The sequence below is a fragment of the Marmota monax genome, unplaced genomic scaffold, assembly GCF_021218885.2.
Source record: "Marmota monax isolate L192 unplaced genomic scaffold, Marmota_monax_Labrador192_F-V1.1 WCK01_AAM20220418_F8-fsc00080, whole genome shotgun sequence".
NCBI classification, from domain to species: Eukaryota; Metazoa; Chordata; class Mammalia; order Rodentia; family Sciuridae; genus Marmota; species Marmota monax.
This window is the reverse complement of record NW_026694750.1, coordinates 2,461,579-2,601,776: the sequence shown is the minus strand read 5'-3', so window position 1 is coordinate 2,601,776 and position 140,198 is coordinate 2,461,579. Positions and strand designations below refer to the sequence as shown.

Below are 140,198 nucleotides of genomic sequence, written 5' to 3'. Positions count from 1 at the left end.
CCACGTATTTGACAATAGCCACTTGGTACCTTTCTGAGGCCTCCAAGTCTTCTGTTCCTAAACTGAACACCTTCCTTCCCCCAAACAGTGTCTTTTTTGAACAGTGCTTTTATGAATATACTTGTGCATAAATCTTCTCATATTTGTCTTTGGATACATTTCTATAAATGAAACTTCTTGGACAAATGGTTCATTTTAGAGTTTTTGCAATATGTTTCATGATTACCCTCCAGGAAGGGAGATCTTGTTTATACGCCCACAAGTGGTTTACAAGAAAGCCTATTTCCCCACACTCTAGCCACCAACTTGGGGAATTTTCATTCTTTTAATCATTGCCAATCTGATAAGAAAAAACAATTATCTCATGGTTGCTTTAATTTGCATTTCTTTGATTATGGATAGGGTTGGACATGTTTCCCAAGCACATCCTACACTTTTGCAATCAAGTTTTGGAGCTAAATACAGGACCTTACATGTATTCCTGTTAAATTTATCTTGTTGGATTCAACCAATCATTCCTTGCTGTTGAGATAATTTTGGATCCTGATCTGCAGTTCCAACATATTGGCCTTCCTTCCCAGACTGGTGTTATTTGCACAGTTGATAAGCAGTTATCTTTGGCCTCATCCAAGTTGTTGATAGAATGTTAAAGAGCTTAAGGGCAAGGACAGAACTGCTTGGCAGGCCACCAGGGAATGCCTTGGGATGACACCATCCCATCTGCTGTCACAGTTCCACCTCCCCATGCTCAGGAGTCCTGGGCAGTGTCAGAACTTTCACCTGGGACACAGGGCCTGTCCAAGGGTTCCAGCCCTGGCCTTAATTGGGAGTGTGGCCTTGTACCAGTTGTGCCACCTTCCACAGACGCATCTTCAGGCTCCAGCAGCTTGTTTGCCACTGTTCTGTCCATAGGGGTTTCACGAGAGACAGTCAAATTATTGTTAAAAGCAGGGCCCTGTGGCAAAGTGTTCACCCCATATACTACATCCCTTGGGTCCTGAAGGTTGACACACATATCACCAGTCACTGGATGATCTGGATTGTCTGCTCCAGAATTTTCCCCAGGATCAACTCTAAGCTCATTGGCCTTCAGTTTATCCAATTCATGAATTTTTGGAATCTAGAGCTTTGGTCTTGACCCTCCCTGAATCTTCACGGCACCCTGCTGAGGCTCGTCTGCCACCCAGGCTCAGCATTCTCTCAGATCAAGAAGGTACCTCCTCTCCTCTATGCAGGGCCAGGGCCAGGTGCTAGGAGGAGGGTTCATTAATAGCTTTGACAGCATCAAAAGGAAATGGGGACAATGGCTTCATCCAAGGGAGAAAATGGCAGCTGCTCATGAGCTGAAGAAGCATCTTCCACGGCCCTTCCAGAGGGGCCTCTTCAGCTCTAGGTGTAATCCAGAAAATACGGAAGCGTCCTGTGAATTACATCAACTTCAAAGTCATACGAGACCGTCCTAGGAAAGAACAGTAAACATTAACTCCACATAACAGATCAAGACATTGAAAAAGGGATTAGGTTACTGATTTAAGTGGCAGTGACATCATCACCACTCTGGTCACCTGGCTTCTTATCATCACGCCTGGAATGTAGTTATGGATTTACGCCTCGTACATTTAGCAGTAAATGATGCACAGATGGCCTTTCTGTTGTGTCTGTTCTTGCTCATTCAGGTGAATAATAATAGTGATAATGGTAACAAATGCTACATGGCTTGCTTATGGTGTCCCCTCTGCACCTCACGCTGACTAGGCAGTGTGGTATTGGGGGCAGGCCTTGGGTTGCACCCTCAGGAGTTTAGGTGCCCTTATGAAAGGCTTGAGGGTGTGAGTTCAGCCCCCCTTTCCCTTCTGCCCTGTGGAGAAACAGCAAGGAGCCCTCACCACACACCAATCCTGGTACCTTGACCTTGGATTCCCAGCCTCTAGAAATACAAGACATAAATTTCTACTATTTACAAATTAGCTGGAATTTGGTAGTTTGCTAAAGCAGCACAGACAGCCTAAGACAAAAGCTAATACTTCCTGAGCTCTTAGTATGTGCTGGCTTTGTGTGGATGACCCCTAAGTCCTCACAGCACCCCTGTAAAATAGGTGCTGTTCTCGCCCTGTTTTATATAGATGGGGAAATGGAGGCACAGGACACAGACACAGGGAACTGCCCAAGGTCACCCTTCTGAGACTTAGAGTCGGGCTTTGCACTCAGGCAGTCTGGCCCTGTGGTTGGGACTCTGAATGACAACGTTCTACTGCTTCTATATGTAAATGGAGCGAAAAAGGAATGACTGGAGATTATTTCTCCCTAGAATTGTGAAACTGCATTGCAAACAGTGACCTCAGTTAGGATGGAGTAAAAAATAACTCATCTCCCGAACAAGCCATTTGGCGAGGAAGGACTGAGAAAGGGAAGGCAAGTGTGAGTGACCTGAGCATCCCCAGGTGGACTGTGAACACCTAGGGTGGGTGTTTGTGACCTCGAGGCGGAACACATAACAGGGCTATACCCAGCCAAGATCCACTCCTGAGACAGCACCTCACCATACATCCCTGCCCCTTAACAGTCCCCAAGCCTGAATGCAGGGACCGCTGATTCACAGGACAAGCTGCAGATGCAGCCAGGACCTGACGCCAATCAAGCCTTCCCAATATGTCTTCCAGTTGCTAGACTACACTGCTTTCCAGTGCATTATTAGAATCTACAGACTAAAATGTAAGTAAAGCATTTTAATACAAATCATCCCAACCGCAACAAGGCAATTGGCCTCTGATGAGGTTGGCAAGAAAAGATAATGAACTCATTCCGATGGACATATTGAGAGATTCTCTTGCCAAGTCCAGCTGGCAGCTTCATAATTATGGAAAGGTCCACGTTATTTCCACTCCACCAGGGTTAGGCCTGCTGGTTTCTGATTCAATGTTTACTTCATGAATGAGGTCAGTTCCCAGCCCAGCTGGGGTTCAGCACAGGAATGGAGCTGCTGGTCAGCGGACAGGGTCCCACTGCAATCTGGCCCTCATGTGTCTGACCTCAGGGCCACCTGCCTGCCCCACCCATGTTAGCCACTAGCCCCTGGAACTTTCTGGGGCCTGGCTCTTCTCCCTGCTCCCTGTAGAAGCAGACTCAGCCAGGCTGCAGCCTTGGCGCGATGAGATCATGTCCACATTTCCCACAGCACAGCTCCTTCTTCAACCTGCCCTCTTGGTATTGCCACATCTCGCCCTTGGGCCACCCCCTCATGGGCTGCAGAACTGCCAGGAAATGGGGTATGGTTGTTTATTTTAAATTATTTATTCCAGGATGGCTCTACTTGGGTGGTGTGAGAGTGACTCAGTGCAGTGGAAGCCACCTCCAAAGGTAGAGGTGTCTCACAGGCCAGAGTGTCCCCCAGGCCACCCCCACATACCAGCAAAAACAAACCAAAAACACTCAAAATGCTCGTTTTAAGGGCACACATTTAAGGAGTGATGTTCTCTGGGTTCACAGTCTAGGTAAGTATCAGGAGCAGTCCCAGGGAGTGAGTACCTTGGGTCTGGACAGGTGTTTGAGCCCCTGAGAAAAGCGTTCTCACAGACCTGCACAGTGGGTTCTTTGGCTCCTATGGGGACTCTGGGTGCTGACTGAGGTGGGGAAAGGCGCTCTGAAAATCTCCTGGACCGTTGGAGAGTTTGACAAGAGAGAGTGGCAGAAGGCAGAGGACAAGATTGGGGGGAAGAGAGACAAGGGACTGAACTGTCCTTCGTAAGGAACCTGCTCCTGCCGTGACAGCGCTGGTCCATTGTGGAGGCAGAGCCTTGTGACAGCACCTGGTGAAGATCCACCTTCCAGCCTCTCTCTCTGGGAATCAAGTCTCGGGCATGTGAACTTTGGGAGACCCATCAGAACCACGGAAGGCCCCAAGCAAAGCTCACGCTTCACGCTCTGCCCTCTTGATTGCAGCTGCTCTGCTGCTGTCTGCACGCGTGAGACTCAGGGACTGGCACGTGCCTGAGCCACTCTCCTGGGTCACCCACGTGGCTTCCTCTCGCCCGTCCTCTCAGTCTTTACTCACATTCCCCATTCCACTGAGGCCTTCCTGGCCACTCTCTGTCCCCCACCCTCTATGCCTGTCCCCTTCCATGCGTGACTTCCTCCTTTTACCCCCATCTAAAGCAGCTCACGGCACCCCTCGCTCCTTACCTGCCTCCCCCACTGGAACACCAGCTCCGCGTGGGCAGAGTTGACACGTATTTCCTGCCACAGTGTGCCCAACAGTGCCTGGCATGGTCCTTCTGCAGTACTTCCTGAGTGTCCACGACACACCAGGCACAAGCCTAGACACTGGCACTCCTGCAAGTTTCTGCAGTGATTGAGAAAGTCACTGTACTTCTAGAACCTCAGCTCTTAAGCTCAAGGTAGCCACTGTGTCTTCTGATCCCTCAGGGAGATTCGAGAAGCTGGACCAGAACTCCGTCCCTGTGCCTCTGTCCCTTCACGGGCTGCCCCTCTGATTCCTCATTCCATGTAACTGCTTTCCCTAGAGACATGGCAAAGTGGGACCATTCGGAGGACGAACAGGCCTCTGCGACTCCGGAACGCAGGTGCCTGTGCTACTGGGGCCCATTGGTCTTGCCTTTTTACCCACCCAAGGTGGGAAGTTCACCTGAAATGCCGTTGGCCTCCCCTGCCTGCTAGCAGAGCCCCAGAGCTGGCAGGCTGTCTGCAGGGCCACCGCCTGGGTTTCCAGAGAGAACTGGCAAACTGACAGCCACGGGAAGGGGGTGGGGGCCGCACACTGCCAGCAGCCTGACTGGAAAGTGTGTGTAAGGGACACCTGGAGGAAGTGAGGCCTCATTCCCTTCCCCACCCAACTGTCACCCCGTCCCCACTCCGCCTGCCTCAGAGACATAATAGGCTCACAGGTTTATAATTCCAAAGTTCATGGGGATTCTCCCAACAAATCCAAACTTCTTTCATTTGAAAATGTCTTTTATGAGCTTGTGAGTGACCCCACAGTAACCCCTCCATTCCTGTTTGAAGGGGAAATATTTCCAGATCAGAGAGGCTGCTGTGCTGAGACCTAGAGCACAGGAATTCTTGACTTTGCCTTCTAGGTCCAGGCCACTGGGTTCATGTGGGCCACAGTGGCAGGAGCAGACCTTCAGCAAAGACTAGCAAATCAAGCACTTTATTATTTGCCCCATCAAGTGTTTTGAAACCAAAGTTTCCACATTTTTAAGAGCTTGATGTCATAAAATTCCCATGTATGACTGCATTTTGCAAAACAGTCCTTGTGTGTGTATTTTGGAATGTGGGAAGCTTAGCATATAACTTAGAAAATAAACTCCTAAACTCGAAATTTGAGCTGCCTGGGCAGAGTGGCCCGCAGAGCTCCAGCATTTGCTACAGTGAATTCACGGGATGTTGAGACTGGCCGGAATTGTCTGGAAGTCAAATGTTAGTCTTCTAAAAAGAACCCGGACCTCAAAGTGCCAGTTGTTGTTATTCTAAGTGCAATGTAAGCAGGTTTCTATTTTAAACACCCACACCTGGTGCTTGAACATCTCTCATTTTCCAAAGGGTCCCTGGGATTCTTTTCCACGTGAGTTGGAACCCAGCCTGGGGCATGAAGAGAAAGGCATTTATAAAAGTCATTTCTAAAAGGAGCAGGAAAGCTGTGGTCTTTCGCCTTCGCTGCTGAAACTGGGCTAAGGTGGAGACAGGACAGGCCCCAGACAGGGTGTTGGGATGCGGGGCAGAGAGGGGAGGAAGGGGGGCAGAGCGTTCCTGGTTTTCATGTTAGAAGGTGAGCGCAGACACTGGGCCTGTGTTCTCACTGAGCGCTCTAGTGAGGCCCTGACACCCCTGGGTCTCAGCACGCTTGATCTAAATAAACTCACATCTGTCACCCTCACTGCCCCTGGAGAGAGAGAACTCAAGGGAGGAAAGAGAACTTCAAAGAGAGACAGGGAATGGGAAACAGGGGGACATGTAGCAAGGGCAACCCCAGGAGAGGCTCAGAGTAAGGCAGGTGTCAGGAGACGAGCCCATGGTCTCTGCTGTCCACAGCACCCCAAGTTGTCCCGAATTAAAGAGTGAAAAATGGCGAGGCTAAGGTAGCCAAGCACCGGGGCTTGAGGACTCTGAATTTTCTTCCTCGGTTTCTCCAGTTGCTTGAAAGCTCTGGCTTCTGACCTGAGAGGAGCCTACCCCAGCACAGCCAGTCTCAGGGGGACAGGGGCTGCTCTTAAATGACACAGGCAGGACAGAAGTGCCTAGAGTCATGGAGGTGGTCCGCCCAGAGGAAGGCCACGGTTGAGCACAGGAGCTTTTTGAGGCATTTTAGCAGTTACAGGACACTGGACAGAGAGGAACAGAAATTCCAGAGATTTTTCACGTGCAAGCGGATATTTCCTCTGAGAGTTTCTAGACTAAATAACACTCCTGTGTCTAGGGTCCGCCGTGCACTGCTGAGCTGGCAGTGTTCTCTGTGCAAGGATGCGCCTGAGCACAGCAGCCCCGACGGCCTGTGTGCAGAGGAAGGTGAGGTCGTGAGAATCAGGCCCTCCCTCTGCAGCCCCACGTCCACTTCAAACATGGAGGAGGATTTTGTTGGCAGACCTTGGGGACAAAACAGGCTGGACTTCTAAGAATAAAAAGACCCAGGCCTATCAACCCATTTTCATTCATATATGTGCATGTGAATTTAAAGAGACCTTACTTTTTAAGAGCAGCTTTAGGTTCACAGCAAAATTGAGCAGACAGTGCAGAGAGTGTCCACGTGTCCCCAGCCTCGTCCACCACCAATATCCTACACCAGACCAGCACAGTCAAGGTGACTTACACCACGAAGCCATGTCGACGCGTCACTCCCCACTCGAACTCCAAACTATATTAGGGTTCAGGCTTGGTGCAAACCAACCATTCTAAGATTTCTGACAAATGAATAATAGTATGTGTCCACCACTACCGCAGTGTACAGTTTTAGAGTCCTAAAAAGGCCATGTGTCCCACATCTTCATCCCCCCATTTCCCTGGCCCCTGGTCGCCACTGATCTTCTGTCTCCATAGTTCTGCCCTTTCCAGAATGTCAGAGTTGGAACCCTATGGTATGGAGTCTTTCAGATCATCATCCTTCACTTCATAATATGCATTTATGTTTCTTCCACCTCTTTTGATAGCTTGATAGCTGCTTTCCTTTTAGCCCTGGAGTAATATCCCATTGTCTGTAGCCATTTTCATACATTTTTAAGAAGCCAGGTTCTTAAATGGAGTGCATGATTTATTAATGATTAATATTATAATGAACCACACAAATACACAATAAAAGCAATATTCAACTTAAATAGAACAGCCTTTATGTCAACCCTATTAAAATGAAGATTGTTGTTACCCTTCTGGTTGTAATAAGTAAACTGAGGCACATAGAGACCCTGACTTACCCAGGGCAGAGAAGTTGGTGACGTGAGATCCATAGGAAGACCAGAAGAGTCCAGAATCCCAGCTAATGGCTCAATTGCAGGTCAGAGCATGATACACTGACCTCCATGTCATGTTTTAAGTTTACGTGGGGTGAAGGCAGACACCCGTTCCCCCACCCACCCAGAGGTTGCCGTATAAAGGCCCTGCCTCCACCCTTCCAGTGCCTCCTTTCTCCTTTCACTCATCGCTTCCCCAGGGGAAAGGAGCCCCTTACCACTCGGGTGAGTGGGAAGGTGCTGGACATGCTCAGAATACCCGCTCCTTTCTCTCTGGGACCCACCTACCTGCAGAGAGCATGTTGCCAGTGACAGGGTAAATCAGTACATCCCACCAGAAGTGGGACGTTTGCAAGCTTACTTACCCACAGACCTAAGCCTTGTCCTGCAAATACCTTTTCACTCCAATTCCATTCTCTTTGGCTCTGGCCTCTGATTGGTTATTTCTGATTTAAGTGGAAGAGACCCCTTCAATCACAATGGAGCTACATCCCAATATGTTTCCTGTGAATTAAAAATATCCTAAATAAAAAATGCAGCGAGCCCATCTCGATGCCATGGTGCATGCCTATAATCCAGCTACTCAGGAGGCTGAGGCAGGAGGATCTCAAGTTCAAGGCCAGCCTCAGCATTTAGCAAAACTTGTCTCACAATAAAACTTTAAAAGGGCTAGGGCTGTAGCTCAGCAGTAGAGTGCCAGTCTAGCATGCACGAGCCCTCGGATTTAATCCCCAGAGCTGAAAAAACTAAAAAGCACCAGGTTTACTGAGTAACATTGCTTACCTACTCATCTTTAAACATGCTTGGAACATTATAGCCTGGAATTGGGCAGACTCATCCAGCACAAAGCCTATTTATAACAAGTGCTGAATATCTCATATAATTTCTTGAATGCTAAGCTGAAAGGGAGAAACACAGTGGTTGTACAGGTGTGCGCACCATCGCAAAGTCGAAAAATCATAAACTGAGCCATCTTCAGTTGGGGCCCATGGGTAATGTCATGTACATGACTTCAAAAGACTCTTCATGTCATCCAGATTCTTCCTGGTGCCAAGGTGTCCCTGGGTCTGGTGACTGAAGCATTTGGGACAGAAGGATGGGATGTAGGAACTGAGAGTCTCTTAACAGCCTTTGACCTGCGAGGAAGGTGCCAACAGCTCTCCAGGAATCATTTGATCCCCTCAAGACACCCAGCTCAGAAACTAACCTTGGGCCAGAAATTCGGCTACAGCAAGTCCATCCAGAGATGCCTAGGAGAACCAATGGGGAGCCAAGATAAATGTCCAGAAAAGAAAAATGGACATGAAGGCTACCTCCAGTAGATACATCAGGTGTCTCAAAGCCCCTCCCTCTTCTGTCCTCATGGTTTGGGACGCACTGGCATGCCCAACGTCCCTCCCAGCGCTTCCACGTCACTGTGTGAAATCTGAACATTCTTGAGCCAAAGTTGAAATCCCACTGGAATCACATCCAGCAGGATGGCGGTCTGCATTCGGGCTACACGAGACTCAGATGAGCCGCTGAGAAGCGGAGCCTGTTTGCCTGTGTTCAGTGTATTATCTGCATGGCGTCATGAGAGCTCCTCACTGTTGGTTAACATGAGAAGGATGGTCAGGATGATGATGGAAGGTTTTCCCCGGGAGCAGTCACCATCCTGCTTCACGCTGTTGCATGAGGACTGACACATGGCTGTTCCCACCTCATCTCCTGTGCCCTTCCTCACTCAGGAGCCTGGGAAAGCCAGGTGCACCTGGCCTGCCTCTACCAAAGGACACACATCTGGAGGTCTTCTAGAGGTCCCTTTTAACCTTCTTCCTATCTTGACTGTGGAGCAGCAGCAACCTTTTATAACCATGAGGTGACTAACAACTCTCTAAAGCCACTAGTAGCCTAGTTCTGAGACTCCTTCACCTGCCAGCCTTCTCTCCCCCGGGTGTAACTATGGTAATTGTAGGACACGGGAAATGCCTGGAACATCAATAAGCCAAAGAGGACACGCTGTGCTGTTAAAACTAACTGCTGGCCCACTACCCTCAGCTAATATAACTGGAACAAGATGTTAAAAAACAGTTCCGTTTCAATTCTGGCGAAGGCCTAAGGCAGAGAACAAACCAGTAGGCGCCAACTGCTCCCATGTTCCAATGGGAGGCCTGGCCGGGCCCAGCAAGGCCTGCAAAGAGGTGTCTGAGGACAGTGACTGCCACAGTGGAGGGGGTGGGCCTGGAGGGAGCGGAAGGAAATTCACGATTGTTTCTCCAGAGTTGTCGAGTGGCCCTTCCCTCCACCCCGCCACCAAGGCAGGGTGGGAGGGGCTGTCGAGAGAAAGACAGGCACACCTGGAGCTTGGGCAGCAGACAATTGCTGCCCACAAGGCACCCAAGAAATCTTCAAGGCAAGTCCTAAAATCAGAACAGGGAAACGTGGCTGCTCAGGACGCCGCGCCCCACCCCGCGAGGGCTTGAGGGCGGGGACAGGGGTGCGCTGGATGAGAAGGTAGGGCCACAAGAAAGTGCTGGCCCAAGAGGGTGAGTAGGAGAAAGGGCGGGGCAAGGATGCCCAGGCTCAGCTGGAGACGTCCTCAGCCCTTCCGGGGACTGTGGCAAAGCCACGGCCCAGCTACACGGAGCTTCCAAGGAATCCCAAGCCCCTCACAGGGGACAAGACAGCTTTGGCCCCCTCCTCCCAGCCCACCCTCAGGAGCCCAGGCAGCCAGGGAGTCGGGGGAGGGTAGACAGAAAACATGGGGAAGCAGAGGCAGGGCCCTGTCTACCTCCCCCCAGGCTTTGGCTGGGAGCAGCCCACTGTGGGCAGAAGTGCTGCAACAGGTCCCTGTCGCAAGGAGATCACCACAGACCCCAAGTGACCAGCCTGGTAACAACAAGACGCCATCTCACAAACAAACAAACAACAAGTAAAGAGAGTTTCCATGTGCTGCACCCACGCACCCCAGGCCTGACACACAGGTGTGTTTTTCAATAAAAATAGTCTTGGTCAGGTCCCTTCTGTCACCCACCTCCCTGGGAAACTATAGGTTCAGAGCAAAATGCCCTGTGGAATGTGGACCTTGGCTTGTTAAATACAAAGGTAGCTTCAAGGAGCAGACAACCTGATTCCCTTTTCCCCATCATCCCCATCCCGCAAGAATCTGCTGGAACCCAAAGACCTGGTTCACACCGAGCTCCAAGCTGCATCCACCACTGCTGAGAGCCCAGCTGGGTTTTTGCACCAGACAATGTGCAGAAAACCACCAGAGCAGACGACCTGGGGGTTATCTGTCTCTGCCCAATTCCCAGGAATACCTCGGGGGTTTCCAGCCCACGTGGGAGGCAGAGCCAGCCTGTGCCTGGAGGCCTGAGTGGAGGGAGATTGGGTAATTCTGCTTCCTCCCTCCCACTGCCCGCATGGCTTGGGGCACACTCTTTCCAAGTTCCCCGGGCCCCTGTGCCAAGGCAGAGACCAGCCAGGATATTTATAGTCCTGGGACATGACCGGGGAGCTCGTGGGAGCAGCTGTTTTCTGATATGGGCAAAGGGAGCTATTTATACTGGAAGCTGGATGAAAATCAGCCAGAAGGGAGTCGCAGCCATCATTGATGCTCCTGTCCACCGAACACCGGGAACGCAGGGGAAAGGACCCCGTATCCTTGGATGACAGTCCTTCTCCTCCTCACTGCCTAGACAGTCGATGGAGCAGACACTAACTGGATACCAGGTGCTGGGTGGCCACTGAGCTCAAGAAACGAGGCCCTTCTCCTTGGGATGGTCCAGGAGGGACAGGATCGTGGGAACGACCATACGATCCATCCTGAGACTGAGGGCTGTGTGGGAACATGGGAACAGCCAGCATGAGGGAGGCAGTCGTGTCTCGGGATGACAAGGGAGTGTCACTGGGAAGGAGAGGTGGAAGTGAGCCACAAGACCACGACAGCTCACCCAACGTTGAGGGGTGGGCAAGAGAGGCCTGGCTGAGAGGGGCAGAGGGACTAGAGGAGAAGCAAACAGAGGAGGAGCCAGACCAGCCAGAGGGGCTGCTGAGGGACTCACAGGAGGAGGCTGGACTGGGGAGTGGGGGCATGTCGCCAAGTGTCACCTGCACATTCAGAATGGGGCCAACTGCTGAATGACTCTACCTCTAGGCAGGAGAAGCAGCAGAGTCTTCAAAGGAGGGAAGGGACACTTGACCCTTCTCCAACCACTTCCACCAACTCCTTGGCCACCCACTTACTATCCGAACCCACACCCCCAGCGCTGCACCCTTCTCTCCTCTCTTCCCAAACACCCGTCTTTTATTAAACAGAACAATTTAAGGGGTCTTGGGTCTGGTCTGGTTGGGATCTGATTTTCACCTAACCCCAAGGGCCTTACCTGTCACCCTTTCCCCAGATGTTTTCTTAAGGACAGTTTGTTCCCTGTGAAGAACCCAGTTCCAGAGGTGAGAAGTCATTTTCCCACGCCCCACATGATGGAGCAAGGCGGCAGCTGGAACCCAGGACTGTACTCAGCACCACAGGACTGAGAAAAGCCATCACTGGGGCTCATGTTGGGAGGAAAGACTGGGCCTGACGGCACAGCCTAGAATTTGAGCACTTGCCCAGCTGGGTGGCCACAGTCTGTGAGTACAAGACCAAAAAGAACCCATCTGTGCAGCCAGGGACAGGAGAGGAGATTCCAGACCACCTCCCGGGAGGAACTGACACCCTTGGCAACCAACCGGGTTTCCAACGGAGAGGACAGAGGCAGCAGAGGACCGTCCAGCTGCACTTACGGCATTGGGAGGAATGGGGCCAACCGCGGGATGATCAGGATGGGAAGAGAAGCTATTTGGAAGAAAGGAGAAAATGAATGGAGGAGAGAGACACGCACCCAGGGCTGAGATGGTGTGAGGCAGCGGAGGGCTCTGCAGGCCTGAGTTCAGAATGATCTTGCCCACAGCATCTCCTCCAGCAGAGACCTCTGTCCTTGGCCCGGACTTGGTGTTGAATTCTTGGTGTTCCTTGTATTTCCTAGGGGATGGGAAACTTCCTGGACAGCTCTGGTGTGTTCCTACCCCTTGGGGGCTTGGTCAGATTCTCCGTTTGTCCTTGGCACTAGGCAAAGCCTGTCCGCGGAATGCAGATGTAGTCCCTTCCCTCTCTGGGCGTGTTCTCAGTGAGGGGTTAGTAGAGGGACCAGGAACACAGAGCTGGATGCCTCGGGCTCAGCCCGCATGCAGCCACCCCCAGCACATACTCAAAACAGCTGCAGGGGCATGCGCAGGCGCTGGGTTTGATCGTCAGCACCACATAAAAATAAAATAAAGATGTTGTGTCCACTGAAAACTGAAAAATAAATATTTAAAAAACAAAACAGCTGCGGGCCAGTGTGATGTCCCCGTAGGACAAACACACAGAGACGTGGGAAAGTTACCGTGCAGGTGTCTTTCAAAAAAGCCATACCAGGTCCCACCTGAGGCAGCACAGACCCCGAGGGGGAGGGAGTGAGAGGCCCCAGGGCTGCAGGGCACAACAGGGACTGCGGACACCCCCAGAGATGGGTATCGAAATGAGGAGAAACAGGGACCAAGGTGACAAGTGTTTCATAAAGCCAAAGATTGTCCAATTAAAGGCCACCAGTGGGTCATTTATTCTAAGATTAAATAATTCCACAGAAAGAGGTAAGATAGCCTTTCTTTTATAAAATGATCGCGATAATCCAGGCAAAGTAGCATATGCCTGTAATCCCAGCAACTCGGGAGGCTGAGGAAGGAGGATCATGAGTTCAAGGCCAGCCTGGGTAACTTAGCAAAACCCTGTTTAAAAATAAAAAGGGCTGGGAATGTGGTTCAGTGGTAGAGCTGGCAGGTTCCATCCCAGCACCACACACACACACACACACACACACACACACACACACACACACAATCAGGACAGCATGAGGCTGCTGTCATTAAAGATTTTCTTAGAAAAATGAGAAGCTGAAAATGGAAGTAAATCCCCCAATTTAAAAGGGAGACAGCAGCTGCATCTAGGAAGCCCTGAAGTTGAGGGTCACACACAGCTGGGGTCTGGTGGCTCTGTCCCTGGAGGAGGCCACTGCCGTGAGCTCTCCTGTCTTCCTTCTGTCTTCCGAGAACCAGCCTGAGCCTCTTTTGCTCTCTGGCCTCCAGCTCTGCCTCCTGCTCATGCCCCACATGAAATCCCTCCTGTGACAATGTCTCCAGGGGAAAGCTGGCTAAAGCCGCCAAGGGCACGGGCACACAGAGGCCAGTGCCACGTGAGAAGAAGTAACCTGAAGACAAGGGCCACACTGAGTCTCAGACCCACAATGAGCAAGAGCTGCCTTCAAGGTCCAGGGACCCAGGTGTACTCCCAGTTTCTAGACGTGAGGTCTCCCAGCCGCCCTCTCCAGCATCTGCTGGGGAGCACACTGTGGGCGGGCAGCAAACACTTACAACTGGAAGAGATGCTGTGAGACTGGTCACCTGCTGGAGGCTTGGAACCAACACAAATACAGGGCTAAGATTAGCACTAGGTTGGGTCAGTGTTGGGGTTAGGGTCAGCTTTGGGGTTAGGGTCAGCAGTATGGTTAGGGTCAGTGTTAGGGTTAGCATTAGGGTCAGTGTTAGGGTTTGGTTTAGGTTTAGGGCAAAGGGTCAAGAACGTAGAGTGTTCCTGCCACAGCCCTGTGGCACATAAACTCTGCCCTGAAGGCAGCATCCAGAAAATAGTCCACCCCAATCTGCATCTCTGTGACCTAATAGGCACGATCTCTCACACACCCACATTCAAACACCTCATCCTCTCACATAGACAGCCTCCCATCCCTTGCCCACCTGGTAGGGTAATAATCATCACTGTTCTTCTGCCACACTGCCCTGGTACTCCTGTCTCCCTCCCAGGGATCCTGAGCTGAGCTTACCCGAATGCTATTCTGAATGACTTTCTTTGTCGGGGCTCCGTGGGCAGTGGGAGCTGGAGCACAGGAATCTGGTCTGGGCAACCCTTCCCCCCATAGGGCACGGTAGAGCTTCAGGCTCTATTCTTGTCTGGCCAAGGGTTTGGGTCATCGTCTTCTACCCAGTGACTAACATCCACCAGGAAGGGAAACGACTTGGGATAGAACATGTACTCACTGTTGCTAGGGCCTGTTTGGATAGACCTTTTTACTGAATGGAAGTCTGTAATAGGCTCCCTTCTGTCAAGTTCTTCCCCAGGGACTCACTTTACCACTGCAGATTCCAAGTGGGATCCACGCTGGACTTGAGAAGAGGAAGTTCATTTTGAGTCATATGTGAAATGGAAAAGAAAATGGAAACCCAGGAGGAAAGTCCGCTTGTAGTCTGCCGTTGGTGTAGATGGTGATGGTACTAAATACAAACAGTGTTTTACTAAATAAGAGCCATTTTCCCCTCATAAAGTCATTGGGCTGCTTAGGAGGACAATGAAATGCCTAGAAGTAGTTTGCATAGTGGTGTAATTTCCAGAATCTTCTCTAAAAGATGCATCCCAACCCTTTCCAGAGCCTCTGAAATTTGGATCCCAGCCAGACTAGCAATAAAAGAGGTGTGTGGCGCCCCCTGGCGGGAGCAGGCCCAAGTCCCTCATTTGTTCCCAGAGCAGCGCTGTCCCTATGCAGTAGAATGGCCCAGCTCCTTTCCCCAGCACTACACAGCTTCTAAGCTCACACCTTCCAGCAGCGTGCACCCGGGGGGTCAGTCTTTGAAGATCTGATCTAGATTCCAGCCAAGAAAAGAGGGAGGTATTTATACAAGGGCTGAGATTAACTGGAAGCCAGACAGTGGACGGGGCTTAACCTCAGGTCCCAGATACCACCCACAGTCCCAGGGAAAGAGACTGCACCGTCCATCCTCCCAGCCATCAGTATCCAGGCTGGGACTTTCATGCCCCTTGTGCTGAGATCCTATCCATGGTCGGGTGATTAGATCCCATAAATGATACTTGTCTCTAGGAAGCATAGAGAAGGGTTGCTCTAGGCATGAACTGGGAGCCACCGTGGGCCCAGCAGGAACTCCTCTCTCTACCGTATGTGTTATGCAGGTGATGGGTCCCTCCCAGGCACCCTGAAATTCTAGGATGGATCACCTACTTTCTCTGCTGGATGGACCTTGTGCCCGTGCTCATTCCTGGAGGAGGCAGGCATGCCATCTGCTGCAGAGGGTTGACAGGCCCATGAGGCAGCTCCTGGAAGGCCCTATGGGGACCCCGAGAGAGAAATCAGAAGATTCTACCAAACAACACGGATCCCACCAGAGAAGATCTGCAGCTGCATTTACCCTCTGGCCTCAAAACCAAATTTTAGAGATAATTTTTTTGAATTACAAAAATACCCAATGACCAAACTTGAATACATCCTTCTATTTTCAGTGGCTCAAGGAAACAAGAGCTTTCTTAGATTCAGAGTCTTACTGAGGTGTCAGAAGGGTACCTCTGGTGGGGACATGGGGTGGGGGCCACGCTGAAGTTCTGGGCCAGCTCCTTTCCCCACTGCGGCCCCCGCTCCTCATCCCTGAAATGCTTCCGTTCACCTTTTTTAGTCTTTCTAAAAATTTTTATTATTAATTCACACACTATACACATCACCTGATTAGAGTAAAAATAGTCCCCAAGAAGATTATCCAACTTATAATTTTTTTTTTAATTTATGATGATGCAAGAGAATATGCATTCAGTAGGAACTATTCTCTGAATTTTGATCTCACTCTCAAGAAGCCAGGAAGGATCAAAGAGCCAATCTGACCACCCCTTGACCCCAGAGGAAGCCGCCATCCTGCACTGCACTGTGCGGCTGGGCGGCCAAGGTGTGTTGAACGCACTTTAACCAAGAATGTGTTCAACTGCTGATGGGTTTATGGGGACAGACTTCCTCATAAATCAAGGAGCCTCTGTATGCAGCTATGGCGACAATCCCTCTTAGAACACGTTCTGAAAAAGAAACCCCACAACATTTAGACAGCACCCTCCGATCGACACTCCATTAATCTACCTGCTGTCTCCGTGGACCTGCCTGCTCCAGTTGTCCCGTGCAAATAGAAGCCTAATTCTTGCTACCCTTTGTGTCTGGCTTCTTCCAGTCAACACACTATCACCATGCTGGAGTGAGGGTCAGCACTTCATTCCCTTCTAGGGCTGAATTCCTTTTGATTGTTTGGAGAGATGATGGATACTTGAGTTGTTTCCACCTTTGCACTCATGGATACTGTGGCTATGAACACTTGTGCACACAATTTTCTTTAGATATCTGTTTTCATTTCTCCTAGGCATATACCCAGGAGTATGTTGTGGTTTGGATCTTAAATGTCCCTCCAAAGCCCATGTGTTGATCCCCAGTGCAGCAGTGGTAACAGGGCCTTTGGGTGACAATTAGATCATGAGGGTGACCTCATCAATGGATTAATCCATTGATGGATTCATAACTTAATGGGCCATCGGGAGATAGGGCCTAGTTAAGAAAGTGGGTCATTGGAGGTGTGCCCTTGAGGGTATATTTTGTCCCTGGCCTGTACCTGTTCCTCCACCTGCTCCTGGCTATAATGTTCTGTCTCACCACAGGCCCCAAAACAACAGAGCCAAGTGACCATGAACTGAAACCTCTGAAAACTATTAGCCAATAAAATTCTTTCCTCCTTTAAGTTGATTTTCTTAAGTATTTTGTCATAGCCACAGACAGCTGACTAACACAGAGTGGAATTCTAAATTCAACGATAACTGTGTTTAACCTTTTGAGGAACTGCCTGCTGTTTTCCACCTCGAGTCACTTTACAGGAGTTCTTTGTGTTGAACAATAACAGTATTACCAGAACTTTCAGGATGGAATCTGAACAAGAACTAGAGTTAAATCTCAGTTCTAGCTGGGAGAGTCAATTAAGCAGCTGCTTTGGCTAGATGAAGGCAGCAATGACTTTTAGACTCCCACTTTGTTCTAACATTTGTAGAAAAGTCCTAAACGGCACTTTAGCACTATATGCTTGCCTCCCTTAAAGAAGAGAGCACTGAAGGCCACGTGGCTTTCTTTGGCAGTTAGGATGCAGGGATCACGCATCCATTCCACTAACATTTACTAGAGGCCAGTTGACTGTCCGGCCTGCCCAGATGAACAAGGACACGAGGACTCTGCCTTCCTGGGGCTTACCTTCTGGAATGGGAGAGGAGCAAGAAAACAGGGCTCTTGCCTTGAAAGTGCCACAGAGGTGGAGAAAATAATACGGTGGGCACAGTTCAGGCAGAGCAGTCAGGGAACCCCTCTCTGAGCAGCTAAATCTGTTTCTTCTGGCTATAAAAACAAATTAGCTCAAACTCAGCCATCCTGCACTCACGGCCTCCGTGGCCAAAAGGGAGGTGGTGGCTGGGCTGGGCCAGGCTCTTATCTGCAGACATCTGAGATAACTGACTTTCAAGTTCATTCCAGGTGTTCACAGAATCCAGCTTCTTGTAATTGTAGGACTGAGGTGCCAGTCCCGCTTCTGGCCGTCACCGGGGTCACCTTAGCAACTGATGAACACCTCATTCCCATCCTCCTGGCACCTCCATCCAAGCAGCAGGGGCAGCGGGGCCCTCTCACTTCAGATCTCCCTGGCCTCCTCCTCCTCACCATCGGCCAGAGACAGCTCCCTGCTCCCCAGTGTGATTAGATGAGGCCTCAGGAAGCCCGTCTTCACATCCTAAGGTTGACCTGTGGTCTACATAATGCATCCAGGAGGGACACAGTGTCACATCCGCCCGTTCCAGGGAGTAGGACATAAAACGGGGGAAGGGACACCTGTAGAATTCCACCAAGCACAGGAGGTGACCTCAAGACCTACAGCATGAGGAGATGAGGATGTGGTCAGTGACAGGGAGAAGCATCCCAGACAGAGGGGGCAGCGTGCCCCTGGGGGAGGAAGACACTTGGTCTCTGTGGGACCAAAAGGTTGGTGACAGGCAACGTGGCCTGGGAGGAGGCCACCCTCTCAACCACCAGGGTCCTCACAGACAAGATAATGAACATGTTGGTCACTCCCAAAAGTTTTCTCCAGCCACCCCACCACCCCCTGTGATGATCCCTTCCCTCCACCCCTTCTGCTCCCCCAGCCCCAGGCCAGGCAGCCATAATCTGCCCCTTAGATTCATCTACATTTTCTAGAGTTTTGCGTAAACTTGATAACACAGGATTGTCCTGGGCCGACAGATTCATCTGTGGACCCTTGAACCCCCGTGCCTCAGAAAGTAACAGTGTTTGGAGATAGAGTTGTTAAAGAGGCAATCAAGTTAAACCACGTTATTAAAGTCACATGGCTGATGGCGTCCCTGCGCAGCATCTCATGAGAGGAGTGTGGGCACGTTGCTAGCCCAGACAGTGACAGAAACTCAAAATCTAAAGTGCAGCTTCTGCTCAATGCACATTGCCTCTGCACCTCCACCAAGTCAAACGATCCCACATCAATCCCCGCAAGTGGGGACAGTCTATATTCTGCTATGCCAGACATATTTGTTGAAATGACTGTTTTTACCCCCTGACTTGCCTTTGAACCTTTGTTGAAACCTGTTGTCCACATCTGTGTGGTGTGGATCTGTTTTCAGACCCTCTATTCTGTTGCATTGATCTATTTGTCTGTCTTTCCGTTGATACCACATGACCTTGGTTACTGGAGTAAGTCTTGAAATCCAGCCGTGTGACTCCCACTTTGCTATCCTTTTTCAAAGGTGCTTTGGCTATTCTACATCTTTCACATTTTTATTTGAATTTTAGAATCATTTTGTCAATTTCTACCAAAAATTTAAAAGTCCACTTGCTGGAATTTGGATTGACATTGACAATTTTAGGAGAACCAACATCCTAACATTTTTAAATTAAGATGCAATTTACATTACATAAAATTCTTCACTTGGAAGTGTACGCTTGAGTGGGTTTTAGTAAATTCACAACCATCACCACTATCTAATTCCAGAACTTTTTATCATACACACACACAAATAAACCCTCATTCCCATTAGCTGTCCCTCTCAGTCCCTCCTCCCCGAGTCCCTGGCAGCCACTAACTTGCTTTCTGTCTCCATGAGTTTGCCTGCACTGGACATTTCATAGAAATGGAATCGTCAGATGTGGGTCTTTGGGTTTGGCCTCTTTCACTGAGCAAATGTTTTCAAATGTCATGGAGGTCAAAGCAGACTTCGCAACAACACTGAGTTAATACTGGATTGCCCTGCAGAAACTGCTCTTTCGAATAAAACCTCTGAAGCCAGATTTTAAAATATATATATTTGCAGCTGGACGAGATGGCACATGCCTATAATCACAGCAATTTGGGAGGCTGAGGCAGGAGGATCACAAACTCAAAGCCAGACTCAGCAAAAGCAAGGTGCTAACCAATTCAGTGAGACCCTGTCTCTAAATAAAAATACAAAATAGGGCTGGGGATGTGGCTTGGTGGTTGAGTGCCCCTGAGTTCAATCCCCAGCATGCACACACACACACACACACACAAATGCTTATTTACGTATTCCTCCTCAAAGTAAACCATGTGATTAGCTTCCAGTCAGCTGACTATGTCTGGCTCGAGTTTTGTGTGAACATCGAGCTGTAGAACTCATGGCAACCTTGGAGGTCGTCCCTGGAGGCCAACTTGGCCATCAGAAGTGCCCGTGTCCTTCCTATCTGGAAGCTTTCGCAGAAGTCCTTAGAATAATCAGCCGACTGGCATCACTGCCTTCCTGTTGACAAGGGAGGGCCAGGCGGGGAGGGAGCCTCTCCTCCAGGTCCCCATGGTGTCCACCACCCACACAGGGTTCCTGTGCCTTGACCCCCCTTCACTGGAAGGTCGTCTGAGGCCCTCCTGCCCCAGTCTATCCTCTGCATAGATCAACCCCAGCAAGTGTACCCAGTTTTCCTGGGGACAAACCGAGAGTGCTGACCTTGGACCCCGGCTCCGACCCCCTCTGTGGACATCCCCTCCCACCAACTTGGCCAACTGCCTCCAGTTTCCTTGGGACTTTTTTGGGTTTCAGCACAGCCTGGGAACACTCAGTCCCAGGCAGACCCCGATGGTTGTGCCCACCCCCTCTCACTTCCCGACTTCTCCTCCACCAACCAACAACCAATCAATAAAATGAGGTAGAATGAAATTTAAAACCAAAGGCAAGATTTGGTTAAACAAGATTTCGTCTTCTCTCTGGCCTGCCTGCCGGCAGCACCATCTCTCTTTTCCTTCTGTCCAAGAGACTCAAGATGCCTCCTTTGCCACCGTGACCTGCCCGGGCCCAGTGCTGACCCCAGGACCTGGGGATGGGGACGCCTTGCACACGGTGAGGCCTGAGGCGCAGCCGGCAGCAGCCGCTGACTCTGGCTGCCAGATGGCCAAGCGCGCCTCTGGTTATGATTAGGTGGCAGACGGCACTCGGAACCGAGCGAGCTGATGATGAAAGCCGTGAAAAGAACATTGTTATATGACTTTTCATAGTTTCCCAAGTAAATATTACACTCACTGCTGCTTGGATTACGAAGGCCTTGGAAGTGAAGGCTGAAGTCTGTTCCCAAACAGACTCCTGGTTTTCGCGCTGTCACCTAGGCACTCGGCCTTGTTGTCGGATTGTTTTGCTGGGCTCGCTGGTGCTCAGTCCAGCACATTCCCTCAGAGTGATCTCCTGGCACCTCCCAAGCCTGGATTCTGCAGCCACCTCATTTCCCAGCTCCTGATCCAGCAGGCAACTTGCCCCAGGCAGGTGACCCAAAGGTCCCCCGATACAGCTGCGGGAGAGGGAGCGCTGCCAAGCCTCTCCAGAGAGACCGGCTCTGAAGGGGCAAGTCCAGGTAGAAGACAAGGACCCCCCCCCACCCCGAGCTGCACCTCCAGGCCCCGCACCGCAGCACTCAGCCTCTTCCACAGGCAGAGAAAGTGCCCAGGCCCGTGGCCTCGGGTCCTCCTCTCTTTATTACCGCTTATAAAAGCTAGTAAACAGATGGTTTGGTTTAGAGAAAATATGCAGTCAGCCTTATTAAAAAGGAAAAAAGAAGGAGCAGAAGAACGAGGCGAGGAGAGAGGGAAGGGGAAGCGGGAGGCTTGTCTAACAGCAAGCGCGGCGACAGCTCGTAAAGCCAGCGCCGCGGGCTCCGCGTGCGTCTCAGGCTGGAGTTGTGTCACTATGTCCCCATGTCCCAGACAAAGCCCAGATAGAGCCCATCACAGGTGGAAAGCGACCTCCCCCCACGCCATCTCCTTTCCTATGCTGAGTCCGAACATGCACGTGACATTCTGGTAAGAGGAGCCTGGCGGCACTTGGGGTCAGAGGAAGCATTTGTGGGCCATCTTCTGAGGAGGCTGGTCACACAGTAGATGGCCACGGAGACAAGAGCAGGGAGGAGCAGCCCCCTCCAAGACCTTTCTTGGAATAAGAGGCACTAAGACCATGAGGTTCCCACAGGGATGGGGGAGAGGGGCAGGGACTCTGTTGTGAACCTGCCAGTGACCTCAGCCGAAGGGAGCTGCCAGCTCACCTGGGCCCTAAGAGGCTTCCCTCCAGGAAAAGCGACAGGAGAGCCGGCTCCTGATTGGACAGGGACTGAGAGGGTAGCAGGCAGCGGGCAAAGACGACCCCTCTACACCAGCGGTACCTCCTCCCCTCACCCTCAGCCTCTCCCAGAGGAGAAAGTCAGGGGCCGGGATTCAGTGCAGGACATGGGCGGAGCCCAGAGGGAAAGAAAGGACGTCCTGCATCTGAGAGGGAGCAGCCAATGCAGCCAAAAGAGCAAGGACCTAGTAAAAACAGGAGTGCGAGGAGCTCTGGGCAAAGGTCCTACAACGACGGCCAGAGGCCTCTGTCTCTTCCACTCTACCTAAAGTAGCCCAGAGAAATCAGAAGAGGGGACACCAAGGCACAGGGAAGGAGGCCATGAGGCCTACAGGAAGTGCAGAGTCCTTCGAGAGCAACCCAAAGCAGAGGAATTGCCTAAGGTGACACTCTGCGGTGTGGCCCACCCTGGGCCTGGTGGTAGTTCTCAGAGGGATTCTGTCACAAAGTGTGTGCAGAAATCAAGAGTGAGCTCCAGAAGACTCCATATGTCTTTCCTCCCTTGTTACATTTGTCCTTATATTTGTGAAAAGTATTATGTGACCATTGAATCTAATGGTATCAATAATAGTAAAATCAGGGCTTGTATTTTGCAGTCTTTATTTCTTTCATTTCGTCTTCTCAAGTGGATCGTCCACATTGCATCTTGCAGATCGTCCACCATGGGCTGGAGGTTTTGAAAGCTGGTCTTTTGCTGTAGATAGTTTGGCACCAAGAACCACCACCTCCTCCCCAACCCTGGCACGGGAAGAGTGAGATCCCTGCAGCTGCAGATGCCACAGAAGCCCAGGCGGGTGGTAGAGGTGCTGCCCAGTCAGCCAGGAGCCCAGGCCCTGCCAGGGACACAGGGACACTCCATGCCGCAGCTTCAAGAATCCTTGCCCTGCACCAACGGGGACCAAAACGGGAACAACTGACAGCAAAGATGACGTGGGCTGCCCCCAGCATCCTCCTGAGGAAATTGAGAGCTTCTGGGGGCTCAGATCTGGAGAAACCCTGCTCTGCATTACCCTCCTCTCTCCATCCCTGACACTGGTGGCTGCAGACCCAGGAAGCCCAAGATTTGCTGCGCAAGCAAAAAATTATGCCTTTGCAAAGCAAGAACCCCCCCCCCGCCCCAATTCCACGTCAGGTGAGGCTGTGCACCCATATGGCCCGTGGGCTCACGGAGAATGCCTTTTCCTCCTGCATGTCGTCTCTTCCCCGAGCAGGAGGGAGCAAGGAGGGGGACTCAAGCTGAAAAAACAGTATTGGCTTCGACCCATCTAGGACAGAGTGTATGATTCCATTTATACAAAGTACAAAAGCAGCTCTGCTGGGAGAAGTTAGGATAATGCTTGCCCTGGGGGTCCAGCAACCAGGCAGGAGGAGGGGGCTCCTGTGGGCTGGTCATGTGCTGACCTTCAATCCCAGTGCTAATTAAAGGTGTGCCCCTCTGGGAAAATACGTAGGGCTTTAAGAGTTGGACACTTCACAGTTTGCACTCCCCTCGGGTATGTTAAACTTCAGTGAGGAGTCTGGGAAGCCTACAGCTCTAACCACAGCAGCAAAAATAAAATATTAGCACAGAGATCTTGTACGACTCTGTTCTGCTTTTGTTCAAAGCGATCAGTCGTGGGACCAGAAAAAAAGAACAATTACCCTGTAAGAGGAGCTGGGATTTGTTTTTTGGGTCACTGTTTTCCCAGGTGGTGGGGGGAGACGGGAACAGTTGACTCATTTTCCTTGCTCCCCCACTGCCCTCATCCCCACCATGTGGGGCTGGACAGGGGCCAAGGGCCGGGAGATTTGGGCTGTCGTCTTGGTGATGCCTAAATATTGGCTTCAAGTTCTGATGGTAAAATAAATAAGCAGGAGCCTTGGGGAGCTCCAGCTAGCCCTGCCCGCATTCCAGATCCCCAGTCAAGTCTGTGGACCAAGTTGGCTCAACTCTAGTGAAGCCTGTAACACTCTCCCCTGGGGGACAGAGGACAGGATAGGGGCTGGATGTGCCTCCCCTGCTCAAGGATCCATGCTGGATACTGGACATGCTGCCTCGAGAGGGCTCTCCGAACATTCTCACGGTCCTCTGGCAAAAGCCAAAATCCAGAGCCTGGGGAAGTTTTCATCTCCCAGGCTGGTGGGCGTGGGGAGAGCTAAACCTGGGGCGGTCCGCTGGCCTTCAGAAAGCAGAGGCAAAGACAGTTGTGAGGACTGGAGGTGTAGCCCAGGGGTGGAGCGCTTGCCTAGCAGGCACAGCCCCGGGTGCTATCCCCAGCACCAGGGGGAAAGAATAGAGTTGATTCCAGGGCCCCGGAGCCCTGATGCACCCGCCACGAACCAAACCGGGAGCCGGGGAGCCGATTCCCTCAGCAGAACCAGACGGTGAGGACCCTGGTCCAGGAAGCGCAGCCGAACTTGGCCCAAGATGAGTCCTCAGTTCCAAGCCAGGCTCGTGCCAAGATGCTCTTTGACCTGGAGGTGCGTAGCAAGTTCTCAGACCCTCTGGGCCTCGGTTTCCCCATCTGTGAACCATTACTTCTATAGACGGAGGCAGGGGAGAATGGGACTCCAGCCCTGGGAACGAGGCCTCCGAAGCCGATCCCAACAAGCTTTCCTGGAGCAGCTGTGACAGATGCGCAGCAAGTATTCCAGGGTTTACGACTCGGCTGCCCTCCGGGAAGTGGAAACTGTTTGCCTCGCCCCAAAAGGATCCAAATAATAAACCGCCACTCAGGTCTTGGCTCCAAGGGTCTGCTGGTCCTGCGGCGTGTGCAGGGGAGGGGAGCGCTGGAAAGATCGGGCAGGGGTGGGGTGGGGACAGCTCCCTCTGGGCCCTGATGCAGCTCTGGGCGGTGCTGGGAGGGGCGAGTGTTTGACAAGCAGCATGAGGTAAACTCTGTCCTCCCTGGGGGTGATGTGTCAGCAGGGCGGCTTGACCGTGATTCAGGCCGCGAGCCTTCCTCCCAAGCTCAGCCCTCAGCCTGCTGCTGGTCCTCCGGGACACCTCCTGAGTCCTCTCCCCTGGCTCTGTCCTCCAGGGGCTCCGACTCGGAGGGCAGGATGAGACAAAGCACCCACAGGTGCCCATGAAGACCTGGGGTGCTCCCTTGACACATGGGTCCCCCTAGGGCCAGGGGCTGCCCCTCTAAAGGGTTCTAGAGCTCACTGATGTCCCCTCTTTGTGTGGCCCATGATGTCTCCAGGGAAGGCAGCACAGGGACAAGAGTGAATGTGTACTGAGCACCTACTGTGCATACCAAATGTGCTTGAACAAGGAGTTTTCCTTGCCTGGAATGAGGTTGCTTTAACAAATCACCATAAACTGTGTGTTTTAAAACAACAACGACCAAAAAAATCAGTTTCTTCTCCTTCAGGAGACCTGAAGTGCAGACTCACAGGGTGGCAGCTCTGGGTTCCCTGGGAAGGCCCCAGGGGAGAAGTCCCCGGCCTCTCCCAGCCTCTGTGGCCTGTCTTTGGCCTGTGGCAGCATCCCTCCACTCTGCCTCGGGCTTGGTGTGGCCTTCCCCTTTCTGTGTGTCTCTGAGTCCTCCCCTCTTCTCGTGAGAACACCAGATTTTGGATATAGGATCCACCCTAAATCCAGGATGATTTCATCTGGGGATCTTTAATCTCATCTGCAAAGGCCTTATTTCCAAAGAGGGACATATTCCAAGGAATCAAATGAAGAGGGTCCCTGCAGGGAAAAGTCTTGGTACCCCTTCTTACAGATGATGACACGAGAGGCCAGTGAACGGAAGCAGCCTTCCCAAAGTCCCTCAGCTGGTAGGTGTGGGGTCAGGATGTGGACACAGGCCCCCAGGCCAGGACCCAGGCCACACTCTCTGCCAGAACCCAACACCTGTGAGAATTCCCCCCCTACGACATCCAAGCAGGGCTGAAAATGGGGAAAACCCTTAGACTTCCAGAGCGAAAAGTGGGTCCATATCCCAGCTCTCCTCTGACTTCAGCCTGGGGACAAATCCCCAGTAGGAGTTTGTGAAATCACTCGGGAGATTCTGCCCAGTGGCTAACTCAATAAGGCCCTCAACTCCAGGTAACCCAGTGCAGAGGGGTGCGGTGGACCGGGACCGGGTTCTACAAACCCCTGAAGCACACGCTGACCCTAGACCCAGGCTGCAGATAGCCCATCTCAACTACAAGCAGGGGCAGAGAGCACAACTCAGTTGGCAGGCCTAGTCCCCGCATCCTGGCCAGATGAACCCAGTGCCCGCAAAGCTGGGGATCCAAAGTCCCTGTCCCACCACAGCCAATTCATGCTGACTGAGCAACCCAAGAAAGAGAGTTTCAGTTGAAACTCTGGTTCCAGAAGGAGAGAGCACAGGCTCATCTGGGGTCCTCAGATGCTCTTGGCTCTGCCCCACCCGGCAATGCAGGATGTGACCGGCTCAGAGCATGACAGGAACCCTCTGTCACATTCACACTCCAGTGTGAATAGCTCTTCCCAGATCAGTCTTTCTCCAGGAGGGGTCACTGAACCAAGTGACGATGGAAAATTGGCACTCCAAGTCCCCCCAGTCAGTCAGAGCAGTTTGGACCCTAAGTAGTGACAGCATCCTCCCCGTGACCCAAAGCCAGGAGGAAACAGGTAGCACTGCTCACAGGTCCACCCACAGACCCATCAGAACCTCGCCTCTGAACAAGATGTCCTTGGCACCTCACTGGGGCTCACCCTACCAGGTTTCATGAAAACAGGAATGTGCCTCTGGACAAAGTGTCCAGGCATTTCCATGGTCCCCAAAGTGGGCAGTAGCTCTGCCAATGACCACACCCAGAACCACCCTGTACAGCTGCCTCTGGCTTAAACTCCCTCCACTCTGAGTCCCAAACCCTCTGAGGTTTAAGAAGAGAGAAAACAGGAAGAAAAGAATTTATGTGGAAAGAAGGAAAGAAGAATTTATGTGGCGTAGAAGACCCTACCGATGAGGAGGCATCCCAGGAAGACAGGCAGGGTGGGGGACGCAGGGTGGAAGGGACAACGATTGTTTTTTTAATTTTATTTATTGTTGAGGTGAGGTTCACGACTGTAAAATTCGCCATTCCAAAGTGAACACCTCGGTGGCTTTTAGTACATTTGCAATGCCAGGCAATCTCTGCCTAGTTCCAAAACACCTTCATCAGCCCACACGGAAACCACCTGCCCATTAGGCAGTCACCCTTGTGCTCCTGCCCAGCCCCTAACAACCTCCAGCCAGTGTTTGTCTCTATGGAGCGTCACATTCTGGGCATTTCACCCAAGTAGAATCAGATGATATCTGGATGGACACCTGCCCAGCACCCACTGCCCCTTCTGATCACAGACCCATTTCACTTTGGAGAAATCATACCTCCCCTCCCCTTGACCCACATGGCTACCCCACCCACTGCCTCCAAGTCTTGTCAGTCAGTCTCCAGGATCAGCTCGTGGGTGGGCCAGTGACTCAATCCCAGCCAATGAGATCAACCTCAGGACTTCTTCCCAAACTGCCCTGCATGTGGTGCTCTCTGATGGGCTCTCCAATCAACAGGACAGGAGACTGGAGATGCTGGCAAGTCTACCTTCCCACTTGAGAATGAAACCCACACTGAGGAAAGAGAGGCAAAGGGGAGGCCTATTCCTTTGACATGAGCACCCGGATACAGCTCTGCCTGAAGCAGACTATCCTTGTACATTTCACCTTTGAAAGCCCAGAACCCTTGTCCAGTATTTCGGCTAGTTAGAACAGGATTTCTATCATCAAAAGAGATCTCCTCAGGACTTGGGGCAAAGGTGACTCCAGTTTCCTCTGCCTTAGCAGCTTGCTGGCCTGAGCCTCCCTCTCTTCATGCCCTGCACTCCTGCCTCTCATTTAATACACCAGCGACACGATTTCTCTCTCTCTCTCTCTCTCTCTCTCTCTCTCTCCCTCCCTCCCTCCCTCCCTCCCTCCCTCTTTGGGTCTTTGCTCCTGTCTCCTCTGCCTCAACCCCCATCTGCTCTGCTTTCTTAGCCTCCACTTCAGGCATCACCTACTCCAAAAGGCCTCCCCTGAGGCAGTGCCCGCCCCCCAAGCTGGAAGACGTGTCTCCAGTCTCCCCACAACCCTGTGTGTGGCTCAGCACTTGCCTGCCTGTTGCTTTTAATTATCTGTCTGTGTCTCCTGTCTGCCCCCCACACGCCCAAACTGCCATCCTGCCGGCGAAGCCTGTCTGGGCCTTGCTGACCAGCACACCCCTGGGCCTCAGTGGATGCTTGTTGAATGAGTGACTGAGTGAATGAGCAACTAAGGAAGTGCCTGGGAGCATTGCTTTAAAAGAGAGTTTATTTTCCAAGTTTTTCCCAAAGATAAAGAGTTTAAAGTTATGCCAGCTGGCTTTATCCGGGCACGCAGCCAGCCCCAGGCTCTCCTGTATTTGAAGATGCAATTTCTGTTATTTCAGCCATTGGCCTTTGCCTGGGCTGAAGTGGGACTCTGGACCTCCCCTCCCAGGAGCCACACCACACGGTGGGGGCCTGCCTGGGGGACGGGAGGATGGGGCTGCTTGCCGGCAGCAGACCACAGGGTGCATGATCTGACCAGGCCTTTCAACGCCACCCGACCAGCCTGCTGCTTCTGTAGCTGTCACATTCATGTCTTCAAATGTGACAGCCCAGGTGCCGTTAGACAGGGTCCTCCATGGCCACCTCTCCCTCATCAGCTGACTCTGATTTGGAGACCAGCCAAGGTGGTGATGGCAGTCCTCTAGACTGACCGTCCCCTCTGGATGGCAGTGAAGGTGCCAATCGGTAGGTGAGCCCGGTCACCCAGGGCGGCTGGATGAAGATTCAGCCTTGACCCAAATTGTAGGCAAGATTACCTGTGATTCCTGGTTCCCCAGTGGGGTGAGTCTGCTGTGGTGCCCCCCCACCCTGTCAGGGAGCAGAGGTCCTCCCTCTGGGGCCCCCCACACCTCCTGGAGCTGCTGGGCTTCTGTACCAGCTGTCAGGTGTCGCTGCCCTGAGTCCACTCGGCACTCAGCCCGGAGAGTTCCAAGAAGCTGGCCCAGCCTAGGGCTCCACCAGAAAGAGCTGGACGCCCTCTTCCAGGCTGCAGTGGGGACCCACCTTTGGCTGAGTGTCCTCTCTCCTGGCTCATCCTCTGGGAGCCGCCCTCCCTCTGCCTCCCAGTTGCACAAGCCTCCGTGCGCTCTCCATGCCCACCTTGAGGCCCGCCAAGCTCCCGCCACACCCAGCAGCCCCAGTGGGAAAGCCTGGACTGTGGCCCCAGCTTAAAACCTCCTCTGGGAATTACTGGCAGAGGCTGCCTTTCTGGGACTCATTTTTCCAGAAACAGACTATTAACTTGAGGAGGGGGTGTTTTATGGGCTGGTTCACGTGCCCCACATTCGTCCAGAGCCTCGGGAGCCACGTGCTCTGGTAGGTACTAGGGGGTGCACGGGGCATAGTCTTTTAAGGCAGTACCCCTCCTGCCCTGGGGGACAAGGCAGCCGGGTGCTGAAGAGCACCTTGACACACTGCCCTGGGGACACACTGCCCTGGAAAGAGAACGAGCGAGCCAGGACCATTCGAAGCATCACCCTCCTTTGTTTGGTTTGTGTGACAAAAACTTAGAGAACACCCCCTTCCAGGCACCGTGCTAAGGACGTCATGATGCCAAGCCATGTCCCGAGAAGGCTTTATGAGGGTGGGCTGTTATCACACATTTGATAGAAGCCGGGAAGTGGGGACCCAGAGAGGTGAAGTAAGCTGCCCAGGATCAACAGCTGCTAAGTGACAAACTGACACTTGTACCCCAGGTCCCTTTTCTTAGCCACTGCCTGTGCTGGGAGGTTTCTCTGATGGCTTCTCAAGCAGCTGCTCAGGGTTCAAGGAGTGAGACTCCTTCCAGCCCAGCTGACGGTCACAGGCATATCTTGGAACCTAAGAGCTCACTAGGGCCTCTGGGCCCTCCTGCTCATCCAGCTGACCCTGAGGTCAGAGGTCAGCCAACCCCAGGGGCTGCAGGGAAGCGGTGGACTCCCCAACTGGGCAGCTGTCTCTGTCCACAAGCTTTTTGGAAACAGCTACCAAGGCCAGGAGCACCCCTGTAGAAGGGCCATGGGAAGTGGCCTCCCCTGCCCGGAAAACAAGATCTGACCCCTACCTTTCATGGAACTGCTTGTTACTGGAAGGAAAAGCAGAACAACAAACCCCGGCTCCAGGTGAAGGGTGTGCTCTCTCCACAGTGGAGGGAACGCACCTGCAGGAGCGCCATGTTTCCTTCTCCGCTCCAAGCTCCGTATTCACCCAGCCCGAGGGAACATTCCAGGCCGGCCCCACATGGCCTGAGAGGTGGAAAGGGGGCCAGGCCTGGCCTTGAGGTCACTGGTTTCCGGGGGACTGCTGACTCTGCTCCTGGGAAGAGGACAGGTGGAATTCTAGAATCAGGAGGGGGTCATGCTCCAAACGGTCTCTGCCCTCGGAAGGGGCAACTTCCCCTCCCCAGGGTGGAAGAGCCTCCAGGGCCCTGATTTCCATCCTCTGACCTAGTGGCCCCAACCCTCAGGATCAAATTCAAACATGAGGTTCCCCATGTCTGCCAGGATCCCTGGCACCCACCACCATGGGTCCATCTCAATCAGCAATTCTCAATCACACCTCTCTTGAACATTCTGGAATATTCTTCCTCCTCCCTTGCCAATACTGCCTGTTTTTTAAGGCTCGGTTCCAGTGTCCCAGGCTATGGGAACCCTCTCTCAGCACCCCGTAGAGTCTGGGTGTTCCTCTACATCTGAGCTGCCATGACTAGACCTCAGTGCACCTGCAGCCCCGTCTGTTGATGGCAACGTGCTCCTTGTTCTCCTGCATTGGCCTGGAGTCCCCTGAGGGTAGAAAAGGCCTTTCCCTGTCCTGTCCCAGAGCCGCAGTGGTGCTGGGAACACGGAGATGCTTGCGAAATGCTATGGGACTCGGGTGTCCACCCCTCTGCTTCTCCTCCCCTTCCTCCTCCTCTTCTTCCTCCTCCTCTTCTTCCTCCTCCTCCTCCCCTCCCTCCTCCTCCTCCTTCCCTCCCTCCTCCTCCTCTCCTCCCTCTTCCTCCTCCTCCCCTCCTACTCCTCCCCTCCCTCCCCCTCTTCCCCCTCCTCCTTCCCTCCCTCCTCCTCCTCCCCTCCCTCTTCCTCCTCCCGTCTTCCTCTTCCCCTCCCTCTTCCTCCTCCTCCCCTCCTCCTCCTCCCCTCCCTCTTCCTCCTCCAACCCCTCCTCCTCCTCCCCTCCCTCCTCCTCCTCCTTCCCCCCTCCCTCCTCCTCCTCCTCCCCTCCTCCTCCCCTCCCTCCTCCTCCTCCCCTCCCTCTTCCTCCTCCTCCCCTCCTCCTCCTCCCCTCCCTCCTCCTCCTCCTCCCCTACCTCCTTCAGCTCTCCCAGACTCACTCCAGAACTCAGGCCCAGATGTTTCCTTCATTCCTGTCGCGACACACAACTAAACCAGTCAGGCTCACTCCTGAACTGGGCTGGCACGAGATAATCACACAGCGACAGAGAAACACCTTTTTCTTTGGGTTCTGTGACGGCTCCTCTGACCCAGCTCCCACAAAGGAGGCAAGACAGGCAAGAAAGAGAAAGAGCAGGCCTCGAACCCAGGTTTATTGGGGAGAAGGCATTCAAATGAGGCAAGGGGTCAGGTTTCAGGAGCTTGAGTCTAGCTTTGTGATGTCTGGCAGGTCCGCACGTTGACAGACATTTAGGAAGGCCACACCCATCTCATGCGTGTGTGATGCTCAAAGGCAGAGCAAGCGAAAGGGACACACATGTGCACAGCCCAGACAGAGCAGCATCCTCAGTCCAGTTGGCTTTGTGCGCTCAAGATGCTCACAGCTCACACACCCAGCCCACGGCTGGCTCGCCACATCTCCACATTCCCATTGCTCAAAGCTAGGGGGCGCTCAGCTCCCGAGAGTTCACCTCCACATCCTCCATGAGCTCACCCTTGGCCGGGGGCTTCAACACCTCCAATGTGGTGACAACTACCTTGTCAATTTTTATCCCCAGTTCCAATTTTTCCTGCAGATCCCAGATCTGAAATGCTTCTGCTCACCCCTAAAGTTAGTTTCAACTAACCGTAGAGAATAAAGAGCAGCAGGCATGAAACTGTCTTGTAAATATGCTGGACCCATCAGAAATGTGGAAGCCTCAGGACCCTATGACCAAGAGGGACGCTGTAAATTGAAGAAACCAGCCCAGAAAGCACCAGTCACATGTCTGCTCAGCTTGGAGAACAGGCGGGAAGCCCGCTGGTTGTTCACCCCTGAGATTCCAAGAGCAGCCCCTCACCTGGTCCCTCAGGCGGGCTTTGCTCCTCGTAGGAAAAATGCGCTCCGGCAATTCGACTGCTGCTGGGGCTGCTCCTGGAGGGAGCAGGAGCAGGCTGCTGGCCTTGCAGAGCTCTCCTCCAGCCCGGGTTGACGGGCCAGCGCCTGTCCTCAGCCGGGAAGGCCTGGGCTGCAAACCCACACCAGCCTTTCCAAATAAACTTGTGAAAGAGGCGAAGAACCTGGAGGTGAAGTGTCCAAGTCTGGGCGGGGGAGCTGTTACTCCCCACAGAGCAGCGCCTGAGGCCTTGATCTTGCAAGACTCCAGCTCCATCAAGCAAAGAAAGGCGCGTTCCGCGGCCTGGGGAGGCCATTACTCTCCCTGGCAGGCTCTCTGCCCAGAATTCATCTTGAACGTGGGCCTATCACTTCCTCTTCACAGCCCCACTTCATTACTTCTCCTTCCGTCCTTCCAGACTCTCCTCCCCTCTCCTTCCATCTGGGACCCTTCACACCTGCCGCCCGAGGCCAGGATCCCCCTAGATCTACCCTAAGGCCAAGCTGTCATTGCGCCTTGACTCAGCCTCAGACTCTCAGCCTCTTCATCACTTTTATTGCCTTTTCTCCACCACATTCCCTCAGATGATCGTGGGTTGCTGCCTTGGAGCCGGCGTCCAGTGTGGGCTTCTCCCCGCTCCTGGCCTGCCTTTCTGCCCTCTCTGGATCCTGTTCGTCAAAACTTAAGAGGACGCTGCAGTCAAGGTCCTGTGGGTGATCGTGCAGCCCTGCGCTCAGCACCTGCTCTGCTCACCCAGCTTCCCGGGGCTCCTCTAAATGTCAGCAGAACCATCGGCAACCTTTGCCATGTTATCTCATTTCATCCAAAAAGCCATTCCCGGCTCGATGGTTTCCTTTATAGGGAAGCGAACACAGGTTCTGGTGGGATAAGTAATGAACCTTGGCTGGGTGGTCAGGAAATAGCAAGACAGAGACTTGAACCCGAGGCCTTACCTTTCCTGTGGAGCCCGCAATCCCTCAGAGCTGTGTCTGCTCCACTGGGATGGGGCTGGTCTTCCAGCGATGAGGGAACTAGACTCCAGTCCTCCAAAGGAACAGTGAAAGGCCCCTGGCCTCAGGTGCAAGCTGAGGAATTCCACTCTAACAAAGATCCATTTGTTCTTTTGCCGGAACTGCACCGCCTGCTAGTCCTTACTGAGATGTAAACAAAGCACAACTCCCAATCTTGGTCACAGAGCTTCCTATGCTACACTTGGGCAATTTGTATTTTGTTCTTTCAGGTAAGACTTTACATTATCCCTTTAAAATTGAATAAATCCAAACAAAACATGTACAAAGATGTTCATACTATAAGGGACCGGCGAACGACGGAGGAAGAGACCACCAAGAGACCGACTCATGCAACAGCAAAAGGGGGTTTATTGAAGATCCAGCATGCTGGGGCTCTGTACTCACTCAAGGAGGGAGAGCAGCCCAGAGCCCCGAGAACAACTTGAGCAGGGTTTATATATATATTTTTTAGGGAGGGCAGGGACTTTACATACATCACAGTCCCCTTCAACAAATCACCATACACCGCGGGAAAATCAAACAACTCTCGAACATGATTAGTACATTCATTGGCGGGAACAGGTCGGGCGGGGGTGATAGGTCAGTCCTAAGAAGGGGGGTACATTCAAACTGATTGGTTTGGGCCCTGAATGCCTACGTGCCAAACTGCACAGGGCCCAAATTATTTAACAACTAATTGGTCAGGGGGAATATCTACTGGGCAGTCCCGTGAATTGTCCTAACAGCTACAGGAATTTCAGGTTTTGAATGTAGCATAGGAGCTTAACAATACCTGATCCTTTACATTTTAACTCAGGCTTTCCAGCTTAGAAACTTTACGATGCCTGGTCTTTAACTTCAGTTTCTTTTATCCTTTCAATACCAGCACTGGTCGCAAGAGACAAGAGGTAGAGATAAGCCAAACATCCATCAGCTGATGGATGATAATGATAATATGGGCCATTGTACAAAGGAATGCCACTTGGCCATAAAAGGAACTAAGTTCTGATCCATAATGCCATAGACACAAGAGGACACTGCCGCAGTCTGGCTGGGCACAAAATAACTGAGCCGCCACAAAGCCTTGTAGGTTCAAACAGCAACTCTTTATTCCTGAACTCTCACCGGCACTCTACACACACTTCCCGGGAACACACTCCCTCCACCGGGCTCCGCGCAGCGCCAATTCTCACGGAACCCTGAGAGAACTCAAAAGTAGCGGGGCCCAAGGCAGCAGGATACGCCCTAATCCCAGCAGGATCCACCCTAATCCTGGAGCCGCCCTATTCCCCCCAGGAGCCGCCCTAATCAGGGAGCAGGGTCACCTTTCAACCATTCCCTCTAGCAAAATGCGAAGTATCATTCCCACTAAACTGTGGCTCTCAACAGGACACCCAGTGTGTGACCCCACTGGCTGCAGACTCCAGAAGAGGCTACTCCACAGGGACAGCAGATGAGTGGCTGCCAGGGGCAGGAGGCAGGAGGGAATGAGTGACTTCTTAGTAGGGACAGGCTTCCTTTTGGGGTAATGAAAAGGCTCTGGAACTAGATACAGGTGGTTACACATCATTGCGAATGTACTTAAGGACATCGAATTTTATACTTTAAAATAATCCAAGTGGTAATTTTTATGTCATGAATTTCATCACAATAATAAAATTAAACCAGTCTCCAGTCTGGAATTGCAGACCTCCCCCACCCCCTTTAGGCTGACATGCCCTGGACCCTTTGCTTGGATAAAGGGGTTGATGTGGGAGGCCATCCTCTCACGTGATTTGAGTCACCTCCCTGGCTGATCGAGAGGCACTTAGGCACAGCTGTGTCACAGCTTTCCCCACCCTTCTCCAGGTCCGAGGGCTTGTCCGAGCAGAGGCATGTCTGGCCACTGCCCCAAGACCCAATCGTCGCTCCTGACCTTGGGATGCTGCCCCCCTTAATCTTCCTTGGATGGGATTTTCCCCAGAATTTTTTGTTCCCCAATTAAAGTCCACTCCCTGGCGTGTTCTCTCTCTCGCTAGCCTCTTCAGTAAACCTCACCACCGCATTAGGTAGCTGGAGGCTGGAGCTAGGAGAAGCTGTCCTGGAGCTGATTTTAAAGGTAATTAGAGTCTTTAATTTAAAACTCCCTAGTGGTTTCTCATGACTCGAACCTTCTTTCATGAAGCCAGCACAGGTCGCAGGTCGCAGGCTAGAGGTTGAAGCACTTGAACCTGCCTTGGGGGGTTTGGCCACTGCCTCCAAGCAGATGATGGAGACCCAGGCAGTTTCCCTTCTACAATGAAGGGAACTAGACGCGAAATCCTGTTGCGAACAGATAGTAGGACGTCTAAGACCTACTTCAAAATAACATGAGATGGGAGCAGGGACAGTGAGCAGGTATAGGTAAAGCCAGATTGGCCTGTTCATGGAGGACGCCGGTGACATGCATGTAGGGGCACATCCACTTGTGTATATGCTTGACATTTTTCATACTAAAAATGAAAATTATATACTCTAAGTTTTTAAAAATAATTTCGAAGATATAGAAAAATTCAAGGAATGTAACAACCATCTACAATTTTGCCATTTGGAAATGATTCCCGGCAGAATTTTTTAGGGGTTTTGTTTTTTGTTTGTTTTGTTTTGCTAAATCTCCTCCCCATTTTTTCCATATGCATATGCAAATAATATTCTAAATAATGTGCTTTGTACCTTTTTCTTGGAATTGTGGTAAAATGCACATAATATACCGTTGACCGTCTTGGGTCTGGGTCTTTGGTGGTGCTGGGATGGAACTCAGGGCTTCCTGGCGAGCACTCTACCACTGAACTGCACTCTGCAGCCCTGCAGGGACGATCCTCACCATTTTTCAGTTCAGTCGTGTTAAGCGAATTCCCTTGTGGCGCGGCCATCCCACCATCCGCTCCAGGACTCGGTTCATCTTGCAAAACTGAGTCCGTCCCCGTTAAACTCTGCCTCCCCATTCTCCCTCCACAGCCCTGACGCCACCGTCCTGCTGTCGGTCTCTGTGGACTTGACTACCCCGCCTACCTCACTCAGGTAAAGGGAATCAGGGCCTGGCTGGGTTCACTGAGCATAACATGCCAGAGGTCATCCGTGTGGCACACAGGTCAGAGTCCCCACCCCTCAGTGCACAGGCCATGTGTTCGTAACTTCCGAGACTCCATAGCCACGGTAGCTGGCTTTGGCCATCAGAAGCCACCTTATTTACACTTCAAGAATCATAATCATCTGCTTCTCATCTCCACGGTCCCATTGACCAAGATTTTCTTGGTTCCGTTCCTTGGCACTGAAGTCTGGCTACACGTTCTCCGGTTCTACCCTCCTCCACCGACCCACGCGCAATGAGGTAAATCTAGAAAACCAAATCTTTTTTGCTTGGCAGGTGACATCTTTCTAGTCTCTTCCTTTCATCTTCCCGAGTTTCAGCTCCTTTTCATTGCTAGCCTGCCCTTTCCTGTAAGTGCTATGGGCTCTTAAGGTGCCAGGGTGGAAAGTTCCAAAGAGACCCAGAATGGTGATGATTGCTGCATTTCAAACTCACGCAACTCAGAATGTGCCATTGAAAATCCAGGGACATTGGTAGGGATGCCCTCTGATCCCAGGCAGGGGAAATGGGTTTCACACGAGCCATCAGAGTGAGTTTCCTTGTGGCTGCTGTCACGGGTACCATAAACTGGTGGCCTAAGACAGAATTTATTCTCTGGAGGCTAGGAGTCCAAAATCAAGGTGTGGAGGGTTGGTTCCTTCTGGAGTGAAGAGGGAGAATCCATGCCTGCTCTGGCCAGCCTCGGGCGGCTGCCAGCAGCTCTTAAGGCTCCTTGGCTGGATACACAGCTGCCGTCACCACCTGTCCTCACACCTGCCTCATGTCCTCTTCCTTCTGGGTCTGTCCGTGTCTATTCTCCTCTCATAAGGACGCTGGTCACATCAATCAAGGTCCACCCTACTCCAGTACGGCTTCATCTTAACCCTCGTTCCAAATAAGGCCGTGTTATGAGGTTCCAGGAAGTCCCCCTGAGTTTGGGGGGACTCTAGCCAACCCGGCACACTGTGTAAAGTGGAACTGGTCTTCACAGCTGCTCTCTGGTGATGGAGGACAAGGGACCAACTGCAGAGGAGAGGCCCAAAGCTGAGGCTTCCTGACTGACAGGAAGGGACCGAAGTCCCCTCCGTCCACTGGTCCAGCGCCTGTGTCTCGACCACTCCTGTGTGCCACGCTGTCCTAGCCACTTGGAAAACACCCCCCCAAAGAAACAGGTCCTCACTCTTGGGGGGCTTCTGCTCTGCCAGAGGCAGAGGGATGATAAGCCCCAAACCTGAAAGTGAGCAAGAGGGGTAAGCGTACGCCACGGGAAAGAAATCAAAGACCGGGCAAGAGCAGGACACCGGGGCGCTGGGGGCAGAGGAGAGGAGCAGAGGAGCTGGGGTTTCAGGTGGGCCTTGCTGAGGAGGTGGCTCTGGACGTGGCTCTGGACGTGCACCGATGAGGGGAGGGAACAGCATGCGTTTATCCAGGAGAGGTGTCCAGGCAGGGGGCAGCCAGAGCGGGCGGCTGGAGGCTGGCACCTACAGGGCCCTTGGAGGCCAGCACTGGGGTGAGCAGGATGTCCAGACTAGGCATGAGGTGCAGGAGTAAGGATGGAGCACTAGAACCCCGATGCTGCTGTAGCCTTGTGGCTTAGAGCCGTACTCTCAGCTTTCTGAAGGTCAGAAAGGGGGCTTCCTAGGGCCAATACCCCGGTGTTGGGTCGGGCTGATTCCTCCAGGGCCAATACCCTGGTGTTGGGTCGGGCTGATTCCCCTGCTCTTTACCTCTGTCACATGGCACAGCTCAGGGTCCCCATCACCTTCTGCAGTCATGTCACCTTCTCTCCTAAAGCTAAATCTCCCTCTGTCTCCCTCTTCTAAAGACTCTGTGGCCACATTTGAGATCCACTGGGTAATCCGGGATAACTTCCCTCTCAATATCCTTAATCACATCTGCAGAAGTCCCTTTTGCCATAAGGCAACACACTCCCAGGTTCCGGGGATGGGCCCCAGGTGTCTTTGGAGGGGCCATATTCGGCCCACCCTGAGGGGTCAGCTCATGGAGGGGCCATATTCGAGCCTGGTGCATTCTTCAGCTTTTCCTCTGGGTGAAATGCAGGCTCTGGGAGGTTTTGAGCAGATGAGTGACCTGATCCAACTTGTGGTTTTAAAGGATCACTTTGGCAGCTGTATTGAGAAAATTCTAAAAGGGCAAAGGTGACACAGGTGAGAGATGGGGGGGTGACGAGGCATTAAACACCTCGGACGTAGAGCATATGGGGATGCCTGACAGACGGGACGTCAAATGTGAGAAAGGGCAGGGGACCTGGCAGCATTGGCCTGAGGGGCGGAAGGACAGGGCTGCTGATGGCGGGGATCAGACGTCTGTGGGAGGCGCTGGCCTGGGGAGGGTAGGGGGCGTTGCAGAAGTTAGATTTGAGCTTCCTAGTGGCCTCCTGTGGCGAGGTTGAGAGGGCATCTGGGCAGGGAGTCCTGGAGTCCTAGGAGGGGACAGTTCAGGCTGGATTGATGGCTGGAAGGTACCGAAGGCCTGAAACCCACTGAGGACACCTGGAGAGAGGCGAGGAGGGAAGCGGCCCAAGGACTGGCATGTGAGCGGAGGAGGGGCCAACAGAGGAGACCAAGGAGGTCAGAGAGGAAGGGGGACAAGGGACAGCCAGGAGGGCTGCATCCCAGAAGAGAGGAAGAAGACAGAAGAGGGAGCTGGGGTGAGTTGAGCAGGATGGGGACAAGGCAAGGGCCCAGTGACACGGACAACACCTGTCACAGTGGAGCACTGAGGGCCAGGGCTGCCGGGAGTGGGTCTCTGGTCCCTAAATGAACACTCGCCCATCCCCCCCCCTCCCCGTCTCTGGCCGAAAGATGGCTCCTGGCTTCCAGTCTTGTTTTCCTCGTCATTTTGGCTGTTCTAAAATGTTTCATTTGCTGTTTTTTAGCTTATTCCCAATGTTGTCAACCAGCACTGCCATCCAAGTCCAGAAACCCCACACCTTTAGCAGCCACCCCCAATTCCCAGTCCCCTCTCACCTGGCAAACACTTAACCACTGGGCAACCACTGGCCTCCCTTGCCGTAATGAAATACTCAGCCTTGGAAAACGGGTTAATTTAGCTCACCGTTTGGGGGGCCAAGAGTCCAAGATTGGGAAACCCCTGGATTCGGGCTTTGGCAGGGGCTCCCTTGATTGTGACACATCATGGTGGACGGCATCATGGTGGGAGCGGAAGACAGGGAGCCAGAGAGTGGGGAGGCCAGTCTCTGCTCTTGTCTCCAAAGAACTACCTGCTTATCATCCTGGTCTGACTCCTCGGGTGTGCACAGTCAGGCACTCCTGCGTGTCGGTGCGGTGTGATCAACTCTCGTGGAGCACGACTCTTTAGAGAATACCTTTGGAAGAGCCAATGTCATTGAGCAGTCCCTAGACCATCATGGCCATCTGCAGCCTCCCTGTTCTGGGCCACCTTGCCCGGGGAAAGGGGCAAGAGGCCCAGGGCCCCCTGTACGCTTTCAGTTCCAGGGTAAGAACCACCAGGGAGAGTGCAGAGCAGAGAAATCTGGAGACAAGTAGATTGGCCTTTACCCAGGGCTGTGGGCAGTTGTTGGGGCAAGAAGCAGAGGATAATAGTTACAGGACACCCAGTTTCTTTCTACTGAGGTAACAGTTTCACTTGCATCTGTGAATATACTGAAGATCACTGAATTGTAGACTCTAGGTAGGTGGAAGATATATATGATTATAGCTCAGTACTGCTTTACACACACACACACACACACACACAAGACAGAAGAAACTGGTACAGAAACCCAAGGAAGTCCTCGGAAGTGCTCTTGGGTAAGAAAGCAGTACAAAGTCCAGCTTCCCCGCGAGCAGGTTTTCATCAGCCTTCCGCGGTCTTGGCCCTGACCTTCACCTCCCGCACACCGCAAGTCTGCGTGCCAGCTTTCCCATGGAGGAGCTCCAAGTCTCTGCAGATCTCAGGGGTCTCCGTAAGAGCCAGGGTCCTGGGTCGGTTAGCGCGGTCTCGGGCGCCCCCTGGCGGGCACTGGGGCTCTAAGCCAAGGTGTCTGGAGAGAGCTGCAGCGCAGCCTGACTTGCGGGGCCCTTTGTCCCAGCCCACAGGGTACCTGGGACCAAAAGATAATCGGTCCTAGCCCTTGAATAGCCCCCTTATAATTTTCTTTTTGGTAACAGGGATTGAATCCATGGGTGCTTAACCACTGAATCACATCCACAGCCCTTGTTTATATTTTATTCAGACATAAATAAGTCTAAGCTGAGTTACTTAGCGCCTCACTAAGTTGCTGAGGCTGGCTTTGAACTCATGATCCTCCTGCCTCAGCCTCCTGCAGCTAGGATTACAGGCGTGCGCCACTGTGTCTGGCTTCCTTGTTTAATTTTTAAATTTCATATTATGGGAAATTACAAGCATACGAGACTAATTTATGAATAATTATCAAAACATGGCAAATTTCATCTCATGATGACCTCCACCCTCCCTCGACTATGTCATTATAAAGCAAATTCCAGAGAGCATTCAAGTCCATTAAATATGCATGCATGCATAAAAGATAAGGACTCTTTAACTCACCACAAGGCTATTATTACACCTGAATTTTTTTCAATATCATCAATAGTCTTATAAATCATAAAAATGTTTTTATTAACAGCCTGTCTGAATTGGTTTCTACTCAGATTGATCTCCATTTAAATCTTTTTATCTTTAGGTTTTCTGTTCACTTTTTTTTCTCTATAATTGCAATTATTTGTTAAAGAAACCTGTTTTCCTATTTTTACACATAATTCAGCTTTACAAGTGGCTGGGATGGCAGCCACGTTAAGGAACAGCGAGCACCGAGACCTGCTGGCTGTGTTCTGTGGTCAGAGCTACACAGGCTTTATTTGTCTTTCTGTCCCAGTTTTCCAAGCCTCCTGTGGATCTATTACTTTTATCGTAGAAAAACAATTATTTTTTAAGAAAGAAAACGCACCAGAGACACCATCAGAGAAAAATGAAGATGACTCTTTCAAATGCCCGAACCTAAAATTTTTCCAAGTCCCTCTGAGATTCTGGAGCTCTAAGAATGACTGTAAATAGTTCTGTGGTGGGAAATAGCACAATGAGCACAGGAGTCCAGGTGAGGGCAGTGAAGCCCAGCTTGGCCTCTGACCTCACTTGCCCCTTAGCTGATACTCCCCCACCTCAATTAGCCACCCCTTTTCCACCAGCCCAAATGCCCTCCCTACATGGCTCCTTCTAGAACATTCTGCCATGGTTCAGCCCAATCACCCATCACACAGCCTGTTTGCTGGCAGCACCTTGATTTCCAGGGGGACATCAATGCTGTTAAACTTACACGTGGTGTCCCTCTCAGATGTACCTTGGGGCCAACCTGGCCTTCTGAAACAGACATACGGGGCTCAAATGCCCTGATTCAGGCCTGTGCACATCCACAATGGAACCTCAGACACAGACTCTGACTCCTCTAGGTCTTGGCTCCCGTCCACATGGCTTCCGCACACCCCACCAGCTGTGGGCGCTGTCTCCCTCCGGCTCCCAGGCGATGCTGCCAGCTTGCCAGACACCTCCAGGGTCCAACCACATTCAGAATGTCCTGGGTTAGCACCTGTGCTGAGGTGGGGGGCCAGGATCCCTCCAGGGAGGGGGCAGGAGCAGCCGCTAGCTGGCTAGGACTGGGGCTCCTTTTCGTGAACGATGTCCTCAGCCCCTGAGCACGGCACCAGAAAGTATCCAGAAAGATGCTATTGGGGTGGCAGCCCAGGACCTCGAGGGAGAGCAGGCTGGGAGGACCACACCGCCACCTCTGGGGCGTTTAACTAGTAAACCTCGGAGACCATGGCACGAGCGGCAGCCTCAGAGGCCAGCGAGGCCCAGCCCCAAGCAGCTTCCTGGAGCGGCCATTCCTCCCTCAGCCACCAGGGGACACAGGTGCAGGCAGGAGCCTCGCGGAAGCATCGAGGCCTCCACAGAGGGCACACACCCCTCACCAGGGGATGATGGTGGCACCCATGGGAGTGGGTGGGAACAACCCCCCTGGACAGCACCAACTCGCCCAGGCTCCCAGGGGGCAAGTGACGGGGTCAGTCCCCAGCCGCCCTGCCCAGGGGAGGGAGACCACCCAGCCCTTGCTTCTCGGTCACCATCAGTCCCCTCGACCATCCCCAGGTCCTTCTCCAAGGGCCTTCCACGCCCAACTCCTGGGTTATGGGGTGGGGGGGTTCTGTGGATAATTTGGTTTGAGCCGACTATGTTTTAGTGACGTTCCCGTTTCACAGCTCGGCCGAGCACAAGGTGCTGAACCCCACCTTCCTGCCGCTCCTCCCATCAAAATCCTCCAGGAGAGCGGCCCCTTTGTCACGATTATGAACCCACATTGACTCACCCTTGTCACCCAAACCCACGGTCTATTGGGGTCTGCTCCCGACAGCGGCCATTCTATGGAACTGGACAAATGCCTAGTGAAGGTGTGTCCCTACAGAGTCAGAGGGTAGTTCCAGTGCCCCACACACTCGGTGCCCAGCTCCTGGCGACCACTGCTCTTCCCGGGGCCACCTTGGCCTTTTCCAGAATGTCAGCCCGCGGCCTTTCACATGGCTTCCTCCGCACACCGCACACCGATGCAGTTAGTCTCCTCCTCTTAGCAGCGGCTAAGCAGGTCTAGGGCTCCCTCCTGGACCTTTTCGGGCTCATTGCTTTTCAGTGCTGACCATTGTGATTCCAGGTGCGTATCATCCGGCTCCTGCCCATCCGCCCCGGAAGGCCTCCGTTGCTTCCAGTTTCAGTTATGATGAAGCCGCTGTACACGCTGTGAGTGTTTCTACAGGTTTCTCTGTAGGCCTCCGTTCCCTTGCTGCAGTGTGCGTCAAGGGCACGTCACACGCTGTCTTCCCACGGGCTGCGCCAGTTTGCACCCGCTGCACGGGGCTGAGTTCCTGCCGCCCAGCCCTCCCGGGGGTCTGGGGTCGCCTGTGTCTGCCTTGGGATGTTCCCTGAGGACGTAGTGTGGTCCCTGCAGTGTTGGTCTGCAGATCGCTGGTGACCTGCGGCGTGAACATCTTGGAAAAGGTGCCATTTGCTCTTTTCAGAGCAGAGGCCCAGACCCTCACACCTCCTCCTCCTCCCTCCTCCCTCAGGCTCTGTCCACTTCCCAGGGGGCCCCCCAGACCTATCAGCAGGGCAGGGGCTAAGCAGGTCTAGAGCTCCCTCCTGGACCCACGTGCCCTAGGTGGCAGAGCCCCAGGCCACACGCTGCCCCCAGCTGAACTCTCGAGGCTCACCTCTCACCCCTCACTCCAGCCCCAGGCTGCTGCGGCTCCGGCTCCCTCCTCTCCACTCTCTGTCCCCTTCTCCCCTGCTCCTGCCCCCTCCCTTCTCCGCTGTCTGCCTCTGGTATCTGTTCCTTCTTTTCTCTGCTCCTTTTACAAGATCCTTCCTGGGTTCTTGGCACAGTAAACTCCTATTCATCCTGCAAAGCCCCTTTCAAACGTTCCCTCTTCGGGGACCCCCTTCCTGGTTGTCCCTGCTGCCCAGGCAGAATCAGTCACACCTTTGGTTCAGTCAGCTTTTCCACCACCGCGACCAAAACACCTGACAAGAACGACTTTAAGAAGTCTGTTCGGCTGGTGGTTTCAGAGTCTCAGTGCGTAGACGGCCGACTCTACAGTTTGGGCCCTAGGTGAGCAGCACACCATGGCAGAGGGGCGTGAGGAAAAAACCGCTCAGGACGTGACCGCCAGGAAGCCGAGAGAGCCCCCACCCACCGCTCACCAGGGACAAACATAAACCCCAGGGACCTGTCTCCTCCAGCCACCTCCTACCTGCCCACAGCTACCACCTAGTGAAGCCGGTCCGCTGGACGCACGTGCTGGTCCGGTGGAGGCCCTCCTAACCCAGTCACTTCACCTCCCAACTTTCTTGCAGCGTCTCACCCGGGAGCTTTGGGACGCCTCTCGTCTAAACCACAGGAACCTGGTCTTAGAGCAGTCGGCGCATACCGTGCTGGATGTCCCTGACCCCAAGTGTTGTTGCCTGAGCTAGCAAGGTGCCTGTACCCTGTGTTTTTTTATGACTGTCCCCTGTGTCCTGTTATGGCCACCATGTCCCCTCAGGCAGCCTGAGATTCTGCCTTCAGCTTCAGACGCATCTCCCCACCCCCCTGCTGCCAGCCTGAGACCTCTCCCACCCCCTTCCTCTGCAGCCTGCTCCTGGGACCGGCCGATTACTCCCCAGATTAGAAACTCCTGGAAAGCAGACGGGAGCGCTGGACGTTCGTTAGAGGACTGGACAGGACCACCCGGAATCGTTGGGCAGGATGTGACATCACACGTTGAAGGGGGTCCATTCGCATCTCAGACTTCATAAATGTGTGGTTATGGTGCCGGTTTCCTGGCTGTCAAGGGTCTTGAGGGAGGGACTCCTTTTTCTAACTCTCATGAACGAAGCGTCTGGCCCAGCAGTGGCCATGGGCCCGAGGTAGCTGAGGCTGGAACAACCGGCCGGCCTCACAGCGGGGCAGCCCTGAGCGGGTCACAACTGGCAAAGACGAGGGGCGGGGGCGGGAGGACAGAGCGCGCTCCAGGTGCAGGGCTCCCGGGTTCTGTCTGTACTGTACTCTCTGCTCTTGGGATTGCCCACTGGGCCAAGTGCGCCCAGCTACTGATTAACAGAGGCCCTGGGCAGCTTTACCACGAGCTGTGAGCCGGGAAACGGCAAAAGTGGGTGAGGAGGCACCTGGCACCGAGAGGGGAACAAGACCTGGGAGCGTGCCGAGGGCGGCTCAGCTCAGCCCCGGTGACTGTGGCCGGGTTGCCTGACTCCTCAGCCTCCCGCCTGGGGGTCGGGGGAGCCGGGGTGCCCACTCAGGGCCTGGGGTGAGGAAGGAAAGCTGCTGCTCCCCTGGACCACACGGCTCAGGGAAGCTCCATGCCAACCAAGTGCGGGGCGGGGAGGGCGACTGCACCAGGATGGCCTTGCCCTTGAGCCCAGGGTACTTCAAGGACCCCACAAAATCAGAAGAAAAACAATGAGTCTAATAGTAAATGAGTCAGAACAAATCCGGCCCTCATTATGCTTGTTTGATAGCAATGTAGTTAGGAATACCATTTCTAGGGTTTTAGGTGGAGGAAGGGACCCACGAGAGCAAAGGCAGCCCCGGCCCATGGGAATCACAGGCAGCCCAGGGCCGACCGGCGCTGCTGAGGCCCTTTCTCTGGGGACTTCAGCCAGTACGTCCATGTCTGAGGAAGGACACAACCAGGGACAGAGGCCAGGCAGATGCTCTGGGGCACCCTCCGCGGACACCGAGCCTCTGGCTTCCTTCCATGCTCAAGGGAACCGTCCAGAGGGAAGATGGGAGGACGGCCTTTCATCTGGATCTTTGCAGCCTTGACCCAGGGTGGCGGGCCAGAACTGATCCCGCTGGACTCTGTGGTGAGCTGGCCGTGTCCACGAGTGCGTTCTCACCGGGAAAAAAGAAAAGACAACCTGGACCCCGGACCCCGGACACTCAAACAAGCCGGTCTGATCCAGGCGCCAGGGCTGATGAATAACCCACGCGGGGCTGAACCAGGGGAGCTGCACCGAGCCCCCCGGGGCCAGTGGCTCCCAGGCCCGAGTTTCACCCTGTGGCACCAGCCGCACTGCTATTTGCTGCCAGGAGAGGAGGGAGCGGGAGGCGGCTCAGATGACTCTTCTGGGTCTCGTTTGTTTGTTCTGGTGGACAGACGGATAAGCTCCCGGCAGGCTTGTTACCATGTCCAGAACGGGTGTCCCTCAGAGTCACACGCCCAGGACCCACACCTGTTCATTTTATTATTAAACTTTTTTTTTTTAACAATCCACATGCTTCGTTCTGGGGTGCAAGTGTAGAGGGTTAGGGGGTCACAAGGGCAGCCTGAGGGAGAAGACAGGTCCTTACAAACTGAAGCTAAAGACAGAGCCAGGCTGGGTGCTGGGCAGAGAGGGAACCCATCCTTGGGGCACCTCAGCAAGCCCCACACACTCTGGGCACCATTTATGACCATGGTCGCTTCTGATGGGGCTGCACCCTTGCGCCCTGGCTCCTGTTTACCAGCTCCGACCTCTTAGTCCCCCTGCCCCCAAGCATCCCTCTCCCCTCTGGGCTACTTTAATGCCTGCAGTGGCAGGAAGAGGAGCTGAGGGGTCACTTCCTGTCTTCCCCAGGCTGGGTTTGGACATGACCCCCAGTGCTGGTTGACACACAGAATGGAGGAGCTGAGGGCTGGGCCAGGCGCTGTATAGGTTAGATTCCCTGCAACTGGGTGTCAGGTGGCCAAGGACGAGAGCAGCGGAGGGAGCCAATCACGGAGCAGAGCCCCACCTGGCCTGGACATTCAAAGTTTCTGATGCTCTGTCCCACATCAGCAAAACCAGACAATAGCGTCCCCAGTGCAGAATATTCCAAAGATTAGATGGTGTAAGTGGGTTAAATGCTTAACCCACATAGTCCCCTGCATGTGACAAATGCTGCCTCCTCTTGAAATATACTATTGACCAGGTAAGAACTAAGACCCAGAGGACTGTATTGATTTCCTGAGGCTACTGTAACAAATGACCACAAACTGGGTGACATACAATAGAAATGTATCCCCTCACAGTTCTGGAAGGCAGGGGTTGGAAATCAAGGTATGGCGGGGCTGCATTCCCTTCAAAGTCCTGGAGGAGAGGCTTCCTCACTTCTTCAAGCTTCTGGTGGCTCCAGGTGACTCCAGGTGGCCCCTGGCTTGTGGCTGTATCACTAAAACTCACCCCTCTCTTTGCATGGCTTTCTCTTCTGTGTCTGTGACTTCTTCTGTCCTGTCTTTCATAAGGACACCAAGTACTGAGTTTAGAATCTGCCTGTGTAACCTAGGATGATCTCACCTAAAAATCCCTAACTTGATTACATCTACAAAGACCCTTTTTCCACGTAATTTCACACTCACAGGTTCTGGGTGGACATAGCTTTTGAGGGGCCACTGTTCCATGACAGTGCTATTTTTCTGTTACTATAACAAAATCTCTGGGGTCAGGTACTTATAAAGAAAAGAGGTTTAGTTAGCTCATAGTGTTGGAGGCTGAAAATCCAAAGAGCATGAACCATCATGGTGGTGGGAGCACAGAGGAGAGGCAGAGATCACATTTGAAGACAGAGCATGGAGAGGGGCCAATTTTGGGATTCCCTACTATACTCTATCTCTTAATAGAGGCTACCACCTCCCAACATTGCCACACTGGGGACCAAGCTTCCTACGCCTGAATCTTTGGAAGACACACTCAAATATATTCAAACCACGACAGAGCCTGCTTTCCAGGTGGATTCATAGCAAAAGAGAAGCTATACTCAGCTTCTTCGATGACTGCTTGTGGCAGCCAGGGAGAAGGTCACCAGGGAATACACAAGTGACTGGAATCACCAAGGACATGCTGAGAGGCACAAATGAGGACACAAGATCAGCCAGTAGAGCTGGAACTAAGGGAGAATGAATTCTTTGTAATGCTCTAAAGACTCCCCTGGACGCCCTGTAATCCCCAGGCTCCTCTGTGATTGGATGTGTGTGACACCCTGTGTGTGCCCCCTTCTCCCAGGTTAGCTCCTGGAATCGATTTTTTTTTTTTTTTGTCTGGTTTTCTGCTATTTCCTAACTCTGAAGCTGCAATCCCGTCTACATTTGATCTGGCATCAGACAGTGACCTCCCTCTGAGGCCGAGCAACAGCCCTATAGACAGGGGTGAAATTCTGTCACTTGCAAAACTGTCCCAAGTTCCAATCCTATTTTGGCATCTTAGAATAGACAGAGATGACAATTAGAGACCAAAACAAAGGTGGCTATTTTTCTGTGCGCAGGACCTGCTCCCTCTATATTCCTGCTCAGTTTCCAACCCCCCATGGCCCGAGTCTCAGGGACACACTTTGATAAGCCTCTTCGGCTGGTCCTGTGCCGGACTGAGGTTGCTCCATCCAAGTTGGGGTGTTCATGAAAGCAGCTCTGCCTCTGAATGAATCAGCTTGGAACTTTACACAGTGACACACCTTGTTCACAGGTGTTCCTAGTATGAATGAATAGTGTCTTAAAGCAATCAGTGAGGGTTTTGCTTTGGGTTTATTGATCTGAATTCACCCACTACACAACTTACCACTGAATGGGGTATAAGTCAATGATCTTAATATATTCACAAAGTTGTGCAACCATCACCATAATTGATTTTCAAACATTCCATCACCCCAAAAAAGGGCATTTCCCCTTTTCTGTTAACCCCCAATTTCCCTCCCTCCCACCCAGGCTATGATACTAATCTATTTTGAATTGGCAAACTCTAGACGTTTCAAAGAAATGGAATCATATAGGTGACCTTTAGTGTCTCCTTTCTTTCACTTTGCAAAACATCTTCTTTTTTTTTCTTTTTTTGCATTTTTATTGGCGCATTATAATTATCGATTACGGTGGGATTCGTTGTCACATACTTGTACGTGCACTCAGCCTAACAATGTCATTTGGCCAATATCTCTCCGCATTTTCCTTTTCCTCCCCTCTCCCTGTGCCTGGCCCCTTCATCGACTCTATGGATCTCCCTTCACATTGAGCCCCCCTACCATCACCCTTTTTTTCCTTTTTCTCCTCTGGTTTCCACATATGAGGATATACGACCCTTGAATTTCTGAGTTTTACTTATTTTGTTTAACATAATGCTCTCAAGTTCCATCCATTTTCCTGCAAACCGCATCCTTTCGTTCTTCTTTATGGCTGACTAAATCTCCATTGTGTTTACACGCCACATTCTCGCTACTCATTCATCCATTGATGGACACCTGGTCTGCTCACATAGTTTGGCTATTGTGAATTGTGCTTAGCAAAATATTTCCAAGGCTTCTTCATGCTGTAGCGTGTGTAAGTTCTTCACTCCTTTTTAAGCTGAGTAATGCCCATTGTTCATCCATCCATCCATCCACTGGTGGACATTTGGATTGCTAGGCTGTTTGGCAATAGGAACAATGCTGCTATGAATATCTGTGTAAGCAAGTTTTTAAAATATGCTTTTCTTTTGGAATCACCAGCCAGAATCTATATAAATGTCCTTAAGAGAACCCTGTGTACAGTCCCAATGCACGAGGATACCATGGCTGTGAAAGGATGCCATTTGCAGGAAAAAGGGTGATGGTAGGGTGGCTCATGAAATGTGAAGGGAGATCCATAGAGTCGATGTGATTTATCCGGAGGTAGATAGAGCTTAAGCTCCAAGGACCTTAGCAATGGCCCTCTCGAGGTCAAATGTTTTTGCAAATTTTGCAGAGGTGAAATATCTAACTGCATTCAGTTAAAGATTGCTTCTGTTCATTCTGGCTCGCCCACCCCAGCCCCTGCTCTCCCCTGCTCTGCCTACGGTGGCTGCAGGCGTTTGGAATCTAATGAGACTTAGGTCAGGTGGCATATAGTTACCCGGTCACGGTCAAGTCTGCATGTGTTATTGCAGAAAAGGCTTCCGGAAATGCTGCCACGGGGACAAAAGGACGGTGCAGGGCCAGAGAGTGCTCAGCCAAGTGCAGGAGAAAGAGTGCTGGTAGACAGCTTGGCTGAGGAGTGATTAAAAAAAAAAAATCTGGATGAAAACAAAGGTTTAATTGTCCTCCATTTTGTGATCTTCTGGTGTCAGTGGTGGGGACCAAGAAATGAGGCCATCTGAGGTGTGTTGTGTGGAGGCACCTCCAGGAACTTCCAGTGGGAGGTCCATGAGGGCAGGTGGAGCTGGCACTCAAGAGGGAAGGTGGGTGGCCGCAGTCAACATGGAAGCTTCTGGTACATGGATGCTTATGAGAGGGAGCGAGGGAGGGTGCTACACAGTGAGGAGGGCAGGTCTGAGGCTACAGAGGACAGAAGGGGAGGCGCCCACAGAGGAGGCTGGGCTGACCAGCAGAGAAGGAAGAGGCCCCAGGAGGAGACCACAGAGGTGATCAGGGATCTGCTTCAGCAACGAGAAAGCCAATGGTGTCCATGGCGGGATCGCAAGTCAGGCTGAAGAGTTTGTGTATCAAAGGGAGAAGGCACGTTAGCCCACAGTCGAGGGCCCCAGGGTGCTCAGACACAGGTTTATAGGAGATGCTAGACGGACAGAGGTTGCCAAGGGCTGGAGGGAGAGGGGAGCAGGCGGAGCTCGGGGACGTGGGGCATGGCAGGGCAGTTGTTCTGTGCGATTCTGTCGAGTGTGACAGTGTGTCGTTGAAACCCCAAGAGCTTTATGTCAGAGGGTGAACCTTCTTAATGTATGTAACTCTAAAACACTCGGGAGGTTGAGGGGTCCCAAGGTGGCACACAGGCTGTGACAAAAGAACCTATCCATGCTGTAAATATGTGGCATCGCCTCACTGAAAGATGTGGGGGAAGGAATGATCTGAAGTGCCCTAAGAACAGCATAAGAGGGCTGGGGTTGTGGCTCAGCAGTAGGGCGTCCACCTAGCATGTGGGAGGCGCTGGGTTCCATCCTCAGCACCACATACAAATAAATAAATAAAATAAAGGTGTTGTGTCCAACTACAACAAAAAAATAAATATTTTTTTTAAAAAAATGAACAGTGAGGCCCTGGGTTCAGTCCCCAGCACCAGTGGGGAATTAAATATAAACACCCTAAGTTATGGAAGTCACCTGGAAACGAATGGAGACCAAGACCAAAGCTGGGCCTGGTCACGCTTCAGGGCCACTGCATGGTGGGGGCGGGCTTCTCACGGTCAGAGAGGGAGGGTCAGGAGGGAGGTTCCCGGTGAGCAGAGGGAAGGCTGGGACGAGCCAGAAGATACCGGATCAGAGCTGGAGACGTCAGCAGGAACTCAGGTTTCACTTACTATAAATGCAGAGGACGAACACAGAAGCTGTAGATCTGTGTATGTGTACGTGGTACTGGTATCTCTCTCTATAGGTTCTCGGTTTTTTCTAAGCAATGAGCAATGAGGCCTTGGTTTCCATTCCCTCCACTCAAGGGAGCCAGGGCTCCGGGGGGCAATGGCTGATTCCAGAGCTGCAGAGGGAATATTCAAGCTGAACCCAAGCATTCGCCTCCCGTGGGAAAGCAAGGGGGTGCTCCCAAAAAATGGAGCTGTATCAAAGTGACACAGAGCCAACTAAACGAACTCCCAGTGGCCAAAGTTGGGACAATGTGAGCAACAAATAAATAATGTGGTAAATAATTGAATATTAGATAAGCACTCAAAATCCAAGTACCCATGAGTGCATGCAGATAGCCGGTTGACTAAGGAAATGAACGGAGGGGCCGAATCTCCTGCAGGGAAGAACTTTAAATAACGAGGCAGAGCCCATCAGCCCCTCTCTTAAGTGTGGGCTGCACATAGTGACTCCCCCAAATAGCACGGTATGAGAGGGGGCAGGGCACAGAGGAGCATGTCAGGGCAGGAACCCTGCAAACACAACCGCAGCCAGGCGATGAAAGTAGAGGGGGTCCCCTCCATGGATGTGCTGAGAGGGACACTCCCAAGGGTGGCCTCCTCCCAGGAATCCACACCCCCAGTGTGACCATGAAGAGAACATCGGACAACCCCAACGGAGGGAGGGGCACTTGACAAGCACCTGACCTGAGTTCCTCAAAGCTGTCGAGGTTGCCAAGAACAAGGAAGTGTGAGACTCTGTCACAGCCAAGAGAAGCCTAAGGAGGCACAAGACTCGTTGTAACGTGGTGTCCTGGACAGAGCCCTGGAACAGAAAGGGAACATGAAGTAATAACTAAGCAAAGAGGACCTGGGATATGGCTCAGTGGTAGAGGACTTGCCTGGCATGCGTGAGGCCTTGGTCCGATCCCCAGTGCAGGGAAGGAAAAACAAATACTAGGAATAAAAATATAAACTTGAGCTATAATAATGTCTCAATATTGGCTCCATGGTTGTGACAAACGTCACATAGGCATGTCAGATGCTAACAATAGGGAAGCTGGCGGGGGGAGGGCCTGTACACACTCTCAGTGTTATATTTGCATCTTTTCTGTCAATCTGAAACTATTCTAAAATTTTTTTTAAAAAGATTTATTTAAAAACAAAACCAAAACACAGAAGAGGGGATCCTTGGTGGAGCTGGAGGGACAGGGAGCACCAGGCTGGAGCAGGGTAGGAAGGTGATGGCCCCAGAATGACCCATGGCCAGAGGCCGGGCCTGGAGGCTGATGGGCCCTGCCTCTGTTTTCTCTTTGAGATCAAGCCCTCGGCATCATTAAAATCAAGGAAATTAGATGGTATTTGCCAAATTGTGTCCCTTCAAAATTCATATGCTGCAATCCTAAACCCCAGTACACCTCAGAAGGCCACTGTACTGTCACACACCGCGAAACATTTCTGTTGATGATGGGCCACACATCCATCTGACGGTGGTCCCATAAGGTCATAAGATCAGAAGAGTGCCTAGCACATACAAAGCCCTGGGTTCAATTCCCAGCATAGCAAAAACAAAACACATAGGAATGGAGCTGAGAAATTGCTATTACCAAGTAAACAGCTCAGCCACATACCTGTGGTCACGCTGCCAGCCCCACAAAAGCCAAGCACATACAGGCACGCTCAGTGACATGCCTGGTGAAGAAAGTAAATGACTCTTACCGCTTAGGTATTTGCAATACTTATTATTGCTACTTTAGAGTGTACTCTTGCTTATTAAAAAAAAAAAAATAGTTGACTGCTGGGTGCGGTGGTGCACACCTGTAATTCCAGCAGCTGGGGAGGCAGAGGCAGGAGGATCACAAGTTCAAAGCCAACCTCAGCAATGGCAAGGCGCTAAGCAACTCAGTGAGACCCTGAGTCTAAATAAAATATATAAAAATATAAAATAGGGCTGGGGTTCTGGTTCAGTGTTCGAGTGCCCCTGGGCTCAATCCCTGGTACCCACCCATCCCCCCAATAAAAGTTGACTATTAAACAGTATTCCATGCTCCACGGGCAGCAGTCTCACACATCTGGTGTGAACTGAGTCTATTGATTACTTAGAGGCCACATCAAAACCAGGTATGGTGGCGCACACCTGTACCCCAGCGAAACAGGAGTCTGGCAGGAGGATCGCAGGTTTAAGGCCAGCCTCAGAAACTTGGTGAGGCCTTCAGCAACTTAGCAAGATCCTGTCTCAAAATAAAAAAGGCTGGGGATGTCGCTCAGTGGTGAAGCACCCCTGAGTTCAATCCCTAATACCAAAAAAAAAAAAAAAGAGAGAGAGAGAGAGAAGAAGAAAAAAGAGACAACATCATGTGATTGGCCCAGGCCATAGAGGTTTTGACACATTTCTCGGAATATGTCCCTGTTGTTAAGTGACAATGACTATTTGGAGGTAGGGCATTTAAGAGGTAATTAGGGTTAAATGAAATTGTGTAGGTAGAGTTGTAATCCTGTAGACTGTGTCCTTATAAGCAGAGGAAGATACCAGGGGTGCACAGAGAGTCAATGCCACATGGGGACACAGCAAGACAGGGGCCATCTGCAAAGCAGGAGGAGAGACCTCACCAGAAACCAAGATCAGCAGCCTCCAGAGCTCTGGGACACCAGTGTCTGTGGGACTTTGCTATGGCAGTACCAGTAGACAAATACCTTAGGTAACCTGACATTTCTAGCTCCCAGAATAGAGTGACTTCTACAACAGGACAGGCGTGTTCCTCAGCTGAGCTGAGGGGACAATTTCCCAATGCCCTGCCTGAGTCCCTTCATGGTGGCACAACTATCCACAGTACATGGACTTAGACTCACTGGGAGCTGGGATCACCATGTTCTCTTTCAGGCCTCGGCATCAGCACAGCCCAGTGCAGCCTCGATCTGGGGGAAAGAGCATTTAAACCTCCACCTGAAGCCAAGTGACTGAATATTCACCCCCTCAGCAGGTACTCACTGGGCACCGTGCCAGCTGCTTCAGATAAGCAGCAACGTGAACTTCATCGTTGCCAATATTCCAGCCAAAGGCTCACAAACTTTCTGCCAAAGGCCACACAGTACCTACTTCATGGCCTCACCACCTCCATGGTCAGACCCCCTCAGCAGGCTCCCCCTCAGCTCTGCCATTACAGGGACAGTGCCTCAGGCAAGGCTGGAAATGCATGGAGCAGACTGAATCCCAGGAAGACTTTATTTATGGACCAGGATGGAATTTCTAGGCTTTTCTTTTTTTTTTTTTAATTTTTAATTTATTCTTTAGTTTTCAGTGGACACAACATCTTTGTTTGTATGTGGTGCTAAGGATCGAACCTTGGCCCCATGCATGCCAGGCGAGCACACTACCGCTTGAGCCACATCCCCAGCCCCAATTTCTAGGCTTTTCATGTGTCATGAGATGTTATCCTTCTTTAGCCTCTACTTCCCACTCCCTGACCACTTAAAAACGTAACAACCAGGCTAGGGGTGTAGCCCAGTGGTTGAGTGTTTGCCTAGCACATGAGCCCTGGGTTTGATCCCCAAGACCACAAAAAAAAAAAAAAGAAAAACACCTTCCAGCTACTCGGGAGCCTGAGGCAGGAGAATCGCAAGTTCAAGGCCAGCCTGGACAACTTAGTGAGACCCTAATGTCAAAACAAAATAAAGAGGGCTGGGATGTAGCTCAGTGGTAGAGCGCTTGTCTGGCATGCGTGAGGCCCTGGGTTCAATCCCTAGCACTGCAAACAAAAAAAAAAAGTAATAATCATTTTTAGCTGATAAAAAATAAAAGGGGATGGGGGGCTTGGGGGGCTATAGTTTCACAGGACTTTTTCTAATAATTTTTTTAACAGGTGTTAAGGTGTAGCTCAGTGGTAGAGCCCAGAGTTTAGCATGCAGGAGGACCTGGGTTTGATTCCCTGCACCAAAAACAAAATCCAGATGTAAAAAAAAAAAAAAAAAATGACCCTGAGGCTGGTTATTCAGTTCCTGGTGTCAAATCTGAGTTATAAAAAATGTAAAATGTAAGGGCTGGGTGTGCAGCTCAGTGGTCTAGGTCTAGCATTTGTCTAGCACGTGGAGGCCCTGCGTTCAATCTCCACCATTGGGAAAAAAAAAAAGTCAAGTTGAGGCTGTTTCCACACATAGGAACCCCCCACCCCTACCACCTCCTGGGGACTTGATATTTGACCCGCTCAAAGTCACTTTCCCAGCTATCCCCCATTCAGAACTCGGGACTTGTGACCTCATCAGCCGTTCAGGAACAAGATGCTTCTAAAGGACCGAGATGGAAACGTGATCCACTGCTCTCAGGGGTGCCTGCAAGGGCCCAGATGGGGGCAAGTTCCCACCGTGTCCTTAATATCAGGGTCCAAGCTCCAGGCTGGGTTCTCGGTTGAAAACTGGCTGTCCCTGCGGTTGCCTAAGAATCGTTGGCAGCTCCAGGCGTCTCCTAGAGGATGAACTGAGCCCCTTTCCACTCCAAAGGCAAGCCCCGGGAGTGAGAGATGACAGCCAGAGGAAGAAACATGGCCAACCTGTCCTAGGACAGCAAGTTCCCGGGAGCTAGCTGCTGGGACTCTGCCGGGATGAGCCTTCCTCCCAGGGACCAACAGACAAGGCAAGGGAAGGAAGAGTCACCAAGCAGGTGCCCCAAACTGGGAGGCACTTAAAACTGCCCTGTAGGTGAGGCAGATCGTTCTTCAATTTAAAAACTATCTTTATAAAATTAAAACAAACAAAACATACTGACGTCCAATACTTTGAAGAGAAAGCCAGTCTAAAATGCACAGATTATTAAAAAAAAAAAATGGAATGTTATTACATCCAAGTACACAGGATGTAATAAGGTAAATTAAGATTACCAATTTCTCTGAGGCAATAATCTTCCTTCAAGAAGGGATAAAAAGGCTGGATACGGTGGGATACACCTGTAATCGCAGTGACTCGGGTGACTAAGGCAGGAGAATTGCAAGTTTGAAGCCAACCTAAGTATTATGGTGAGACCTATCTCAAAATAAAAAGGGCTGGGCATGTAGCCCAGTGGTAGATCACCTGGAATTCAATCCCTAGCACCAAAAAAGTTAAAAATAAAAATAAGAGAGGGGCCCAGGAAATAATTGTATAATCACAGAATTCTCCCTGGAGGGGAATCCTGCAAAGCCATGTTGAGAGTGGCGGTTTCTGCCAATTCCCCAAGCACTGCCACCAGGCACTGGTTAACTTAACAGACCAGACATCATCAGGAACCCACCTGCAGCCCCCTCAGCCAACCCCCTGGGAAGCCCGTGGACACTCCCCCTACAGCCCCTGTGGCCTCCAGCAGCCTCCATGACAACTACCCATTGAGGAAGCAACCCCACTGGGGATCGACTGCTAAACACCTAGCCTCCTCTCTGGGGACTTTCCATTCATATCCCACATGGCCTCTTGGGGTGGGGTGGGGACGCTGTGGAACTCAGAAGCACCACAGTGGTTCCTTTGTGGTACCCAAAGCTCATGTGGGAGACAACGTAAGAGTTTTCAGAAGTGAAATGATGAAATTATGAGGTGTGCCTTAATCTGGGAATTAAGCCACTGATGGGTTAACCGGGCAGTAACTGTAGGCAGGGAGTCGGTGGCTAGAGGAGGTAGGTCACTGGCCACATGCATTTGGGTCTGTGGCTGTGAGCAAGGTCACTCCGCTCCCAGCTTCCCGGCTGGCATCTCTTGCGCTGCTTTCCTCCGCCACACCCTTCTGCCCTAATGTCCTGCCTCATCTTGGGTCCAGAGCTATGCATTCAGCTGACCATAAACTGAACCTTTGAAACCACTTCCTCCTTTTGAATTTCCAAAATAAATCCTTTGTTCTTTGGGGTCTTTTGGTCACAGTAACACAAAAGCTGACTAAAATGGAAATTGGTACCAAGAAGTGGGATTATTGCTGTGACCAGAAGCCTTTGGTTTTGAGGGGGTAGGGTGTTGAAAAGCTTAGAGTTCAGACTGGAAAAGCTTTACAATGTTGTTTAGTGGGTGATTCTGGTGGGAACTCATAAGACCAGAATCCCCATAGGGCTGTAGACAGTAAAGACTGGGTTCATGGGGTTTCAGAGAAGGGTTCTATTAGAAATTGGACTAGAGGTCATCCACGTTATTTTCTGGCAAAGAAGTTGTCTACATTTTACCCATGCCCTGAGATTTTCTGAGTCTTAATTTAAAGGTGATGGACTAATTAATCTGGCAAAAGAAATTTGTAGGCAACATATCATTCAGGTCACGGCATGAATATTGCTGGCAGCTGTTAGGATAATAAGAACCAGAAAGCTTTGAAAACCTTGCAGTGTTGCCAGAAAAATGAAACTGGGACTAAGGAAGGTATTACTATAAAAGAGATTAGAGCCACTAAAGAAATGCTAAATACTTTTCCCAGAAACAATGGGGAAGATGGCTGGAGGGCATCTCAGGAATTGGGAAGACCACACCCATCTCAGGCTGAAGGGTGTAAAAGTAAAAATTCCTTTGAGAATAGATAAGGGGGCACCGTGATTGCACAGGGGGGCCTAAAAAGTTTCTCACCATGTTCTACCAACCAGGCACTCAAAGGCTGCTGTAGCCATGGTCATAGGAGGGTTGGCTCCTGCTCAAGAGAGCAGCAGACCTTGGTATCAACCACATGGTGCTGATTCTGCAGGGATGCAGGATGCTAGAGTTAGGGGATCATGGAGGCTTCCAGCAATATTTCAAAGGAAGGCCTGGAGACCAAGCAAGTTCAGTGAGGTTGGAGTCCCTGCAGGTTGCCCCTGAGAGTGTGGTGTGTGAAGATGTGAGAAAGAAGCCAAGGCTGTAGCAGAGACCCCTGAAGAAAGCTGCGGGAACTGAAGAGAGACAAACCAAGAGAGAGAACATACGGACGGTAACCAGCAAGGTCATAAGGATACGCCTTCACAAGTCCTTCAAAGACAGCATCATGGACCAGGTACAGTGGCGCACGCCTGTAATCCCAGGGGCTTCTGAGGCTGAGGCAAGAGGATCTCAGGTTCAAAGCCAGCCTCAGCAACTTAGCAAGGCCCTAAGCAACTCGGTGATACCCTACCTCTAAATAAAAAATACAGAAATGGCTGGGGGTGTGGTTCAGTGGTTAAGCACACCTGGGTTCAATGCCCAGTGGAATGGAAATGTTATTCTATGCTATTATATATTGGATATATCTTACTTGCTTTTTATTTTTACTGGGAAAACATCTGTGAGTTTGCCTTGAGACTCAGATGAGATTTTGGACTTGGACTTTGGGGCAATGCTGGAACTGTCAAGGCTGTGGGGACTCTTAGAAAAGGACCAAATGCGAGGGCTGGGATGGTGGCTCAGTGGTAGAGCGCTCGCCTGGCATGTGTGAGGCCCTGGGTTCAATCCTCAGCACCACATAATGATAAATAAAGGCACTGTGTCCATCTACAACTAGAAAATATTAAAAGGAAAAAAAGGACCAAATGTGTTTTGCATTGTGGGATGGGCATGAACTTTGGGGGGGCTATGAGTGGAATGTTAAGGTTTAGAGATGAGGTTTCCCCCAAAAGCTTATGTGTGAGACAAAGCAAGGGGTAAAATGATTGGATTACGAGGTGTAGCCCAGTCGGCGGGTTGATCACTGATGTGGATTGACTGAGTGGTAACTGAGGCAGGTAGGGTGGCTGCAGGAAGTAGGTCACTGGCTGTCTGCCTTTGGGGTTTATATTTTGTCCCTGCTGAGGGAGCTCTCCCTCTCTCTGCTTCCTGGCTGCCAGGTCCTGAGCTGCTTTCCTCCACCAAGCCCTTCCGCCGTGATGTTCTGCCTCACGTCAGTCAGGCCCAGAGCTAAGGAGTCAGTTGACTGTGGGCTGAACGTCTGAAACCATGAACCAAAATAAACTTGTCCTCCTCTCCATTGTTCCTCTCCATCTGGGCACAGCAACACAAATGCTGACTAAAACGCTCCCCTTCCCCTTCCCTGCCTTCCCGTGCTTCCTGGGACCCCCTGCCAAACACACCCGCATCCTTGCACGGCTGTGCTTTGGGATAGACCCAGCACACATAACTTTCCCGCTTGGTGTGGGTACACAGGGCCCAACTTCAGAGGGGCTTTGTGCCCGCTCCTCCTTCAGTCTGGACGGAGACACAGATTTCTCCTTCTGTCTTCGGTGGCAAACACCATGCACCAAGGTAAGCGCCGCTTCACGGAGGCCCCAACCAGGCCCCTACTTCCTCACCCCTCTCAGCCTAAACATCGGGTACAAAACTACAGGGAGCAGCTCTGAGCAGCTGCAGTTCCCTCATCTGATGCCTGGAGATTCCTTTGTGCTTTTCTAGGAAACAGCACGGGAGCTCCTCAAAGACCGGAACGACCGTATGATCCAGCAATGCCACCTCCGGAGTAGACCTCAAAGGAGTCCAAGTAGGGACTCAGACAGATATTTGTATGTCCATGTTCAAGCAGCATTTTCCACAGTAGCAAAAGCAAGAAAGCCACCCAAATGGCTATCGGTGGATGCATAGAGAGACGAAATATGGTACATCTGCAATGAGATATTCAGCCTTAAAAAAGCAGAGTACTGGGGCAGCCGGTAGCTCAGTGGTGGAGTCATGCCTAGCATGTGGTAGCCCTGCGTTGCTTGGTCTACCAGTTCAAATGCTGATCTCTTCCAGAAACCTCTTCACAGACACACCCAGAAATACTAATTTATCAGCTACCTGGGCCTGCCTGAGCTCAGTCAAGTTGCCACATATAATTAACTCTCACAGGCACCAAAGAGTGAAGGGCTTCATAGGACACTCAGCATGCCCACCAGACGTCCTCTCATCTCGGCAACACTGCTTGCTACATCAGCTTGCTTCGCCCTGAGTGGGTGGCTCGGGTGTGTCTCCCACTCATGATGCTTACAGGAGTGAAGTTACAGCATAAGAAGCAAGATATATTCAGAAAATGGACTGCTGTGAGACAATCCCCGGATTGGAGGGTAAACCGAGTCCTCCGGGTAGAAGTCCAAGTCTACACACCAACACCAAACTGCTTGTCCTACTCCCAAACCTCTTCTTCCCTAGCTCCCTAGGCTGTGGCTACACTGGCCCCATTTTTTCGGTTCTTGACACAACCCAAGCTCTCTCCCACCTCAGGCCTTTCCACCTGCCATGCCTGCTGGTCAGGACCCATTCCCCAGGCTCTTATGAATCTAGCTTCTCTGCATCTTCCATGTTTCAGCCTAATGCCATTCTGCGGAGAGCCTGCCCTGCCGCCCTCCCCGGAAGGATCATTAGATTGATCATTAATCCAGGACCTGCTTATTCCCTGGTATTGGTCACAGGTGATAATTTAATGTACCATTTGTTTCCTTGTTTGTGATCGATCCTCTCTACTAGAATTTGAGCTCGCATGAGGGGCAAAGACCATTTCTTCTTCATACCCAAGCACCCGGTGCCAGATATGGAGGATGCATTCAGGTGGATGTCTGTGCAAAAAAAAAAAAAACCTTTTCATGACTCAGTTTCATGAATCCACTAAGCCCCTAACTCTGACTTCAGGCCCAGTGAGCCAGCTATGACCGTCCATGGGGAAGATGAGGCCGGCCAGGGCTCACCAGACATGGGGGAGGACAGGAGAAGGATATACACGTCTTTTGTCTACATTAAATTCCTCTGCCTAATACCCTCTAGAGGTGTCCCGTGGCTGGTGGATCTTCCAGAACACATCAGAGAAAGGGTAGAGCTTCAGATAGAAATCCCAAGGAAGCAGGAGGGCTGCTTCCAACCCTGAGAGAGGGTGTGTGCTGGAGAGATTCTGAACAACCTGGTGACCTAAAGCACTGTTTTATAAGAGGAAGTCAGGATCAGAGACTTTAGCTTGCTCAAGGTCACACAGCCTATAAATGGTACAGCATGCAGTGAGGTGGTCAGTTGTCATTTGATGGCCATGGCCACGGCTGGGGAGGTAAAGCCCTGGAGTGTTTCCCCCTCCTCCCCTCCCTCCTCTCACCCTCCCACCCTCCCCAGCCCTAGGCTTACTGATAACAGATAATCTCAGTTTAACTTGAACTTCAGAGGAAGAAAGGCTGAGGATGCAGCCTGCTCAGAGCCATGCTCAGTCCTGGGAGGGGTTTGGAGCACAGACTCTGGGGCCAAACCACACAGGCTGAAATCCTTGGTGCCTCAGTGTCCTCTTTTGTACCATGGGGACAGTAACAAAACTGTCTCCACTTCATGGGGTTGCTGTGACCACTGAGTTAGTACAAGAATAGGACAGAGCACGCGATCTCCGCACGTTAGCCAGGCGCTGGCTCCCTCTGGCAGACCGGCCCCCTCCCCTTGCCTGGGCCCTGGAAGGTGACACCCTCACTCTGCCCCACTTGGACTGTGGCGATGGCAGGTCTGGAGCTGGAGCCAGCTCCCCTTGTGGATCACTTCCAGGAGCTAATGAATTTTTCAAATCCCAGGCTTACTGGCCCTCTGAAGGGTGTCCCGATTCTGCCTCCTGGAGCGACTGAGCCCAGAAAAGCAGCCTGTGGGACAGTGACTCTGCAGAGCCTGCAGGGCTGTGACTGCTGCGTGCATCACGGCTGGTGCCACCAGCAGGCACCTGAGCCATTCTGCATCGTGTGCACCCAGCTGAAGGAACGCCCAGCTTTGCCCCTTGTCCTCTACCAGCGACCCTGGTGTCTTGCAAGAAACCAGAGAGAATTCTGGATTCTCGAGGTGCTGTCGGGATACAACTGAGGGGAAGCTACCCGGAGCGAAATAGCCCCTCCCGACTCAGCTTGGCCACCGCAGTGCCCTGGGGACATGTCTCTCCTACTCTACCTACACAGGAGTGGGCTCTGGAGCAGAGTCAAGGGGAGGACTCAGGGTGTTCGTCGATGCTGGGTCTGGGATGAGCACCTTGGCTCTAGGTCACCTGCATCAGTCCTGCACTTTGAGATGGTAACCAGCCCGGGCTCAACCCAGAGAGCCCAGAGTGATTGATCCCCAGCATGTCTGGTGTCAGAAGGGGAGCAAGCCATGGCCCTCACCCATCAGGGCTCTAACAGGAGGCCCCACATACAGGAGGCCCAAGTCAGAGGTCTCCAGCCCCTCCCCACCCATGCAGGAACTCTCCCCGATGTCCACGTGCCCTCCCATGACATGACCCTCTTAACAGAAGCCTCAAGGACCTCACTAACCAGCTGTCTGCCGCAGGGCTCCCCACCCCTCACATGGCCTTGTTATTTGCAGTTTGCCTCCTAAGTCAATTTACGGCCAATCCTCTTCCTTCCGCCCCAACGCATAACCCAGGCCAGCACCCTTTCTTGTCACCACTGTCCAAACATCCTCCGCCCTGACCCTGGATTCCAATCTTTTGCCAACTGATTCTTTGTCCACACCGCAGCCAGAAGCAGCTTCTTCCACCCTTTAAAAACCTTCAGTGGTTTTTCCATTGCCCTTGGGATAAAACTGCCAATCCTTGGCCTTCCTGGCCTGACCCTGCCCTCCTCTGGCCCTCCCTCCCTGCCAGGCTCCAGCCCCTAGGGGTGGGGGGGGGCACAGGCACAGGCTTCCTGCCAGCCTCTCTGTATGGGCTCCAGACCTTATGCAGACAAGTGCAGGGGTTCCTGTGGCTCCCCAGCCTGGCTTTCAAGGCTTTTAGGGCTTTTGCATCCTTCCTAAGATTTAAGACCCCTGTGAAGCTCCCCTGCTGTGAAAGCCCCTGCCACCATCAGGCTTGCAACAGAGCATTCCTTGCAGGAAAGCATGCTTGAATGAAGATCTGCTCCCTTCTCTTCCTTGCTCTGCCTCTCTCCCCTAGTGTTGGACGCTGCTGTGGGTCCAGACTGAATCTCCCTATGGGACGGCCATGCTGAAGCCCCTGGCTCAGTACCCCTCTGGATGCAGGCCCATCAGCACCAGGTACCAGGTTGAGGAGAGCAACACTGTGTGGACGAGAACCCAGAACCCCACCTCCTATGCTGAGGGTCCTCAGTCTCTTGCCCCAGATCCTTCCCACCTGTCTATGTGGCATGAACCCACAGTGAAAGCTGGGAGCCCAAACCGCAAGAAGAATGGGGTTTATGTTAATGGGGTACTTTCTCTAGCCAAGGTGCAATTATCTTATGTAAGCCTCGCCTCCACTTGGGAGGCAGGTGCTGTTATTATTGCCCCTTTGTAGCTGGGGCAACAGATGCGTTACTTACCCATTCCCTAGCTCAGAGTTAAGCACCCCCATTCTGCAAGTAGGGGTAGCTGGGTCCGAATTATGATTCTGGGGGAAATTCCTTAGTCTCTCTTAAGCTCAGTTTGCTCATCTGGGAAATGGGGATAATCAGAGCATGTGGCTGGATGAGAGTATGTATGTGACATGCTGGTGAGTAGTCAAGGCTGACTGCTGTGCTTGTCATCAGCCCTGCAGTACATCCCTGGGTCTGGTCACCGTTTAGAACACTCAGGCCACCTAGGGTCATTGCGAGGATGGAATGAAACACTGATTACAATCCCAAAGCCCTGAAAGCTGAAGGTCAAACTCCCTTGGCAGGAGAACCTGACCTGGCTCACCCTCATTGGTGGCAAACCCCGACCTTACCTGACCAGGAAACCGTAGACAGGATGTTTTTAAGTCCCCTGCAGCATGGCTAGTCAAAGGGTGTGTGGACTAGGGGCATTGCATGCTATGTGGTATATGCATCCCCCGTGTAAATTCTCTAGGATCGTCAGAACGACTTTCATGTATGAAACACACCCAGGGTTTTGGTAAAAGGTGGTGCTTATGGCATCCTCTGCCCATAGCTGGTGTAGAGCAGGTGCTCAGTAAGTCACCATTCTCTCTTCTTTTAGGATTGTGCATGTCCTTCCCCTCTTCCTGTCCAGCCAGCCTTCTCTTCTGTGCCTCTCAATGGATGTGAACAGATGTCGATGAGAATCTTGTTAAAATCCCTGCACGTTCCGAGCTCACTGAAGGCAGAGCTCTACGCCCGACACCCTGTAGCCACATGGCCAAGCACATGCCCTCTGCAGAGGTGCCTTCTATTCAAATCTCAGCTCTGCCACTTCCTAACAGGGCCTGCCGTTTGACCCCTCCCTGCCTTAGCAAACAGGGTTCCATCCCAGTGCCAACTTAAATTGTCCTGGGGGACTTGGAACCATGCCTAGCACATAACCAGCGTTAGCAGAATTATCATTAATTCTCACTCTGAAGCCTAAGCCATAGCCTGCCTTCCAGGGCTGGTTTGGAAACTGAGGCAGAGAGGCCCAGTAATGTGGTAGCTCAGGAACAGAGCCCTGTTCTCTGCTGTCTCTCAGAAGCTGGGACAAAGGGACTAGCAGGAGGGAAGAAAAGGAACAGGATCCACCCCACAGTACCTGCCCACTGGTCTGTCTCTATCTATTTTGAGGGCCCACCAAGTTCCCAGGATTATTCAAAATGTTTCAGAAGCACGAGTCTGGGCCTCTTAGACTTGACATGAGATGACTTCCTTCTAAGAAATGATCAGGGACACTTGTGGGCAGAGAAAAAGAGCTCACAAGAGAGTCCAGTTCCAGCCTAGCTGGCACAGAGATTCACAGGCTATAGTTTCTCCTTGGAGACACAAAACAACGCCGTTCTTTCATTAAAGAGAAGGCTTGGCTTGCAAAGTCTCATGAGGACTGTCACTGGAAATGGCTCAGGCTGGATCTATTATGGAAAAATGAAAAGAGGGAGTGCAGTGGCCGACGGGGCATTTGTCCTTTGCCCCACACACCACCACCTGCCCCTGCTTCCCCTGGGCAGAAGTACGCCTTACTGTTTCCTCTTCTTCTATCTACGTGAGGCCTCCTGAGAGAGAAACCAGTCCTGCCCCAGCCTTTAGCTCTCTACAAAACCAAAATGCTCCTTACAATTTCTGGCATAGAAATGGAACCTCAAATAGAGGGTGGGAGGGATGCTTTTCCCATAGCCAGCAGCTTTTTGCAGAAAAAATAAGGATTAAAGAATCAATTAGAGGTTTGACAACCAAAGTCAAGAGAAACAAGAGGAGGCCTGCAATAGGCCAGCAGGAAGCCACAAGCCCTTCACAACTGGACTGGAAGGGCTGGGGGTGCTCAGTGTAGAACACTTGTCTAACACACATGAAGTTCTCGGCTCAACCCCCAGAACAAGAAGGAAAAAACCTGACCTGGTTACAAAACATCCAGACAAGCTCTTCTCCTCCCACCCTACCAGCAGGGGACCAAGGACACCTTACTGGTCTCCATGTGTAACCATCCATGCAGTTCACCTTTAAACTTGACACATGGTACATATATTTAAGTGTGTGTGTGTGTATGCTGGAGTTAGAACCAGGGTCTTACACAGGCTAGGCACATGCTCTACCACTAACCCTCAGTCCCTAGTGGTACATATTTTTTGCCTTGCTTTGTGTCTCCCATCCAATCAATTTTATTGAGATATAATATACATACAATCTAAATGCACCCATTATAAGTGGAACTTTTAATGAGTGTTATCCTCACTATCTCCGTGTACCCTGATCAGGATACAGACCATTTTCATTGTCCTAGAAGTTTCCTCTGGCCTCTTTGCACTCAGGCCCCTTCTGATCCTCTGCCCTAAGCATCCACTGATGTGTTCTCAGTCACTATGGTACTATTTCATGTCTATTTTCTTTTCTTCTTTTTCAAATGCTATTGTAAATAGATTTTTTAATTTATTATTATTATTGTTATTATTATTATTATTGTTGTTGTTATTATTATTATTATTTATACTGAGGATCAGACTCAGAGGTGCTCTACTACTGAGCCACATTCCCAGCCTTTTTTATTTTTTATTTTGAGATAGGTTCTCACTAAGTTGCTCAGGGCCTTGCTAATTTGCTGAGGCTGGCCTTAGGTTTTTGATCTTCCTGGCACACCTTCCCAGTCACTGGGATCACAGGTGCACACCACCATGCCTGGATAGATTTTTTTAATTTTCATATTCAAATTATAGCCTAGCTATAATAATAAACAACATATAAATATCTTTATATTGTTTACTTCTTGTGACCTCACGACATTCACTCACTAGGTTGAGTCGTTCTTATCTAGATTCCTTAGGACTTTCTAGTAAACAATACATTGTCTGTGACTAAAGACAGTTTTACTTTTCCCTTTTTGGCTGTTACTGAACTCTGGCTCCAAAGGTTCATTAAAATGTAAGTTCATATCCAAGAGATAAATGTTGGGGGGGAGAAAGCAGCCATTATTGAGGGTGCTAGCAACCTGGGAGGTAGACTGTTGTCTCCAGAGCCCTTTTCCAAGTCTCTGGGGAAGCAGGGGATACTTATCAAAGGACTAAATTAGAGGTTACATACGTGCAGGAGCTTGAGTCAAGCAGTCCGGTGTTTTGACACCAGCCACAGGGGATAATCTTCTAGTGATAGCCTATGCTTATCTTGAGGGCAAGACGCTCCCCAATGCAGAGAGGCAGCCACATCCTGGGAGAAAGAAAGGCAACAAGAATAAAGCAAGATGGAGTCTGATGGCAGCAGACTTTGTGCCATTTCTTTCTTTTTCTTGCCTTACTGCACTGACTGGGACGTCTAACACAAAATGAATACAGAGCAGACACCTTTGTTCATTGCTAATCTTAGAGTCCAGATAAGCATCTGTTTACTCTTAAGTATGTCAGCTGTAGGTTTATTAGCAACTTTTATCCGATGGAAGAATTCCTTCCTGTTCCCAAATTGCTGAGAGCTTTTTATCAGAAATTATGTTCAACTTCATCAAATGCTTTTTCTGCATCTGTTGACATGATTGTCTGGTTTTCTTCTCCTTCCTTCTGTTGATATGCTGAATTATATTGATTGATTTTCAAATGTTAAGCCAATCTGTCATTCCTGGGACATTTCTCGTTTGGTCGTGTTACTGGATTTGATTGTTCACATTTTGCTAAGGAGTTCTACCCATTTGCCTCCCTGCTATATCTGCAGAGCCTAGAATACCGCTGAGAACAGAGTAAATGCTCAATACGTGTGTTGAATCTGATAGCTTCCTTGACACGGAATTGCTGGGTCACAGGAAGTGTGCTTTTCTATATTTTGACAGATATTGTCAGACTTTCCTCTGAAAATTTCCCAGTCTTCACTCCGATCAACATGCACGCCTGGGAGTTAACAGTGGGCAGTATGGCTCAGCTACACACATGGCGTCATCGCCACACTCCCTCCACTGAGTGATGGGGAACAGGCTGGAGAAGCCCTTGACTTCTCCCAAGCGAGCATAGGGAGGCCTTACAGAGAAGCCAAGCCCTGGGCTGTCTTGCTAGAATTCCAGTGAGGAAGAGGAGGAGGTCCACAAGGTTCAGAGGGAGTCTGGCCCGCAGAAGGGGAGCAGCCTAGGTGGCAGAAACAGCACATTCAAAGGCACAGATGCTGAAAGATTGTTGCATCAGCCACCAACTAGTCGTGTGACCTTGGACAAATCTATCCTGCATATCCACACAAAGGGAATGACAACAACAGGGCTGCCAACACAGTGAGTACCCAGTGAGATAACACACAGAGACCTTGGGAAACCTCTAATGTGAAGGCACTGTTACTATTGACATGGAGGTGGGCAGGCCTGTTGTGTGTCCAGCTGAGCACCAGATGGACAATCCCTGGGAAAAGAAAGCAGGAGGCCAGCGCTAACTTGGAGTCAGCAGCCTAGGTCTTAGCCTCCAACACCAGCCAAGGTAAGGGCTGTGCGCCCACCATGGCATCTCCTGATTCAGAATCCTGCGTAGAGGGGAGCAGCTTGGTTAACAGCCTGGCAGAACTCTCCTTAGGCTCCCCTGCTGCCTCATAAGTCATCTTCAGGTAAGGTGAACACTGACTTCCTAAGTGACTTAAGCAAGGGGTTTAGTAGATTCAGGAAACACGACCACATTTCCCTTTTTTTCCTTTCCTTCCTTCTTTCCTTTTCCCTCATATACAGAGCACTAGCATGGCTTCCCTCTTTCTAGGCCTGGGAGCAATGGCTTTAATATAGAGCAATCACTGTATTTGCATTTTGGATGACTGTGCCTGGGAGTTATTTCTGAAGAGTTCCCATAATCAAATACAGATTGGCTGCTGGCTTCTGTTTGCTCACAGCTCCCTTCCTGCTTGGGCTCTCTGTTTACACACAGCAAGCACATCTAGCAGCTTGAGCTAGTCAAGGTGCTGCTTTCAGCAGCTCCAGGAAGGAGAACACAAAGAGTTGGTGTTATTCGCCAACAGACTATAAAGGGTAAAGACTAAAGGGCTACAGACCAAAGGGGTAAAGTTGTGGCCTGTGAGAACAGGAGATTTTTGGGTTTTGTTTCCCCCTGCAAAGTCGGTAAAGTCCATGCAGACCTGAAACCCCTAGCAGTAGTGGAGGGAACACAGAGAAACAGGTAGATTTGGAGAATTTTAGAAGCTAGAAGAGCCAGGGGTGCATGGAGGCCCCCGCGGCTGCCTGAGGTCAGTGGGCTGTTGAGAGAAAGGAGGAGAGAGTCTAAGGAAAAAGGAGTTTCTGGCACTAGTCCCTGTGCAGACTGGCAGTCACCATCAGAACAGGAAATGGAGAGGTTGAGCAGGTTTGGAGGAGGGGAAGAACGATCAGTTCAATATGGGACATTTACTAATTAGTTCCTTGGGCATTACCAGGCAGCAAGAACCATGTCAGGAACAATCGTTGAGCAAGAAAAAAACAAGTTCCTGCTCTCCTGAAGCCCACCTTCCAGGGTGGGAAGGGCAATCTAAATATATCAACAAAGTCAATGCAGAAGCCCAGGTAAGGATATTCAGTGGAGTCATGAGATAGACTCTGCTGCAAGGGTAACCAGAGAAGGCTCCACCCAGCCAGCCCAGGAGATAAAATGCCAGGCTGAGTTTGACAGCGACTCAAGAAGTACAAGTAGAGAAACAGTTTAGATGTATCAGTCTGGACTGGAGAAGATCAAAAAAAGTCAAAAAGCACATTGCTAAATACAACACTATGTGATACTATTTGTAAATCAAAAAGTGTTGTATATCTAAATGTACAAAATGATGAGCTGAGGTGTAGCCCGGTGGTAGAATGCTTGGCTAGCACGGGTAAGGTCCAGGGTTCGATCCCCAGCACTGCAAACACAGGCACACACAAAATATTTAGGATGCACTGGGAGGTCAGTCTATTTAAAAGATCATTTAAGCTGGGTGTATTTGTATAATTCTTTGCACACGTAAAAATCACAAAGTTAACTTTTTAAAACGGCGAGGTCAAGGGCCTGGTTACGCTTGCCCAGTGCGACTTCGCCGCCTGGGAGCTGGTACCAGGCAGCTGCTGCCAGTTCCCACTTCATCCACTCGGTGGCCTAGGCCCGCCTGGGGGCTGACCCCGCCCCAGCCAGGGAGGTCTCCCCGCCCACATCCTCCTGCTGCCCAATAGGCGCGCGGGATCCGGGCCCACACCTCCGCCGCACCCCGCCTCCGACTCGCGCCGCGGAGTAACGTCACGGCCCAGCCCCCGCCACGTGACGGCCGCGCGCCGGGTTCTCGTTGGCCGCCGGGTTCTCGCCGCAGAGGCCGGTGAGGCACCGGCGGCGACGCCGCGGGGGTTGCGGGACTGCGGAGCCCGCGTGCGCATGGAGGCCCCGGCGGCCGCCTGAGGACAGCGGGCGAGAAGACCGGGCGACCTCGCGCATCCCTCGAGCGGCTGCGGCGGGCCGCAGAGCCGGCGCGGCCATGGCGACCGGCACCCAGCAGAAGGAGAACACGCTGCTTCACCTCTTCGCCGGCGGGTGAGCCTTCGGCCGAGCCCGCGCGCCCCGCCGCCCCGGCCTCTCGGCCCCCGCCGCGGCTTCCTCGGGGGGGCTTAGCGCGGTCCTCAGGGAGGGTCCCGGCGGCCGGGCGGCGGCGCCGGGGGAGGGGTCGGGGCCTCTTCCCCACCCCCACCCCGACGCGTCGCGCGGGGGCGGTTTTACCCCGCGCACGTCCCCCGGCTCGGAGGCCAGGCATTTTCTCCTAAACAATTAGTGGCCCGTGAGTGTCGCCCAGGGCGGCTGGCCTCCTCGCCGGCCACGCCATGCTCCCTGTCCATCTGGATTCTCTTCCGTGGCCTGTCGCCCGAGACCAGCGTTTCGGGCCCTGGGCACACTTGCCGATGCTCAGGTCTGCCCTGGGGTTCTCGGGGTAGCTGGTGCAGAGGTAATTCAGAGGGTCAGGGGCTGCAGGTGATGGGCATCATCAGCAAGGGCCTGGAAGGCAGCGATGCCAGCCAGCAACACGTGGGAGGGTTAACCGAGGAACCTCAGGAGATGGCTGGGTCGCGAAGGTGTGCCTGTGTGTTCAATTGTATGGGACGGGAGCTGACGTCCCCCAACCCCCATAGAACTAGAAACGTTTTTGAGTATGAGGAATTTTTAAAAATCTCGGCTGGTGGCATTGGGCCCTTTTGGTTTCTTCCAGATATTTGGAGTCTTATTTGAGAACCTCACAGGCCTAGCACGAAGGTTTTTCAGTATAGGACATTTTGCATAAAACAGATTATCCTGGGTTATCATCTTGAGTGTTTTGGTTTCAGCTTGGACTGATACCTAGACATATTCCCCATTACAAACAATTATAGTTAAGAAACTCACCTGTAAGTGTTTCTGCATTTTTTTGTACTTTTATTTTATGCCATTACTTATTTTTCCAATTAGACAATTTTGGTGGTTCCTCGAAGGAAGAATTTCTCATTCATCTCTCTTCTGTCATTCCCTCAACCCCTTCCCAGTATGTCTCCATGGATATTTCCTTTGAGAGGAACAGAGGAAGGATCCTTAATAGACTATAAATTTGTCATTCCTGAGAACTTTTAAAAAGTTGGCCACATTTTAAAGTGTGGCTTTAAAAACATCTCATACATTTTTAAAGCCAAGTAGGAGAATTTTTTTTTTAAATGAAATCATGCTCAGTGATTTTTGATTTACTGTTTTGAGTGAAGTGTTCATTTTAAGTTTTTCTTTGTATTCCAAACTGGAAGAGTTGTATGCTCTGGAGCAGCCTAGCTGCTGAGATTCACTGTGTAATTGATGGCCCTGTCTTGATGAATCTCCCCATGCGCCCTTCATAGTGCCCTCTGGCTGCCTATTCTCCTGCTGGAGTGTCAGGCTTTTACCTTGTGATGGCAAAAAACTTCAGTGGGCAGCACCGCCAGGAGGACTGATTAGGTAGTTTATTAGGGTAGCACCTAATAAACTATGGGATTTAACATACTTCAGTTCCTTCATCAGTAGCATTTTGGGATTACTTGCAGATTCAAGAAAGAAATCTTCAAAGGGGATGTTTCCAGATCCATCTAGTATTCTAATATAATTGACTTCAGTCTCTTTTCGGGTGGAACCTGAAAGGAGCTGAGTGTAGAACGGGCACGGTATATAGTTACTGTAGTCAGGCAGGCTGACTCACCTAGTCAACTCTCATTAAGCTGGCACCTTTCCAAAGAACTAAGTTCAGCTCCTTTAGAAGCCTTTTGAAAAGAAGTCAGGGCCCTTTTGAAATTGTCACATTTCTCCTGTTTATTAAACAGCTTTCAGAAGGTATTATAATGCCAAGCAAATTTAATGCTATCACTAATTAATGATATTGAACAAATATTTTTGTTAGGTTTAACAGGCTTCTGAATAGATGGAAATTAATTTTAGAACCTGGAAAATGAAAACTGCACCAAAACAGCTCATAGTGTTTGAAATTTCTTAGATTTATTTTTTTTAAAAGATACTTTCTTGGATTCTTTGCAAAGAAGAAAATACTCTTGTATTAACCTGTAATCACATTTTGAATATGGTATGTTGCCTTTTAAGAGATCAGGAAGAAAAGCCACCCACAAACCAATACCTAGAAGTGAACACATTGTAAAAGCTTCCCTGCCTGAATATATGTCTCAAATACAAGTTCAAATTCATTTTTTAAGATAGCTTTGTGTTCTTTAAATTGCTTTCTTCTTAGTACTATTTTGAGTTTTAGGGGCAGCAGGGTAGAATGTCTCTGAGTACAGTTTGCCATAGAACCATATTTTTCTACCATCAATGCTGGACTGTGGAGAAAGCAATGAAGAAGGCAAGCTTAGTGTCTAAACCCAATACTGAAGTCCATTGAGGACATTAGAGTCGTTTACAACAGGGCTGCCTAATATTTGGATGACATTTCTTTCTGATCTCCTATCATTGCTGACTTCTACCATTATAAACAACTGGATATCTTTACAGGTGCATACTTTCTTTATTTTCTTTGGATAAACCAGCAGAGGAACAATTACTGAGTAAAAACATTTTTGGTCCCACCACATCTGTAAACTATCTTAGGTTCATTTCTGCATGAGTAACATCATTCATTTGATGGTATTTAATACCTTTAGGATTTCTGCTTTCTTCCCTTATATGGGTAATACTGTTGTCAAAACAAAGTACTCACACACATTTTATTGTTACTTTTAATCCTTTTCTGCTATTTGAACCATCTCATCAAGAAAAATGTTGAAATACTGTGAAGTGGCCCTTCCCTGTGTAGGCCTGATTTGTCCCCAAAGAATTTGGGGAGGGACTGGGAATATAACTCAGTAGTAGCACACTTGCCTAGCATGCACAAGGCCTGGGGCTGGATTCCTCTACTGCGCACAGAGGATGACTTGGGGATTCTGCTTGTGTATTAGTGTCAGTGATGCCCTTCATCTTCATCACAGTAGCAGGGTGGCGATTAGGAGATCTGCTGGACACCTGAAAATAGCTAGACTAAGCTGATATAGAGATGGAAGACCTGGATTAGACACTTCAGGTCTTATTTTTATGGCATGATTTTTTTGTGTTGAAATTAAATATACTTAACATAGCCTTTAAAATGTATTTTAGTAGGAATATAGTATGTCTTTCAGGTATTAAAATATAAAATCCACAGATATTTTCAAAAATCAGTACTTTGACCCTATTATGGGCAGCTTTTGCTAGGTATACTCTAGTGCTGTATCCCTAGAAGTTTACTCTGTATCAGCCAGTTGTTACTGTTGAAGCCTTGGGGAATACCGAGATATGGTGCAAGTTCATCTATTTTGGGGGGAAACAGTCTACAAAAGAGGCAAGGCTTACTTGAAATGCTTAAAATTTTTTTGATAAAGTATATAGTGTATGCATAATAACTTGATTATACTGTTACGTAACTACTCCTTGTATAAAGCTTATATATGCTGCTAGGAATATAAATTGGCTGATTTTGTCCAGTTTGTTCATACATGTTACAAGCATTTTTAAAAATTGTATGGTATTTGAGTGGGAAATATCCAAAAGAATAGAGGGTACATGAAGGTAGAGAACCATGTTGGTTTTCACTAGAATCTCCTACTATATTTCCAGGTTACAGATGCCCAAATGATATTTCTTTCTCTCTCTCTCTTTTTTTTTTTTTTTTTTTCAGTTTTAGGTGGACACAAAATCTTATTTTTATGTGGTACTGAGGATTGAACCCAGCGCCCCGTGCATGCCAGTCAAGCACGCTACCGCTTGAGCCTCATCCCCAGCCCCCAAACGATATTTCTTAAATGACTGCCCAAGTGAATAAAAGATACTGTGTATCTCACCTGAGGGTATATAGACTGATGTAATTCTGAATTGTCCCAGATAAAGAATAGACTCACCGGGCTGGGGATGTGGCTCAAGCGGTAGTGCGCTCGCCTGGCATGCGTGCGGCCCGGGTTCAATCCTCAGCACCACATACAAACAAAGATGTTGTGTCCGCCGAGAACTAAAAAATAAACATTAAAATTAAAAAAAAAAAAAAAGAATAGACTCACCATGATTATTTATGAATTGCAAATTTGGTTCTGTATTAAGATTTGCTAAAACTGTAGTTATAAGGTAATGGTAATTTGGTTTTGTCTATTTGTAAAAGATATGATTATCTTCATGTTCAGAAAGTACTAGAGTTTTTATTCATTTTGAGTGCTGTTTTCAATTTTCTTTCCAAATGAGATGGAATTCAGGAAATAACTACATCAAAAACTATTTTGCTTTATGTTTTTTTTTTTTTGGTGGTACTGGAAATTGAACCAGGACCTCATGCATGCTGAGAAAGCATTCTACCATAGAGATACATCCCCAACTCAAACTATTTTGCTTTCACTGAGTGAATACATAAAAAATACATAATTAAAATTTCATAAACCTTATCTCAAGTATTCAAGTAAAATTTCTCAATTATAGTATGTACAGAAAAGCAATTAATATTTTTCAAATTGTGACTTCAGAGGTAGCAGCAAAAAGGGCAGAATTATGAGAAGCACCAAAGATTAGAAGGATTGGGTAGTCCTGAGGGTCTGCTTGTTGGTGGAGCCTATTGTACGTGCATGTGAGCCATGCATGTGGAAACCAGTTGGGTAGTGATTGTTACATTAAAGAGCGCTATGGCCTTGACTTTGTCTAGTGTGTGTGTGCACAGGCACAGTAAACAGATTCTTGTTGAAAACATCTGTTTTTTTAATAAATTGTTCTAGTAATTTGAATCTGAGGTAAAAGGTAAAAGTTTGTGAACAATTTTAAAATATTGTGTAGTTCTGTGTGAGCACATAAAAGTGGTAGAAAAACCCAGTGTGTACCTTGTGGCAGGAGTGGAATGCCCTAACTTTGCCCTGCTATAAACCGGAGGAGAGGTGCCTAATCCTCAGGGGGAGAAATCAGGCAAGTGTTATGTGGGTGTAGAAGATAAAAGGTTAATATGCTCTTATGTAATGAACATAAGACTTTAGTTCCGGAAAGGAGGAAAGAAAGAAGGTAGAGAAACAAGGAGCGTAGTTTTATATAACAGGGAACATTAAAAAAATAGAAGCAGTGCAGAAAAAATCTAGTTCATAGATTTTTAGGAAAATTAAGTAAATAGACTTCTAAGCAAAAACGCTCCTGTGACCACTCAGACATGCACTTGAGCTGCTCGTCATGGCCTCACTGCTGCTCTGCTCAGACCCTCATTGTTCGCTTGGAGTGTGCAGTGCCCCAGAGAATTTTTGCTGGACTTTGGCATTGCCAACTAGAGTGATATTACCCTGGGAGCAAAATTAATACCCTGAAAGTTTCCTCATAGCCGTTAGAAGCAGCCTACAGTAAACATTAGTCCTAACTTCTCTTTGGAAGATTATAACATTCAAGCTCCACAAGTGCTTTCTTGAGAAGTATGAGCATAATTATTCTATTTTTTGGCTAGGCTTGTTTAGGAGGCTTTCAGTTGTAAGTCTAGAAAATTTAATTCCCACTGGCTTAATTATTGGTACATACACCAAACTGTAGAGGAAGGACAGGCTTCAGGGAAGGACTCGTCTAATCAGCTGACAGTGTCGCCATGGAACCCACCTGTGCCTGCTCTGACTCCCCGGAATGTCTACTCGATGGTGGGGTTGGTTGCTGCCTGGACACAAAGTGGCTTCCAGCAGCTCCTCTGCCTCCCGCCCCTGAACAGGTCTGGAGTTTCATTCTCCTTGGACCCACACCATCTCCAAACTGGTCATTTAGAAGCTTGGGCTGAATCACGTGCCCTTCTCTGAACAGACAGCCTACCCAAGTGGATGGTGTTTTGTTGAGGGGTATGAGTGAGTCAGGGCTAAAAGGAGAAACAAATGAGGATCTGAGGGATGGGTGCAGGAAGCAGCCTGCAGTGCCCGCTGCTTGGGTTCTGCTGTCTCCAGATGTGTTGTCCATTTTTTTGTTCTGAAACAGAGTTTCTCAACCTTAGGTAATTATTTTGAGGGGAGAGGATGTCCTGTGCATGGGAGGATGTTGAGCAGCTTTTTGGCCTCTACTTACTACGTGGTAGTAAAAACTTCCCAACACCTGTTTCTCCTGTATGTGTTTTGGTTTGTTTTCATGTTTTGTGATGCTGGGGATTGAACCCCAAGGGACCTCTACCACCAAGCTGCATCCCCAGCTCTTTTTTTAAATTTATTTTTTATTTCAAGACAGGGTTTTGCTAAATTGCCAAGACCAGCCTCCAACTTGTGATCCTCCTGCCTCCGCCTCCTGAGGGATTACAGGCATAATCACTGTATGTGGCTTCTACCCCCATTTCAACACCATAATATTTTCACACATCGCCAAATGTCATTGAGGGTGGGGGCAAAATTGCCCAGGCTTGGAACATTGGTCTAGAATAGTGGTTTCAAGTTTTGATCACACAGGCCTATGATTGAAATGTTTACTCTGCCCTATTTTATACATATAAAATGTATACACAAATTTTATAAATTAAATGGAGATTAGAAATAAAATCTTTCATCTTTTCTTGTTACTAATTGAACTTGGGCACTTTACCATTGAATCACATCCCTTACCTTTTTGTTTGAAACAGGATCTGGTGAAGTTGCTGAGGCTGACCCTAGACCTGTAATCCTCCTGTCTTTGCTTCCCAAATTGCTGGGAATACAGGCACATGCCACCATTCCCTGTTGAAATTGTATTTCTTTCTGTACGTGAGTGGGTCTTTACAGTGGAGGACATACCCCACTTTGGAGATTAATGGTCTAAAATATTGCTATTCAGTCAGATTAGTCAGCTCCCCAATTACGTGATGCTAAGTCTGTGTCACTATGTAAGTGGACATTGAATGTGACTTTTCCCATTGTCTGAGCATGGCTACTAGGACACTCAAATGAACCAAATAAACCTAGTCTTAGAAAGAGGTACTAGAGTCTTCCTGCTGCCATTGACCACTCCACCCACACACTGTGTATGCAGAGAAGAAAATCCATGACTGTCAACGTTGGGTCCTGTTGAGTACTAAGAACATCTTACTGTCCCTGTCCCCTACTCTGTCCTCCGGTCTGGGCTGCAGAGTGAGGGAGCTCTCAAGGCAGAAAGACTAGAAGCTTGCTCTGGGGCTGTTTGCTTCCTGCAGGTGGGAAGCTGCTGCGTCCTGTGAGCCAGCAGGGTGAGAAGGGGCTGAGGAAAGCCAAGCTGACCGGCTCCATTGGCTTCTTGTCGAGGAGCACGTGAGCCAGAGGGAAGGGAAGGCACTATTGCTACCCAAGTCTCCAGGCCAAGTAAGGCAGAAAAGAGGTTGAGGGGAGGAGCTACTGTTGAGACCCGAGGAGGGGTGTCCCATGTCAGGGCTTGGTGAGTGGGTTGAGTACCAGTTGCACTGAAATTGTAACATTTTCTGGGGCAACATTTCAGTACAGCACACAGCTGGATGGACCCCCAATAAGACAAGACCACATCTCTTCTCCCTGCCCCCAAGCCCAGAGAACCATAAATCAAAGGGAAAAAAGTGACAGAGCAAGCCAAGTCCCCACATGCCACAAGTTTGCCTGGCAGTAGAAGAGGGAAATTTGAAGTTGATCAGAGATGGAAGTGTCAGTGGGACTGTGTTGGAAAAACTGAAAGTTACGGAAAAGTCTGGAAACTGCCCATGCCATTGAAAGGAAAGAGGAGTTCAGTGAGCACAGCTGAAAGCCATGGGTAAGGGACCAGTGACAGGACCAGTGCCTGTGTCCTTTCTGAATTGAGACTCCAGAGAAGCTGGGTTAACACTGTGCAGCACAGTGGAACACAGGGCGGCAGAGCCCAGTGTGCAGCCAGGTGGTGTTTGTACTGAGGAATCTGGACAGCGGGGAGAGCTTTTCTACAAAGAATATGGTTTGTTGTGATCCAAAGTGCCTGGGTCCCAGATATTTTTAGAAAAAGTAAATATTTATGATTGTGTGTGTGTGGTGCTGGGAACGAAACCCAGGGCCTTCAAACACTCTCTGCCATTGAGCTAAGCCCAGCCCTATGATTCAATATTTTTAGAAAACTTTGGAAGGCCATGATAAATAAGTATTTTATCTTCTCAGATTGATGAATGTCTTGTCCATGTTGGTTCATGAAAAAAGAAAAAGGAGTTCCACTGAAAGAAACTAATAGGAAATGTTTTAAATTTCTGGATTAGGAGGGCCCTCTGGGAATTGAACCTAGGAGTGCTTAACCACTGAGCCACATCCCCAGCACTTTTTTTTTTTTTTGAAGCAGGGCCTTGCTAAGTTGCCCAGCCTGGCCCTGAACTTGCCATCCTCCTGCCTGAGCCTCACCAGTCACTGGGATTACAGGCATGTGCTAATATGTCCAGCTGGGAAGATCTTATTTGCAAATTTTTTTTTTTTTAAAGAGAGAGAGAGAGAGAATTTTAATATTTTATTTTTTAGTTATTGGCGGACACAACATCTTTGTTTGTATGTGGTGCTGAGGATCGAACCTGGGCCGCACGCATGCCAGGCGAGCGCACTACTGCTTGAGCCACATCCCCAGCCCTTATTTGCAAATTTTTAGTTAAAGATTATAACTTGTTTTCATCTAATTGAGTACTACAGTGAATTTGTATCTGACACAAATGACTTAAAAATATCCTTTGGACAGGTCATGTTATGGTTTGGGTGTGAGGTGTCCCCGAAAAGCTCACGTTTGAGAAATGCAAGAAGGTTCGGAGGAAAAATGATTGGGTCATAGCCCTAACCTAATCAGTGAATTAATCCCTGATGACATTAATGGAGAGGCGGCGACTAGAGACCGGAGACAGATGGCTTGAAGACGTGGTTCACTGGGGCCTGGCTACAGGGTACATAGTTTGTATCTGGCGAGTGGAGCCTCTCTGCTTTCTGATCTTCCTGTGAGCTGGATCCCTCTGTCACACTCTTCTGCCATGATGTCCTGCCTCACCTCAAGCCCTGAAGAATGGAGCCTGCCATCCATAGATTGAGACTTCTGAAACTGTGAGCCCCTAAAATAAACTTTTCTTCCTCAAATTGTTCTGGTCAGGTCCTTTAGTCACAGCAGTGATAAAGCTGACTAAAATAGGTCACTTCTAAGACATTTTTTTTAATATTTATTTTTGAGTTGTAGTTGAATGAGTATCTTTATTTTATTTAATGTGGTTCTGAGGATCGAACCCAGGGCCTCGCCCATGCTAGGCGAGCGCTCTGCCCCTGAGCCCCAGCCCAGCCCCAGCCTCTGAGACGTTTTTCCAGCAGGAGAGTTGAGGCCCGCCTGGCAGCAGCATTTTGTTCATCATGCACTGCAGGGCTCTGTGCAGTGCTTCCTGTTGCTCCTTTGCTTGCTCTGACACTGACACTGCATCCTCCCTGCCTTGTAGTTGAAGCTGCTGAGCCTGCAAGTGCCCGGCTCTGGTCTTTTTGTCACCATCAGGCCTTGCACCAAAGTGGCAGGGTACAACATAAGAAAGTGGTTGCAGTGCTTAGTGTGTGGCCTCCCACCTCAGAGAGGTCACTCACTATCAGGAGGCAGCTTTGTCTACAGACTGCTTCCTGCTGGTCATCTTCCATCAGTGGCATAGATTTGGATGACACTTGGACAAAGTCAGGAGTGCAGCTGACTGAGGGACAAAGTGAAGGTGGTTGACCTGTATCTGATTTGAACTTTATGACTTTCTGATAAAAGAATTTAAACAGAAGATTTTATTTTTTTAAAAAAGCTTCTTTTGGTCACATGTAGTTGGGTTGTTCACCATAAATCGACTTCAGATATTTCTTTTTGTTTTTTTTAGTTGTAGTTTGGACACAATACCTTTATTTTATTTATTTTTATGTGGTGCTGAGGATCGAGCCCAGCACCTCATACATGCTGCGGGGGCGCTCTACCACTGAGCCCCAGCCCCCAGATATTTCTTTATCTTACTCTGTAACATGTAATTTTTCCAGTATTTTTAAGTGTGTGTGTGTGTGTGTGTGTTTATATATATTAGTTATAGGTAGTCACAATACCTTTTATTTTTATGTGGTGCGGAGGGTCAAACCCAGTGCCTCACATACACTAGACAAGCGCTCTACCTCTGAGCCACAAACCCAGCCCATTTTTTCCAGTATTTTGAAAATATTGGAAAGTAAGTTTTTGAAGTTTTTATGCATCAGGTGTGTGTGTCACTGGCCTTCAAAGCCATAGCCTCTTGCCCTTCAGGCAGCAAGTTACGCCCCTGCCTACCTATTGGACTTCTTTAAGCATGTAGTTAGTATTATAATGGAGAAGAGTCATTTATTTTGTATGACTAGGCATGGGTTAGAAAGTTAGTATTTTCCAACCTCTTTTTAAAACTGCTCCCTGTTATCCTGTTATTTTATTTTATTTTTTTTTGGATACAGCCTAGTGCTAAGCACAAATTATACAGACCAATATTAAGTAAAACTCAAAATTCTTCTTCTTCTTGTTTTTTTTTTTTTTTGTGTGTGTGTGTGTGTGTGTGTGTGCGCGCGCGTGCGCGCTCGCGCCAAGGTGCTTAAGCACTGAGCCACATCCCCAGCCCATTTGGTATTTTATTTAGAGACAAGATCTCAATGAGTTGCTTAGCACTTCACTATTGCTGAGGCTGGCTTTGAACTCACAGTCCTGCCCCAGCCTCCTGAGCCCCTAGAATTACAGGCGTGTGCCACCACGCCCAGCTCAAAATACCCTCTTGATTAAAAAAATCCATGAGAGTTTTACAAAGTCTGAGTTAACTAACAAAGCTAATATATAGTAGTATAACCAAACTAACAATACTTGCTTTCTTACCATAAATATCCCACAAGAGGGTATCTTAGCATAGGGGACCTGGATAGGGGTTTGGGTTGAATGACTTGGAGACTTTGAAAAAGTATATAAGCTTGTGGAGAGCCACGTTGCCTTTAGTACAGGGCTTCATCAGTTTCTGTCCTCCTGCTTCCCTGTTCTGCTTGTGATCCTCCAAAGTGCTTTTGTGATTGATGGGCTTGGGCCCTCAGTTCAGAAACCACCCTTGTAGGTAGCAGTTTAGGATTTGTCCTCATTGTGACTTAAACCAGGTTTACCTAACCAGCCCCCACTGGCTCTGTCCTCTTCTCCCCCATCTGTACATTTCTGTCTCCTGACATTTGGGTTCCTCCTTGTGAAATAGGGCTGATTATTCCTGCCTCTGAAGATTGTCAGAGGACTGAACGTTTGTCACAAACCATCCCTGGGCTGATGGCAGCAGTGCTGTTGGTTAGCAGATGGCTTTCAATGCTGCTTGCTCCGTGGAGCTTCAGGCTCCTGATCTGCGTCCTGCTTGGAGATTTGACTTCATTGGTTACCCCAGTTGTGTGGGAGGGCCTGGGATGCTTCTAGATTTCCCCCGCCTAACCCTGTGTTGGTGAAGCTGTAGTGGAGCCGGGGAGCTAGCGGGAGTACTGCACAGTGCCAGCTCCTGTCCTTCCGAGCTTAGCCTGTCCCAGTCTGAGATGCCAATGCAGCATCATTCTGATTGAACCTCCTTGAGTGCCAGGCCCACAGCGGCTCACTGCAAGTGCAGGTGGCAGGGGGTGGAAGGTAAAGGGTGAATGCTCTTCCCAGTTATTTAGGTGCCTTTTAAAAACATTCCCCGTGAAATCTCAAATGAATAAGTACCATTTGAGATCTCACTGGGAGGAATGCAGGGTCCTGACCTTGAGGATCATCCTGCTCTAGAGTCACATTTTTCAAGGAGGAAAGCCTGCATCCCTGGTGGTATGGGTGGTGGCATTAGATGGTACTTGACATTGTTCATTATAACTAGCTTATCAAACGTGATTCATGGATCCTGTTATGTAAAAGAAGATTGAAGTAGGTGTTTTAAGATAAACGAGTTACTGGGTTACAGGTGTGTGCCACTGCACCCGGCCAGGACCCCATTTTCAAAGGGATAAAAGGGCAACAATGGGGTAAGGTGAAGTGATTTGTTTTAAACAATTTTCTGCTGGCCCTGATAGTTACACAAGTTGTTTTGATTGGTGCTGGAGTCTGTTCCCAAATCAAAGTATACACAATTGCTTGCTAGGAAGCTAACTTGAGGGGATCATTAGTAAGCAGTAAGTAAATTAGATTTTAATAAAGATCCATATTGTCATAAACATGGAATTTTGCAATAGTGCCATTACCTGAATATTTGGTTTCTTCTCTTCCAGGTGTGGGGGCACAGTTGGTGCTATTTTCACTTGCCCACTAGAAGTCATTAAGACCAGGTTACAGTCTTCAAGACTCGCTCTCCGGACCGTCTATTATCCTCAGGTTCATCTGGGGACCATTAATGGAGCTGGAATGGTGAGACCGACATCGGTGACACCTGGACTCCTACAGGTTCTGAAGTAAGTTCTGTCCTGCACAGTCCTCTCTGCTTTTGCCACCGCACGCTTCTGTTCTGCTGTCAGGACAGGATGTTCATCAAGCCCATCAGATGGAATGGTCTGTCTGCACAGTCTGTAGTCCTATTTAAGAACTAGTATTTGTGGTGGTGGCGGGGAGTACTGAGGATTGAACCCAAGGGTACTCTACCTCTGAGGTACATCCCCAGTTCCATTTTTTGCTGGTTTTTTTTGAGACAAGGTTTCGCCCAAGTTACCTAGGTTAGCCATGAACTTGCAATCCTGCCTCAGCCTTTCGAGTAGCTGGGATTACAGGTGTGTGCCACCACATCCATCAAGAACTAGGATTCTTTATAACACCTTTGAACCCTGACCTTGTGCCCTTGGCCGCAGGGATACTGCTGTGCATGTGATCATCATCCAGGGACAGTTGAGTAAACCAAACTACAAAGCAAACTGAAACCATGTTTAAATTGTTACATCAGATTATTGCTGTTGCTCAAATCTTTTAAGGGCTAACAAGGGAATAAAGGGATAAAATCTTTTTAATTGACAAGATATGGGTTGTATTTTTAAGAGTAACTGATATGCAAATGAAATGTTTTTGAATTTCACATTTTATTTAGAAATAAGTTATAGAAAATTTTGTTTTAGTGCTAGACTAGCTGCCCTCTATTATTTTTGTTGTAGGAACAGTATATCATTTGCTTGCTTACAAAGTAGCTAAATATTTCTAAATTGAATTTAGGATACAGTCTCTAACATTAAAGCAAAATAAAAGATTCAGAAGAGCATTTGACAGTCTGTTTTTTTAGCTTATGATCTGTACTTTTTTAAGAAGAGATATTTAGGGCTGAAGTTGTAGCTCAGTGGTAGAGTGCTTGCCTAACGTGTGAGGCACTGGGTTCAATCTTTAGCACCACATAAATAAATCTACAACTAAAAAAAATTTTTTTTAAAGAGATGTTTAATAAATAATAGTTAAATTTAACTGAGCTTGATATTCAGACCTCTGGAACTTATCCTTGGAAAAAATGTATCAGGAAAGAAATTGCTGTTTGTTCCTGTAGAGATTTAGTCAGGAAACCTTAGAGAAAGAAGCAGTAACTGGAGATGCTCTGGCCTAACACACACACACTCGGTACTTAGGCAGGTTCCAGCCACAGCTTAGATGTGGAATGTGTGCTTGGTTTGTTCTTAGGTACATTTTGTTTGTAAAACCTACCTGTGCAGCACTCAGACGTCCCTGCCAAACATGATAAAGGGTGCATCGAGCTTACTGAGCAGAGCCCAATGACATGACCGCCTGCTGGGGACCAGGTCACACGTGAGAGTCAGAAACCCCCTCAAGGAAGGGAGACCTTCTCCAGAACAGTCCAAGTAATCTGTTATTTAAGTTAAACATTGAAGGTGGAGCGGAGACCCAACTGGGAGGAGATTTTGGTCAGGCACAAGGAAAATAGAATCCAGTGCCATGGAGGTGGATATGAACCTCAGCCAAGACACACAGCCACTGCTGTCCTCAGTGGCTTTGATTACACTTCCCATTGGCTTGTTCTGTTCACAGCAGAGGCAGACACTGGGTCCAGGTGACACCTTTCATCTAAGGAGCATGCAGTGTCCAGCAGTGAAATGATTTACCCACTTTGTTAGCTTTCTTACAGACTTCCTCACACATGCTTGCTCAGTTATGTGTGACTGCTGAGTTTAGGTTTAATGTACCCGGCAGTATTGCCCAAAAGTTGTGAGTATCAATGGGGTTGAGCCTGTAATATTAATGGGCATGTTTCTGTTTTAAGTTCTATAAGATATATTATATTCCACATCTCCAATATCTTGTGTGTCTCATCTCCAGTAATTCCTACCTCCCCCATATATGTCCCCAAGTAGGATAATCATTTATCAAAAATGTAACCTAAAGGAAAAGGGCTACTCTGTCTCTTAAAATATAGAAGCATCTTCCACACTACACACAAACATTTTTGTTGTGGACCTACAACATTCATTGGTTGATATAACCACAGTACCAAATAATGAAATATCACATGTAGATACTTTTTAAACTACTTAATACTACATCAAAATATATTTTTAAAAAAAGAAGTAAAATTTTAACTTGTTGGAAAACCATCTGTGAAGCAGATTTTTTGTCTGAGAACTGTTTTATTCAGTTCCATCTCCTAAGCCTGATACATATATGTTTTGAGATTCTGCTATACAGCTCAGCTGATGTTATGGCTTCAAACTAATAAAAGTCCACTTTCATGTAGTAGTATTTCTTTGTCTTCACAACCACCTTAAGGTATTCTCTCTCAGGCCTACTATTGCCTGTTGTTACAGATGAGGACATACAGATCAGAAGTTAAAAGAGGTACACCAAAGTCATGTTTGATGAACAGCCACCTTATTTTTAAGGATTTGGAGCAACTAAGAGTAAGTTGAAAAACAGTAGCACAAGAGCCCTAGAGTAGAGGCTGAGCTGCTGTGTCTTTCAGGTCTCAACACAGAGACGCATCAGTCAGCTTCTGGCTCAGACGTCCAGGACCATGTCCTACGCCATCCTGTCTGTCTGCTGCTTCTGTTTCCTTGGCTGTCTGCAGCCACACTGCCCCATGCTGCAGGAGCTACCCGGGCTTAGAGCCTACCCCACTCCTCTCTGAGGCCCCTCCCTTGGTGATCACATTTCATCTAGTGGTTGTAAATATCATCTGTGAATGACGGTGCTTCTCTCACAGGCCCTCTAGCTGCCTGAGATAGCTCGGACATTCACTGGCCATTCTAAATGGAACAGAGACAAACCAAGTTCCCTGCACCCTGCTGCCCCCAGAACCTCCCTGTCTGGGTTAAAGCAGTGTAGTCTTTGCAGCTCTGAAGCTCTGGGGTCTGGAGTGGCCCTCAAGTCTTATTTCTCTCAACCCACAGTAAATGCTGTCAACTCTGCCTTCAGAATATACACAGAATCTGACCCTGATTCATCACCTCTTCTGATGCTGTCCTGGCAGAGGCCAGTGTCACACCTGTGTCATGACAGTGGTTTCCCAACTGCCCTGGCCTAAGACTTAGCTGTCCCCATACTCAGTGTGTTCTCAGCACAGCAGCCAGAAAATCCTCTGCTTCCATCCCTGCTGGGACTACCATCTTCCTCCACACAAAAGCTGCAGCCCACAGCTGTCCTTGATATCACCTCCTGTGTCCTCCCTTGTTCCTCCAGCCTCCTTGTTCCTTTAAAAGGCCAGGAACATTTTCTACCACAGGGTGCTTGTTCTGGACATTATCTGAGTGGCTTTGTCACCTTTGCAGGAAGGCCCTGCAGTGATCATGCTCTTTAAAACTGAACCCTCCTCCACACCCATCCCCTCTGCCTGCTTTATTTCTATCCACAGCACTTATCTCCTTCCAACAGTGTAGTTTGTTTATTTACATGCTCTTTTCTTTCCTCTTGCCACCCTCCACTTGAACTTCTTGGAGGTAGGGACCTTTATATGATTGCTGAAGTGTCCTCAAGCACCTAGAATGAGGCCTGTGACAGAGTAAGCACTCCATACATCAGTAAGTGGATGGATTTAGACCATTGGATAGATAGTGAACCTGAAGGACTCAACATTCCCTGCCTTGTAAATAAATACTAGCTGCTGTCTTATGCATGTGCTTTCTGTACTGTTAAACATAGATTTGTAAATGAACTTATTGGTTCCCGGGCCACAAAGGGGAACACCATATTACCTAATTCCCATCTGAAGAAAGCACAGTGGCCCTTCAGGGTCAGTGCATATGTTTTCCCATGGGAAGTTCTAAAGCAGGCTGCAGTCAGGCCACCATTGGCTGTGTGCCTCAGAGGATGGCTGCTTTTCACTGGGCTGCCACCCTGAGCCAGGGCGGTCACTTTGATCTGCAGAAAGAGCTCTTTATATAGGAAATGACAGGCAAGGCCAAGGGCTCTAGCCTTTCCCCTGTGCTGCAAAACCCATCTTTGTTTTCTGTTTACATTTGTAGAAGATACTGTTATTCAAAAGCTCAAATGATAGCATGGCAGCTTGGAATCCTAGTGACTTGGGAAGCTGAGGCAGGAGGGTTGCAAGTTCAAGGCCAGCCTTGGCAACTTAGTGAGACCCTGTTTCAATAAATAATAATAATAATAAAAGGACTGGGGGTGTATCTCAGTGGTAGAACCCCCTGAGTTTAATCCCCCGTACCAAAAAAAAAGCCCAAATGAATAGCAGCCACTTCATTAAACTATAGCTACTCATCTTATGTGCTGCTCTGTGGGGGAGTGCTGCTGTAAAAGACATCAGCCAGGCTGGGGTTGTGGCTCAGCAGTAGACCGCTCACCTAGCACGTGTGAGGCCCTGGGTTCCATCCTCAGCACCACATACAGAAAAATAAATAGGGCTGGGGTTGTGGCTCAGCGGTAGAGCACTTGCCTAGTATGTGCAAGTCCCTGGGGATCCTCAGCATCTCATAAAAATAAAGATATTGTGTCTATCTACAACTAAAAAAAAATTAAAAATAAAAATATTTTAAAACAAGAAAAATAAATAAAGGTATTGTATCCAACTACAACTGAAAAAAATATTTAAAGAAAAAAAGATCAGAGTTTGTAGGAAGTTTATTTTTCAAAATGCAAATCATTGTTTACTCGAGTTAACACAAAGTCTGGTTTAATTTTTTGTCAACAAGACTTCTTCTTTTAACTGCTGAGGTGCCTTATATTTGTTTTTTCAAGTATCTTTTTAATCCAAAAAGTAATGTGTACATCACTGAGCCAGTCTGTATTTTTAAAAAACTGACATGTTTAGATAAGACACTTGTCTTGGATTAGTCGGTGGTAAGCATATTGTGTTCTGAAACTGGCGAAGAGATTGAAATGATCCAAACAAGACTGTAATTCCTTTTTGCGTTTCTTTCCCAAATGAAGGTTGATATGACTGTGGGAAAATGAGTCTGAATCTTTATAACCTTCTTTTGAAGCTAAAGTGGACCATTTATAGTAGGAACTTGATTGTTCCAGAAAAGTGTTGTAAACACCCAGATAGTTTAGACTTTTGGATTATATAACAGATTTGACTCTTTGCCAACTGTTAATATGAGTAACTATGGAGACCGCTGTCTTCACTTCTTTAAAGGTCTGAGTCACTTGAGGACACGAGCTCCCTGCTGCATTATGGATAAGAGCTCCCAGCTTCCTGGAGCCAGAGATTCCCTTAGTTGTGTTTAGAGCTGCACAGTGTACATTTCTGGGACCACAGACGGAATCTAAGCTTTAAAAGATTGTCAAATAAACTTAGCATTGAAAATCTTCATTACATACTATGTCGGGAGGTGTAGGTTACTTCAAGGTGTTAAGGAAAGTTTGTGTTAAAAGAGCTTGTCTTTTTAACAGTCCTGCTTTGAGAAAGTATTTTAAAATTTCAAAATATTAAATTCTCATGCCTCTCTTAAGAGCCAGATGGCTTACTCTTGGCCACTGTGAATATTCATTGAAACCCCATGAATTACATTTTGAAGTATTGTGTTTATGGAATCCTAAGAGTTGTGTTTACACTATAATCATGATCTAAGTTGTTTTTATAGCCTAACATATTTTTAGTAGGTTTTTTTGGTATTGTTTTTGTTTTTTGCAGTGCTGTGAATCAAACCCAGGGCCTCACACATGTTAGGCAAGTACTCTACCACTGAACTGCACTCCCAGCCTAAATGATTTTACTTTTAAATCATTTCAGACTTACAGAAAGGTTACAGGAATGGTACTGATAATTTTCTTATAACTTTTTATAGATTCACCCAATTTTTTTTTTTTTTTTTTTAGTTGCAGTGGATTTTTTACTTTATTTCTTTATTTGTATGTGGTGCTAAGGATCGAACCCAGGGCCTCACACATGCCAGGCCAGCCTCTACCACTGAGCCACAACCTCAGTCCCTAGATTCATTCAATTTTTGACATTTTGTTAATGTTCACACTTTGATTTTGGCTGTACACATTTATTTTCTGTCCATCTCAAAGTGGGTGCCATGTGGCTTGCACCTTTACCCTTAATCCTCCAGCATTTATTTTCCAAGAGAGAATAGTTGTTTTCAAATTCAAGAAATTTCATATTGATATGCTACTTTTTAATATTCTATAATCCATATTCCAGTTTTAGCATTTAATCTGTTATAAGTAACTGATTAAGAACTAAATTTTGCTTTACAACAGCATTTCTCCCCTGCTCTAGATCTTTCTTCAGTGAGTTTTTCCTCCTCTCTCCTTGCCTGGCCTTTTTGGGGGGCAGGGGAGGGATGAGTACTGGGGATTAAACTCAGGGGTATTCCACCACTGAGCCACATCTTCAGCCCTACTTTGTATTTTATCTAGAGACAGGGTCTCACTGAGTTGCTTCGTGCCTCACTTTTGTTGAGGCTGGCTTTGAACTTGTGATTCTCCTGCTTCAGCCTCCTGAGCCACTGGGATTACAGGCGTATACCACCGCACCCAGCTCTTTATTGTTTTAAAAAGCTTTATTAGGATGTGATTCGTATGCCACACAATCCGCCCATTCAAGAGCATGTGGTTCAGCCAGGTGTGGTGTTGTGTGCTTGGTGCTGACCACTTGGGAGGCTGAGGTGGGAAGATAACTTGAGTCATAGGCTGGCTTTAGGCAGCAGCAGAAGACCCATCTGTTCATTTTAAGAAAACAAAACAAAACAAAAAAAAGTTCAGTCTAGCTGTTGTTAGTATGTTCAGTTTTGTACAGCCATGACCACTATTTAATTTTAGAGCTTAAAATAAAATCCTTTACCTGTTTGCAACCCTCCCATCTCTTGCCCCAGCCCCAGGTAACCAAATGCTAGTCTGCTGTCTGTCTATAGATTTGTTTCTCCTGACATTCAAATGATGTATGTTGGCTTCGTGGGTCTGGCTTCTTTCATCTAGCTGAATGTTTTTTGAGGTTCATCCTTACTGTAGCACATATCAGTATTTCCTTCCTCTCTACTATTGAAGTGTGTTCCATTGTATGGTCAGGTCTTATTTTATTTTTATTTATTTATTTATTTTTAAATATTTATTTTTTTTAAGTTTTTGGTGGACACAACATCTTTGTTTGTATGTGGTGCTGAGGATCGAACCCAGGCCGCACGCATGCCAGGCGAGCAGGCTACCGCTTGAGCCACATCCCCAGCCCCTCAGGTCTTATTTTAAACTCATTGATTTGACCCTCCTCAGATGCCATGGAGAAAAAAATGAAATGTCCACTTCGCTAGTGTGAGATGTGTTCCCTGGTCTAGATGTGGCAGTGTAGAGCAGAGTTTGTACCAAAGGGTTTAGTCTGGACCACACTATTGAGTGTCCTGACATCACTGCCTACCAGTAAAGAAAAATTTTATGATTAGAAAATGAGACTGCAGTCTCTCTAATTTTTTTAAGTAATTGGATTACATAAATTGAACTGAGGTCTCTCTTACTATTTTTTTAAATAATTATTATTTACATACCATGAAATTTGTCCTTTTAAAGTCTGCTGATCAGTAAGATTTAGTATATTCTCAATGTACTAAATGTAATTCCAGAATATTTAAAAAAGAAATATGTATCCATTAGCAGTATCCCCCCACCCCCACCCCCCAATTTCCTGGCAACTGCTAATTTAGTTCATGTCTCTAGGGATAAATATTTTATTCCTTTCGATGCTACTGTAAATGGAACTAGGATTTTTTGTTTGTTTGGTTGTTGTTTTAGGACAGATCCCACTGTGTTACCCAGTTGGCCTCAAACTCCTGGGCTCAAATGATCCTTCTGCCTTAGCCTCCAAACTAGCCAGTGCTGCAGGCAGGTACCACTGCATCCAGCATCGAATTTTTTTTTAAATTTTGTTTCAAAGTGCTCCTGTGTAGAAAAACAGCTGATTTTTCTCATACAGATCTTGTACCCTGTAATCTTGCAGGACTTATTTATTAGGTATATTACTTTTTTTAGTGGATTCCCTAGTATTTTTAAAATAAGTTTTATAACTTTATTTTATTTACTTATTTTTTTGTTTAGTGCTAAGTATCAAACCCAGGGCCTTACCTGTGCTAGGCAAGCGCTCTACCACCAAGCTACAGCCCCAGCCAGCGCGCTCCCCCCACCGCCGTATTTTTTAAAAATATTTTTAGTTATAGATGGACAGAATACATGTATTTTTATTTATTTATTTATTCATTCATTCATTCATTCATTTATTTATTTATTTTAAAGAGAATTTTATGTGGTGCTGAGAATAAAACCCAGCGCCCCACGCATGCCAGGCGAGCGCGTTACCGCTTGAGCCACATCCCCAGCCCCAACATATATTTTATTTATAAGATTCTTCTGTCCATAAATAGAGTTTTAGTTTTTTTCTTTTTAATTCAAGTAACCTTTTTCTTTTTAATTGCTAGCCTCCTATTTTTAGGAAACATCTTAAGGTATAAATATTTAGTTTAAGCAGTTGAAATATTTTGTGAACATCTAAAAATTAGGAGAGAAACCGAGGTTCACAATTTGGTTGATTGGTTCATCGAGGGGATCTAGGGCATGAAAAGTGACCTGAGGAAGGAGAAAAGCTGCTGGTGAACAGGACTTGAACACAGTTCATGTGCCATGGAGCAGACATCAGCCTAACCGCTCTTGCACCAAAAATTTTTGCTTGGTTTTGAGGAAATGGAAATATGGAAGTGGTAAAGATAGAGTTAACACTTCACTGTTGGCATAGAAGTAAAAATATCTTTTTATCATACCTTCAGCGTGTCATAATGAAGGTAAAACATTGCATGAAATCCTTTGACTAGGATGTGATTATTTGTGAGCTGGTTCAACATAGAATGCTGTCGAATTGAAGGTACTAGAAGAAAAGATTAATGGGGCATGGTGTTATACACCTGTAAACCCAGCTATTCGGGAAACTTAGGCAGGAGGATTTCAAGTTTGAGGCCAGCCTAGGAAACTTAAGGAGACTGTGTCTCAAAATAAGAAATTAATAGGGCTGGAAATATAGCTCAGTGGTAGATTATCCCCAGATTCAGTCCTCTGTATGTGTGTGCGCACACATGCGCATACATGTATGTGTGTGTACTCAGAAAGGAGATTAAATTAGAGAAGACCATTAATAAAAATAAGGTAAATTCTATTGGATTGAGCCATTGAAATGAATAAATTTAACCAACTTGAATTACTATATTGGAGTAGGAAAATGTCTAAGAATGTTCTATACCATTTTAGGGTTTTCTGTGTTTCTTTTAATCAGAAATCGAATTAACTTTTTTTAAACATATTGGCAAGGTTATGGAGAAATTAGAAGCCTTAAGCGTTGCTCTTAGGAATGTGTGGTAGCACAGACCCTGTGGAAAACAGCATGGTAGCTCCTCAAAACCTAGAGTGACCCTGTGACCCATTAATCCAGAAGTATTAAAAACAGGATTTTGAACAGATACCGTATTTGTACACCTGTCTTCATAGCAGCATTACTCACAATAGCCAGAAAGTAGAAAGAGCTCTGGTGTCTACTGATGAATGAAGGGATGAGTAAAATGTGGTGTATATAACAATAGAAGGTCATCACATCTCTAAGGAGAAGGGAATTCTGATGCTAGGGCATAGATGACCCTCAAAACATGCCAGGTAAAATAAGCTAGTCACAAAAAGGACACACGTTATATAATTGCACTGGTGGGAGTGTCTGGAATGGTCAGATGCAGTCAAAGTGGAACTGCAGGTCAGAGAGGAGTGGGGGCAGGACTGTTTGGTGGGAAATGTCAGCTGAAGATGTACTGGAGGTAGACAGGGGAGTTGCTTCCACAACAGTGTGCATGTTCTCAGTGCCACTGACCTGTCTACTTAAAAATGACCAAGATGGTATATTTTGTTATATATATTTGTACAGTTTTGAAAAGAATGGTGGTGCATGCCTGTAATGCCAGCAGCTCAGGAGGCTGAGGGAGGAGGATCACAAATTCAAAGCCAGCTTTAGCAACTTATCGAGGCCCTAAGCAACTCAGCCAGACTCTGTGTCTAAATAAAAATATAAAAACGGGCTCAGAGATTAAGCACCCCTGGGTTCAATCCCCGATACCCAAAAATAATAAATAAAATTTATCACAGTATCATTTTGGGGACTCAAGAGGTTAGACTTTGGCTTTAAGTAACCTTCATATATACCGTGAAACTTGGTAGGCTTTTCTGTTCCTTCTGTCCTGTTTCAGGCTCTGCTACAATAGGCAAAGATCTATAAGATAATGCTGCTATAAATAAAGAGGTATTTCCAAAAGAAATACCACCCAGAGAAATCTCTGAGCTGTTGTTATGATTGAGGACACTTCCCTTTACCGGAGCATTTCAGTATGTAGCACAAACCCTCCATATCTTGCTCCTGTGGAGCAGGGAAAAGGCTTGTTGAAAATATGTCCAGTGATTGCTTTTGCAGCAGGCTGTGTCAATGTGTTAGTGGAAATGGGACTCAGGGCCTACTCCTGCAGGTGTAGTAGAGTTGGGTAAGGGTTCCTTCAACATTATATTATCTGAAGGAATGATGTGAAAGTTGACTTTTCGCCATTTGGCACAGTCCTCCCATAAGGGGTATTAAAGGTATGTCTTTTTATTATTCAGGTCGATCTTGGAGAAGGAAGGACCAAAGTCACTCTTCAGAGGCTTGGGTCCAAATTTGGTTGGAGTGGCACCGTCAAGGTAAGCATTGAATTGTGTGCTCGCTCCTAAGAGTAGTGTCCATGTTGGGCCTTTCTTGCCGGAGGGCCACACTGCTAACTGGCCAGTTTCGTTTTCTGTGTTGGATTCACTAAATATATCTGACGTGCAGAGATGGTGATAGCTGTGATTGTGTTCTTTTGTGTGAGAAAGAAATTCTGGTTATTTTATTAAGTAGAAAAACTAATTTACTATCATCACCTATAATCTCCCTTAAGCTTTTGCTGTCCTAAGTGTGGTATGTGGTCACCATGTGGTGTTATCTGGGAGCTTGTGAGAAACCACACAGTCATGTCATCTCAGGGCACACCCAGGCCTACAGCCTAGCAAGATCCCCAGATGATTCATGTGCACTTGGAAACATTGATCTGAAGGAACTAGAAAGGCACCCAGGCTTTACTTTCTACTTTCTGCAAAATGACATTCTCCTTTTTTTTTCTTCCACAGGCTTAATTCTCTTGAAAGCCTGTCTAAATATACAAAGCTGTGCTGTGCAAGTAGTATAGCCGCTGGCCACATGCACCTGCTTAAATGTAAATTAATTAAAATGAAAGATTCACTCCTTAGTCTATGCTCACCTGGAGTGTTTCAAGTACTCAGAATCCACAGGTAGCTAGTGGTTCTGTATTAGAGCACAGGTGCAGAACATTCTATCTTTGCAGAAGTAGACAAGGAGTTGCTTCCACAACAGTGTGCTTGTCCTCAGTGCCACTGACAGAAAGTTCTTTTGGACAGAGCAGTTAAAAAGAGTAACTGGATATAAAAGTTAATGTGTTGATGTTATTAAAGGACAGAATTTCAGTAATTTAAAGATTTATTTCCCATTCTAGAATTAGGCAACATTTTATTCCATATAATTTAGAATAAGTGTTCCAGTGGGCCAAGCAGGGTAAAAACAGGGAACAATAGAAAAATAACTGGTTAACATCAGTTCTTTTTCATAAGAATTAAAGCAGAGGAAAGTTGACGATCACACCAGTTGAAACTGTCCCTTTTGGGAACGTTAACAGTTACCTCTCTAATCCTGATTTCTTGGATGGGCAGATAGTTTGGTTACAAGCAACTTCAACACAGGGACTCCACTGCTTTTGTCTGATTTCTTGGGGCCCAGGAAGGAATTTAGTCCAAAGTAGTGGCCTCCTGCAATTTTTATTTTAACAGTAGTCTAGATCCTAAGATGAGGGGCTAGGGTTGTGGTCAGTGGTAGAGCAAGTGCTCGCCTAGCATGCACTGGGTTTGATCCTCAGCATCACATAAATGTAAAATAAAGGTATTGTGTCCACCTAAAATTAAAAATTAATATTAACAAAAAGAAGATCCTAAGATGAAACTTAAATCCTATGATTGGGTTATTAGCCAACAAGAAAAAAACCATTTTGCCTGCATTACCGGGAAACTTCCAAGCAGCCTATACTCCTGAGACCCAGCAGCAAGGAGGACAGAGGAGAAGGGCTGAGAAGACTGGAGCAAGGGACAGAAACACTGCGCTGGCCTTAGTATATTTTAGAAATGTTACAAGCTTTTAAAGTTAAAGTCTATATTGCTGCTGTTAGCATTCATCCAGAATGAAGAACATAAAAGAACTTGGTACACATATCACCAAATATCACTTTCCTCAATTGTTTTGGATACTCTGTCATCATTAAATAATTCTGGCAGGGCAAGCAAGAACTTTCTGAGAAGGTTTTGGTTTTAGCACAGGTGAGGACATGGTTTTGGTTATATATTTTCTCCCATATTATTTATTATGCCTCACATATATATTTTATAGTGCCATAATGATTTCTTTATAGCATTCTCTCTTTGTTCTAACAGGGCTGTGTACTTTGCATGTTACTCCAAAGCCAAAGAGCAATTTAATGGCATTTTCGTGCCTAATAGCAATATTGTGCATATTTTCTCAGCTGGCTCTGCAGGTATGTTACCTAGTGAGTGAGATAAAAGCCTCTCGCTTCCTAAAGCATGTGTTCCCCCTAACCCCCCAGAAATTCACTTCCTATTCTTTTTGACCCAAAATCATTTTCAAAAGCTTTATGTTAGAACTGATGGAATGAGTGTTTGAGAATAGTTTGTAACTTGCTTTCCTTTTCTTTGACTACTCAAGCTTTTTATTCTCCCTCAAAATTCACATGTTCTCCCGCATGCTGCCAGTTAGTGCTATTTTTTTTTATGTTATTAGAGTGTTTTTCATGTCTTTCTGCTTTTCCCATTAAGTTGTTTCCTGAAATCAGAGCTGCTTTCTTTGTGACTCCCCAGGATCTGGCAGGCCCATCTGCCCTTAATACCTGGGTACACAGCGAGGGCTCACGGCTATGGGGCAGTGTTTTCAGGACAGGTGACAGATCAGAGAGCTTCTGTTCTCTTTTGAGCAAGTCATTCCACTCATTGTAGAACTTGGGGCAGGACTGTTCCTCAGGAAGTCCTACGCGGAAAGCATGGACTTGCAGATCGCCAAGAGAAAGTCTGTCTTTTTATACAGAGGCTTATGTTCACTTAAATTGAAACATATTTTAGAGAATTTAAATTGACATTTTAGAAAAATTTCCACCTTGTGCCAGTCTGTGGGTATAAACACCAGTTTCATTTGCCTCTGTTACCCCAGTAAGTGTACTAGCAACCCATTTGAATATTTAGAGATTATGATTTCTAGACCCCAAATAGAAAACATTAAGCAGAGCTACTTCACACAAGAGAAGCAGTTCCACTTCATGTGGAGCTCTGAGGAGGACATAGCATTCCAAATTAGGTCTATCTTCACTTAATGGGCCAATAGTGAGTTAACCATAAGCCAGAAGCTACTGGTTAGTTTTGTGACTTGCAAAAATAACCCAGAACAGGTAAATAAAGCAGACCTTCAGGGAACTTTATAAGCAAGTGTCTTCCTAATAATTAATCTACTTGACTCTGGATGGCATGAGGTGTCAGAGGAGTTGGGACTAACAACACAGCATGGCCTTTTTTTTGACTGATTTGAAAGATGAGCAAAGTTAAGATGAGTCCTCTAAGCAGATCAGTCTCAATACTTCATTTCCTGAAATGATTCATCTGGCTTAAAATTTCTAAGTTTGAATTCAGGTGAAAAGAGATTGAATTCCTTTTTTCCAAATTAGATATAAGGTAACATTTGGATTACATTAGCAACTTCTTAAAAAAATTCCTTGAGGATCTGAACCTTCTAAGTTGTGGGAATCACATTAGGAGAATCACATTAGGAGAAAGGCCAGCAGCACCACCTAGGGGTGAGAGAGACCCAGCAGGCTCTAGGAAGCTGAGCGCTTTCTTGGGGTCCAGGAGTAGACACGGTACAGGACTGCGGCTTCCATCTCCAGTACAGAGAGGTACCTGCCTTCGCCACCCAGTTCTGTTAAGCCACAGGAGTCCTGGTTTCGCAAGCTGTGTATGGCATGGGCAGCTTTGATAAGCACTGGCTCTGCCCAGTAATGACTTTATTTTGCTGTTCTTTTCTTCCAGCTTTTGTCACAAATTCCTTAATGAATCCTATATGGATGGTTAAAACTCGGATGCAGCTAGAGCGAAAGTAAGTTATTGATTGTCCCTTCCTTAATGTAAGAATTTGGTGGGATTTTTCCTTCCCCAGTTCTAGCTATGGTGTTAGATGTAGGACTCTTCAGTCATCCCCCTCTTTTTTCCCCCCTCAATCTAAGCATATGTAGAAATACTTCTTATTTTGCGATTTGTGCTTATAAGCATTGTGGGGAGAGGAGGAGGGCCCCAGAGATGGCAGAAGAAGATGGGAAGTGCTCTCAGGGCTGTGTGCAGGCCCCACCAGGTTTCATGCTGAGGGTCCTCTGGAGGCCTCACCTTCCAGGGGAGGAAGTCGAAAGAGCAGAACAGCACAAGCCTCCAGGCCCCAGAGGGGAAGTTGAATAAGGCCCTCAGATACACTCAGTTTGGGCCCTGAAATTCTAGCCAGGCATTGTTGTTGGCTTTGTTTTTGTTTGTTTGTTTTTTGTTTTTGGTGCTGTGGATTCCTTTGGCATTCTGGGGAAACCTGTAGGCTCTTTTTAGAATAAAGTATTTTTAACGCAATCATAAATAGTTATTAAAATACAATTAGCTGGGTAAAGTGGCCTAAGACTGATCCCAGCAACCCAAGAGGCACATAAAATGGTGAGGAGGTCCGTCTCCTGAGGCAGCAAGGCCACCCACCATCCTGAGAGCAGCCAGGTTACAGAAAAGGCTTGAGACAATAAAGCACCTCGGTCAGAGGATGAAATCTCAGCAATTTAGCTTTTAAAGCTCCTAATCAGGTCCATTTTATGATTCTAAAATTTATATAACTTTATTCCATAACACAGAATAACTGTTCCAGTGAATCAAGCAGAGGAGGGCTGTCTATAAAAGGCAATTCTAGTAACTATAGGAGGTTGAGGCAAAAGGATCACATGTTCAAAGCCACCCTCTGCCAACTGGGGAGGCCCTGAGCAACTTAGTGAGACCCTGTCTCAAAAAGGGCTAGGGATGTGGCTCAGTGGTTAAGCACCCTTAGATTCAATCCCCAGTACCAAAAAAAAAAAAAAAAAAAGATATAACAAAAAGAAGTTTGGCCAGAATTACTTTTCCTTGTAACATAGCAATAAGGAGACTGAACAATTAAAAACAACTGGTCAACATCAGTTCACTCTAAGTTACCTTTTTTGTGAAATGATTAAGACAGGGAACCAAGTTTAGAAATAATAGAATAAAAATATACCATTCATGCATGATGCCCTGGGTTCAGTCCTCAGTGCATGTACAAAATACTCTGGAGCCTGGGGAACCTTTGTATTTATCAGCCTTGTCAGAATTTTGGTGAATTTTTCTTCCTTTCACACATTTCATGTGTGAATTTTGTCCTGCTTTCCACTTAAGCACCTTCCTGTGTCTTGTTGCACCTTGACTTTGAATCTGGTACTTGCCTTCCCATTCTTAAATTTTTGGATTGTTTTGACTGTATTGCAGTTGTGATTCCCCTGGGACGAGCATTATCCTCCATGAGCTCTTTATAGAATTAGGTCAGAGGCTGTGAACATGCTTCTCCGGCCCTTGATACAGACTGTGGGCCAGTCAGGTGCCCCAGTGTGTTGAGCTAGCCTCACAGGGGACCAGGGATCAGCCGGCCACAGGACAGATTTCTCTCTTGTGCAGTTTCTCTGTACATTTGGCGATCACCTTTGTGACCTGGTGCAGCGATCTCTCAGTCACCTGTCATTGGTTCTCCCCATGCAGAATAAGGGGCTCCAAGCAGATGAACACACTCCAGTGCGCTCGATACATTTACCAGACAGAGGGCATCCGTGGCTTCTATAGAGGATTAACTGCCTCATATGCTGGAATCTCAGAAACTATCATCTGTTTTGCTATTTATGAAAGTTTAAAGAAGTATCTGAAAGAAGGTCCATTAGCCTCTTCCACAAGTGGAACTGAGAAAAATTCGACGAGTTTTTTTGGACTCATGGCAGCTGCTGCTCTTTCTAAGGGATGTGCCTCCTGCATTGCTTATCCACACGGTATGTTTTGCCTTTTACTTCCAGAGCAGTCAAGCAGTTGACAGGTTTGTCATTTGTCACTGTATCAGGACCTCCATAGCACAAACTGAAGTGCACATACAGGTTGAGTGTCCTTTGTCTGAAATGCTTATGATTAGAAGTGTTACAGATTTGGGGATTTTCAGGTTTTGTAATGTGTGTATGTAGGCTTTACCAGTTAAGCGTGCCTAATCTGGCCAACGTGATGCACCAGAAGTTTCAGGCAGATTATCGGATAAGGGGTGCTCACCCTATACCTGCAGGTAAGGTGGGTGAGCACAAGTGGCCTTAGCTACTTGAGCAGAGATCATGTCAGTGGTGGGAACTGCTTCATTCAGCTTCAGCTGATTGGGGCCAGAATTTGCTATGCAGAAATGCAGGCCCTGTGTTGATGAACTTCTGTTTTCAAAGAAACTCAAAAATATGAGTCTTACTTAAAATTCCTTGATTCAAAAAATTACTTGGGAGCCAAACTTAAAAATCACTCAGCTTCAGTTTGAGTGGAGTGATGAATAAGGCTGCTTTGGGTAAGTTTAATTTTTAGCAATTTTGTTTGTCTTGGTGCTGGAGATGAAGGGCCTCATGAATGCTAAGTATGTGCTTTGCCTTTGAGCACTGCCCTCAGCTAATTTTATTTTTTAAAGAATTATAGAATTACTGTCCCACTGACATACTTTTAAGAAAAGACCTTGGACAATAGCAGACACCTCTGTTATCCCAGCTACTCCTTCAGCTGAGGCAGGAGGATCACAAGTTTGAGCTGAGCCTGGGCAACTTGACAAGACCCTGTCTCGAATTTTTAAAAAGTCTGGGATGTGGCTTAGTGGTAGACCATTTGCTTGAGGCCCTGGGTTCCATCCCCAGTACCACAAAAACAAAACAAGCCCAGCCACACTTAGTTTATCGTGCTGTGAGATACAGGCTGTTTCCCAAGCCTGCTGTGCTGTCAGCACATGGTATCAAGTATTGGTGGCAGGTATCACGTTCCACCCTGTGCTGGGACACTACCAGGCGACCCAAAGGGATGATAGAGAAGAGGTCACCCAGGGTCTGAGTTGTGCACAACAGGTAGGAGTGACCAGTGTCCAGCTGTGGGTGCCTGGGGAGGAGGCCAAACCGGCAAAGTCTTGAAGAAGGAGGGAACGGCTTTTCAGCTGGACAGAGTGGAAAGGATTTGAGGAGGAGGAAGTTATAAAGGGGAGTAGGAGATGTGCTAAAAGGAATTTACCCTTTTTTTTATCTAAGCTTGTGACTGTCCTGTCCAAATAGAACCAGAATGGCAGATAGACATAGCTGAACCTTGACTTCTCTCCCTGTTTCATTTGTAGCCTAAAGCAGGTGTTTGTCTCTCTGCAGAGGTCATTAGAACTCGGCTCCGGGAGGAGGGCACCAAGTACAAGTCCTTCATCCAGACAGCACGCCTGGTGTTCCGGGAGGAAGGCTACCTCGCCTTCTACAGAGGACTCTCAGCCCAGCTCATCAGGCAGATCCCAAATACTGCGATCGTGTTGTCCACCTATGAGTTAATTGTGTACCTGCTGGAGGACCGTGTGCAGTAGCAGGCCACACACTGTGCTCTAGGAGAATAAAACTGAGAAACTAGAGATTTTTTTCCATTGATGTTTAGAGTGTCTGAGACTGAAACAGGAAAGGCCATAGAGCATCTGGCTCCTGTCACCTGCTGGACATTTCCTTTTGGATTCATGCTTTCTGGAAGGTTTAAATTCATTAACGTTAATAGTTAATTATAACTTTTTTTTTTTTTTAACTTAAGAGGATTCAGGATTAAGAGGCAACTAAATTAAATCATGCTATTTAATTTAAGTGTGCATTTGGTTTGTGTCCTCTTTTATGCTCATCCTACTTTGAACTGTAGGAACACGGAGGCTGAAGCACAACTTATAAACATTTTTCCAAAGGAACCCTCATCTACCCTATTTGGACCAGAGGCAAGAATTTTAAAGGACTGTTCCCTACTCGTGGATAGTCCTCCAGAAGTGAACCCTCAGAAGCCAGGCTCAGCTCCAGCCTGGCTGTGAATGTTGACTGGGGGGGGGGGGGGGGCAGCGGCCGTTCCTCTGCAGTCTCTGACTCTGTTCTTGGGTCTCTGCTGTTGGAGAGATGGAACCCCACACAGGAGTGATTGCCCACCCCTGAGGAGGTTACTCATACTGACAGGAGGTGCTGGTGTTGTATAAATACCTCTGATCAAAGCCTAAAAACAAATTACCAGAATTTTACTCCTAGCTTTTAAAGGAAACAATAAATGAGCACAATGATTATAACAAGACAAAAGGCAGGTAAAAATCAGTAGTCTTCCAGAAGCTCTTTCACTGGAATTGGTATATGAAGTTTATTTTGCAATCTGAATGTTTCAAAAGATATTTGATCCTAATACCTGATACATTGTATTTCAGATTCAATTGCAGATACTTTGGTAAGGACGAAGGGAGGATGTTTTCAAGTAGAATTTAAATCAAGTTTGATCTTTATAGTCATAGGGAAGTCAGTTGGTGTTCTTGAGCTCACTAATATAATCTGCTTCAACTGCTACCTAAAAGGGAAACTGTAGCCAGTCTTCATTGCTTCTAAAGTGCATGATGGGAAACATTTAATTATTTATTTAAATTAGGTACATATGATAGCAGAATGCATTTTGATTCATTGTACACAGTTGCAGCACAACTTTTCATTTCTCTGGTTGAACAATGGGAAATTGATTTCTAATCCAGAAGCTCCTTGTAGTGTTTGAAAGTGGCATTTACCACAACCTCATTTTTTAAAGATTTTTATTTATTTTTATGTGGTGCTAAGGATCAAACTCTCACATGTGCTAAGTAAGCCCTGTTCCACTGAGCTACAACCCCAGCCGCATCATTTTTATACTCTCAGTAAAACCAGAATTTTTTCTAAAAATGAGATTGCTTAACTTTTCACTTATACATTCTTTAATATTTTGATGTTGAGCCAGTATAATTTAGTTTTCTGCCTCTCCTTCACCAGGCCATCAAAGTGAAAGAAAATTGAGCACTCAAAGTGGGAAGGGAGCAAGCAGGAAGGAAGGGACATTTGGTTCAGAAAGGAGCTGCTGGTTTCATGGGAAATACCACTGCTGGGGCTGAGTGGGGAAACCCCGTGATTTACTCCTCTCTGCTCACAAGCTCAGTCGCTGGGACTTTATTTTTAAATAATCATATGTACATATACACATACATATTTGTGACTTTAAAAACCCTTGCTGCATGCCTAGTATATGCCATGAACTATGCAAGGTATTAGGTATTTTCTCATTTAAATTCATCCTGGTGACCTTGTGAGGCAGGTGGTACCGTCCACACAAGAAGTGAGTGGGATTATGTCAGGTGACTTGCAAGTGGTAAATGGTAAACTGACCCACAGTAGCCCACTGTCCTACTTGTTGAATAAATTAATAAAAGAGGTCTAAAGGGCCTTGGAGCCTGTGGAATGTTCTGACTCCAAAGCCTGTGTTAGGTAATGCCTGAGGTAAAAAGAGAAAAGTTCTACTTTGGCTCAGTTATAGAGATTCCAGTCCATGGTTGATTGGCTGATAGCTTTGGGGCCTGCAGGGAGGCAGCATGTCATGGCAGGAACACTGTGGCAGAGCAACACTCACCTTGTGGCCCAGAAGCAAAAAGAGGAATAGACAGCGATTTCACAGTCAAGGGCATGCTTCCAGTGAACTGAGTCTCCACCACCTTCCAATAACAGAAGGCTGGAGACAAAGACTTAATAAAAGGTGGGGGTGTCATTCTAGGTCCAACCAAAGGCAGGAATGTTCTGACTCCAAAGGCAGGGTCTGGCAAACCATTCAGAAAGCTGCATTCCTAGGCAGCGCTGCTGATCAAGGTGTGCTTAAACTAATGAATGAGGGATGTGACAGCTGGATGTCATACATTGTTCTCACATAGTGCACTCATTCCTTTCGGATACAAGCGCACACTTATTGGAAAGGTGATTAAACTCAGGCCCACACATTGAAGGTATGCTGCACATCATAAGGTATTTGTGTGCTCATGGCTGGGAAAAAGCTGCAAGTCAAGACAGTCCGGAGCAAGGGCTTTGTTCTAACACCCTTATCTAGGAGAGGAGGTCTAGTCCAGGCCCAAGCACCCCCTAGGCTTCACCTTGGTTCCTTTCACTCACCCGGGTTCCTCCTTCCTGCCCAGTGAAAGCACCGAATTGAGTGTGGGCAGCTTCCCTGGCAACAGAAAACAAAGGTGACATTGATACCCAAATAACCCATCTCTGCCACACAGAACTTAATATCGATCTCAAAAACTGGTAAGTTTGTGGGGTCACAGAAACATTATTTGCTTAGATAAAAATATTTCCTCTTAGCGTTTATGGACCAATTTAGCTCAAATCAATACTGCTACACTCCCTCAAATGCACCTTCCTTTCATTCCCCCCGCCCGCGATAACTAACCAGTTTGCAGTTCAGTGTTAACCACCCTCTACTTCTTACAAATATACCAATAGGCTTTATTCAAACTTAGGATACTGTAAAATTAACCAGCATGAGGATTTTCCCCGCCTTTGGTACACGAATTGAACTCAGGGGTACTCGGCCACTGAGTCACATCCCCAGTCCTATTTTGAGCTGCTTAGCGCCTCGCCTACTGAAACTGGCTTTGAACTCAAGATCCTCCTGTCTCAGCCTCCTAAACCCCTGGGATTACAGGCGTGCACCACTGCGCCCTGCTCAGCAAGTGGATTTTTAAAAGTGTACCACCCTTCCAGGTCAAGACCTCCAGCTCTGAGGTTCTTTCTAACGTTTGCATGATGATCCTAGGATTAACTTTGTCTTCGTCGCAGGACGCTTGTGTTTGTACAAGCTAATTTTCAACCTTGTGCCTTCAGAAGTTGCAACGGCACTGAGCGCATAGGCAAGGTTTGGCTAGACGTTGAGAGAAGCGGACTAGCGGGAGGACAGAACCAACCGCAAGCAGCCCTCAGTGGCAGGACGCGGAGGTAGCCCCAGCGGCTGGAGCTCGACCCGGCGCGGGCGGGACTCTGGCCCGCCTCTGCGCGCCGCCTTCCACCTCCAGACGCCGGGGGGCGCGCCCGAGCCGGCGCCGCGCGCTTCCGCCGGTGCCCCGCCCACCCGGGCTCGCCCCGCGCCGCGATAGGTTGAGCGGCGGGAGCGCGCCGAGTCAGGGGGCGGGCCCGCGCCTGCTACAAAGCGGCGAAGGTCACGGCGCGAGCAGGCGCGCGCCGCCGCCCCGCGTACCTCTGCGGCCCGCGCCCCCAGCCCGCCGCCGCCGCCGCCGCCGCCGCCGCCCGCGCGGGAGCCATGGAAGGAGTGAGCGCGCTGCTGGCCCGCTGCCCCACGGCCGGCCTGGCCGGCGGCCTGGGAGTCACAGCGTGCGCCGCCGCCGGCGTGCTGCTCTACCGGATCGCGCGGAGGTGAGTGCGCGGGCCGGCCCCATGCGGCCTGGCCGCCGCCCGGCCCCAGTCCCGCGGAGGCCGCGGCGGGGACCGGCCTGCTTGCGAACGCGCGGGACCGCTCTGAGCCCCACGCCCGCCCCGAAAAGACCGGGTTTGGAACCGAGTGGGGAAGCGGCTGGGGAGCCTGGCCGAGGGCGGGGGCTCCAGAGTGTGGGGTGCGGGCGAGAGCTGCGGGCTCCTCCGCCCACGGCGCCCGCAGCGCCCGCGCCTCACGACCTGCAGGCCCGGAGGTCGCTGCCCCCTGGCGGCCTGCCCTGGGCCCCTTGCTCTGGGCCCCCTCCGCCCTGGGCCCCCGGCAGCCCGTCTGATGCGTTGATAATAGCTGGCACTTGCTCTTCTGCGTGTCATGGCTCGGGCCACACACTCCTCACATCGGCCATTTCAGGCCACCACTGCTTCCCCCAGGAAAAGCCGAGAGACAGCAAGCCAGATAGGTCCATGTCAGGAGAGATGCTGCCTGTGTCTGGAACCTGCACTCCTGGCCCCTGGCTGGACTGCCTCCCGGAGGTGGGCAAAGCCAAGCTGCTTGGGAGGTGTCTGAGATGGACAGGGCCCGTCCTCCACCCTGCCAGGCTGAGATCATGCAGACCCTCCATTCACATCTGGCTTCTCCATCCCACTCCATGGTCAGGCATAGAAGTAGAATGGCCTCTTGGTTCAGCAAGGCCTGGGGGCGGGAATAGCCAACTGTTTCCCCACTGATCCACCTTCCCTGGGCACAGGGAGGAAAGTGGAGTTGTGAGACCATCCTAGAGACAGCAAGGGATGCACGAAGGTGAAGGGTGCAAAGGGTCTTGCCCAGGGTTACTCAGCAGCAGGTGGCAGAGCTGCAGCTTGAACCCAAAAGCATGTCTGGCGAGTCTTCCTTAACCATCTCAGAGGAGAGACAGGCAAAAAGGAGTGGGTTGGGCGAATCACAGAGACCTCTGGAAGAGGAAGAGGTGTCTGGTGTCTCTGGAGGAGGGGCTGCCTCCTGGGGAACTGAGGGAGCCCTCAACTCAAAGGGTCGCTCACCCTGAGTCTCCACATGTTTCACTCGTGTCCCGCTCCTGGAAGCTGGAGGGGCCTGCAGGACCAGCTGGTCTGAACCAGTCATTTTCTTACACAGAGGGCCTGTGGGCAGCAGAGCTGGCGCAGAGCCAGGTTCCTCCTGGACAGCAGCACCTGGGCAGCCCAGGATTGGGAGCACAGCCGAGGAGCAGAGTCTGCACCTGCTCGCCTGGGTTTAGTGTGGCTGCATGTGACTAGAGATTGCTCACTGTGCCACACACACTTGGATGTCTTGTGCTGTGACTGTTCCCAGGTACCAGTTTCCCCTTCCTGACCTGTCAGCCATGGCTTTCATTCTGCCAGAAACAAGACAAAATGAGAGGTCTTGGTGAGGTGCGGGGTGAGCTGTGCTGCGGGTGCCCAGAAGTCCCTTCGTGGTCCCTTCGTGTCCCTAACAACACCAGAGGGTTGAGGTGTAGTGTTGGGAGTGTTACTGTTGATTGAACAGAGAAGGACTGGTCCTTCCTAGGATGCTCTCCATGTCCTCATAGGGCATTGGGTGTCATCTGGAGAACAGTCTGGCAAGTGGCTGCTTGCACCTTTCTCCCTCCAGCAGGGAGAAAACTGTGACAGTGAGGAGTCTTTGGTTCTGGCCACAGCAGGGGTTTTGAATGACCCTAAGGAGGGCATGAAAGGACAGTTGTTTTTGGAAGGTGACTTGGTGGGGTCAGTGTTTGCAGGCTTAGCAGAGAGATGGCAGAGGGCAGGAAGGTGCCCCTGAGGAGGAATGTGGAGGGAGCATCCTCTGGACTCTTTCTAGGTCAGCCTTACCCTGGGCTTTAAGCCTCACTGAGATGCCCAGGAAGTGGTCACTTCTCTAAAGTCCCCCAGAGCCCCAGTCAAGTCCAATAACTGTGGCTTCCTCCCCCATGAGTCCCCTTACCCTGATTATTGTTAATGACCAGATCAGCTACCATTACTGTGGTGATAGTGGGGCCATAAGCACTTGGAGCTGCCCCCCAGGCAGCAACCCCAAAGGGCCAGATATACTATTCTCTCATTTTACAGATGAGAAAACAAAGTCCTGGGGAGGTTGGTCTTCCTGCCCACGTCACCCAGCTGTAAGTGGCAGAGCCCCCGTCTTATGTCAACCAAGCCTCATGCTCTGCGTGCTCACTAAGCACCTGGGCTGCTTCTCTGCACTCATGGGCAGCACAGCCCAAATGACACTTCCCTGGGTTTGCTCACCCCGTCCAGGCAGCCATGATGGCCCGTGGCTTCCTGTGCCACCCCCTAGCCCTTGACTCTGCTGCTCTGGTACGTCTCATCCCACCTTATCGCGTGTCCAGGATTTGCCCTTTGCAAGCACACACTTCTTTGCACCCGTCACATGCTGCCTGGGGCTCCCGGCACTACGTTGAGGTACTACGTTGGGGTTTATTAGGATCGTCTTTCTTCTGTTTGGGAATGAAGAGGAGGCAACTTCCCCCAGTGTGTAGCACAGCCTCTGGTGCCACAGAGCCCTCTAGGGCACCCTCATGTTGCCAGGTCCACTTCTCGCCACTTATGTCCTGGGCTGCCCACCCAAGCTGCGCAGATTTTGTGCCTGGGTGCATTCACCTCACATGGTCCCCACCTTTGCCTGCTGTTGAGTGCACCCACTCTTTTTTGTTTGTTTTTTGGATACTTTTTCCTTTTGGTATTGGGGATTGAACCCAGGAGTGCCCTACCACTGAGCTACATCCCCACCCCTTTTTGTTTTTTGAGGTCTCACTAAGTTGCTCAGTCTGGCCTCAAACTTGTGACCCTCTTGCCTCGTCCTCCAGAGTAGCTAGTATTACAGGTGTGCACCACCATACCTGGCTTGAGCACACCTGCTCTTCGGGGTGACAGCAGATGCCCTGCTTGTTGGCTACTTTCCTGTGGCATCTGTCTCCTGCTGTCTTTTGAGTTGTCATTCTTGTCCTCATGTCCAGGACCAAGTGGAGCACTGTGCTAGTCCTTACATCTCTGCAAACTTTACATGGTGCTTGGTGAACTGATAGGCAAAGAGCCAAGACCAAGCCAGGTCTGTCCTCCGAGGGGTAGAACTTGGGGTTTCTGTTTTGGTGTTGGTAGCATCACTGTGGACTTTGGTGTGCTTTGCTTGGGTCCTGGCAGTGCCCAGTTGCAGTGTGATGCCACCATGGTTGAAGTAAGCCCAGGAGGCTCCTTGGATACTTAGGGCAGATGAGGTAATCTGCGTGGCCACCCAGCAGGTGGAACTGCAAGAGAGACACCCTGTGAGGCCAGCTGTCCCTGGGCCTGTGAGGGAACCAAGCCTGCTCACAGTGCCCAGGGTCAAAGTGACAGGGCTGGGCCTCGGACAGGCCGTGTGCTGCTCAGCCTGGTGGAGACAGTGTACACATGCACTTGGAACTCCTCAGGATGGCAGCTGAGCCATTTCAGTGTCTCTTCTGTGTGACACAGAGCAGCCTGGCAGAGGGAGGCCTCAAGGAACTCAAGTTGTGGGCACTCTAGAACAGTGGGGAGACCTCAGGGCAGGAGCTTTGTTCTGAGTAACGCTCTGTGTCGGGCCTCCTGGAGTGCCAGCCTCTTCAGAGACTCCTCCTGCTCATAGTTTTCCCCTCTGTTCTGGGCTATGCTTCTGCCCCACGACTGCCTCAGGCCCCTCCAGCAGCCCAAGAGCTTAGTATAATGGTGTCAGGAGCTAGGAGAGTACCTTCCAGGCCCACCCATAAGCCCCCAAGTAACCTCCTAAAAGGTTCGTGGGCCTGAGGCTGCCTGTGTCCCTTTGTCTTTTCACCTCAAACCTGCTAGGTACGCTGTGTCCTAGAACCAGTTGTGGGGTGGTCGTAGGCTGGGTGGAGAGAAGTGGGCCTCGGGGTTTATGAGGGAAATGTGAGGTGGGGCAGGGGCGTTTCTCCGAGCAGAAGCCAGGCCAGGTGAGGTTGGCTCAGCTACTGCTGCATTAGGCCTGGCAGAGGGAGGCCTCGAGGCCAGGATTGCCTGGCCTGCCTTGGCTGTCACATTCACCCACGTGGCTGATGTCTGAAGCCTGGGAGGCAGCCATACTAGTGGGAGGGGTCCTGAGATTCCAGTCAGTAGCCCCTCACTGCCACCCACAGACCTTTTGGGGCTAGGAGGCGACTGTTGGTTTGGAGACTGCCTAGCCAGAGTGGGCAACAGCCACTGTGGCCACAAAAGAATACCTCTGCCCCCATCAAAGATTAGCTGCTGGCCTGTGACAAAGGCTAACCTCCTGCCTTCCCTTCCAGGCTGGGCTCCTTCTAGGGCCCTGAGCCATTTCCCTGGCAGGGGCTCCCTGGATGGGAGGGGCTTCTGAAGGCCCCTTGGGCAGCGGGAGCCACACTCCTGCTCACCTGTCTTTGGTTCCCAGGGCAGGCACAGGGGGTGGTCTTCCCCTTCAAACAAACCATGGCTGAGGGGCCCTAGAGACAGATAGGTACAGAGCCTTGTCATAGGCATGGGGAGGAGCGGTGAGAGAGGTCACACTGCCTGGTCACCAGCTATCAGGACACACCCCCATGCACAACTACAGAGAGGGTTGTAAAGCAGTACAAATTAATAAACAGCGAGTGCTAATTGCCCGGGCCGCCAGACCACCACTGCAGAGATTCCACGCCTCCAGCCACACTGGCCCCATTGTTGGTGCCCAGTGAAGCTGGCTGGCGCTGAGCATGGGCCACCTGCCGTGCTCAGTGCTTTCCTACATTCTCTGGTTGGATCCTCCCAGCAGCCATTCTGGGGCAGTGAGTCTTAGTGTCCCCGTTTGTTAGGTGAGGGAATGAAGTGGGGATTCCAGGAAGTTGGGTGACCCTCCCTGGAGGCCATGCCAATGAGCACAGAGCCACCCCTGCCCCATGCACTGTCTTCAGGCCTTGCCTGCTGGCCCTGTGCTGTTGACAAGATGCAGCAGGTTTTTGTCATGATGAGGGCTTTGACCTGAGCCAGAGTAGGAAGCAGGTGTAGGCAGAGGCTGCCAGTGGCATACCCTGGCCACCCTCTGGCCTCCCCACCCCCACATCACTACAGTTTATGAGATTGACTCTAGGCCCAGCATCCTAAGCACTGCCCAGGAACAGGCCGTGAGGGCAGCCTTCTTGTCCCCAGGCGACAGGTGATGAAACCACTTTATCCTGCCCATAGTCAGTCGATGGGAGGGCACAGGAGGGCAAGGCCAGGCAGCAGCAGCTGTGCCCTGCTTCCCTGGAGCTACCGTCCCCCCAGGCCAGTAACAAGAGTAGTGACAGAGCTGTCCCTTGGCTGGCAGAGCCCGTTGTATCTTATGCCATCGAGCCCTGCAGTGTGCAGAAGCTCCTGCTTCACAGACGTGGGCCCTGAGCTGGGAGGTAAGAACTCCCAGCTGCCTCCTTCACTCCCGTCCTTCTAGGCTCTGGGACTGAGGAGTTTGTTGTGTATTTGTTTTGTGCCCCCTCCCCCTTACAACGCCCCACAGCCAATGAAGCAGATGGAGGGGGACAGGGGACCCAGAACACAGATCCCCCAGTGTCTGGGCCAGGCTTATCCTGAAGCCCCCACCTGTCACCACAAGTGTGACCAGTGAAGGCCACTGTGGACCTGCCCACATTTGTTGCTCCACTAGGAAGGCTGCGCCCTGGCCCAGCAGCTGTCACTAGTCCCTGCTCCTTGGCCATCGTACTCCAGGGACTTTTTCTGGGAAGCAAAAAGTCGGGGAGTTTTTCACAGGAGACTCCCTTCCCTTAGAAAACTCTAGAGAGCACTATTTCCGCAGCCTGGGAAGGGACCATCCTGAGTTGGGCCCCAGGTGGGGGAGGGGCTGGTGGCCCTAGGTCCCCATGTGGATATGCTGGGACTATTGGCTCCGGAGAGTCTCCAGCTACCTCCTGGGAGGTGCTTTGTCAGCTGTGGCCCCCTCGCTTGGTCCTTCTGGTCCAGCCGCAGCACATGGAGTCTGAGTTCCTCTCCCCACCCTCCCTCGGCCGCCATTTCCTCTGGCAGCCCACCTGCATCTCCAGCTGGGATCCTGCTTCTGTTGTCCTTTCTCTGGTGGCCTGCGGCAGGGCTTGGGTGGCCTCCCCTCTCACAAGTCTTGAGGGCTTCTGGACTGAATCTACTGTCCTTGGTCCACAGGGTGAAGCCAACGCACACAATGGTCAATTGCTGGTTCTGCAACCAGGACACACTGGTGCCATATGGGAACCGCAACTGCTGGGACTGTCCCCACTGCGAGCAATACAACGGCTTCCAGGAGGTGCGGGCCGTGGGCAGGCGGGCAGGTGGGGCTGGTGCTCCTGAGACAGCAACTCAAAGCACCTGCTCCCTGGCCCATCCCAGGGTTGGTAGCCCCCACATCTCCATCCATTGGACCGTGAGCAGGGTGCTGGCGTCTCACGCATGCTTCACAGTTGTCCTGGCACAACACCCTTATTTGTTGGGGAGGAACCAGGCTCAGGGTGGTCCGTCACAGCTGCTCGACTGCCCAGCCACCACAGACAATATGTGAATGAAGGAGAGTGGCCAGTTTCCAGTAAGACTTCACAGAGCAGGCAGGCAGCCCGCTCACAGGCCACTGTTCACAATCTGGGTTCTGAGCGATGAAACCAGAGCCAGGTATGTGTGCAGGCCCTGCCCCAGCACCCGTGAGGTGTCAGAGGAAAAGCTGCTGCTCTGTCACATAGAGAAAGAGTGGGAATGTCTGAGATCCTGAAGCATCCTGCAGCAGCCTCTAGCTGAGCCAGCCAGGGTCTGGGAGTGGGCTCCCCACTAACCGGGATGCCCACACTCTTCCACAGAACGGCGACTACAACAAGCCGATCCCTGCCCAGTACATGGAGCACCTGAACCACGTGGTGAGCAGCGTGCGCGTGCCCCAGGATCCCACACAGCCGCAGCAGTGGGTGAGCAGCCAAGTCCTTCTGTGCAGAAGGTGCAGCCACCACCAGACCACCAAGATCAAGCAGCTGGCCGCCTTCGCACCGCGGGAGGAGGTGAGCAGGGTGGCAGGGCCGAGGTGCACAGGTGCTGGCTGGGGCTAGCTCTGCTCCTCCAGCCCCTGTTCAGCCAGATTGCAGCTTTTCTGTCCCGAGTACCCAAGGCCCCTTCCCCTGACCCTGGTCTGGCCACATTCCAGGGAGTGCGATTTCATTCTCAACTGGAGCCAAACTGCCTGCTATCCCTGTCTTGTCCATGCTGCCTGGGGACTCAGCCCAGGAACACCAGTGGAAACCCTAGGGATTGCTGTTCCAGAGGTTTTTGTCCCTGGACAGAAAGAGATAAGAAACTTGGACTCCACTGGGCCCTATCCTGTCCCCATCCTTCTAGGTCACTTTACCCACTGGCAGCCTGTGCAGTTCCTGGGGGTGAAGGGTTCTAGGGATTGAACCCAAGTGCTGCACCACTGAGCTATACCTCAGCCCAGCAGGGCAGTTCTGAGCTGGTGGGAACACTCAGAGCTCTGGGAGAGGAAGGAAGCTAGGTATTGCTAAGAAACTTGAAGTTAGGAATTGGACTGAGCTGGGAGCTTTGTTCCCCTCGACCTCCTCCTTGAGATCCAGAGATTCCTCCTCCTGGACCCTATCCCCAGACGTTGCCTAGCCTGGGTCCTGTGACCTCAGAGGCAGATCCCAGCTGAAGCCCAGAAACACCAGCTTTCTCAGGTCCAGCCTAGGAGGGGGAGAGAAGAGAGTGAGCTCAGGCCAAGCAAGGAGGGAAGGGTCTGCAGAAAGGGGAGGAATAGGGGACCTGGCACCAGATGGCTTTTCTGACATGCTTGGTTTCCTCGAGAGACCAAACTGATAACCGTCTTGGCCACTCCAGACTGTAAGACATTGGAGGTACAGTGCTGTATCTCTGAGGATGGTAGGAATGGGACTTGTCTTCTGGGCTATTCCAGAAGCCCAAAGAACCCTTTAGCTCCCCAATAAGGCCTTGGCCTAGCCAGCAGCTATAATGCATTTTAGACCATCAGTCAAGGGTAAGGGCAGTCCCTGAGCTGGGGTTGCCCATCTGCTGGATTGATTCCAGCAGCAGCCTAGAGCCGCCTCCTGTAGGTCACCCACCTTCCAGGAGCTCCAGGCAGGAGTGGGGACTGCTGCAGGCAGCGCTTCTTCAGTGCCTGACCTCCAGGTACGTGCTTGGAGCAGCAATTTTGTTACAACACTGCTGTCACCTGTGCCCCTGCCCTGTGCTGTCCCTCACTCTTGGGAGCCTGCATCACCATTCAGTGGCAGAGAGGCAGGCAGTTCAGAGTGGGAGTACTTGCCCATGGTCACCCTCTTATAAGTGGCAGGACCTGGTTCTGAACCAGGGGAGCTCAGGTGCCCCCAGACCCAAGCCTCTGTCCTCACCCACAGGGGAGATACGACGAGGAGGTCGAGGTGTACCGCCACCACCTGGAGCAGATGTACAAGCTGTGCCGGCCATGCCAGGCAGCCGTGGAGTACTACATCAAGCACCAGAACCGCCAGCTGCAGGCCCTGCTGCTCAGCCACCAGTTCAGGCGCCGGGAGGCTGACCAGGCCCAGGTACAGGTCTGAGACTGGCATCGTGGGCTTCTGGGGCCTTGGGTCTACATGGGAAGCCCCTGCCAGAGGGCTGGGCCTCAGTGACCCTTCCTGGGGAAACAACCTTCCCCTAGAACCCCCTTCCTACCCTGCCCCCCAGTCCCTTTGTCACCAGCCATGTGTGTGTTCCCAAGGAGAGTGACCAGGACCGTGACATTTTGGTTGTTTAATGCCCAAGCATGGGTTTGAGTGGCACTTACTCGGCATCGTTATATACATTCCTCATAACGGCCTTCGTGGTTACTCTTAGGTGCTGTGACTCCTACAACTCTGGGGAGGCTGAGAAGCTTGCACAGAGCCCCACACCTGCTGGGCACCAGTATCAGGGTTTAAACCTGGGAATGTCTGGCTGAAACTATTAACTGTTATTACAGTACTTAATTAATGAAATATTCTGGTCATTTGAAAAATAAGGGAATAGATGTGTATGTCAGAGGGAGAGCACTTTCCTGGCACATACAAGGTTCTGGATTTGATCTAAGCACCACAAAAAAAAAAACCTTAACTCGACATAGTAGCAGGTGGATTTAGAAATAAACACCGTCCTCTCACGTTCTAAGATGTGCCCTGGGGCACTTGGTGTGGTTAACAGTCTGCACTGGGCCCCTGGCCCACAGCAGGACACCAGGTGGACCCTTGTCACACCTGTGGTTCTCATTCTGACTGCATGGCCCCATACACTGAATGGCTCGACTGTACTGTTTAACTTAACTTTTGCCAGCATTAACTGTATGGTTATTCCAGTGCTAGTTTAAAGCACAAGTGAGAACTTGACAAAATAAATTTGGAAACTTGTTTGGAGGAATAAGGTCCTTACAATGTAAAAGAGATAGTTTAAAGGGAGAGTGAGCGAGGTGGAGGGTGCCCCTCCCACACCAGGTGGGGGCAGGAGTGGGACGAGCCGGTGGTGTGTCCACACAGAGCTGAGGGGTGTGGGAACAGGGCATCTCTTGAGTATCAGGCTCTCGAGTGGGTGCCATAGGGCCCTGGCCAGCCCCTCCCTACACTCTCCACCCCCCAGAGGGCACAGGTGGCTGTTGGTGGCACTTGCTGACCCATCTCTCTTCCTCCCTCTCAGAGCTTCTCTACGGTGAAGGCCCCAGTCCAGGTCATCCTGCTCCGTGCTCTGGCCTTCCTGGCCTGTGCCTTCCTGCTGACTGCTGCCCTGTATGGCCCCAGTGACCCCTTCACCCCAGAGGCTGCCCTGCCCCCAGCTCTGCCCCCTGGCAGCAATGGCTCAGCCATGCCGGACAATGGCACTGCCCCTGGGGCTGAGGGCTGGCGGCAGCTGCTGGGCCTGCTGCCCGAGCACACAGCAGAGAAGTTGCTTGAGGCCTGGGCCTTTGGGCAGAGCCACCAGATGGGCATTGTACTGCTGGGCCTGCTCACCTGCCTGCTGGCCATGCTGTTGGCCGGCCGCATCAGGTACGTGTGGGATTCGAGCTCTGCGTTGCTGTGTAGGGATGGGAGCCGAGAGGCCTTGTTGGTGCACAGCCCTGGGCTGAACTCCACCATGTAGCCAGAGGAGACTTGTTAGTCTGGCAGGTGAGTCAGGATAGCAAATGATTTGCCTTTCAGGGGCAGGGTCACCAGCACTTGCCCACTGTGAGCCGGGCCCTGACACTTCACTTCTCTCTCTCATGCTCCCGTCTGTAAGTCAGGTGATGATGACTGCTGGCTGATGATTGGCTCACAGCGGCCCTGAGGGCTGCAGGGCTCAGGCGAGGTGCTCTTGGGCCGTGCTTCCTTCTCGAGTGGTAGCAGGTCCATACCTGCTGCGTCCACGCAGTGGCTCAAGAGGTTTCCTTAGCCCGTTTCACCAGCTTAGGAATTGCGCTGGCCCAGGGCTGGTGGCTTGTAAGCCAGAAGAGGGATCCCCCTGGCTCTGGACTCTGCACTCTGAGCAAGGCCCAGTGTGGATGGAGGGGGCTGAGGGTTCCTGCCTTGCCTCTTGGGCACTCACCTGCCCCTCCTGTCCCCTCACAGGCTCCGAAGAATCGACGCCTTTTCCACCTGCCTCTGGGCCCTGCTGCTGGGGCTGCACCTGGCCCAACAGTACCTGCAGGCGGCCTCACCCAGCTGGCTGGACACACTCAAGTTCAGTACCACATCCCTGTGCTGCCTGGTGGGCTTCACTGCAGCTGTGGCAACAAGAAAAGCAACGGGCCCACGGAGGTTCCGGCCCCGAAGGTCAGAGAAGCAGCAGTGACTGCGGGGGGAGGACAGATGGATGAACAGGCCAGGGTGCAACTCGTGCCCGGAACAGACACCCCTCAGTCTTCTCTCTTCTTACCTGTCTCACTTCCCATCCACCCAGTCTAGAGCCCCGAGTTCAGTCCAGCCTCTCCATTGCCCCCTCTTTCCTTCCCAGCACCGCTAGGCCATCCCCCAGTTGAGGTACTGCCCAAGCGCCCAGGAACTGTTCACCACTGCCACCACTTCTGGCCTGAGACCCTTTCACAGCCCCAGTGACCTAAACATGAGCAGCATTTCACAGTCTGCCTCCGACCCCAGCCCTAACCCTGCAGGCACACACACGTACACACCACCATGGCCCTCTCCTGGCTCCAGCTCCCAGGGGTGAGCCCCTGGTACAGGCCAGTGATGGTGGCTACCTGCTGAGCCCTTGCTGTGTGACCTGTCCACTCAGGCTGCTTGGCAAGGCAGGTGCCACTCTGGGTGAGTGAGGGCTAGAACAGAATCACCACCCTGTCCCCGCATAGGACCTCCTGCCTGGTCTGTCCCTTGATCCACTACCCCTTTCCCTGCTCTAAGACCTTCCTGAGACTGCATGATCCCTCGGCCTCCTTCCCCAGGAATGCGGAGTGTAGTATTGGGCCTGACCTGGCTTTGCCATGATTTGTGTGGTGATCCCCATCCCAAGGTGGATAGTAGAAAACCCCGCTGCTTTGTGTAGTCAGGAGGCTCCTTCTTGACAGCGAGGCTGTGCTGGGGTTGCCCGGGGTGCAGAGTCTTAATAGTCTCTGCTCATAAGTTAGTTACTGGGCACTCCACATGCATACCCTGCCCACTGCCCTGCCCTGCCAGCTGGGCCAAGGCTGCCCTTCTCTGGCTGGCAAGAGCAGGACTTGAGTGCTGTCATCAGCCTTGCTCCCCCCTGTGCCTGGGACATGCCCCAGCTCCTCTGCTCACCCCATGTGGTGCCTGAGAAAAGCTCAGATTGCCCCAGTTCTATGCAGGTCAGGGGCCCAAGGGATCCAGAGGCTCATAGTGACCCAGGTCATTGCCACCTTGTCCTTCTCTGCCTTGTCACCCACTGGCTTCCTTGTAGCAGCTCATGCAGAGTGCCGTACCTCCTGCCCCCCACTTCCCCAAAGGGCAGCCACGGGGCCTCAGCCTTGCCTTTCCCTCTGAGGCAGGGCTGCCTGGGGTGCTGCCCCCCGAAAGCTGCCCCGGGGAAAGGCCATACCCAGCTCCTCGTTAGCTGTTTGTCCTGGCCAGGCCCCTGCTGTTCCTGGCCTCGGTTAACCATCCAAAACGATAGGTGGTCCCCTCTCCAGGGCCCTGGGATGCTGGCTTCTGGGGATGTAAGGGTCACATGAAGTAGCACATGTGGACATGCTCTGAGAACTGGGTGCTGTCCAAATGTGGAGATAGACCTTGGCTTTGAGCTGTGTGCAAGGATCCAGCAGGAGCGTGGGCCCAGCCTGGGCCTGCCTGGCATGTAGCCTGTGGTGCCCCTGAGTAGGCTGTACACTCCCTCCAGGACCAGTCTGTCCCGCCACTTGTCACTCAACATAAGCCCCACTGTGACTGGCCTACAGTTTGCCAGCTCTTTCACCCTCTGCCTCAGAGCCCAGGAGGGCAAAAGCAGATTACACATGTAAGGGCCACACCCAACCAAAGGGGTCACCAGCTGCCTAGGTCTGGGGGGCAGATGGGCAGGTGGGAGATGGCTGGTCAGCTTCACCATGGCGCCCCATGGGGAGCTGGAGAGTCGTGCCTAGGCCCCACCATTGTAAGTTGTTAAGTCCGAGGATCCTGTGAGGCCATCCACCCTCTAGCCTCCATATGGACAGTAGGAGCTCACATCCTGCTCAGTTTCTGCATGAGGGGAGCCCAGCTAGGGCAGGAGACCATCTGGGTTTCTGTGGCCTTCTGTGACTTCACACGAGGCCTGGCCGTGCTGGACGCGGCTTGTTGTTCTGCTGCAGAGTGAGATAAAAAGCCCCTCAGAAAAGAGGTGGATGTGGCCATGCCCCTGTGCTCAGCAGTGAGGAGGAATCGGGGGCCACAGCCACCCTGGAGGTTCACCTGCCTGTCCTTCCACTTTGTGAAGCCGCCTAGGAGGAAGGTGGCAGGGCCAGGCTGTCAGCCGTGCGTGCTCTCGGTGTGATGCGAATCTCCTTTTCTCCAAGCTGACAGTGTGGTGCTGATTTCTGCGCTCTTGGCGGTGGGCAGGAGCAGGATGTGTGTGTTTATTTAAATTATTTATATAATAGCCGGAGCCAGCTCTGGCTGGCAGGGATCCCTTACGAAGCAGATGTGTCTCCTGCCCTCTAGTGGGTGTGAAAAGACACGTGCGAGTAAGGATTCCTGGCCTTTTTAGAGTTTTGTGTGACTTTTAACTGTCCGCTGAAGTTTCCATTACAAGTGCCGGCACCTTCTGGTATCAATAGTGGCAACCGAGGAAGTGCAGGCTTCCCTGGAGGGGGCCTGGGGCCCACCGCCAGAACGTCCCAGGTCAGGGTGACCATCCCTGCTGAGATGTGGGAGAGGTAGGCTCAGCCATCTTCACCCTCTGACTCTGCGGTCCCCAACCCCGCCGAGTGGGCCCTGGAGCAGACTGCCAGGACCATCCTCCAGGACCCCTCAGCCGGCCCAGCCCTGCCAGGAAGGGGCCTGTGTCCTCTGTCTGCGACTGGTGCCAGTCTCATCTGTCCTGTTGTGTAGCATTGTTGATGACTGTGTAGTGACCCCGACCACTGTAAACACCCTGGCCGTAGACGACATGATCTGAATGCTGTGTTTTCAATAAATGCCTCCCGGGCCCTGTACTTCCGGGTGGCGTCAGGTACCACGCGTCTTTTCCTGTTTTCTTTCACGTTTCTTCAGAAGGGCCTCTGCCAGGGCTGGGGCAGCGGGAGGGCTTGTTTGGGGTGTAGGCATGTACACAGGAGTCTGGGTGGGAGATCTGGGAACTGGTGACAATGTCACCAGATGGCTCAGGGGTCACCCTTCCTCGTTTCTTTGCTGCATATTTTTCCCATCTCAATAAACAGCTGCTTAAAACATAACCTCCCTCCTGCTCTTGATGAGGCGGGGCAGGAGAAGGCTGTGGCTTCTCATGTGTCAGTTATGTTGCTGGCCCCACCCACAGCCATCACCCTGGGGAGTTGGGGGTCACAGACGTGCATCTCGGGCTCCGAGTCCCTCTCTGAGGTGGGTTTGAGCACATGAGCACTTGTACCTGCACAGCTCTCTGGAGCCTGACAGCCAGGGCCCCTGTAACAGAAGGATGCTCCGTGGAGACCCTTGTCCAGAGCAGAATTGAGCCCAAACAGAGACCACACCTCGGGCTTTGTGAGAGTCCACTTATCCAGTGACGTTCCCTCACATCACAGCCCCCCCACAGTGCCATCATTTTCCATGGCACCAAAATCAGAAACATGTTTGTCAGATGGTTGGGATTCTCGGGTTCAACTGGGAGATGCGGGGGGTGGCCCCGGGTGTGAGGAAGTACTGGGGAACCTGGGAATACACTAACAAGACAACAGCTGCTCCTTCTGGTGTTGGCCCTAGGGGCCAGGAGCCTCTGGTCCCAGCTGGCTGCCTCCAAAACCCAGAGCCTGATAGGGATACTCTCTCCTCTCTGCCTCCCTAACCATGCTCACTTGTCCCTGGGGTCTTCTGCCCAAGAGTCACCCTTGGCTCTGCCCTTGAGAGGAGTGGTCACAGGAGGCCCAGCACAGAGTCCTGCTGCCACCTGCTGGAGGGGCCTGCTGCCGACGGGATGCTCTCTGCTGACTCCCCAGCAGGGCTGAGTACCCACTCTCTTCCTACCCAGGCTTCTGTGCGATGGGGCCTGTAGCCCGCCGGTCCCAGCCACTGCCCTGCATTGCCTACCACATGATGTACACTCCCAAAACGAGAAGATGAAACCTTTTTTTCTTAACCTTATTTTTGTTTAGAGGCAGAGCCCTCCCCAGAGTTTAGGGGCAAGGAGCCAGGCATCAGGTCTGAAGGACGAGTCAGCAGGTGGAGCAGGAGTGTGTCCAGCCTGGGCCCAGTTGGCCAGGCCCCTCTGCAGATTCTCTGCCTTAATTTGCAAACACTGGGTCTCACCATTGGTTCTAAAGTCCAGGTGGCCTCCTGGTTCTTTGCCTAAGATCAGAATGGTCACGTGATTATCCAGGGAGTCAACAGCTGTCCCCGTCCTTGCCTTATAAAACTTAAAGGGACAGAGGAGAGGAATAGCCAGGAGAGTGGTGGCATCTTGGTAGCTCAGGAGTGCTCAGTCAGGACAGCACGGGTGCAGTAGCCAGCCCCACTCACCACAGGCCTGAGCCTACCTGCCCATCTGTTGCCACATTGTCTGCTGGGCTCCTTTGTCCCTTGGGATTGAGGTAAGGCTGGAAGCCCAAAGCTCCGTCCAGATGGCAGACTAATGTATTAACTGCCTCTGTCCTCTCCCCCCTGTAATCGGGTGCCTTAATCGGAAGCATGGTTGACCTTCTGGCCTGGGGCCATCCGTCCTGTTGTGTGATTTGTACCATTCTCAAGTTAAAGAGACACTGTCACCTGTCTTTCAGGCAGCCTCATGGTCGTTTATGGGTCTTTTCTGAGCTTGAGTTTGGTGTGTACCCCTGAGAGCCTAGCAGTGCCAGGCCTGGCCGCCTCTCCCTCTGCGCCACAAGGGGCTTTAGTAGAGCATCCAGTGTCTGAGAGTAGAGAGCAAAAGGCAGCCTCCCAAGGGGGAGCCCCGGGAGGGCTGCAGGAACCGTGCCCAGGATGCACAGGGCTCCCAGGATGCACAGGGCTCCCCGTGCTTTCTCGCCTCCCCGGATCCCAGCCCATGTGGGAGACCACCCAGGGTGTCCCTTGGGCTCCACTGCTCTGCTGGGAATCTCTGGACACAGAACAGGAAGTGGAAGGAAGGAGTCCAGGTCCACAGAGCCTCACTGAGCGCACGGCACACAGCTGGGTTTTTGTTTCAGGGCACCGGGTTGATGTGAGGTCAGCAAGGGCGACAGTGTCACTTTAATGCTGAGACTTGTAGTGGAGGTAGTTTGCTGTGAGCCTGAGGGGTTGGAGGGGCATGCAGGGTGGGGGGAGTCATGCTGCCACCTCTCAGCCACCTGCTCCTAATGGCGCAAATGGACGACTGCTTTCCTGCTTTAACTAATGCACGCCTCCTGTGGGACCCCAACTAAGGCCCCCTCATACCCTGGGACAGGGCATGGGCCCTTGCTGGGCAGGCTGCCTCCAGAACCTTCCAGGCTCACCCTCTTCCTCTCTCGGTGCCCAATGGGCCCTTGCAGGTGCTTCCCTGGAGACTCTGCCGGCCTTTTCCCCTCCGGCCCCAGCCTGGCCGTGCCGCACCCGAGCGTCACAGGCTCCTCACCATCCCTGTTCATCCCCACCCCGCCCGGCTTCCTGCCACTCGCCAACCAGCAACTGTTCCGGTCTCCCCGTCGGGCCTCGCCCTCCTCACTGCCAGGCCGCCTCCACCGGGCCCTCTCACTGGGAACCATTCCCTCTCTGACTCGAGCAGGTAAGTGGCATGCGTGTCTGCATTGGTGGGCAGACGCAGGCCAGGGACAGCTGCACTGGGGTCTGGTAAGGACAGGATGGGCCTGCTCAGCAGCTGCCCTCGGCCTCAACCCCGCTCAGCCTCTGCTTCCCTCCTCCGAAACACGGGACAGGAACAGCATGGTCGAAGGGTTAAATGAAGGGGTGTACGGAGGGGCCTTGGAAGGGCCACAGGCAGGGCCTTGGAAGGGCCACAGGCACTCTGGGGCCTCAATAAATGTGAGCTCTTGCTGGCTTTTGCCTTTTCCTCCTGTTTCTACTATTCTTAAATCTACTGTTCTAAGCAAAGTCCTGGGGAAGGGAAAATGTGTCCCCCAGGGGAGGGATTCTGTTCAGGTCAGTTACATTGGGCAAGCACTTGCTGCTCACAGACTTTGAGGGGGACCAACAACTGTCCCTGACATGAAGGACTTTTGTCTCAACCTCACCTTTCCCGGCTGCATCTTCTAAGTTACTAGTAAATTAATTCAGTTTTAAATGTGCTCAGGGACCCAGAGTGTCTGAATGATCCCCTCTCAACTTTGGGAAGCCTCACTCTCAGTGGAGTCTCCTGCAGGTGGCTTTCTGAGTGCCAGGGGAGCTTAAGGCAGAATGTGGGTGCATCTTGGTTAATCTGATTTCTCTTTGCTAAACTATAGGCACAGGCTTGGTCAAGTGCAGTGAGAGTCTCACTTAAGTCCCTCAACAATTCTTCCAGGCAGGGGGGTGTGGCTCTGTGTCAGCCCCTCTGCTCCCTAGTGACTTGCCCAAGGTCCCTCTGATGCTGAGAATTGGGTTTGAGCCCTTAAGCTCAGGCTGTGTGAGTGAGCATGCTCCAGAGCATGTGAGGGTCACCCTGTCGTTCCCCAGGGAGACACAGTCCAAGGCCTTCAGAGGACTGGTGAAGGGTGATGACCCTTTGTACATAGTCCCACACTCTGGGTGTTCCTGTGTAACCAGCCAGGAGCCAGGCTGCTGGCGGAAAGTGGCTGCTGCCTGTCCCCCTGCAGGGAACTGTTCTGAGGACATTCCTGAGCCCCAGGCTTGTCGATGCATCCATAGACCTGGTCCTGGGGGACTGATGGGCACGCTGGGTCATGTGTTCACCCTTCCCCAGGCACGGGGGCTGGCCTGGAAGGGAAGGGGCTGGCAGGACACTGGGATGGACCCTGCGGAGCTCCTAGGGCAGGGGAACAGCAGTCTGTCCCCACCACGAGGTCTGTGGTGTCCTCCGGGTCTCCCGCACAGCTCTCAGCAGGTCATTTGGGGGACATGAGATCCTGGATCTGGGCCTGCCCTGGGTGCATTTGATTGGGGAGGAGGCAGAGGGTGTCCCATGGGGTCCGACACAGGTGGCTGACTCTAGGGCAGTGGGGAAGGTGGAGCTCCAGACGGCTGAAGATGGGGGCCTCGTGTGGGAGGACATGGGATGAGGAGGGGGAGGCCTGAACCAGCCGCTGGCTCACCCTGTGGCCCACCAGGGCTCCGGTTTCTTCGTCTTCAAGATGGCAGTATGCCAAGGTACCTGGGTGGTGGCTGAGGGATCACTCAAATGCCCGCGTTTGGGGAGAGCAGGGTGAAAGTGCAGGTGGGTTAGCCGGACACTGGGGTCGGGTGAGAGGTGGTGGCTCTGGTCGCAGGCCTTGTGCAGTTTGTCTCTCTTTCTGTTAGACTCAGGATACCTGTTCAGCGGGAGCCGCCCACCATCTCGGATGTCTCGACCTGGGGAGGTTCCTCTTTCAGGTAAGAAGAACAGGAGCCAAGAGGGGGGACAGGAAAGCTGCCTCGGGGCCAGGGTGGCCCAGGGTTTCCAGAGTGGGGTAGCCCTGAGCATGAGCTGTGAGACCCAACAGAGTCGTGCTCACACCAGCCCTGGGCAAGAATGCCACATCCGGGCCCAGTTTCCTGTGGTGTGAAATGGGGTGGTGGGTTATAGGATCAGGGTGCGCTGTCGGCCGTGGACAGAGCTGTGCTCTGGGCTCCAGCCTCCAGCGTGCTCGGGCTGGCAGACCTAGAGTCAGGCCTGAGCTTGTTCTACACGGGCCTTGCTCTCCGCTGAAGGGGGTACCAGGCTTCGGACAGAAACCGAGGTGGCTGAGGCTCCATGACCGCCCCTCCTCGGTTCCAGCAGGGCCTCCCACTGTCCCCCACGTCTGCTCCTTCCCCTTCGTCCTGGGTTAAGGAAGGAGAAGCGCCAGGACTGGGCGGCCGTGACACATCCCCGCATTGCCGTCATTGCTCTTGTGTCCTCCCTCCCTGCAGGTTACTTCTCTCTGCTGTCGGGGAGCTGCCCCACCTCGCCACTCCCTTCCCCGGTGCCCTCGGTGGCCAGCTCACTGGCCTCCAGCTATGGCTCCCTGCGCCATCGCAGGCCCCTCATCAGCCCCGCCCGGCTCAACCTCAAGGGACAGAAGCTGCTGCTATTCCCGTCACCCCCTGGGGAGGCCCCCAACACCCCCAGCAGCTCAGAAGAGCACTCCCCACACAATGGCAGCCTCTTCACCATCGAGCCGCCTCAGCTCCCCCAGAGGCAGCCCACGCGGGACAAGAAGCACACTGTGGGTACGTGGGGGGCACGAAGCACGTCGCAGGTGCAACCTTCAGCTCACCTTCCACACGGCACCAAGAGGCCTTCGGTGCTGCAAGGGGGCTGTCCTGTCCTTGGACACTCTCCAGACTTCCCCAGTGAAGTGGCTCTGGTGACCTTGAACCCCTAGGACATTGGCCTCTACTGGCTGTTTTTATGTTTTTCTTTTACAAGTGACCTTCAGAGTCCTCCATTCTGGACCCATTGAACACAGTCATGCTCAGCCAGGCCGTGTCTTGTCATAGATGTTTTTGTTTTGCTCAAATGATCTTGTACTGCAAAGCATTTAAAAAATTTTAGGGCCAGACATGGTGGTCCATGCCTGTAATCCCAGCAGTTTGGGAGCCTAAGCAGGAGGACTGCAAGTTCAAAGTCAGCCTCCACAATGTAGCAAGGCTCGAAGCAACTTAGCAAGACCCTGTCTAAAAAAAACACAAAGGGCTGGGATGTGGCTCAGTGGTAAAGTGTTCCTGGGTCCAATCCCCAGCACCAAAAATAAAAATTTTTAGGTCTGGGTTGAGGATGGAGCTCAGTGGTAGAACACTAGCCTAGCCATGCATGAGGCCCTGGGTTCAACCCCCCAACGCTGCAAATAAGAAAAATAAAAAGTGCCTAGGACTGGGGATGTAGCTCAACACAAGGTGTTTGCTGAGCATGTACAAGGCAATCCTCCACAGTGGGGGAAAAGAATTTTTTTTTACGTTAGGCTCCTTTAAATTTTTTTCTTTTTTTAAATCAGGGATTAAACCCAGGGGCACTTAACCACTATGCCACATCCCCAGAGCTTTTTATTTTTTGACAAATAGTCTCACCAAATTGCTGAGACTGACCTCAAACTCATGTACCTTCTGCTCAGCCTCCCAGTCACTGGGATCACAGGTGTGTGGCTTCAGCTTCTAGGACTCCACGCAAACGCACCGATTTCTTGTGTCTCTAATAATGCAGAAGTTCCAACCACGCTGGGCTGAATGCTGGCTAGGCAGGGGTCCCCTGTCCCTGGGGCTGCCTTGCTGCCTGTCTGCCTCCCCCTCCAGAGGTCCCACTTGTGGGCGTTTTGGGCACCTGATCTATAACCAGCTACTCCTGGCAGCTAAGCAGCAAGGGTACAAACAGGGTCTGAACCAGAACCCAGCCTTCCACTGCCCAGGGGAGGTGAGGGGGTTGGGACAGGCTGGCCCACTACTTCCAAGGATCACATCTTGGAATTGAAGTGGAGCTGCCCAATCTGTCCCTGGGGGTGAGCTGTGAGCACCCCTGAGACATGCACCCTTCTCTTTGCAGACATGAGATCAGTGCCAGAGAGAGGCAGTGCCTGCAGCAGCCTCTCCATCAAGAAAGAGGACGAGTCATCCCAGTCGTCCACCTGTGTGGTGGACACCACCACCAGAGGGTGCTCAGAGGAGGCCGCCGCCTGGAAAGGTCTGCTCCCTGGATGCTGGAGGGCATGGGAAGGGACAGAGCCAAAGGCAAGGTCACCTCCTGGTGGGTACAGAGCTCTGGCCTAGAGCCACAGTTCCTGTGACACTGGGAGAAAGAACCCTCAAGGATACCACCATCCTCCAACCAGTGGACTCTTCCCAGCCTCTGGATCCGGAGTTTGCACTCAGCACATGGCCTCCCCTTCTTGCCAGGACAGGTCCAGGCCTCCACTTTCCCGAATGAGTCTGTGGCCTCAGGTGCCTATTTAAATTTAACTGAACTAAAATAAAATTAAGAACTTGGGCCGGGTATAGTGGTGTGCACCTGTAATTCCTGCCACTCGGGAGGCTGAGGCAGGAGCATCACGGATTCAAAGCCAACCTTGTCAACTTCCAAGGACCTGTCTCAAAAAAAAGAGGGCTGGGGGTGTGGCTTAGTGGTTAAGCACCCTGGGTTCCATCCCTGGTACCCCCCCAAAAAAAACTTGGTTCCTCAGCTGTACTGGCCACATCGCCAGCGCTCAGCGGCTGCACATGGCTGGGGCTGCCACGCTGGACAGGCAGACACTAGAGACTTCCCACCTGGGGCTGGTCTGCAGGGCTTGGGCACCTCGAGGCGGCACAGTGTGGGGGTGGACGGGGGCACACAGGCTTTGGACCCACAGCAGGGTGCTAAGCTGCTGGCTCTTCTGCATACTGGCCGGCTGGGCCGTGGCAGAGGTTAACGTGGTTTCTCCCCTGGGGGGGCAGGTGAAGAGGAGGACAGACAGGCCCACAGTAGGGGTTTTTATTGAGCTGAGTGAGGCAGATCTGGGGTGTGGCTTGTGAGGCCTTGGTGAGGACAGAGCTGAGTCACTGCTTTTTACCGTTGAGACCCGGCCAGGTGGTGACCCGCACCCCCATTTCCTTGTCTGTGAAATTGCTGTCGTGGTTGTCCCACGTTGCCCAGGGATGGACATGGCACAGGCTGCCCAGCCTGAGCTCAAAGGTGCACCTGCAGGGAGGCAGGGCTCCATGGAGGATGGCAGGGCCGAGGTCCTCCATCGTAGGGACACCTTTGGAGGGGGACACTGAGGCCCCACAAACCGCCTCTTGTGGAGGATTGGGTGCTATTCAGCCGCCGTGACCCCCCAAGGCTCCTCTGACTGGTGTCTCCCCCTGCACAGGGCGCTTTGGCCCCTCCCTGGTCCGGGGCCTCCTGGCTGTGAGCTTGGCCGCCAATGCCCTCTTCACCTCCGCCTACCTGTACCAGAGCCTGCGCTAACTTCGGAGTCCTGGAGGGCGGAGCCCAGGTGCCATCTGCTTCCACCACTGCCGGCCTCAGAAGCCTCCCAGGGACTGTGCCTCCCCCCTCTCCAGGGCCTGGACCTGCCAGGTCATGCGTTCCTGTCCTCAGGACACCCGCGATCCTCACCTGACCGACTGTCCGAGGCCACGTTCCTCGCCTGCCACCCCCTTGGCTGACGTGGGTGTGTTTGGTGCTGACACTCTGACCCTGAAACCGAGGCCCCCCCTGCCGTCCACCTGCCCGGCAGAACGCCAGAACTACTGTACCTGCAGCAGGAGGCCAGGCTGCCTGAGCCCTGCCGCCAGCTGAAGTCCCATCTTCGTACTGTACTCCCTTGGCATGGGGGGCCACCTCCGAGCCCCACAAAGACGAAGAAAGCCCCTGGGATGGTCCCTGGGTCACTGCCCCACCCTTTTCCCTTTCTGCTGGATTCAGGCAAAGTGGGCAATTGGGTGCCTAGGGCTCAGTTCCAGCACCCACCCTCCCTCTCCGCCCAGACTCTCCCCCTCCCCCTACTTCCCTATTCTGTGACTTCTGGTGACCTCCCAGGAAGCAGCCTGTATGCTAGGACCTCCCGCCCACGCTGCCCTCCAGGTCCTCAGCTCCACAAGAACTGTAGGTCTCAGAGGAGACCGGACCCCACCCCACCCCCACCCTGGTACTTGGCTTCTTTCAACCCGGGACCCACTGTCTTCCCCTTTGTCCTCCTGTGCCCACCTGGGTTCCTCTTGTCTCCCAGGCCACCTCGACTGGCCACCCTCTGCCCCACTCCTTTTGGCCCCTGCCACTGCTCTTTGACCCACCCTGCCCCCGTGCTGTGGCGGTCTTGCCTCCTGAGGGGGAAGGAGCACGTGGGCTGTCAGGGTCTGGGTGCGGGGTCCCCTCCCACCCTGGGCCTCGGCCCACGCGCATGTCTGTCTGCCTGTTGATTCACGGGTTTGTGCCACTGGGGGAGGGTTTGGCCGCCTCAGTAAATTCTGGGACTTGCTGTGGGGAGGGGCATGAGCAGGCGGAGGGGTCTTCACTCTGTCATTCAGGGATAAAGTTTCGTTTTATTTTTGTACATTTCGCCAGGCAGGGCGTTCGCTGTCGGCTCTCTCTGCCGGGGGATTTTCTTAAGCTCTGGGTGCTTCCTAGTACTTTTTTTAACACAGGGAAGGAGGCTACTCTGACCTCACCCTCCCTCCCTCGCCACTCTTGTCCTGGGAGCCCCCATGCTGTGTCCTGGGCTGTCCACCGCCCTGGACTTGGGGGGCCAGGGTGGTGTGAGGACTCAGTCCAGCTGCCAAGAGGGTTCCAACACCGAGGTGGCATCTTTTGGTCCTCGTTTGTATGCTGGGCGTGTTACGTTTTTAAATTTTTTTTCTTGCCTATCAAAACCAAACTCCATTCCCAGTGCCCTTGTCTCTGGCTCTGAGGATGCTCCACGCAGGGAGCTCTGCCGCCTGGACCAGTGGCCCAGCACCCCGCAGGGCCGGGGAAACAGAAAACACGACCTTATTTTTGTTTACAAAAGCAAAAAATGAAACCAAAAAACATAACAACCTTTGAACTGTGCCTCGCTGTCTCCTCTTCATTCTTGTTTGCTCGCAGCTCCATGGGGCGAGCCCCTCCTCCCTCCATGCAGAGTCCCTGGGGTGGGGTGGCAGGTGACAGTGGTGTTATTGAAAGGGAGACTGGTGACCTGGGCCAGCCTAGGCAAGAGGAGCCAAAGAGGTTGTGAGCAGAGAGGAAGAAGGGCCTCCCACACCAGGGCTGGCTCAGAAAGTGCTCAGCCCCTCACCAGAAAGCCTGCCCCAGGCTCAGGGTCAGTGTGTGACATGCCTCATCTCGCTGAGCCCACTCCGAGTGGTCTGTGGCCCTTGGGCAGCTGGACTTGGCACCAGCACATCTGCATGCAGTGTGAGATGCAGCCACAGGGCGACAGGGCTCCAGGCTGAGCAAGGACCTCAAGACCAGCCCTCAAAGCCGTCTCAGGTCAGGGACGTTGGGTTTGCATTTCTTTGTCGGCTTCAGTGTCACTGAGCTAGCAGCTGTCCATCCGGGCTATCGTAGGGCTACTAAGCCCAGCACAATGCACAGGGAGCCACTGTCTTCCTGGCCCAGTGCCCACCAGAGGATGGACGTGAGTTGGTGCTTGACTCCCCCAGGGCAGATGGGGCACAAGGCTGGGCTAACTTGCCCTACCCAGAACCATGGGACCAAGCTGCCCGCAGGTAGGCCCCAACACCTCAGGTCCCCGACTCCAAGGGTTCCTGTGATAGATACTCTCTGGGGTTCTAAGGTAGCCCAGCGACCCTGGTGGGCTTGTCCCATTCTACACATGAGCCTGAGATTCAGTCACACTCCAGACCCCTTACCCAGTACCATGAAGACAGCTAAGCTGTTTATTACAAAAAAAAAAAAATTATTAAAGAAAAGAAAATGTCCATCCTACCATTAAAATATTTATGCCTGTCCATCCCTTGCCTTGCATGTTGAAGAAAATCCAGAAATATAAACAAAATATTGGTATCTTCCACACCCACTGTGCTGGGGATTGAGGGCCTCGTGCATGCTGGGCAAGTACTCTACCACTGAGCTACCACACCCCAGCCCCTCTAGTTTTGGGGGGGGTTCTCTCTGTATATATCTAAATGTGTACTTTTTAAAAAATATTTTTTAATTGTAGTTGGACATAATACCTTTATTTTATTTATCTATTTTTATGTGGTACTGAGGATTGAACCCAGGGCTTTGCATATGCTAGGTGAGCGCTCTACTGCTGAGCCACAACCCCAGCCCCTAAATGTGCATTTTTTTAAAAAAATAGTTTTTAGTTATAGGTGGACACAATATTTTATATTTATGTGGTGCTGAGGATTGAACCCAGTGCCTCACGTATGCTAGGCGAGCACTCTACCTCTGAGCCACAACCCCAGCCCCTATTTGTTTTTTGTTTTTTTTTTTTATGTGGTGCTGGGGATTGAACCCAAGGTCTCACACATGCTAGGCTAGCACTCTACCACTGAACCACATCCCTGGCCCTAAATGTGCACTTTTTATGAATGAAAACAGAATTTGGTAACTTTACTTCTCCTCCAACATCATAACCCCTCCCCCTGTCATTAAGCCTGCAGCCCTGTTGGAACCTGACTTCCCTGATGCTAAGCATCTTGAAGGCCTACTGTTTGCATTGGGATGCCAGGAAACATCTTTGCTGGGCTCGGGGTGTGGCTCAGTGGTAGAGTGCCTGCCTGGCACACACACAGCCCTGGATTCAGTACCCGCACTGCAAAAAATAAAGGATTCTAGGGCATTTAAAGTTGCCTGTTGTGTTCCATAAAAGTATAGTATTATTTGTTCCAACACCTAACCTGACTTGCTTTGCAAACTTGGCTCTAGTAACCAGACATCTTATGTGGTGAGGTAAGAGGTTCAGGAGATCCAAGTTCCCCTAGTAACATTTGTAAAGAGATGTTTTGTGTTTTCTGGTTGGTTAGAATTTTGGGGTACTAGGGATTGAGCCCCGGGGCGCTTAACCACTGAGCCACATCCCAGCCCTTTTTATTTTTTTTTATTTTGAGACCGGGTCTTGCTAAATTGTCCAAGCTGACCTGGAACTTGTGATCCTCCCGCCTCAGCCTCCCCAGGTCACTGGGATTAGAGACAGGTCAAGGTGATTTTTAACGAGCTCTAGGAAGGAACCTGGGTGGCTGAGGACATGGCACAGGGCGGCACCATCCACTTCGGGCAGAGAAGCCCAGTCCTCACATGCGGGCCTCCCCCAAGTTGGTGTCAGAAAATAGTCCATTGATTAAAAAAGTAAAAGGGTTCAAAAATGTCTGGCGCACCAGCCCTCTTAACTGACAGCCTTGTGACTCTGGGGTCCCTCTTCTAGGAGAGGAGAAGCCTCGGTCTCCTGACACTTCTGAGATGGGAGGGACCTCCATAGCAGGCGTCAGGGAACCCAGAACGACTCCATCATGGCAAAGCGCTTTCTGTGAGGGCCACTCGAGGGTGCTGCTGGGGACAGGATGTGAGGAAAGCTGCCTTCTGTTCTTAAAAAGGGCAGCCCGGCCTCAGGGCCGCTGGGGTTGCTGCCTGGAGCCCTGCACAGGCTGCTCGCCAGGTGAGACTGGCCACGGGAGGGCGGGCCTGCAGAGTTCACAGCAGGTTGGAACAAGTCCCTCGGTGCAGTCAGCCAGATCCACATCTGTGCCACCATGGGCCGCCGGCAGTGAGTGCCAGACCGCTAGGGCACCATGGAACTGTCCCTGTGCTGGGGAGCTGGCCTGCAGCAGGAGAGGCACAATCACAGAGTGGCAGGGCAGAGCAGGAGGTCGGGTGGTGGGAGGAAGTGCTTAGGAAGGTCAGGACGGAGGCCAGCGTGGCAAGACCCAGGGAGGAAGGTGGGGCCATTCACCAGGAACCCTTGGCCACTTAGGGACTTAGATCTTCTAAGAACAAAGGGACACCCGTGACAAGTGCAGAAAAGGATGGGATGATTTTAAAAGCCCTGGGGCTGGGCTGCAGCTCAGTGGTAGACCCCTTGCCCAGCTCGCATGAGGCCCTGGGTTCAATCCGCAACATAAAGGCATGCTGTCCACCTACAACTACAAATCAACCAATCAATCAATAAAAGCCCCTCAGCTGCATCTGGGAACTGCTTGGAGACCCTAGGGCAGAAGCAGAAGTGGTGGGGGTGGGGACAGAGGCCACAGCTGGGCTGGGATGGAGCAGAGGGATGCTAGTACATCCCAGAGACAACCCACCAGCCCTGGGTGGAGTGGCGGAAGGTGTCCAGGTCATCCCGAGTTTCCAACTGGAATCTGGACATCTGAACAGAGGCCCTCCCTGTCTAGGGAAACCAGGGGAGGCAGAGAAGGCAAGCGTCCTGTTCTGTTACTGATCCGAAGGCTCTTTACCCAGGGCTTATGGCCTATTCCTTGTGGATGATGTCATAGACTGGACTGTGTCCCCCCAAAACTCATTGAAGCCTTAATCCCAGTGTGCCCGGAAGCAGAGCCTTTGGGGAGTCGTTGAGGTCACATGCAGTGGTAAGGAAGTGCCCTCACAGCAGGACTGGTGTCCTTAGGAAAAGAGAAGCACCAGGAGTACACGTGAAGGAGACCTTAGGGACACTCAGGGAGAAGGTGGCCTCTGCAAGCCACCAGGAGACACCTAGAGAGGAAGGTGCTGGTCTGCCCACTGCCTCATCTGGGACTCCAGCCTTCAGAACTGGAGAAAACGGACGTCTTTTGGGTGAGCCACTCAGCCGGTGCTGTTTTATTAGACAAAAAACAGACTACACAGATGATATATTTCAATACGTTTTTTTAATTAGCAAGACTTGCCCTATTCTTCTACAGAGGAGGATTGAGAACGGCTGAGTGAGCCGATGACACCCACCGACAGCCTTGCTTTGTATCTCTCCACACAGAGTCGGACCAGAACCCGCTGGGGGAGCGAGGGAGCGTGGGGCTGATCTGTCTCATGGAAGTCACATCTGTGGTCCCCAGAATCAGGCCGTTACAGTGGGTCACCTCACAGGTCACTGAAGAGTTTGACTGCCCACCTGTGTGTGTGTGTGTGCTCGCGCACACTAAGCTTGTAGAGTGCCTAGGTACATAGTGGCACATGTGACTCTCTGTAAAATGAAAGCAGCGACTTGCAGAAACACATGGACAGTAGGATTCTGGGAGCATAAAGGCCTGCACGTCTTTCCTGACTTCAGACCCTGGGGTCTCTGGAGGTGGACTGGATGCATTTTGCTCTGTGAGATGCACCTGAGCCTTCGTGGAGCAGGGACGACGGTATGGTTTGGATGGGTGTCCCCCAGAGGCCCATGAGTTAAAGAACCGGTCCCCCGCTCATGGCACTGCTAGGAGAAACCCTAAGGCGTTTGGCCCAGTGGAAGGGCTTGGTTACTGGGGACATGGCCTTGAAGGGGATATTGGAAACCTGGTTCTTGGTCTTTTTGCTTCTGGCCCCCCAGGAGGTGAATAGGTGTGCGCCACACACACTCCCTGGTGGGATGTGCAACAGGGCCAACTGACCATGGGCTGGAACTGAGTCAAAGAAACCTTCCTTTAAAAAAAAATGTTTATCCCAGGCATTTTGTTACAGTCTTAAGTCAGGAAACGGCTAGAGACCCCTGTGCCTGCACCCACCCAGTGTTCAGAGAGGCTCCAGCTCATCTTCATGCTTGACGATCCTGCCTCAAAATTCTTCATGATATTTTGTGTAAGGGGTCTCTTATTTTTATTTCATGCCAGGCCCTGCAATTATGTATACAGTTCTTCTCATGAAAGAAACTCATATCCAATTGTTGGCAAGAACTGTCCCTGGGAAATAATGTTGGGGGGAGTGAAACAGCCAGAATTTCTCGTATATTCTGCACAGTGCCACCATGTTCACAAGCACTTTTGCTTTTGTACCTTACATACGAATATCCAGAACACGAGCAAAGCTCCGGGTAAAGTTAGCTGCCCAGTGAAGAAAAGCGTACCCCATGTGGGCAGAGCTGGATGAATTCTGTCTCTACCAAATAGTCACTGGGGTTGGTTGACTGTGTGTGTGGCGCTAGGGATTGAACCCAGGGCCTTGTGCGTGGGAGGCAAGCACTCTACCAGCTGAGCTATATCCTCAGCCCAGGTTAGTTGACTTTCCATTGCTGTAACAAAATGCCTGGGATAATCATTAAAAAAAAAAAAAAGGAAGGTTTCTTTGACTCAGTTCCAGCCCATGGTCACTTGGCCCTGTTGCTCTGAGCCTACGGGGCAAGGCAGCACATCCCACCAGGGAGTATGTGTGGCGCACACCTATTCACCTCCTGGCAGCCCGGAAGTAAAAAGACCAAGAACCAGGTTTCCAATATCCCCTTCAAGGCCATGTCCCCAGTAACCAAGCCCTTCCACTGGGCCAAACGCCTTAGGGTTTCTCCTAGCAGTGCCATGAGCGGGGGACCGGTTCTTTAACTCATGGGCCTCTGGGGGACACCCATCCAAACCATACCGTCGTCCCTGCTCCACGAAGGCTCAGGTGCATCTCACAGAGCAAAATGCATTCAGTCCACCTCCAGAGACCCCAGGGTCTTAACAGGCCCAGCAAAACTCAGAAACCTCGACTAAAACCCTTATCCAAGATGTGAGGCAAATTCTCAGCTGTGAGCCGCTGTGAAAAATCAACAAGGAAATTACATGCTTCCAAGATCCACAGCTCAGAGGAAGCCCGGCCTGGAGGCCCCTAGCAAGGCAGCACATGTTCCACGGGAACATGTGGCAGAAGCCACTCGGCTCCTGGTGGCCAGCCACCAAAGAGAGCAAGGGGCTGTGGGTCCCCACGTCCTCTCCAGGGCACATCCCCAATGTAGACTTCCTCCCACAAGACCCCGCCCCTTAAAGGTCCCACTACATCCTGGTAGCACCCGAGGCTGGTAACCAAGCCTTGGACGGGTGGGTCTCTGGGAAACACCCAGACTCTAGCACTGAGACTGTTTCCTCCTGGACAAAACACGGGAACCTACCTCCTGGGGCTGGTACAGGAGTGAATGAGTCAATTCTGTAAAGGATGCAGAAGATGCTGGGAATTGCCAGGTGCTGGTTACAGAGTCACGAGGACCCAGGGAGCAGAGCGCAGGTGTGAGAGCACAGGCGGACCCATGTTTAAATCCTAACTCAGCCACTTCCCATGTAAAGGGGGCCCCCTCACCCAATCCTCCTGCACCTCAGTTCTGTCATCTGTAAAATGGGAACAGCATAGATTCAGAGTGTCTTAGCTGGAGGTACTCCAAGCCCTGAGTCTGGTAACCCAGAGAAGGTCAGCTGCCACCCTAGAAAGCCAATGGCTTGGGAGACAGGTGACAAGAGAACAAAGAGGTTTTCTTTTTTTTTTTTTTAAGTTGTAGATGGACACAGTACCTTTATTCTATTTTTATTTATTTATTTTAAATGTGGTACTGAGGATTGAAGCCAGTGCCTCACCGTGCTCGGCAAGTGCTCTACCACTGCTCTACCACTGAGCCACAGCTACAGCCCCCAAAGGGTTTTATTTATTAATAACAAGCCGGCTCGGACGACGGTGAGTCAAGCACCCTACCCTCAGCAACCATCTTGGGGCCCTTGGGTATGCAAAAGGGCTTTATGGGGGGCGGGAAAGAGGAGCAGGGGACAAAGGAGAGGTACCACCCCAGTGACCCAGAACTGGATGCTGTCCCAGCCACTCCCCTCTTGGTGCCTTTAGCTTCCAGGAGAGGAGACCTGGCAAGGCTGGGTCAAATCACCCCTGCACCAGGCGGAGCACTTCTCAAATGATCAACGTGCAGACATGCAGAGCTGAGCAGAAATCTGACCCACATTCAGGCAGCAAAGGAGACAGGCACAACAGGAAGGCTTTTCCTCCCGTTCTACCACCATGGGACACCTGCAGGCTCAGTGAAGTCAGAGTTCTCGGCAGCAGTGGCCTGAGGTCCCTGAAGGGTAACCTAGGCAACCATCAGCATCATAACCGGGTCAGAGGAGTCCCCTAAAGCCAGGCTAATGGGAGCTAATAATACATTGCCCAGCTGCGCGACCTCCAAAACTTGCGGTTTTTAAATTCAACCAAAAGCGAGTGAAGCAAAAGGGTTTATTTTCCCTCAGTAACAATCTCAGGGGTTCTTCAAAAGGGCATCTTCCTCAGTGCCTGGGACCAGCAGAGGCCACGTGTGCCATGTAGGTGGGGGACACTGAGCTGGACGGCAGCCCTGTCCTGGGTTCTTGATTTTGCCTTGCAGAGCTGGCTCTGACCTGCCCAGAGCATCTGGTCGACCAGACCGTGTCCTCAGGATGGAACCTGGTGCTTGGGCGGCTCCCGCTGGCACCTGTGGGAAGATTGGGCTGTAAGAACTGCTGACCAGGCTGATTCTGGATGCCTCAGAGTCCCATAGGCAAACAGGGGCCCTATAAAGAATCCTGAAAGTGGCTGGTGGTTGCCTGGTGATCACTCAGTGGGTGGAGTGCTTGCCTTGCATGCACAAAGCCCTGTGTTCAATCCCCAACACCACCAAAAAACAAAAATAAAAATTCCAGAACACCCTGCCCAAGGACAACCCCGTCCAGGACAGTGGCTCGCTGCAGTCCACTCTCCCACCCAGGCCCCCTCCCCACGCTCTCCCTGCAGGTCTCAGCCCTGCCCTCCCCTCCACAGAAGGGTTTTCTGACCACCCCTGTTCTTCTTGCCCTCATTTCCTTCCTTTGCAGAACTGACAGGTCATGAGAGAGGGACAGGGGATGGGTCCCGCTCTAGCCCATCTGTCACAGTCGGGTCCCCAGTTTAGCCCTGACCACTGCCTGGGCACTTGCTGTCCCCAAACTGGCTGAGCTTTCTGCAGCCTCCAGGTCCCCGCCCCCATCCAGCTGAGTGTCCTTCAGTGTTGGCTCAGGTACCACCTCCTCCGGCAGCGGGGGTCCCTCCAGGGCGTCCCTCTTTCCTCTTCAGCTCGGGTATCTCAACGTCGGGGCCAGGCTTCCTGACCCGAAGCCTGGCCCCGCCCCTCAGGCTCCGCCGCAGGAGCTGCGTGTGCTTGGGAGGCGGTTGTGAGGGAGTCAATGAAGACACCTGTATTTGTTTAATAAAATTGGGACCCTGTTGGGCGGCTGGTTGTTTTTTCAAGACAGGTTTTTTGTTGTTGTTGTTTTTTAATGTCTCACATCCTGTGCGTTTCCCCCCATCATTAAATGCTCTCCATGATTTCCGATGATGGCACACTTTTTTGTCGCAGTACCATAGTTTTTTAGGCCACCACCTGCTGTTGGATAATCCAAGTGGGCAAGGCGTCCTCGGCTTTGGGCTCAGCTGGAAGGGGGATGTGCTGTGGGGAGCCATGGTCGTGGCTGCAAGCCCGGAGCACATCCAGTGCACATTTTAAGTCTTCGACCCCACATCTTGGGGTGGGGTTCATTTCCCTGCACCAAGATCCTGGAGAGGGGAAGACGGAGGTGGGAGGGATCAGCCAGCCCCATGCAACCCCTCTGGGTTCTTGGGATTTTGAGCTCAGAGCCTGGGAGTCTGGAGGGGGAGAAGCAAGAGGCCCCCTGCTTTCAGACTCCAGGTCAGTGAGCGAAGCCGGCCTCTGCCTCTGCCCCATGCCTCTGTCTCTGCTCTGCTCCCCCTGCCCTGCCTCTGGCTCGGCCTCCTCGGGCCCAGAGAGCTTTTGTACCACAGCACTGAGCCCCGTGTCCAGGCCTGGAGGAGCAGAAAGCAGGTGCCTGAGCGGGAAAGCCAAGGCACCAGCCCAGACCTCCCAGAGAGGCCGAGCCGCTGCTGCCGCCTGTCCCTCCACCACCAGGCCTGCTCACGGCCACTGCGTGGTGAAGGGGGTCAATGCTCCGCTGTCGCCATCTTGAACGCCTTAACAATTTGGGGGCAAAGGCTTGTGTTTTCATCTTGCTCCGGGCCCTGCACACTGTGGGGCCCATCCTGCCACCATCCAGTCCCCCCTCAGCCAAGCACCTGAGGCCCCTTTACTTCTTCACCAGTGACACGGAAACACCCACAGGGTCTTCTCAGAGGACCCTGGTGAGGGTTGCCGGAGCTCACGGTGCGGGCATGCCGAGAACAGCAGCTGTGCTTAGTAAGTGTAGTTACAGTCACTCCCACTAGGACCTGGCGGTGTCCCGGACCCTGCTCTTCCATTTTCTTGGCTAATAGCTGAGAACGACTGACTCACAGAAGCAGACTGGAGTCCAAAGGTCTGAGTGAAGCATCTGGGGTGTCAAGCTGAGAGAAGCTGACTGCCACCTCGAGGACCTGGACCCCGTCCTCTGCCACGACAGCCTCGGTCACCAGGGCTGCTCTGTCCACGCTGCTCCCCAGGCTGCCCTACCCATACCTGATCCCACCTGCCCTCCCGCTGAAGGAGCCCCCAGCAGCACCTGCCCAATCAGCTTGCGTGCTGTTTCCTGCCCTCTGCCTGCAGACAGGCCCGTCTTCCCACCGCGAGCTCCAGTGTTCACAGAACCACCCTTTCAGCTCTCCAGAGGGGTTTGCATTTTGTAAAGTATCATCTTTTTTAAAATAGATTTATATTTTAGTTCGAGTTGGACACAATACCTTTATTTTATTTACTTATTTTCATGTGGTGCTGAGGAGCGAACCCAGGGCCTCGCATGTGCTAGGCGAGCGCTCTACCGCTGGGCCACAACCCCAACCCTTAGAGTACCATCTTGGGGGGCCGGGGGGCAGCTTTGAGGTAGAGCACGTGCTTAGCATGTGGAGGCCCCGGGCTCCATACCTAGCACCAAAAACAATCAAGTTGAAGGAGCACTTTTCTTCTTTCCCTTCCTCAGCAATTCAGCCAAGAAGGCGTTGGGACGGGAAGCCCTGCAGGAGGACTCACCTGGGAGGTACCCGAGCCACGGCCGGAGGTGGTGACAGCCAGGCTTGGGCAGGTGTCGAGGACAGACAGTAGAGGTGCCTTCGTATCCTCTGCTCCCGACCCCACCGGAACACCCTCCAGGGCAGGGATGCTGGCCACTGCTGTATCCTCAGGAGACTGGATGCAGCCTTCGTATGAAATGCCACCGAATATCAAGTGTGACCATGTCTGGTGGCCTTTGACAACATGGGTTCTGTTTGTTACTAGGGAGTGAACCAAGGGCGCTTCCTCTCAGCTGGATCCCAGCCCTTTCTACTTCTATGCCAAGGCGGGTCTCGCTGAGCTGTCCAGGCTGGACCCTTGTGATCTTCCTGCCTCGGCCTCCTGAGGAGCTGGGATTGTAGGCAGGGCCACCGCACCTGGTTGACCACATGTTGAAGGAACAAGTGAACCGCTCACCCTGTCCTTGAGGGTCTCACGGACAGTGACTTCAGGACATCTGCCCCGGGCGAGCCACCAACCACCAGCCACCAGCCACCAGGGGAAGAGAAACCTCGGCAAGAAGGAAGCGCAGGCGGGGGCAGGTCAGGAGGGGAGGGAGCTGGGTCAGGGAGGACTCCTGGCCCAGAGGGGATGTCCCGAGGCCAGTGGAGCCTGACAGGGAGAGCAGGAGTGGGCCTAGCCATGGCAGGAGTGGGGGAGAAGGGGGCGGGGTCTGCAGGAGGCCTGGCTGTCCAGCACCTGCCACGGCCACCTGCAGCCCAGGCCCCACAGCACAAGGGTTTACGCCGGGCCCCACCCTGTTGGAATCTGGCAGGAAGAAGAGAAGTCCCCTGTTCTGTAGGTCTCCATGTGGCGGAAATCACACACCTCAGCCAGGAGGGCAGCAAGGGGCACTGAGCATCTGTGGACAGCGACTGCAATGCCCCCAAATCGCCACCAGGTGGCACCTTGTGCTCCCTGGAGACCAGACAGGAGGCCCAGAGGTCAAGGCAGGCAGATGGCCACAGAGGGCCTGGGGAGAGGAGGGGCAAGTGTCCCCTGAAGGTAGGGACTCCAACTCAGCCTCTCTGCCCCAGGGGCATCCTCCCCCTCTACATCCAGCCCTCCTGCGGGGGTGGGACTGCACAGTTGTGCATGTGCTGGGGCTGCAGTTTGTGGCCCCCAACCCAGAGGAAGACAAATCTTCATGCCTCGTAGCTGAAGGCACGAGCTTCCTGCAGCCTGAGCCTCCAAACCCTGTCCAGCCAAGTCATGCTGTGTAAACAGGCCTCCCTCCCTGCCTCCACCTTCTCCCCTGTGAAATGGGAGCCTACTACTGATCTCATGGGGTTGATATATCTAAATTGGACAACACCGGTAAGGATTATGATTAGATGATAGTGCGTTAGATAATAATAATGGCATTGATGACAATGGGCCGGCTCTGTCCACACACCTGCCCCCTTTCCTATGGGAGTAGCCAGGCGGGCTGAATCTCCTCCAAAAAAGGCCAGGCCTCCCTTAACATCCACCTACGCTGTTGGCCCTGGGTGCCGCTCAGTGCTGGGCAAGACTCCTGCCCAAAGTGGGCAGAGGAGGGGACGCCTGTGACACTGCAGCTGTGAGCTGCGAACTGCTTTTATTTCCAGTTTCTCGGCCCCACAGCGTTTGTGAGGGGAAGCAGTGGCCGCTGGTGGGTTAGCGCCCACCGCCCACTCAGACACCAGCAGAGGAACTGCTGAGGCCGATGGCGCCTCCCCCTGCCCCCACCTGGCTCCTGCTGTGGTCTGAGCAGCCCCAGGGCTTCTGAGAAAGGCCCCTGTCATGGAGGAAGGATGGGGCAGTAGTGAGCAGGAGGAGAGTGAAGGCCACAGCAGGACACTGTGGTTTCAACCTCGGCAGGAGTGCCTTCCTGACACTCTGCTACCCAGAGGGTGGCCAGGATGGCTGGGCCGGGGGACCCCGCCTGATGCATTGGGTTTGAGGGCTCTGCGGAATGTTGGGGGGATGCCCAGAGGCAGTTGGAAGGACAGAGATGGTCAGGATATAGAAGTGGGTGGCCACGGGGAGAGGAAGCACAGGCCAGGCCTGGTAGGCTCTGATGCCCTCCCCTACCTGTGTGTCCTGAGGCCTGGGATCTCCCAAGGCCCCAGGCAGCGAAAGGCTTGGCAGTGGACGTCTATGGGGAGGGTCCCCAGAAGCCCAGTTTTCTGGCCATGGTCAGTCCTGGAATGGGGCAGGCAGGTGACCAGCCTCATGACCCTGAGTCCAAGTGAGGGCTGGGGCCTGGTTGGGGAGTAGTTTCCGGTGGTCCACCCCGTCTCATGACCTCGCTGCAGTCAGTCCACCGAGCCCCACCTCTCCCCTTGGGGTCTCACCCTGATGATGCACCGGGCAGGAAGCTGAGGGGCTGGGGCTCCCTGGGTTCCAGGCCAGGGAGGAGGCCTCTGAGCCCACCTGGAGTCCCGAGCCCTCTGGCTTCTCAGCCGCTGAGGTGTGAACAGGAGTTTGTTGGGGTCAGTGCCTTGCCTCTGTGCCCAGCCAGATGACTTCCCCTTCCTGGCTCCCCTTACCTCTTCTCCAGCAGAGACCACGGCTCCTGGCCCCTCCTGCCACGCACGCTGCAGGGGCAGAGCTTCAGGGGTGGGCCTTCAGCAGCGGCCCTGTCCCTGTCTTGCCGCTGGCCTCCTCGGGCCTCCCCCAGTGCTGAGAGGAAGGAGCCTGCAACAGCTCTCCTGCCCTGCCCCCACCGCTGTAGGCTCACAGGCCCAGAACAAAAACACACCACAAATAGAAATCAAAGTCTGAGAAAGAACCAAGGAGCCATGACCCAGCCGTGGGAAAGGCTGTGTGGCCCTGGCGGAGTCCCTTGACTTCTCTGAGTCTGTGTGCTCATCATCAAATCGGGCAGTTGCCTCACCAGGAAGGGTTGTGAGAAGCTGAGGTAAGACCTAAAACCCCGGGGCACAGGTGTGACGTTTGGTTCCTCAGTAAAGCCCCTCATGGCAGGGTCTCTCGGATTCTCCCCTCGCCCACTGCACCCCCGCAGCCAGGCTGGGGCTGCCCCACAGCTTTCCTGCAAGGCGGGGGGCTGCCGCCCGGAGGCTTCTGCAGCATGGCCCTGGGCTCCACTTCCTGTTTTTCAGCCCCAACGAATTTCGCCCTGTCGCTCTTTCATCAGGGGAGCTGGGGGCGGGAGGCCAGGCAGAGGCCTGCCTGGGGAGGAGGCCTAGGGTCAGAAGTCACACTGGGATGCAGGGAGGCCGGAGGCCGGGGGCAGGCGGGTGGAGCTGGGAG

At 50.9% G+C, this 140,198-nt stretch overlaps 2 protein-coding genes and 1 long non-coding RNA gene across 5 annotated transcripts; 2 read left to right on the top strand and 1 right to left on the bottom strand.

Moving 5' to 3' along the window:
- The first annotated feature begins 69,747 nt into the window (after window positions 1–69,747).
- Slc25a33 (solute carrier family 25 member 33) lies at window positions 69,748–100,333 on the top strand. 2 transcript variants are annotated; one of them, XM_046424773.2, is made up of 7 exons: window positions 69,748–69,974; window positions 82,112–82,291; window positions 92,886–92,963; window positions 94,797–94,897; window positions 96,453–96,519; window positions 98,211–98,491; window positions 99,866–100,333. In XM_046424773.2, the coding sequence occupies exons 1-7, from the start codon at window positions 69,919–69,921 to the stop codon at window positions 100,066–100,068; spliced, it is 966 nt and encodes a 321-aa protein (XP_046280729.1). In that variant the 5' UTR covers window positions 69,748–69,918; the 3' UTR covers window positions 100,069–100,333. The 2 variants fall into 2 exon arrangements, with proteins under 2 accessions (XP_046280729.1, XP_046280730.1); XM_046424774.2 differs by lacking the exon at window positions 69,748–69,974 and adding an exon at window positions 78,626–78,934.
- A 3,464-nt stretch (window positions 100,334–103,797) lies between these two features.
- On the top strand, window positions 103,798–127,138 carry Tmem201 (transmembrane protein 201). Of its 2 annotated transcripts, none has more exons than XM_046424530.1 (11): window positions 103,798–103,936; window positions 110,105–110,225; window positions 110,767–110,961; window positions 112,327–112,497; window positions 113,615–113,961; window positions 114,523–114,726; window positions 120,039–120,271; window positions 121,960–122,031; window positions 122,551–122,850; window positions 124,157–124,294; window positions 125,460–127,138. In XM_046424530.1, the coding sequence occupies exons 1-11, from the start codon at window positions 103,824–103,826 to the stop codon at window positions 125,555–125,557; spliced, it is 1,992 nt and encodes a 663-aa protein (XP_046280486.1). In that variant the 5' UTR covers window positions 103,798–103,823; the 3' UTR covers window positions 125,558–127,138. The 2 variants fall into 2 exon arrangements, with proteins under 2 accessions (XP_046280486.1, XP_046280485.1); XM_046424529.1 differs by having other exon boundaries at window positions 112,327–112,503.
- A 7,036-nt stretch (window positions 127,139–134,174) lies between these two features.
- Window positions 134,175–139,468, bottom strand: LOC124079209 (uncharacterized). The gene is made up of 2 exons (XR_006847208.1): window positions 136,941–139,468; window positions 134,175–135,520 (listed from the first exon to the last, which is right to left on the bottom strand). It is a non-coding gene; the product is annotated as an uncharacterized LOC124079209 (long non-coding RNA).
- Window positions 139,469–140,198: the final 730 nt, after the last annotated feature.

Excerpts from the sequence above, each read along its gene's own strand:
- Tmem201 (XM_046424529.1), top strand. The coding sequence starts at position 103,824 with ATGGAAGGAGTGAGCGCGCTGCTGGCCCGCTGCCCCACGGCCGGCCTG. Across the intron at positions 114,727-120,038 it reads CGGAGGTTCCGGCCCCGAAG|GTGCTTCCCTGGAGACTCTG; the intron begins GTCAGAGAAGCA and ends GGGCCCTTGCAG. Across the intron at positions 120,272-121,959 it reads TCCCTCTCTGACTCGAGCAG|ACTCAGGATACCTGTTCAGC; the intron begins GTAAGTGGCATG and ends TCTTTCTGTTAG.
- Slc25a33 (XM_046424773.2), top strand. The coding sequence starts at position 69,919 with ATGGCGACCGGCACCCAGCAGAAGGAGAACACGCTGCTTCACCTCTTC. Across the intron at positions 69,975-82,111 it reads CTTCACCTCTTCGCCGGCGG|GTGTGGGGGCACAGTTGGTG; the intron begins GTGAGCCTTCGG and ends CTTCTCTTCCAG. Across the intron at positions 82,292-92,885 it reads GGACTCCTACAGGTTCTGAA|GTCGATCTTGGAGAAGGAAG; the intron begins GTAAGTTCTGTC and ends TTTATTATTCAG.